The sequence below is a fragment of the Toxotes jaculatrix genome, chromosome 9 (genome assembly GCF_017976425.1).
Source record: "Toxotes jaculatrix isolate fToxJac2 chromosome 9, fToxJac2.pri, whole genome shotgun sequence".
NCBI classification, from domain to species: domain Eukaryota; kingdom Metazoa; phylum Chordata; class Actinopteri; family Toxotidae; genus Toxotes; species Toxotes jaculatrix.
The window spans coordinates 3,787,198-3,890,031 of record NC_054402.1 but is presented as its reverse complement, the minus strand read 5'-3'; the positions used below and the strand labels follow the sequence as shown (position 1 = coordinate 3,890,031).

At 40.9% G+C, this 102,834-nt stretch overlaps 7 protein-coding genes across 16 annotated transcripts; 4 read left to right on the top strand and 3 right to left on the bottom strand.

The window, feature by feature from the left end:
* Positions 1 to 3,632: 3,632 nt before the first annotated feature.
* Positions 3,633 to 4,938, top strand: lim2.3 (lens intrinsic membrane protein 2.3). Its single transcript, XM_041046786.1, has 4 exons — positions 3,633 to 3,807; positions 4,357 to 4,506; positions 4,584 to 4,718; positions 4,851 to 4,938. Exons 1-4 carry the CDS (start codon positions 3,633 to 3,635, stop codon positions 4,910 to 4,912), a joined length of 522 nt encoding a protein of 173 aa, XP_040902720.1. The 3' UTR covers positions 4,913 to 4,938.
* A 353-nt stretch (positions 4,939 to 5,291) lies between these two features.
* On the bottom strand, positions 5,292 to 10,703 carry hspa8b (heat shock protein family A (Hsp70) member 8b). Its single transcript, XM_041047269.1, has 9 exons — positions 10,526 to 10,703; positions 8,397 to 8,606; positions 8,110 to 8,315; positions 7,527 to 7,679; positions 6,762 to 7,317; positions 6,463 to 6,665; positions 6,155 to 6,353; positions 5,821 to 6,053; positions 5,292 to 5,726 (listed from the first exon to the last, which is right to left on the bottom strand). The coding sequence occupies exons 2-9, from the start codon at positions 8,599 to 8,601 to the stop codon at positions 5,529 to 5,531; spliced, it is 1,953 nt and encodes a 650-aa protein (XP_040903203.1). The 5' UTR covers positions 8,602 to 8,606; positions 10,526 to 10,703; the 3' UTR covers positions 5,292 to 5,528.
* Positions 10,704 to 16,183: 5,480 nt separating this feature from the next.
* LOC121187729 (zona pellucida-like domain-containing protein 1) lies at positions 16,184 to 19,107 on the top strand. Its single transcript, XM_041047124.1, has 10 exons — positions 16,184 to 16,283; positions 16,379 to 16,605; positions 16,906 to 17,090; positions 17,205 to 17,277; positions 17,357 to 17,454; positions 17,538 to 17,618; positions 17,738 to 17,909; positions 18,053 to 18,152; positions 18,592 to 18,621; positions 18,821 to 19,107. The coding sequence occupies exons 1-10, from the start codon at positions 16,184 to 16,186 to the stop codon at positions 18,955 to 18,957; spliced, it is 1,203 nt and encodes a 400-aa protein (XP_040903058.1). The 3' UTR covers positions 18,958 to 19,107.
* Positions 19,108 to 21,099: 1,992 nt separating this feature from the next.
* Positions 21,100 to 36,725, bottom strand: sytl2b (synaptotagmin-like 2b). 3 transcript variants are annotated; one of them, XM_041047121.1, is made up of 20 exons: positions 36,594 to 36,725; positions 35,239 to 35,418; positions 33,399 to 33,562; positions 32,784 to 32,895; positions 31,390 to 31,438; positions 31,161 to 31,263; positions 30,623 to 31,061; positions 30,334 to 30,545; positions 27,300 to 29,804; positions 26,433 to 26,546; positions 26,299 to 26,349; positions 26,108 to 26,202; positions 25,897 to 26,013; positions 24,891 to 25,060; positions 24,226 to 24,328; positions 23,927 to 24,088; positions 23,601 to 23,685; positions 22,992 to 23,094; positions 22,695 to 22,900; positions 21,100 to 22,398 (listed from the first exon to the last, which is right to left on the bottom strand). In XM_041047121.1, exons 1-20 carry the CDS (start codon positions 36,716 to 36,718, stop codon positions 22,256 to 22,258), a joined length of 5,238 nt encoding a protein of 1,745 aa, XP_040903055.1. In that variant the 5' UTR covers positions 36,719 to 36,725; the 3' UTR covers positions 21,100 to 22,255. The 3 variants fall into 3 exon arrangements, with proteins under 3 accessions (XP_040903055.1, XP_040903056.1, XP_040903057.1); XM_041047122.1 differs by lacking the exon at positions 25,897 to 26,013; XM_041047123.1 differs by lacking the exons at positions 32,784 to 32,895; positions 33,399 to 33,562; positions 35,239 to 35,418; positions 36,594 to 36,725 and adding an exon at positions 32,184 to 32,244.
* Positions 36,726 to 38,299: 1,574 nt separating this feature from the next.
* picalmb (phosphatidylinositol binding clathrin assembly protein b) lies at positions 38,300 to 54,663 on the bottom strand. Of its 8 annotated transcripts, XM_041045962.1 has the most exons (24): positions 53,873 to 54,663; positions 49,842 to 49,984; positions 49,631 to 49,706; positions 49,403 to 49,505; positions 48,908 to 49,001; positions 48,620 to 48,731; positions 48,394 to 48,500; positions 48,188 to 48,229; positions 47,643 to 47,654; positions 46,967 to 47,052; positions 46,671 to 46,794; positions 46,429 to 46,562; positions 45,341 to 45,441; positions 45,016 to 45,168; positions 44,519 to 44,602; positions 43,269 to 43,361; positions 42,937 to 43,047; positions 41,817 to 41,933; positions 41,685 to 41,715; positions 41,485 to 41,584; positions 41,245 to 41,304; positions 40,086 to 40,190; positions 39,583 to 39,688; positions 38,300 to 39,001 (listed from the first exon to the last, which is right to left on the bottom strand). In XM_041045962.1, exons 1-23 carry the CDS (start codon positions 54,000 to 54,002, stop codon positions 39,596 to 39,598), a joined length of 2,211 nt encoding a protein of 736 aa, XP_040901896.1. In that variant the 5' UTR covers positions 54,003 to 54,663; the 3' UTR covers positions 38,300 to 39,001; positions 39,583 to 39,595. The 8 variants fall into 8 exon arrangements, with proteins under 8 accessions (XP_040901896.1, XP_040901898.1, XP_040901899.1 ...); XM_041045964.1 differs by lacking the exon at positions 39,583 to 39,688 and having other exon boundaries at positions 53,873 to 54,660; XM_041045965.1 differs by lacking the exon at positions 44,519 to 44,602 and having other exon boundaries at positions 53,873 to 54,660.
* A 7,063-nt stretch (positions 54,664 to 61,726) lies between these two features.
* Positions 61,727 to 66,655, top strand: LOC121187528 (zona pellucida-like domain-containing protein 1). Its single transcript, XM_041046802.1, has 10 exons — positions 61,727 to 61,865; positions 63,075 to 63,295; positions 63,407 to 63,588; positions 63,888 to 63,960; positions 64,599 to 64,696; positions 65,054 to 65,134; positions 65,366 to 65,537; positions 65,628 to 65,733; positions 66,206 to 66,235; positions 66,483 to 66,655. The coding sequence occupies exons 1-10, from the start codon at positions 61,727 to 61,729 to the stop codon at positions 66,653 to 66,655; spliced, it is 1,275 nt and encodes a 424-aa protein (XP_040902736.1).
* Positions 66,656 to 69,733: 3,078 nt separating this feature from the next.
* si:ch211-229d2.5 (zona pellucida-like domain-containing protein 1) lies at positions 69,734 to 74,050 on the top strand. Its single transcript, XM_041046913.1, has 10 exons — positions 69,734 to 69,830; positions 70,211 to 70,431; positions 70,831 to 71,015; positions 71,246 to 71,318; positions 71,471 to 71,568; positions 72,096 to 72,176; positions 72,523 to 72,691; positions 72,784 to 72,886; positions 73,716 to 73,736; positions 73,914 to 74,050. The coding sequence occupies exons 1-10, from the start codon at positions 69,734 to 69,736 to the stop codon at positions 74,048 to 74,050; spliced, it is 1,185 nt and encodes a 394-aa protein (XP_040902847.1).
* The last annotated feature ends 28,784 nt before the right edge of the window (positions 74,051 to 102,834 follow it).

Sequence of the window (102,834 nt, the reverse complement as noted above, 5' to 3'; positions counted from 1 at the left end):
AGCTTTACCAGCCAAAGTCTATTACTGAGGCCACTTCACAGGTGTCCATAAATGTACTCTACTGGATAAACAGGATTTATTTTTTTATTTTTTATTTTTTTGTGTTGTGCAAAGTTATTTTAAAGGTCAATGGATTTTCAATATAATTTGTTACTAATTACAGGTAAAAGCTACCAATAGTTATTTCTGTAGGCCGTGCTAGTTACACAGCTTTGAGACACAGACTGTACATAACTCCTCGTCACCATGTGCTGTGATTGAGATCATAAAAATTAGTTAGAAACTGAGCAAAGAAGTCAAAATAGAAAAGTAAAAGTTAGACTTAAACATCAATTTCTGCCACTCCACAAGTGGTAGTAGTACAAATACAAACCTGACCAACACATGACCAAAATTCTTAATCAAAGAAACCAAAACTAAACACTGACAATTCTGGCTGCTGATTGTCCTTAAGCAAGATGTTGTATCTCTACCGACTCTATAGGACATATAGCAACAGAAGTCCAAACTAGCCCAAAATGTAATTTAATAAAATTCAGCAGCAAATAATAAAAGTTTAAGCCTCGATTTAAATACCGCATTCTGCATCAATAAATGATGGCCAAACCTGTTCTCAGGAGAAAATCCAAACACTCCTTCAGTCTTTGTTGCAAGATTAAACAAAAAGCACCACCTAGTGGTCATGACTGAGACAAACATGATAATCGTCCAGTGACTCCATATACTTTAGTTTTTGCTTTTTCAGTAAATGCTTTAGAGCTGAGAGGTACTGAACTCTGTGCGAAGTTAAATGTGAATTAGCAGGATGTAAGTCATCTGTGTCATCAGTTGCATTAGTCAGGCTGCTGATGCCAAAGGCTTAGCCTGTGTGTAAGCTGAGTGTGTTTCCAGCAGACACACTGACCTGTCAGGAAAAACACAGGTGCTACTAATAAGGTTAACGATTCTCTGCTCTGTCCCAGGGAGCCAGTGGTAAACAAATCCAGTCCTCCAACCAAAGTATGTGGCCTCTGAGGAAAGCTTTTCACATTTATGGTTTTAATCAAAAGGCCACAACTTTTTTTTTTTTTTTTTTTTTTTTTTTGTATTTGCATGTGGATAATCTATCAATTACATCTCCCCTCGAATGAACAATGCAGGAATAAAAATGGCCGGTGGCTGTATCTAATTGCTGCAGTTAGCCTTGACATTGTGACAGCGAGTCAGCATGAACAATACCAGGACCCTGAACCTGAAGCAGCTGCATAGAATTCATGGAATTAAACCCAGTGTGACCTGTCAAAATGGCTCCAGCGAAAAAAAGGGGATGTTGATCAACACACATCAACATGAAATGCTCTCAGCAGGGATCTTTTGTGAACACTGGTCTAAAAGCTTCAGAGGAACTCAAATTGTAATTGTAGTACCCTTACAAGTTTTATCAGACTGTATATACACAAACCATCAACATATATTAATCCACTTCTGTTAAAGAGACTTGCATTCTTGCACTACCTGTACCCCAACAATGTACAGTTCATGGTAAAAATATATGTAAAACAGAAAGTTTGTCCAGCTCTTGTCTGTATTTAATAGCTTGTTTGCATTTGTTTTGCTTGATATCTTCGTTTACTTTAATATATATACTGTCCTGTAACTTTGTCTGTGCTGTGAACTGTCAATATATTTGGCCAGTAAAGTTAATTCTGAATGATGCAACTGAGTAATCAGCAGACACACTTGGTATTTATGAGTTGATGATGGTTTTAAAGTAAAGTAATACAGAAAGCTTGAAGTGAAAAATTCCAGGCATTTTTGGAGTAACTCTGCTCTTAAATGGAAATTATTCTAAGCTCTTCTTTTGAGAGCAACACCTCTTTGTGTACAGTGAGTAAGTGAAATACTAATTTCTCACCCATAACTCTCTCTTTCAACTCCTACTCTCTCTACAAGATGCTACAACAAAGATAAATCACTTTTATTGCAGCTTCTTCACCCACAACGCTACAAACCCACAGCGCTACTAGCCACCCACCTACCAGCTCGTCATACTCGGCTCTGCCAAGTTAACCGTATGCATCGTGTCCTGTGAATTTATGCTTGCTGGCTGCGTTCAAGTTTACTGTTGCTGTGTTTTATTCTATAAATGTCTGAGCTGTTTTTCATCTGTTATTAAATGAATTCCTCTGGCTGTGCCAATTAAGTGACGGGGGGACTTGAAAATATGAGACTAAATGTGAAATTGACGGATGAAAGCACAATTTGTCTTTCCACACTTATTATGAGGGATGGAAAGACATCAAAAGCACATTGTAGTGAGTGCAGATTCATCATTTATACTACGTCTGAAAAAAAAAAAAGGAATGTTGGATTTATTTCTATGTAGATGAGCATATTGCACAATTTGAATTACAGTATACAAGCTGTCAGAGATTTGTGTTTAAAGGCAGAAATGACCTGATATTTGTTGAGAATAATGTTGCTTTACCGTCAGCATAATACACAGAAGGATTAACCCGAAATATATCAAGTGAAGCATAATTCAAAATGACAGAGTTTTAACATTTTTACGATTTAAAATAATCTCTGTTAAATGAATATTTCCACAATACTATGGGTAAGCCTATTTCAGGCTGTGAGTTTACTGTGCGTGGTTGTGCAGCATTTTGAATCAAAAGCCCTGTGTCATCAGTATTACTGAGATGTGCGCAGCGCTTAAACAGTTTTGTATTTTCAGCAGATTCCCTAAAACACAAAACTCATCCTCTGTGATTGGTTGTGGCTCAGCATGACCCATTGTTCCATCAGCCCGTTTGTTCGCTTGGTTTCCTACGCACAAACAAAACTTTCCTGCCACCCTGGGCAATATTGGGCTCCTCTGTGCTTTGACAACCCGAAATATTGGAATCTCTGACTTTTTCTGAAGGGAGAAAAGATAAAGGTATGTAATCAATATGAAAACATCATGTGTGAATTGTCATATGCATACCTGTGTGATATTATGTGTTTTACAGAGATAATAAGTGGTTGTTTTTTGAATTTCATAGTTAACCTCTTGAACCCTGATCTTCCCTTAAAACTGCTTTAAAATAAGGGTGGAAAACCCCACTTCGATAAAATATTCAGATACCATGTTTTTGCGCCACTGAGTCTATTTGGGAAAAATATTCCTGAAGTCTTGTGCATCCCTTTCTACACATTTCACCATGCTTCAGCGTGCCGTGTGTGGTATATTTAGAAACCTTGTGGTCTTGGCTAGAATTCAAATGAATGTCTGTGGGGTTGTAAAATGTTTGTCAGCACAACATGTGTTTTTAAAGATGGACCCACATCGCGGTCTCGTAATGCTACAGGTTAATGACTTGTCAGACTGAGCTGGCTGCTAATGAGTAATGTTTCTATAATCAGATCTGTCTAGCTCCTAGCACATTTGTGGCATCCTGCTGAATGTATTTAGGTATTGTTTTATTCATATCGAGCGCAGTGCTCTGTAACAGGAAGTACCCGCTGTAATTGGTTCAGCTGAGGCCAGATGTGGTGGGGCCCTGACCTGCACTGTTTTCTCTCTCTCTCTCTCTCTCTCTCTCTCTCTCTCTCTCTCTCTCTCTCTCTCTCTCTCTCTCTTTCTCTGTCAGTCAGTGTTTATTGTCAGGATGTACAGCTTCATGGGAGGTGGGTTGTTCTGTGCCGGAGTTGGGAACATACTCCTCATTGTCTCCACGGCAACCGACTACTGGATGCAGTACCGCCACTCCAGCAATTATATGCACCAGGGCCTGTGGCGGTACTGTGTTCCTGGGAAATGCATGACACACACCGACAGCATTGGTAAGACATGTACAAGCAGGCAGATCCTCATTTATATTTATTAATTCACCACCAATCAGTCCGTGACCTCGGCACTAAGCCTGATCAGCACTGAGTTTACTTCCCTTTGGGTTTTTTTTTTTTTCCAGATGTTTCAAATGCAGATTCATGTGCAAAGAAACTGGAAATTCATGTTATTGTCATGTAAATGTTGCCTAGAAGTCTTTCAAAAAACCAAGATGTTTCTTTTTTTGTAGAAATGCTGCATTAATGTAAGTGACTTTACATAGAAATTGACTCCAAAGGTGACTTAAAAGGAAGAGTCCATCCCTATGTTATTCTCATAGGCACAAGAAGTCATCTGTCTTTAGTTTAATTCAACAGAGGGGGTTCTAAGCCATTAACAAACACAAGGTGGCAAGCTAGAGCCATCTCCTAGATGAGGAAAAGCAGGAAAACATTTCATGAGTGGGGCGTATGATGTAGAGTCTGAATTCTTCATTTAGCACTATAGCTCTTTAACACTGACCTTTCAGGTCTCAGACTACCCTCCTCTCCTCTCACCCACAGCGTATTGGGATGCCACCCGGGCCTTCATGATTCTTTCCCTGCTGGCTTGTTTCATCGGCATTGTGATCGGGGTCATGGCCTTCATCCACTACTCCTCCTTTGATGGGTTTGACAAGACATTTGCAGCCGGCATCCTGTTCTTCATCTCCTGTAAGCTCCTCACCTAATAACCACATGCAAACCTATAGTAAAGACATTTATCGTTAAACCTAATTTTTTTTTTGTAGGCTTCTTTGTGTTGCTGGCCATGGCTGTCTACACCGGAGTGACGGTGAACTACTACGGTAAACGCTATGGCAGCTGGCGATTCTCCTGGTCCTACATAATGGGCTGGGTGGCAGTGGTGCTCACATTCTTCTCAGGTATGCATCCTACCACATCGAGAACTGCAAACGCAGGTGGAAATCTTCTTTTTCCTCATACTTATGTTCATTTGCTGTTGTTCACACTACACATTGTACTTCTTCTCTTAATAACTTATTACTTTCTACTAGGTATCTTCTACATGTGTGCCTACCGGATGCATGAATGCCCACGAAACTCGAACTCGCGCTGACCTAAGACTTCAACACAAACACACACACACACCAGCACTGGTCCATAATATAGGGCCAAGAGGAACCAATATCCCAATGAACTTTCCAACCCCTCTCTGTTAAAAGTTTTATTCACAATAAAGCAAAATAAATAAGAAAAACAATGCCTTTGTTTTATACTTTCACTCTCTGCATTAATAAAACTTTAAAATAAAAATGGAGAGGTGTACAATATTATCTGTGGCAGCAGTACTGGGCCTTGTGGCTGTACATTGTCACAAGTGAAATTATCAGTTTAAGACCAGTTATGGTTTAGTGTGGTATATCCTCCACTTTCAGAGAAGATGTCTCTGGAAGTACTTACTATTTGCATCAATATTAGAAAAGATAAGCAACAAGTCCAAATTGCAAAACATTTTATTTAGTCTCATTTTTCAAAGTATTGTGCAATATTGACCATTTCAGCCTCATAACCAGCTCAAAAAGAAAAAAAAACCCACTGCACTAATGCAAATGTTAACTGGTTTAACTAACATAAATGCCTGGAAAAACTGCCAAAAAAAGCCACAGTGGAAGTGCTTCCCTAAGCCTGAAAGGAAAGAGAACGAGCTCATGCAAGTCTGGTCAATTTCTAGTTTAGTCAACCTCCTCGATAGTGGGGCCGGAGGATCCTCCTCCTCCAGGAGCACCACCAGCTCCGGGGAAACCGCCTGGCATCCCTCCTGGCATTCCCCCCGGCATACCTCCTGCACTCTGGTACAGCTTGGTCATGATGGGGTTGCACACCTTCTCCAGCTCCTTCTGCTGGTGCTCAAACTCATCTTTTTCTGCAGACTGAGAAAAGAGAGAAAGAACGGGAAATTTAGTATCAATCTGGTGCCAGCCAAAGCTTCCAACCACAAAACTGGACAATACTTCTGATCCATACCTGGTTTCTATCAAGCCAGTTGATGATCTCATTACATTTGTCCAGAATCTTCTGTTTGTCCTCATCACTGATCTTGTCCTTCAGCTTCTCGTCCTCTACGGTGGACTTCATGTTGAAGGCATAAGACTCCAGACCATTCTTGGCAGCCACCTTCTCTCTCTGCACATCATCCTCAGCCTTGTACTTCTCTGCTTCCTGGACCATACGCTCAATGTCCTCCTTGCTCAGGCGACCTGAGCAGTGGCAGAGGAAAGAATGAATTTTATTTCAAATGAACACATGGCTGAATTTTGTACATCTAATTGAGCATTTAGAGTGATTCAGTTCATGTTACCTTTGTCGTTGGTGATTGTGATCTTGTTCTCCTTCCCAGTGCTCTTGTCAACCGCAGACACGTTCATGATGCCGTTGGCATCGATATCAAAGGTCACCTCAATCTGAGGAACTCCTCTGGGAGCAGGGGGGATTCCAGTCAGCTCAAATTTCCCCAGAAGGTTGTTGTCTTTGGTCATGGCCCTTTCGCCCTCAAACACCTGTGTATGTTATGTCAGGTCAATCCATTGATGAAGATTTACCTTCTTGAAAATAATGAAGTTTTCCCTTTTTTAGCTACATACAGGAAAAAAACAATGTTGGCCATACCTGAATGAGCACACCAGGCTGGTTGTCTGAATAGGTGGTAAATGTCTGGGTTTGCTTTGTGGGGATGGTGGTGTTCCTCTTGATGAGAACAGTCATGACTCCTCCAGCGGTCTCAATGCCCAGAGACAAGGGGGTGACATCGAGCAGCAGCAGGTCCTGCACATTCTCAGATTTGTCACCTGACAGGATGGCTGCCTGCACAGCTGCCAAACAAATGGGTGGATCTGGGGTTTAAACGTGCAACTTTTTACTAGTGCAAGTTAGTTACCGTTATATTTATGGCCAAACAGGGACCATACCTGCACCATAGGCCACTGCTTCATCAGGGTTAATGCTCTTATTAAGGTCCTTGCCATTGAAAAAGTCCTGCAGAAGCTTCTGGATCTTGGGAATGCGAGTGGAGCCTCCCACCAAGACAATGTCGTGGACTTGAGCCTTGTCCATCTTGGCATCACGGAGAGCCTTCTCCACAGGCTCCAGGGTTCCTCGGAACAGGTCTGCGTTCAGCTCCTCGAACCGGGCTCTGGTGATTGAGGTGTAGAAATCGATGCCCTCGTACAGAGAATCAATTTCAATGCTGGCCTGGGTGCTGGAAGACAGGGTGCGCTTGGCCCTCTCACAAGCTGTGCGCAGACGACGCACTGCCCTCTTGTTGTCGCTGATGTCTTTCTTGTACTTGCGTTTGAACTCGGAGATGAAGTGGTTGACCATGCGATTGTCAAAGTCTTCTCCACCCAGGTGTGTGTCGCCTGCTGTGGACTTCACCTCAAAGATGCCGTCTTCAATGGTCAAGATGGAGACATCAAATGTGCCGCCACCCAGGTCAAAGATGAGGACGTTTCTTTCAGATCCAACCTGTAATTTGAAATGATTTAACTGTAATTTATTTGACAAGACAACTGGATCCATCCACTTTTCAAACTTGAAAGTCTACATTACGTCAGTGGTTAGAAGTATTACAGGCTGTACACCTAAAACTTGAAGAAGTGCCATTATTAGTGCAATTTACTAGAATAATTAAAAACTGTATCTTGTTGAAATCTGTAACTTAAGAATTATTTTACCTTTTTGTCCAGGCCATAAGCAATAGCGGCAGCAGTCGGCTCATTGATGATACGAAGCACATTAAGCCCAGAAATGGTCCCAGCATCTTTGGTAGCCTGGCGCTGAGAGTCATTGAAGTAGGCAGGCACAGTCACTACAGCATTTGTTACAGTCTGCAAAAAAGGAAATGGTTGCATGTAACAAGATTTAATGGGACATTAATAACATTTTGAACATCCATCCATTTTCTATACCACTTAATCCGTCAGGGTCGCGTGGGAGCAGGAGCCTATCCCAGCTGACTATGGGAGAGAGGCAGGGTACACCCTGGACTGGTCGCCAGCCAATCGCAGGGCTGCATTTTGAACAGTCATTATATATTTTTTTCATCATACTAAGCTAAATTAGAGATGACAGATCTCTAGTCTATTAAAACAGCAGAACAGTAGCAAACAGGACACAAATAAAACAATGTCCTCTTTACATCTTGCAGCCAAAATAACTGTTAAGGTGTATATTCCTCATGCAGTCCTCCATTTCCTTAATTAAGAAACAAAAGACTATAAAAATGCATTTCGTAAAAACTAAAGCACACAGGTGTACCTTGCCCAGGTATGCCTCTGCAATCTCCTTCATTTTAAGCAGCACCATGGAGGAGATCTCCTCTGGGTAGAAGGTCTTGGTCTCACCCTTAAACTCCACTTTTACTTTGGGGCGTGAAGCATCGTTAATGACTGTAAAGGGCCAGTGTTTCATGTCTGACTGAACAACGCTGTCATCAAACCGACGTCCAATAAGACGCTTTGCATCTGAGAATCAAAAAGATGCGATTAATAACCAGAAATTTCTGATCCAGCTTGATTTGTCTAGAAAAAAAAAAAAAATCATACCAAATACTGTGTTGTTGGGGTTCAGTGCCACCTGATTCTTGGCTGCATCCCCAATCAGCCTCTCAGTGTCGGTGAAGGCTACATAACTGGGTGTGGTCCTGTTTCCTTGGTCATTGGCAATGATTTCCACTTTGCCATGCTGAAACACTCCTACACAGGAATAGGTAGTGCCCAGGTCAATGCCAACTGCTGGTCCCTTGGACATGGTTCCTGAGAATATGAATGTAATCAGTTGTTAGTCATACACTGGCACTGAACTGAAAATCTGGATATTTGACACGAGTACTTTGAACTCTCTGAGCACTGTGGGTGGCGACCATGATGCACATTTGTAGTATGGGGTAATGAGTCTATTATCAGGGTCTGAGCTGCTCAAACAGAAGTGGAGTCTCGGTGAAGTGAAGGTCCACAGCACCTGTTTTTGAGCCTCCCCGCTTTTGACAGCTTAGCAACGGCTGCCTTTATTATGGCAACAACAGAAAACAGGGAGGTAAGGGCCTTTTCTAGGAAGCAGGTTTACTGTAGCCTGATGACCTACTGATATGCTGATAAGCTGAAAACAACTCACCTAGTATTCCGATCATTTATTCACCATTTTTGTGAAAAAAATGCCAAACTTAAGTAAACTGAATATTTTGTTCTGGGACACTGCTGGTTGCTATTTTATTATATAGCATTTGAAATATTGTTCAGGGGAAGAACTAGAGCTGGTTTTACTAGTTGTCTGGATAATTTGCTGATTAAAGCCGATAATTTGTTCCTAGTTTGACTCAGCAACAAAGTTACTAAGATGACTCAGTAAGCAGCAACTTTTTGTAACAAGGTTTACTGTGTTTATTGTTGCTACAGTAGCAATCAATATATTGCAATGTTAGCGTAATGTTAAGCCACATGGGAGGTCATTACAGCTAACTTAGGAAACGGTTCTCATACTGGTGTAGTGGGCTTTCCTGGGAGGGCACAGAGGCAATGCAAGGGCGTGCACAAGCCAGGGCGTAAAAAAAAAAAAAAATGGCTTTCTGTGCTTTGATTCAGGTAGCATAACGCATATCAGAGGTGAAGCAATTAGCCATGTAATCACTTAGTTGATCAGAAAAGACTGGCAGGAAATGAATCAGCAACTTGTTCAAATACTTCAATCATTTTCCGGTCCCCCGCCCAATCTCTGGGGACTGGCCTGTTTGTTTAAAAAACAAACCAAAAAAAAAAAAAAAACACTGGAATGCATCAAATACAGTAAATACTAAGTACAAGTACATCAAATGTGTATTAAATGCACTTAGGATATTATAGATATATCTTTTGTGTGTACGTCTGTGCAAAATCTAACTTAAAAAAAAAAACTATATGATACAGACATCACTGAGAAATATGTTAATATATAAGTTCACAGTCAATGAATGCAGTTCAATTTGGTTACTGTTCTTCTACTATAACACTGTAGTTTCCCCAGTTTTGTTAATGTCTGTTTAAAATAATTTGGCTTTCGGGGCTGGGGAGTGCATCACTGGTGTGAGTTCCTCCAGTACAGGAGGGCGTGTCACCTTTGATTTCGGGAGTCTTGGAACTTTCTGGACTGTTCCTTCCACTTCCTCGTAACTTGCACACAATTTTTAAAAACGCCATATAACTTCGCCTGCAGATGTGCACGGCTTTGCCTGGCATATGAGCTCAACTTTGCGAGCCAAATCCTGAAGCGCAAGCCGCAGTATGACTTGGCAGAGTGGAGCCAGTCTGTTAGCAGCGTCATTTCATACCTGTTGTTAGCCATGTTCTCCGTTTAACTTTTCGTGTTAAACAAATGTCAAACAGGTAAACACGCACAGTAACAGTACAGTACAGTTAGTTTACAGCATCATTTGGAAAGTGAAGTTGGTGTAACTTACAGCTGCGTTTTAATAATAGCAAACAGATTAACCGACAGCAAAAAGAAAGGAACAAAACAGAACCGTTAAAAAAAACGCGTTAGCTAGCTTAAATTTAAATAATGTAAATGTAGCAGCGGTTAAGACCTGCGACGTTAGGAAATGGTCAGCGCTAATTAACAAACACACAGTGAACAGTTGATGTAACGCCCATGTAGCCGTCCAATAAAAGTTACAACGCACCGGTTCCCTACCTATACTCACCTTCTTTAAATTCAGAATATGTCGTTTTATCGGCTTATCGTTACGACGGTCGTTACTAACGCTGCGGGCTGGCGTCTCCCTGAGCGACCTCCTCACTCTCTGTCCGTGCGACGGGTCCCCGGTCCGCGCGCTGTCAGTCGGCGCGAGGCAGCGCCTCCTCGGTAACATTCCCACTCAGAACTCTCTGGAACACAGGAGGAGCGATGGCGACCAATCCTCTCCCATCAGTCTCACTGCCCTCTTCCAGTGGTCCAATAAAAAAATACAGTCTGCGGATTTCCACAGCAGTTGCTACGAGGAACACGCACAGACAGATGATGAGAAAAATGGGCCTCTAAGCGCACGTAAAAAAATACCCCCAGACTGAAAGTTAGTTTCCCTTTATGGTCATTTTTAGTCTCTTTTTGATTGTTTTGCATCTGTTTTGTGGTAATGTTCTCTCTCTCTCGTTTTACATCTCTTTTTTGGCAATTGTGTGTCTTTTCATGACTTTTTTTTTGTCTCTTTTTGACTGTTTGGTCTTTATGGGGTTTTTTGTGGTCATGTTGTCTCGCTTCCTGGTAGCTTTGCATCAGTTGTTGGACATCTTAAGCCTCTCTGTGGTCACTATGTGTCATTTTGTCTCTCTCTGTTGTTATTTTATGCATATTGCATCAAGGTTCATTTTTCATGCTTTCTAATTGTTTTAAGTCTTTTTATTGTCGTTTTTCATCTTGTTGTTTTGTGTTTGCCAAGTAAGCTCTGTGACTTTCAAAGAAAAGATACTAACAATCACTTCATGCAGACGCTCTGAGCCAAGGGCCCCTTGACCTCTGAGGCTCCTGGGCCTGTGCCCTATAGGCCCAAGAGGTCACATACCATTACCAAAATGCCACAATTTTAGTCTTACTTTTTTAGAAATCATCTGGTAGCAGAGAAATGCAAGGCTTATTCCAGCTGTTCCCGAAGGAGTCCCAAAGTCTCATTGCTGGAATAATCTGCTGTGGGGCCCAATGATTCCCACTTCCTGTGGCTCTCAGTACAATGTGTTATGTTTTTGTGTTGTTGAACACTACATTACACCCAGATTTACTGTGTGGTGCTTTGATTAAACACATTCATTTTGGAATATGCAATGTATAAGCAGAAAACTGATAAACATCAACATCTTGACACAAAAAATGCCTCAATGTTCATCCTGTCGGTTAATATTGAGCTTTAATGGAGATATTTTCCACAAATATTAGATTAACCAAACCAGTTGACCCAAAAACACGTCCTGCCCAATCTAAATCTGAAAGGTCACCAGATGGATAAGGGGATAGCACTGGCTTATTGTCTTGTATCAGTGGGTTTTTTTTGTTTGTTTGTTTGTTTTTTTTGTTTTTTTTTTGTTTTTTTTTGACCTTCATTTTCATTTACTGACCAAATCCAAAGCTGGGACAACATTTGAACAACAATACTGTTTAACTAGATATAATTGAGTTGAGTTTTTCTCAGTCTAGAGCTGAGACAATTTGTCAAGTCGATGAAATGATTAATCTGTAGACAGAAATCTGCAACTATTTCGATAGTTGATTAATCGTTTTCATTTGGTAGCCTGTATTTTACACTGTGGTACTGTTAATTTTACTTGAGTAAAGGATCTGAGGAAGGAGAATTCAAGTGTTGTATAACCGTTTGCAGTCAACGAAAGTACTAGCAGACTGTGGGAGAAAGCAAAAGCACATTAAACCACACCTTCAAGTGCCAGTGTGTCATTTTAGAAGCATCAAGGACACTGATATGTAGGTTAATACCTCTAAAATACACAATCTGTCAAGCAGCTCCAAATATTAATGTGGGAATTGATACTGAGATCAGGGTGTATTACTAAAAACAACAAGTGGGTCACAGATCATCAAGTTTTAGAACAAATAAAGGGATTGGTTTACCATTTACTGTGCAGTACAAACAAGAGAGTTGTGTCCTGATGCGACCTTTTAAAAAAAGGAGCTCCTCCTATGTTACTGCCGCAGCATGTTATGATAGACCTACAGCTCAGGTGTTGCATGTGTTTGAGAGTGTGACTCAGTGTACAGCATGGTCTATTTAGAGTCAATAGGTGTTGAAAATAAAATCTATTGTACGGTTACACTAAACAACTCAATACTTTCCGGTTTAGTTGAGGCTGTAAATGATCTAACAAGTGTTATACAATGTTTACAGATAAAATGTTTATACATGCTAGTATAAAACAGGAAAAGCATGTCTGCAAATAATTGATCAAATGCAAATAATTAGTGCTGTATAGTTACAGGGTTGAACATCATAATTGAATTTGCCATTCAAGTTACCAGCTGTGCTTGACTGTCCACTTTTGAATTCAGGTCTGCACAGGCTCAGGCTGAAATCAGATGCTGACAGCTCCATTGTTTTCATTTAGAGTGGAAATGAAAACATGATTAAAAATGTCAGGTTTTATGAAAACATCGGCTGTTCACCGTGACCGTGTTATGTAATTTAGGTGGGCAATGAATTGTATTTTTTGGTGGAGTGTTCTCAAGAGTCCCTTCAGTGGATGCAGCTGCTTTTAGTGTCACAGGCCTTTAGGGACAAGACACTTGTTTAGTCCCCTGAGACTTACATGACTACCATTGTTGTTTCAATGTAAACATCCATATAGACTTTTGTTCCCATTGGGAGTGTATGAAGTTTATTATTCCTCACATTCCTGAGAGTCACATTCATGGACACATGACAGTGTTATGTATATGTCTGACTTTGTTGCAAAGCCTAAACAATGCCTGTTGATAATGTAAAGCTCAGCCAAGACACAAACATGAGTCAGATGGATGAAGCCACTCTTTGCTGGGAATAAGTGGAAAATATTACATGGAGATTGGTTGCCAGGGGAAACAGTTAGCCTGAGTCTTTCCAACTGTTTCAAAATTCTCATAGCAGCCCCTCTAAAGCTCACTAATTAATGTTTGGTTATTAAATTAGTAAAAAAGTAAATTTGATTATTGCAGAATTATAACGAAGATACAAGCAAGACAGTTTACAGTTGAACAATAAACTTGTTAGTCATCTGAAGGATAAACTATGGAATGGTGACACTGTTTCCGAGTGACCTAAAAATACCTTCGGTATTTCTGTTCTACAATTTCTTGTCACTTATTGACTGACATACCTTTATACACTGATACTGATATATCTGTGATAAGCTGGGCCCTAGAATCTGTGCGTCACGGCAGAGCTCACAATGCACGCTGCTGGCTTACTTGCGAACACATTCTTTCCAAGGTAAAACTGTTATGAGACTAGAGTTATGAGAGTTATGAGACAGAGGCGGAGGCTATGAGTTTGAATAAGAGATTATTTATCAACAAACTTGTATCAGTGGTTGAGAGTAGAGCAGCAGGGTCTTTGTGGCCAGAGGAGAGCAGAGGTTGGCCGTGGAGGAACCAGGGGGAAGGTTGAGACTGGTGTGAGGCTGAGGCAAGATTGAGGAGAGAGCTGAGCAGGGCAAGGCAAGGCAAGGCAGGGGGAATAGGCAGAGGGAAGCAAGGCAATGTGGGTCCAGAGAACCAGGGAGAACTGAGCAGTCTCAAGGTAGATCAGTGGGACGGAGGCAGGTTGCTCTGCAGGCAGAGAATTAGCAGAAGGTTCAGAAGATTCAGAAGATTGGAGCTAATTAGCAGCTTGCCGCCTGACACCTGTGTACCTGATGCACAACACAGACAGACAGAAAGAGAGAAGCTCCTGGCTAGGAGGGAGAGGGGACAGAAGCAGTAACCTGCAGCACAAACTAACTATATCCCCTCTCTTTTAATTTTTCAGATTTGTTTTGATCTTGGGTCCTGACCTAGTTGTGTTAGCGATTCCCCAAGGTGCCCACGTTTACTGCTTGTGGGTCCAAGTTTTGAAGAAATGTGCCTTCAGTAACACCGATGGCATTGCTTGCAGACAAATGCTTATTTAGACAACAAAGGAGATTAAAACTGGCATTTGACATCTGATATGTCTAAAGTAATCCACCAGGCACCTTTTTCAGGCTGTACTTTCATGGTGTATTGTGGTGGTGTTCTTCAGGGACCCGAGTTACTCAGGAGTCCCTTTCGTGTCATGATGCTTCACAAAAGACTTTGGGTTTCTCTCAGATAGGTGTGTCTCTGATTTGCGGACTGTACAAAATGGCACTGAATTTTTCTATTTACAGTTTACAGCCTGAGGCCATAACAAAAACTGATCCATTACAAAACTCGGACTCTGTGGCACAATAATGAGACTTTTATCACATCAAACAATCTCAAAAGAAAGTATTTGTGAGCAGATCCCTGATCCTGTTCTTTCATAGTCTGATGAAACATTGTTATTTGAAACATTGCTTGTGTGTATACATTATGCTTTCCATACCTTGTCCATACCTAGTACAACAGTCAAGTGTTTTTCCCTCTGCTATTAAGCTTGCATTACTGTACATATAAAGTTGAATCTTATGCCAGCGCAAATGTGAGACCATTGCTAATACATTACTGCATTAGTTCAAAGCCAACGGCTGTAAACAGAGCATCAAGAGGAGACAAAGTCAGAACCAGTTTTCAACATTTAAATCCAAAGAATGCGGTCAGTGGTTTCAGAGTTTTTGTTTGAACTCATTTGAAAATATCTTCAATTTAACAGCAAGGAAAGAACCATTATACCCATAATTTTGGTGCGGATCTGGTTAAAGGGGCAGATCCAGGAATTTTTTCTTTCTTTCTTCAACATTACATTTTTTTTGCAATGGAGTTAACGGTCCAGGGTCTACCACACTTCTCGCCCAGTGTCAGCTAGGATTGGCTCCAAGACTCCTGAGGCAGAAAGCTGATGATGTTTGAAAAGAAACCTAAATAAAAGACAACATAAGGTGATTGCGAGCCACATGTTGAACTGCATGAGGTTTATTTTACATGAATTGTTATTAAAATTCAAAATGTACATGAAACATGAAGATGTTAAAGGCCCAGCTCACGTTACACTATTGTCTGAGACGTTCCCTTACACGCCCCTTTTGGGGGGCGACAGTATAAATGGAGAGATCTGGGAGCCAATAGCAGGACACAAAATGAAGACTTACAGGTGAGTCCCTGGAATTACTTTATCAAGTATTTTTCCCGGTAGCTTAATGCATTTATATTTACATCGAATTGATTGTGTGAAAAAGACTACACTTTTGTGACAATATTTAAATTGGTAAAATTATTTTTAATTTTTTCAATAATGGATATAAAATTCCACTTACAAATACTGTAATGTTTCTGGATTAATTGGGTCTTTATATCAAACTTGACATATGAGATATAATTTGAGAGTCTTTATCTGATCGATAATGCCAATTTATTTGTAATGTGCAAAATGAAGAATATGTTTGTGTCCTGTGTAAACTTGTGAAACTGAATTTCAGAATATCAGTTATTTCATGTCAAGAAACCTTTATTTGTTTGTTTTCTGTTTTCTTTCAAGTGACTGCTTACTGTCTGTTGCATAATGAGGTTTAAGTAACTTTATAACTTTGTAAGCTTTTCCCTCATGTACTCAAGGGAATATAAAAAAATGTGACCATGTTTTCTTTCAAAGCACTTTCCCTTGAAAGAAGACAGTGAATGCGTTTGGTTCCCATTGTTTTGCTGTTTTTTCATTTCCACACTCAGAACAATGAGGCTGGTCATCCTTGTGTGCCAGCTTGGCCTAATTCTGAGGACAGAGGCTCAGATACCTGAAAGCTGCATTCTTAGTGATACAAACAGACCTCCAGGTTTGTGGCACTTTCTTTGATATTTTCTTTACTTACTGTATTGTTCACACTTCTATCGCACTTTGATTTATATTCTCCCTTTTTATTTCTCCTAGAAAACTCTGACATAACTGTGGTTTGTGGCACTGAGAATATGGACCTGAGCATCTACATTTGCCCAGTGTACCAAGCTCTTTACAATGAGTCGCTGATGGTCCTCAATAATGAGTTCAACAAACCTGGGTGTTTTGGGACTGCTGACTGGAGCGTTGACCCACCAGTCTTAAGATTCAAAATCCCCATAAATGAAAGTGCCATCTCGGCTTGCAATAGTAACTTTAAGGTATTCCTAACAATAGCTCTACCAGTTATTTTCACAGTATACATCAGTTGTGCAACCATGTCTCCTAGAAATTACATTTCAGATTTACTGAAAGATCTCCTGCTATGACATTAAGCTGGTTCAGAATATTAGAACAATTCAAAATCTGTAGCGTTATGTTGTAAAAGTCTGTTTTTTGGTATTAAAGCCAAGAATACTACCATGAATTTTGGTATTCAAAAAAAAAAAAGAACAAAAACAAAAACAAAAATCAGGAAACTGATTTAAACTGTTTTTACAGATCTGTTTCTTATCCAACAGATAATCACTGAGGTTGGGAGTGGACAGTTTTCCGACTTCTCAAACGTCCAGTTTGTCAACATTTCTGGCACGGTTACTTCTGTAGACCCGTCTGCGGGTATGATCACCTATCGCCCACAGATCTTGTACAAGTTCTCCTGTCGTTACCCGATGCAGTATCTCCTGAACAATACTGAACTGGCCGTGTGAGTATGCTACATGACAAAATAACACCTGCACTGAAAGTGAAATAAGCAGGACTGAATTACATTCATCCAAGTATCTAATGCGTGACATGGGTAATGTTTCACTCAATACAGATCAGGTGTGAATCTTGCCATACGAGACAACAATGGCAGCTTCATCAGCACACTGAGTATGCAGCTCTACAAAGTAAGGCCTGCTGTAGCTTTTAAAAATGGACTGGGAGTGTTTCCGAAAACATTTCATGACTTGATTTTGTTTGGAACAGGACGAACAGTACGTAGACATCCTAAATATCCCACAGACAGGACTCAACCTGAAGACCAAGATTTATGTTGCAGTTCAAGCTACCAATCTAACAGACAGGTAGTTTGCCAGGCTTTGCCATATTAATATTAACTATATTTATAAGAAAAAACACTTTTAATTCCACCTGTCTGTCCTCAAAGGTTCAACGTGCTGCTGGACAGATGCTATGCAACAACAAGTCCATACCCTTTCCTTAACACATATTATGATCTTTTTGTAGGGTGAGTCTCATGTATTCAAGCACAGTATATGATACCTCGCACTCACTCTGACAGTCAGCTCTAAACTAACGCTTTGTACTTGCCCGGTAACACTACCTGTGTCTTTGTTTTTGCCCAAGGTGTACACGTGATGCACAAACTAAGGTGGAGCTCAATGGCCTGTCTCAGAGGGCCCACTTCTCCTTTGAGGCCTTCAGATTTGTGGAGCACAAAAATCTGACAGTTTCCACTTTCTACCTGCACTGCGTCACCAGACTCTGTGAGGTGTCCTCGTGTAACACATTATTGCCTGTGAGTACACTTGTTTTTGATAAATTCACCAGACTTCCATTAAGAGACCTAATGTAATTTTAAGATACCACAAATCAGTACATCATGTAGATAAATCAGGGTTTTGTTTTGTTTTGTTTTTTGTCTTTTTTGATTTTCGGCAGAACTGTGGTTCCCAAAGCAGGAGAAAGAGAGAGACCCAGGATGTGTCGGCCAACGCTACAGTCACATCACCTGCCATAGTTGTGGGCAAACAGAGCAGTGGTGCGTCCTTAGAGCAAAATACAGCAAACAAAGACATCCCTTTATCCTATAATAATAACTCTTTATATGGTGATTAAAGATAGACATGCTAAAGTAGATTTGCTTGATTGATTGATTAAATCTGACTGGAAATTCTTGTTTAAAGCCTATGAAAATATGTGGTAAATAACAGGGTTAGTCTTTTTTGATTAATTGTAGCCATTAAAAGCAAAAACACCATATGTGTTCCAGTAACTTTACACTTTTATATGAGTCAGTACATTAACAATCAACCTTTAGACAAAGCCAGACTAGCTGTTTCCTTCTGTTTCCAGTCTTTATGCTAAGCTAAGATAACCATCTGCTGGCTGTAGCTTCACATTAAACAAAACACACACACACACACACACAAAAGTACACTCTGCCAACTGCTGACCATAGTTTTGGTTTCATTTTTCAGGAGATTCTACAACTTACTTGGCTTCTCATGGTAAGAATCGGCTGCATATGTCACATTATATGATGTGTCTGTCTGTATGAACACGCTGTAATGAACTGGGTAAAACTGCCTTTGATGAACTACTTTCTTGGTTCATGCTCATTCAGTAATTAGCACCATTAATTACTATACTCATGAAGTATGTGATTGTCTGATATTGTAAAGCGTTTCTTCCTCCCTGCTCCTGCAGGTTTGGCATCAGAGACCAACTACAGCAGCCCTGTGGTGGCTGTAATAATATGCATCGTCATCCTCGCAATTCTCCTCATCGCCATGGCCATATACTTTGCGTTGTACATCAGGAGGAGAAAACCAATCATCCACTAACAGCCACTGGCTGAGTGAAGTCTCTTCGCTTATTTCCCAAACTGCCAGTTTAGTACTTCATCATCTGCTAGTAAAACAAGCCATGTGAAACAATAGTCAGAAACATAATCCTCTCATACCACTATGTACAGTAGCTTTTCCATTTCACAAACAGAGCATCATAACACGGTGGTCAGCAATTATCTTGGCATGCAACTTTATAATCATGATGAATCACATAGTTTATTAATGTGGAGACGAGGGCACAGAATCTGTATAATAATTGTGTATTATAATTAAATGTTAGCTTTAATCATGTTGTCACAGTCATATCAGTTAAAAATGGTTTACTTTTAAAATGTGAGAATGATGAAGTATTCACGCTTTAGTCTTTGACAAAATGCACCATTAAAGTCTTAATATTAACCTTGTCTCTTAAGGGTGAACAGACAGAATCAACTAAAACTTAAAGGTTGGTGTAAATGATGAGTACTTGGCAAATATAAGTCAAGTTGGATACTTCTGCAGATCATACAGATCTGAGCAACAGTTTTTTGCTCCCTCCCTTGCTGGTTTATCATTACATAAACATCATTCTTGTGTTTGTGTCCACCTGATGAGTGTGAGTCCAATTTCTCAGCTCTGTTTTTAGTCTCTTTAGTCCAACTCCCAAGGGAGATATTTGGCTGTTTTGAGACTAAATGCTCCACTGTGTTCACCAGCTAGTCACTAACTGTCTGCTTTTTGGTGCTAAGCATGTAATGAACAGTGGGTCTGCTGTCTCCAAAAAAGGGACGCTATGAGAGCTGTAAAACAGTACAGTGACGAGCCGCACAGCTAAACTATGAGCTGAAAAGTACTAGCTGCTTCAAATAAACATAAAATCTTTCAACCTGGAGGTGGCACTCAATACAAAGTCAGGGGATCACAAAAGTCATCTGGGATCCATTGAATTTTACCAGTTTTTACCAGTACCAATTCATCAAGTAGATGTCAAGATATTTCATTGTGCGACTGAAAATGTTTACCTGCTGGAGGTGGAAGATGGGAAATCAGCGGATCAACAAAGTAAACAAAAACCAAAAATGTCAACTTGCTGGTGATACTAAAGGAAAAATCAGGGGATCACCAAATTCAGTAGGTTTAATTTCCTGGTGTTCTGGATTTCAAACAAGATATTCACTTTTGGCAAAACAGCAGCATGCACACACACCTGGTCACACAGGTCTGGTGTGGTGAATACTGTTCTTACCAGTGTGTGTATTTATCATCATAAGGGGAATAAAGACAGCAGAAACAAGTCAGCCTCAAGCCTTACTCAGTGCACTAAAATGTCTTAACCCCAGCAGTCTGTATTTAGAATGTATTCCACCCACCATCTCACAGCTGCGTCCCTTTCAGTGAAATGGCACAAAATCCGTAAACAGTAAAAACTATGAGAGTCGTCAACAACAACATCAAAGAAACCTAAATAAACTGTGAAACTGGCACACACAAGGTTAGGGCTGTCATAACTGCTATATATATAAAAAACCTATTTGTACTAGGGTTTCCTGCTATTGTGAAAGTCAGACGCTGTAGTATCCCATGTCCTTAGCTAGGGTTAGAGCTGGTTCCCAGCTCTGATTCTAGTAAGAATCTTATTACAACACTTTCCTCTTTATATCACCTCCACTTTTTCAATATACCCTTGTGTTTCAATGAGTTAGCATTATAGTTTACACCTCAAAAATGTCAAGCTACTGGAAATGTTCCAGCCAATATTCAAAAAGATGAATTATGTTCACACATAAAAAATGTCAGTGGGCATGTACATTTTTTTGTTGAGTAACTTGTGCATATTGGATGATGACACCCAGCTAATGTTACTCTATTGTGTGAGAAGTTCTTACCTTTTTGTTATTTGGTGGCTTTTATAAAAGGAGAGCTCAGGAAAAAAATAACAGACACAAGATGAAGACTTACAGGTGAGTCCCCCGAATAACTTATGTAAATATATATGTAAAGAAAATGATGTAAAGAAGTGATTTAGCAGAAAGGCTCATTCTAATATCTGTTTATTCAGTGTATTTACATCTCTTCACTTAAAACAAAAGGCTAAGCTAAGCTAACTGGCTTTGGGCTGAATTTTAATAATTTAGAATTATAAAAAAAATTCGCGAAAGTTGTCCTGTGTTTAATTTCTTTAATCCCACTTGTGGTTAATACATTTAAGTGCAATAGTTCGTCATATGTCAGATATGCTTCCTTATTAAAATTACATCTATAACAATACTGTCAGAATATGTGTTAGTCTAAGAAATTATGTTTTCAGAAGGTACAGATGCTTAAGTGAATAAAAGGCTGTGAGAACAGTTTGAGGTGACATAAGGCAGATACAGTATATACTGTTAGGGTTGGTTTCTTAAAGGTCCGGTGCATGAAAAAGTACATTACCCAGTGTTTTAGCATTGCTTTATAAAAGACATGTCAAAGTAAAGATACTTAAGAGGGATATACAGCTCACTAGACCAAAGCTATACAGTGCTGGGATTTAAAAAAAAAAAAAAAAAAATCACTAATCTGATAGACTGATTTTGTGCAGAAATTAACTTTTTCTCTTAAAAAAAGTTCCCCTGAACATTTTTACAGTTGTTATTGTGGACATTTTAGTTCAATCCCTTGAGAAACTTAAATAAATAAACATGAATAATTTTTAAGGCTAATAAGTTAATATTGGCCTTACAACAAGATAACTGCGATTAGCTGTCTATATATTTGGGTAGTGACGAGGTGTGCTGCACACTGGGAGCAACTAAGACACTGCTTTAGAAAACAAAAGAGTGGATCCTTACACCTCTGGAAAGCCAAGAGTGTGAATGAAGCCTTTATTCAAGAGGCCAATGCGCACTTTAAACACCATAAGGGTTTGGCTTTCGCCTCCTTCAAGGCATTCAACATGAATACCACCAGAGAAAGAGAAGTAATGGAGAATATAGGACAATGTAGTCAAGAAAATGCTTAGTGTGGTTATTAATTACAGCTATACAGATGCTCTGACTGAATTACCTGTTTCTTTTTGTATTTTGTTACGTTATTTATATGTAATTCAGTTTTTAAATTTTTTTGTGTGTGTTTATTGGAGTGTGATTGATGAATGACTTCTGTTTATGCAGTTTTTTTTTTTGTCTGGTGACATTCTTAAAAAGCCTGGCATCACATTGCTGTAAAATTACTGCCAAATGATTGATTAGCAATTTTTTAAAATCCTTATAAAGCTTTTCCTGACTGAATTTGAATCAGGACACATGATCTTTAAAACAATTACTTTACTGTGTTTTTACTTTTTAGTAAGAGAGTTCACCATTCTTAACGGGAGTACGTCCTCCACCCATTCATTAGGGGAAGCCATCATCCGCTCCCACAGGGCCACCTCGTAGGGCGTTGAGTCCATCCAATCCACCACTGCTCCATAACTTTTGCCTACAGAGACACACACAGACAAATCAAAGTATTAAGAACACATCTATTCACTCATACCCTGTGTTTTCATAGCTTTTATTCTGTTACTACTAAACAGGTTACTACCCTTTGTATGTGATCAATCTATACACAACATATCAGCATGCTCAGCCACCATTGTTGCAACTTAATGTAAAAATCTAAGATCTAAGATTTCTGTTTTTTGAGATATATCTACATAAGAAGTATCACCTAGATTATTTTACAGTTGCTGGAAATGCTGGAGAATTACATAGACCTCTCCCAACCACCAATACCTGTCCCAACTCCGAGCCTCAGGCCCCCCAGCAGGTTGCTTGCTAGCCTGTCTCGGTCCCAGACAGTGAGCTCCACGCAGGCCTCCATTAGATCAGGCTCTCTGATGCCATCGTACACCATCGTGTGGTTAAACACCGGATCTGCTGTCCTCCGCAGCACACGTGTTTTCTGCCGACTCTTCCTGCTCGTGTCTGGCAGCACGAAGCTTGAGATGATGGGGAAAAGGAAACATGTTGATTGTTCCAGCAGAAAACTTCGGTTGACAGCCGCACCTGTGAAGAATGTTTTATGCATACCACTTAACATATGGGTCAATGGTGGCCCTGATCAGAGGCAGGTTCTTGCATTCTTTCACCCAGATGTGAACCTCTCCGGTGTTGGGACCGTCTTTAGTTACACCTTTAAAGAAGAAAGGTGTATGTGTGATTAGGCCATGAAGCCGAAACTCAATAACAAAATTTTTGCTTAATCAAGAGTTAAGAATCTGACTTTTTTTTTTACCATATATACAGTTAGAAAACCAGACTGAATCAAAAAGTAGTAACAGTCCTTTGGCTGCTAAACATTCTGTTTTTCTTTAGTAAAAACACTCTGGCTTACTGCACTAGTACAATGCACTAAATGAATATTTCCATAGCTGTTACCTGTAATTGAAAACTTGATGAAATTATATATTGGTTCAGTTCAGTGTGTAATTCCACATAACTCAATAAGGCATTAAGCTAGCTAAACCAAGTCACACTGGAGAAAACACCTCAGCCTAACTCCTGCTGAATTTAACGACACTTTCTCATTTGTTTACTTTTTGGATTGATTAAGTATTAATCAATCCAAAAAATCTATTTTGGATTAATATTTGGATATAATATACTTTTTAAAATAGTACAGCAAGACTGCATGTTGACCTTCACTGTGGGTGATCTGTGGCAGGTAGCGTATGGCTAGTCTCATCTCTCCTCGGCCGTTTGATGGCGCTAGAGTGGGTGTAGTCTGAAATGTTTTACACAAGACACGTTACATAAATAGTGCATCCAAAAATCCATCATGAAGCTCCAGAATTCCTTTGTACACAGGTTACACAATGTCCGCGGTGCATGTGATATACCCAGCTCAAATAGACTCTGGGGAAATGAGCAGGCCGACCACATTCTTAGATAAACTGTTGTTTTCTGATGAGAAAACTAGTACAATGGCTAAAGCAGCCTGTTTGTGTGTGTGTATTTCTTCTTACCCTTGCTTTCAGGGCTAAGTAGTTCATCTGGGTGTGATCAAAGTCCCACTTGGAGAGGTCCACGTCTACCTCGCCGAGGAAACTGTTCCTGCCAAAGGTGTCGTGATGCCAAACCGAGAGAATGAGCGTCTGAGTTCTGAGGTACTCCATGCGAACACGATACTGTAAGGACAGAGACGAGGGAGCTGCTTTTGTTTGTTGATTTTCAGACACGGCGAGTATTAAGCGTGACAGTGTGAGAAAGTATCTGTGTGCGTTTAGCACAATACTGGCATTTCACAGCATCTGTGGATTCTTACTCTGAGGATCTCATTGAAAGTTGGATTCAGTGTCTTCTTCTTTACAGATGTTTTCCTCTTTCCCAGATTAGCTTTGTCAGGTACCAAGTAGCTTTTGACATAGCTTAAAAAGTAGGAAAAAAAACAGTCACAGTTAGAGACCAACATTTACTTTTTGACTCACATGTCAACAACTGATAAACTAAAATAACCATTACATTCATTAGACTGTACTTATTTAATAAAATGTAAGTCTACATAACTCTTGTTTTATAGTAGTAGAGTTTAAATACAAAAGAAAGTTCATAGATCATTGCAGGTCCTTCATTGATTTATCCCCCACAAATGAATTTTTCCAGAGACTGTTATTCAGTGGTTGTTAAATTTCAGAAACCTGAGCAGTCACAGTTATTTAGGCTGCTTAGAGAATAAAAGGAAGGAATAAAAGCTGCGCACTCATAACTCAACATCTTGGCACTCTGCCTTCCTCAGAATAAAGCGTCTTCTTACACCAGTACAGTAACTTAAGGCCCTTGAAAACTTATTCATGAATAAATTGTTGTTGCTAAATAAGCAACCTCAGAGTTATCGTTGAAAAAGAGAGAGAGAATCAGAGAATGAACACTACATACAATATGAAAACATCTGAGAACTTGCTCACTAAGGACTTCAGGTACACTACTCACGGATCTGAGCGACCCCTCTTTGGGTCGACTGCAGCCAAGTCCCGGCACTCAGCCACAAAGATGTGAAACTCTCTGAGCCTCTGAACGTAGTTGATGGAAAACTGGATATTTCCCTGAACCTCCACATTCCCAAAGTCCCCGCTGTACATGGTCATTACACTTCCACTCAGCTGGGAGCACACACAAACAAGCAACCCAACATTTTACATTATCAATGATGACTGTAGTCATTACAGAAATATTTTTATTGGGCAATTTGTGGCTTGTGTGTTTTCTGAAATTCAAGGACAGAGCTGACCATCTGGCCCTGTTTTTCCCATAGAAAAACTCCAGTAAGAGACCGTGTACTGTTTGAGCTGTGGCAGTTAAAAATATTTACATTTGCAAAAACAAGTCATTCGTTGTCCTCAAAGCCTTTTCTCTTACATAACCTGCTTAAAAACACTTTTGATAAAGCATAAATCTTACTTTTGTGTCACTGGGCCCAGTAAGTATCCTAGCACAGCCTCTTCTTCACCTCATTGTGATGCTGATGAACTCATTACTGCCCCATACGAAGCATGAGGAGAAAAAAACACTTATAGATGACAGCCAACAGCCACAAGGGGCAACAGTGAGTCTATTCCACACTTCCAACACCAGGGCGACAACAACAAAGGCAAGATTTATGCTTTTCAAACTGAATTTTTCAGTTTTGCAAGAGAAAAGCTAAGGATGAGGACAAACTGGTTGGTTTTACAACTGTTCATCTTGCTAACCTCCCAGTACACAGCTGCTTACTGGAGCTTTTCTATCACCATCGTCTCACTACCACGAGTCTGATGGCGATGGAAGTATAGCCCGCGTCTTGTTGACAGAAGCGGTGATACCACTTTTACAAAAAACAAACTGATGCAAATCAGAACTTGAGCTTAAAAGCGAACAAGCAGTGCAGTTTCAGAGAGGAGTGTCTGAGTGTGAAGCATGCTCATGTGTTAGTGGTGCATGCTGCTGCGAGTGAACATACAGAGGACACAGACGCCATGCCAGAGGAGCTGGTGAGGTTAGTCATCGAGCTGCCCGTCATTAGTCTTCCTCGGTGGTAACTATCCTCGAAGGTGGAGTCAGTGTCCCTGCCAACGTCCTGCAACACAGACAGCAGGCACAGAGAGCTCTGTGCACAGGGATGCAGAGCAGGCTTTGACCTACTGGACTAAAACATGTAGCGGTGGTTTTACCTCCTTCTGTAAGAACGAAGGAACTGATTTGCTCATCTTTTTCAGGTGGTCCGGATCCGAAAATAAGGATGAGGAGGGCGACGGGATGGACGAAACTGAAGAGAAGTTGAACGGAAGGCAGAAGATATAACATCTTGACTAAACCACCACCAGAAAAATGCCCATCATGAAAAGGATCAGGCAATTTTTACCATCGCTAATGCGTCTGAGGTCAGCAGCTGGGTCTTGTCTTCTTTCTTGCCCTGTGAGAAACAATCACAGGAATCTCTGTCACCCAAAATTGTCAGTGGCAACATTCAGATTCAAAAGTTGGTGACATGCTTACATGGTGATAAGGATGCTGTGATGTCCTCTATACTTTTAGCCAGATTTTTAGGCCGTGCTTCTGCTCGCCTCAGAGCTTTCCTCACAGGGTTTTGGGCCTCATCATCATTTTCACCTACAGTACGTATTGGGGGAAGAAAAAGCTCGGATTAACTGGCAAACATTTGTTTGCTGGCGTAAGTTTTTCATGCTAGAAATCAGCTGTAACTACTGACATGACAGAAAACAAGGACACTGAACAGACAGTATGTTTAACAGAGAATGAAGACGAAACAACTGTGGAACAACGCTGTCATTAAACTGCTGAAGTGGTGGTTTTGGCAAAACATTTCTTTTTCTGTGTGGTGGCAGTAAAGCTTTGTATCACCCAGCCCACAAACTAAACATGGGCAGCTGATCACAGGTACACACACTGTTTACAGAGGTTTGCTTCTGCCAACACATTTAATCCAACACGGACTTGACATCAAGGATATTGCTGGAAACAACCCGTAGTGATAATAAACTGTCCACAACTATGCAAACAGCTAGAGTTGGTCCACTTCAAAACATGCATTAAAAACTGCTTTATTTTCAGTACACTGAGAGAATAATGTAAAGATAAAAGTCTTCTGTTCAATGTTGACTGAATAAATTTGAATTTCATATTAATTTCAATGCCAACTCTTAGTTTCCTGTTTCCAAAGTCAAGAATGAACGTTTTGAGGTGTGACAGTACATCTCATATTCAAATATTAGCCTGTTACGGATGCAGTGACAGCATGTTGACATGTAAACTGCATCTTTAGAGGGAATTCTGTTCTTTGAGTTACATCAGACTGTTGACTGTTCTATTAGACTCTAACAAAAAAAAAAAGTTGGTGCTCACGGTTTGAACTGATCCTCGAGTTGGACCAGGTTTCTGATGTACTGCTCACAGACGACTCCTGGCCCGTGTCTGAACTGCTGTAGGTTGCCCACTGGGGGCGCTGATTAGTTTTGTTACCCTTCCTGCTGTAACGCTCCTCTGAGCCCACTGGGGTGCTGGTTCTCACTGGCCCGTTCAGGTCAAATTCATACCCGGTCTTGCCCTCTGACCCCTCGTCGTTTACAGCTGGGGCGAGTGAGGTGTGGACGCTGGTCTTATCGGTCATGCCCAGGTAATGACGGTAGTCTCTGGGAACAAATGCTCGTGCTCGGGGAGTCAGAGTCTCAGTTTCTTCTGATGATCTTCTCAGCGTGGGGCCTTTTTCAGTGGCCTGCCTCTGCTTCCTGCTCTGGGAGTGGACAGGGCTGATATCTATTTTAAGCTGGCCTTGATCGTTTTCATCAGGAAAACTCAGAGCGAACATGCTAGTGGCGCGACGCAAAGAATTTCCACGACTGCTTGAATTGCTAAAGCTGTCTTTTCTGCTTTTTGGAGAGCGAGTCTCTTTTCCTGAGCTGCTCTGTGGTTTTGTGGATTTCTCCTCTCTACCGGAGTCTTTTGAGCTCCTTCTGGACTCAGCTGTCGTATAATTAGACAGGCTGTTTTTGCTGTCGTTCACTGCTCTTGGCCCAGACCCCATCTGTCTATCATGTGGCGACTTTGATCTGCTCTGCGGAGATGAAGATGATTTCAGGACAGCTGGTCTTGTTTTTTCGACAGTGGAGGACAAACGGTAAATCTCTGGGTCAGCGCTCTTTAACTCCTGAGATGGAAGCTGGCCACTCATTGCCTCTTTCCTTTTAGGGCATTTGGGTTTGTCAGAGGAAAATGATCCCTTGGTATCGGACGTGGCCTCGTCCCAGAACTCGCGCAGGGTGTTGAACTGTGTTCGGCTCGTGCTGAGGCTCGGGGACGACTTTTCTATTCTCTGATTCAAAGGAAGAACAGTAAAATTATGATGATTTCTATTGGAGTCTTCCTCATCGCTGCCTGAATTGTTTCCAATTGACCTCAGATCGTACTCTGACTTTGTAAATCTTTTATTCAGCTTTGCCTGATTTGCACCACGGGCGACTCTACCTTCCCCAAGAGTTTTAGCTTTGCCGGTGTAAAACATGGGCTTGTTCCTCTCCTGCTCCCAGAAAGATTTAAGCTGCTTGATCCTCTCTGTTGTACTTTCTTGATGTGTCAAACGAGGGCTATTAGTTCTGTCTTTATTAGACACATCCTCTTTTCTTTTAGGAGACATGCTTGATTGCATGCTTTTATCGTCACTGTCCCTCCTCCTCACGTCTTCACATGAACCTCTGCGAAGTTGTGCTTTAGAGGTGATTTGCACATCATTCCCACCTTGCCTGAAGTCCATGTCTCTGGATAAAGAGAGCTTCTCAGAGTCCGGAGTGTCCCTTGTTTGGACATCAGTATCCACCTGAGAAACAGGCACAGTTTTTGACAGCTCTTCCTGCATTGGAGTTTCTCTTGATTGGGAAATACTGTCAAGTTGTGGATTTGGTTTGACTGAAGAGACACTCTCAGACTCTGGACTGAGTGTAGACTGGATGGCTGTCCTCGGCTGCGAACTGAGCGCGGTTACACATAAAACCTCAGTGTCTGAGCCTCTTCTGTCCGCCACTTGGGGGCTGGATGGCAACTTTAAATAGTCTGAGGTGTATGTTGGGTCGTTATTTATAACCAGACGATCTACCTTCTGGTTGTCATTTAAGTTTTCATTGTCTCTGACATCTTTCTGTGGACTGATTACCAGCTGTTTTTCTCTTTCATCCTCATGATTTGTGGCGTACTCATCATAAGTCCCCTTCCCACTGTATATTCCAGGAGCAGAGGACATATCAGACACTGTGAGGGGTTTGCTCACGGTCCCCTCGTCTTTCTCTGCTGAGAGGTTAACATGTTTTTGTCCTTTGTTGATAAGTATTTTAGGGCCCATGTTGTTTTTCTCCCAGAATGACTTCAGATGAGAGATCTTGGGTGGCTGGCTTTCATTGTCACTATCTTTGACTTCCTGGGACCGGATTCTTTCTCTGGCATCCTTCTGCACCTCTTCTTGTGTTTCAGTCACTTCCTCATTGTCTGTCCTGTCTGTTGCTCTCAGCTCTTCAGCTTCATTCGTCTGTCTTTGTAAATGACTTCTCTTCATTTCAGCAGTCTCCTTCTTTCTATCACTTGTAAAATTCCCAGCATCCTTTCTCACTGAATCTTTGCTTCTTAATTTGCTGGTGTCTACATGTTTGTCCTCTGGACCGTCATCCGTATTTAGCCAATCGCTGCTGTCTGTGCTGCGGCTGAACCAGTCCAGCACCTTCGCAATGGAGTCCTCCTCCTCTCCGGTGGGACTGGTCGCCTGAGTGGATAACTTGAACACGTGTTTCTGATTTGATTTCTTCTGTGACTGCTGATCAGACTTATCTATGAAGTTGAGATCATAAGATACAGGAGGTTCTGGACCTGAAAAGAAAGGCACAAAAAGAGAATAAGATACCTGCCAGGATAAAGTCAGAGAGCTATTACCTGTAGTCAGTCCTACAGTAGGTTTGGTCACTTCTTTTAAATAAAAAAAAAACAGAAGCAACAGCTCATAGACAAATTGTTGCACTAACTTAAAATATCATCTAAAACACAGCTTGTATTCTTTTACATTTTCAGGCACACATAAGCAGCATTGCTGTAGGGATAACAGGGTCTGTCTCTCATTTGGTCCACACAAATTCATGGTCCCCAGAGGATGAATCCTACAGACTTCTTGTATTTCCATCTCTTGCCATCACCAGGTCAAACTTTTTGTTTTGTTGACACTGACATGGTAGCATGGCCACACTGTGATTTAATATCAGCATGTCGATGTTTAGGTAAAAGCACTGCTGTGCTAAAGCCACAGAGCCGCTTGCATAGCTGTCGATGCACTACACTAAATTACGCCTAACTTTTTTTCTCACTCTCTCACGAGTTAGCGGAGTCTGACTGCGACTGAACTTACCCACAGTGCTTTGGGTCAAACTCAGCTCCTCCTTCCTTGTTGCTGTTCCCACACTGCTGCTGTTTTCTCTGTCTGAGTCCTGAACGCTGCTGCTGTGCAGGAAGGCAGCATTCACCCCTGCGTGTTCTCTTCGGGTCTGATCATCTCTTTCGTTGCTCTTCTGTGGGGTTTCTCTCTCGGTTGGGACATCACGTCTGACGTATGTAGCCGGTCTGAAATTGCACAGGTAATGTTAATGAGTCTTACTTGGAGATATGGGTAATAGTTGTACAGGGAATTTTCCACTGACCTGTCTTGTGGTACGGAAGGTGGGTTTCTCTCTCTCTCCTGACTGGAATTAGAGGAAACCTGAGATACATCACACAGTAGCTGCTGGGAGGTTTCATCTGCAGAGCCGGAAGGCCGAGCAGGCAGAGACACCTCATTAGACACTGCAGCTGAACTTTTCTGAGACATTTCGTCTTGGCCTTTCAGGCACGACTGGTTAGAGCTCCCACTGGACCCACGCGGGAGGCTTCGTCTTGGGGCAGGAACGATCCCAGAAGACCCTACCTGAGCATCTAAACCCAGGCCATTGCTTTCTGACTGGCTGCAGGTACGTCTTGAGAGAAACGTCCTTTTCTTTGGCACTGGTCTGAAACCTACAGAAGAGCCCTCTGATGTGAGGGAGCCCCCTGAAGTCTGACTGGCCTCTCCTGCTGGGTGACTCTTCAGTGGAGATATGGGCTCTGAGGGAAACACAGAAGAAAGACAACAGGGTCGTTGTGTCACTTGTTTGTAGTCATTCCCTAAAAATGTGTTTATCTGTTTTCAATTTTGATTCTCACCTGTCTCAGATGACTCCTGAGCCCGGCTGGCCGACATGCCATTATTATTTTCGGGTGGCTCAACAATAATGAGAGATGCATGGTTGAAAGGGTTGTGTCTTGGCTAGAAGGAAAATGAATATATTTAATGTTTTACATCACAATCGCTACAATATGACTAGAACAAGTTTGCACCAAAGAAAGGAAAAATGGAGTGAAAAAGGCCGATCTGTTACACACATACACCTACTGTTCTTGGAGAGCGGACTGCTGAACTTAGATTCTCTTTTTCAGCATCACTGGACAAAAAAAATAAAATGTTTAGTGTTGTGTTTAGTGGAGAAAAGTCAATTTAAAAGAAATACAAACTCTACAGACTGTCAGATGAGGTTACACAGATGAAGTGCATTTTAACAAGATGTGTCTGCTGCTCAAAGGTATACTCATATGCATGACTGGGGCTTTTTGGCTCGTAAATAATCCTGATATCATGGAGAAAAATATCTGCCCAAGCAATCTAGCCAAAATGTCAAAGCAGCTCCAAAAGTATGAGAGAAGACTCTAAAAGATAAACTCACAATAACTGGCATTTTGTGAAGGAAGAAGAGGATTCATTTTACAGGAAAAGACTATTGTTAATTAATTTAGTGACTGCATTTAAAATACATTTGATGCCGGAATAAAACATAGGAATTACATTGCATAACCTATCATTATCAGACTGCAAATAGGGTTTAGGCAATTACATTCTTGGGTCTTGTGTGTTTAGGGAATTTGTATCCCTCTGCACAAAGTACAGAGCCTTGGCAAAGCCAAATATTGACAATACCATTACAGAGGAATATTATGTGTCCCTGCTGAGGCACGAAGTTACGTAATTACACATACATTCTGTGTTGTTTGCCAAGTTTCAGTCAAAATAGCGAAAGCATCCTCCGTTGCAGTAAGTTGCATGCTGTAAATTTACAGTTTGGTTGTAATCCAGTTACTCTCAAAAACCAAAGAATAAAAATATCATCACAGGCAGAAATCAACTGGTATTACCGAAATCGCAGCCACAGGATAGTAACACTAACAGTCACTTCTCGTTTGGAGTTATTATGCCCAGAGCTTTCTTACGTTAAACACTTTGCTAAACTGTCAATCTGTTTTCCCTTCACATGTCACAGACCACATCCTGTAGTGCTGTGAGCAGTACACCACAGTGGCTGCTGCTGGGCCTATAAAACAGGCACATTCCCAGTCAGCACCACCTATGTTTACACAGGCTGAGTCACAAGACACTACACACACTGCGCGCGCACCGATAGAGTGAGAAAGAGGCAGAGGGGAGCTGCTCCAGTATTTCAAACTGACTGAGTTAATGTAATTTGAAAAGGTACTTTCAGCAGAATCTTTAAGGGAGACAAGCAGATAATTCATAATGTCTGCGTGAGAATGTATGATTCTAATAACTCGACCAGGCTGTATCTTGTGACCTAAGTCTTCACACAGCAGAAACACACATACAAGAGTTAATTAAGCGTGGTGCGATATGTGCTGGTCCAATCATTGAAATGTTTACATGTACATGTGAGTCGCCACATCTTGAAACCTCGTTAATAGGCTGGCCATGAAACCTATGAATAAGAAAGGAATGTGTACTTTATCTCCCGTGGCTGTAGTGCCTCCAAACATCTGGCAGGTTTTGGCGGAGCAGCAATGTCTGAGCCTCGACTGTTTGTTGTTCTGGATCTTTCGGTTCTGAGAGACCGATCTGCAAGAGAAAGAGGAAGGCTGAGCTGAGTATACGGGAGATTAAGGAAATGTTTGTTCATTTATTTATTTATTCACCTGTTATCCAGCAGTGGGTTGTATCCTCCAAGGTGTTTTTATGATCCCACAGTTGACTACGGTCTCCCACCAAAGGATAAAACGTTTGCTCAGGGTGAAACCAACATTTAAATCCAACATTCTCAACTACAGTGCAGCTTTACTCAGGTCTTCTTCTCCGCTGTAGCATTTGTTAAATCCACTGTGCAGGCATCAGCACTGGCTGACACAGTCTCAGAGAAGGTTGGATTTAAGTCCTGGTTTTGCTCCGGGCAACATGTTACCCTTCTGGGCAGAAAGCAGACATCTGCGGAGTCATGAAAATACCTCTGAAGACATAACCTGCTGCTGGATAACAGGTAAATAAATAAATAAATAACATCTTTTGACTGAGCCGTGAGAGCTGAAGTCACCAATGGAACCATCAACAGTGGAGAATCAACACACCCAGACCAGGAGTTTTCTTCTGTTTCATGGAGGCCAGGATGATTTCCGAGCCATGTATCTTGTCCATGTGTCTGCGAGACTTGGCCTCGTAAAACCACTCTCCGGTCAGGTACTTCAGATTGCTGTCTGACTGTGAGCTGCTGTTCAGTATTTGCTCCAGTTTCCTGTTGGAAAACCACAAAGGAAACATGTACTAATGCTTAAGCGAAGCGGCTGTTTATAGTTCTTTTATGTATTGTGTTAGTCCAAGCTGAGTGCCATTTCACTCTGAAAGAAAGTTATAAAAAAAAAAAAAAAAGGGTACACAGGACATTGTGCTTCTCTAGCACAGCGGCTACAGAGACACAAGAAGGCACTCTATTGTCAGTGAATAAATACAAGACAACACTTGCTTTAAGCTGCTCTGAATGGAGAATCTGACACCAGTTTGATTCAGTTTGTGCAGCGCTAATCTCCAAATACGAGGTGAAATTTAAAGCCAAGGACAGACAAAGAAGAGACAAACCACCACAGGGTGTTTTGAAGTTGTTCACGCCACATGCATGAATGAGTTTCTGCTCAACTGGAGATGGTTGGAAACAAGCCTACCTTATTTGGTTTCACCCTATTTCATGATTTTATTAGGACTGTCTCAATTCTCTCACTGATTTATTTTACCTTAAACTTTAATCTCTCCTCCCAAAGCACTTTATGCACTCATTTTAAGAAACTAACAGCTTCTATTGCTGTATTTGACATTTACGGTGTATTCTTTTCTACTATTCACTGCTTCATTATCAGCATTATATAACATTTCCACATGATCCATCTAAATAAAGGAATTTGGAAAACATTTCCATCAAGGTAAAATTGAATTACAGAGTCAAAAGAAAAATTCCTGCGCCTTAAAATGACCACACCAACTCATCTTTCCTCTTGAACCACAACGGTCATGTGAAAAAAGGGTAGCACATTATTACAGGCTGCTGGCTTAATCCTTTTACACTAGACTGGTCGGGACACAGCGAGCATTCAGCCTCGCCGTGATGAAAAAGTCAGCGGCCAATTCCATTAAACTCACAATGAAAAGCACATTGTTTCCTGACATTCTTGACTCTTGAAACTGAACGCAGTACATCTGAGGGTAAATTTGGGGTTTTTCTGTTAGTTTAAATGTATTATGACTGATGATGAAGAACGCTGTTTGAGCCCACAGGAGAACTGTTGTTTGTCTTAACGTGACTTTGAACATACACTGCGAGGAATGTCTGACCCCTCCCAGTGATTCAATAAAAAGCTTGGGAACAGCTGATTTTGAGTTTAAGCTGCAATGTTTAACATTTCCCTTTAACTCCCAGCTGACAGGAGGCCTTGTCAGGATGCACTATTGCTAATTTCAACTGTGCGGTCATCAGGCTCTTCACAGGTGAGGTACCTCTCACCATCATGCCTTTAAGGGTTTCTATTCCTGTCTGTCAGAGCAGCATGATCGTGTCCTGTGTGTGGACGCCAACTCGACTGTAATCAAATTGCTCATCTCACACTGAGGCTTCTCAGAGATGGAGGCAACTTCTGTATCCGGCCAAGCTGTTATTGTGTTACTCTATTATGGCCAGACAAGTATCATGACTGGCATGTTTACTGTCCCACAAAGACGTCGTCTCACATAACAGGCAATGGAGGCACTTGGTTGTATTAAATACATAAAATGAAATTAGCTGAATAACATGACATTAGCTCAAATGTTTGTGCACAACATTTCAGCTCATGTACAACAAGTTGAGCAGATAAGAAACAGTTGCTCAGAGTATGATTCTTTAGTTCTTTGACGAAAGCTTGGCTGAAAGTCACGTATTTCTACCTGATTCGTTCCTCCTCGGCCTTCTTCAGTTCAGCATCCCTCTTCAGCACTGTCATTATCATCCCCTGCTCCTCCTCCGTCAGGTAGCTCAGGTCGATCATGGTTCCTTCTCCTGCTTCTCTCAGCGCGCAGATGTGGAAACACTCGGCAGCAGGAAACGACAACCAGCTGGATCTGTCACTGTCAGATAAAACATGCGACAAGAAATTCATATTGTTTCATCCTTTAAAAAAAATAAATAAATAAATACAAATGTGTTTGCTCCCTAGTTCCATAATCTACCCTTGCTGAAAGAACAAAAAGAAGTGAAATGGCCTTTTTAGAAGAACTTTATCCATTTTACACACTGTAGTTACTAGTTAGGATGCAGATATACCATACTATAGGTAAAAAAAAAATCATGATAAGCTTATCAAATACATAGTAATAAGATTACAGTTAAAAAAGTTTTTTCTTCATTCCAGCACCTTTCATCGTCTCACAACCCCTCGCATTTATCTTATGACAGTTGGGAGGGGCCCGACCCCTTGGTTAGAAACCACTGGCGTTTACTTGTAATAGAGCACTTTTACTAAGTGAATACTTCTTTCACAACTGGTTCTTCACCATGTAAAATTGAAATGTTTATTCAGGAAAATAGTTGTTGACACAACAGGTAATAAGTCTGGCTAAAAGACAAACTCAGTCACCGTTGTGGCATTTATTGTTTTTGAAAGATACAGCACTGACTTTGTTAATGATAAAATAATAAAAGTCATGCATGTCACTGTGCAGCTGCAGATTCTGAGACAAAAGTGAAAAAAACTGAGGACACGTGGCAGAAAATATTCTTTTGTTGTTGTTAAATTGTTAAATTTGATTTATTTGATAATGACGTTTCCTAATGTTAAATCTGGCTTCAGGGGAAACACATTGCAGGTTTTTTTTTTTTGTTTTTTAACCAGTGTCCAGAACTGTCAATTTCAAATCATCTCTGCCTTAAACTATAAAAATAGTAAGATTCTGCAGACAACATATTGTCAAACGTCAGGGCTATAGATGATTAAATCATGTGACAGATGGCATTTTCTGGGATATTTTTGAACTAACAAAAAGTGTTTTTATGGCCTTATTTATTAATATATTAAAATGTATGCAAACCTTCATAAAAGTAACATAAGTTTACCAGTTCCTTCTTTAAATTCTTGCTCTCAGTAGCTTCGGAGACTTCTTGCCTTGTATCGTTTACTTTCTGACTACAGGTACCTGACGTGGGTCCTACCTTACAAAACACCTGCAGGCTCCTCTTAAATCGCTCCTGTAATTCCCATCTTCATGTAGTGGTTAAAAAATATAAAAGGTTAAAGAGTTATTACCTCCTCCACAGGTCTCCTGCTGCTGCTCCTGCTGCTGGATGCGCTGGAGTCTCCGGACAGGACAGGCGGTGAGGACAGGAGGGCGGACTCCGTGTGGACAGATGGGGAGGAACCGACATCTGCATCACCCGGCGAGAGGCGACGGCACTAGGCAGCACTTTACTGTGTATCCGCCGTTTGATATGTGGCTGGTGAAGATGCTTGTGAGGAGACATTAAAGGCGAACATTATATCAAACGGAGCTTCTTGTGTGAAATCGGAGGATTGGACGTGTTGATCCATCTGTGCTGTAATAGCAGGCGGCGTCCAGCAGGTGTCCCCAGTTTCCACACGTTGATAACAACCTGTTTGACAAAAGGGTGTGAACATCCCCCTGAGGCAGACAAGGCCAGGAGAACCTGAGGTAGTTCCCACAGCCATGGGCGGATTATGAGAAAATGGGCCCATAGGGCACAGACAAGTAAAAGGCACCCCCACCACCCCACAGGCAGGACCCCCTGCCCGAACGTTTCCAAACAAGAAATATCAAAAGTCACTTCATACAGACAGTGGTGTGTTTCCATGAGTTCCAGGGCTCCTCCATGGATTTAACACCTGATTATCTCACCTGGTTTGTTGCCAGACAGAAGGCACAGGAAACAGCTGGAAACCAGACTGTGACAGTGGCTGGAAAAAAACATTTCTGGGATGTGTTACTCTCCTAAATTCTTTTCCAGGCGTTTGTTTACCTTAAGGATGAGTAAACCATGAATTATGTTGCTGGCTGATTGAGCAGGTGATTAAAAAACAGGTAAAGACTCCCTGACTTCATGATGTTCAATACAGGACCAAAGTGTATCTTTAGATTCACATAATACTTTTAAATCTGCCTCGTTGCCTCCGGTTCAGTTATACAAGTTATTACATGCACCGTGACACAAAATATACAACGGGCTGTGGAAGCTGCTCTTTATTTGTAAAAGAAAGAAAAGACTTCAGTCATTGTCTGCTACACGTTCTAATTACATAAAGAAAATATCTGCGGAGACAAACGCAGAGAATATCCTGAATCAAACTTAGGTAGAGTCAAATTTGATTGAATTGCTTTCATATTTCATACATCTTTCACTTTTGCACTCAAAGAACAGTCGGTTTTTATATACACAGAGCACCGATCAACAGCGCTCCTCCGCTCCACCCCGGTCCTCTGGATCTTTTATACAATTAATTTACATCAAATCTGTGACCCTCATCCCATTAGCGTAGCGACTAGCTAACCAGCAAGCAGACACACTCCGTCCTCTCATAGTGCCCCGCCCCACCCCGACACCCCCCCACCCAAACTCCCACTGAGGAACTGTAGTGTGGAAAGATGTGTGCAACATGAAGACAACTCTTTCACATTCAGAGTAAAGGCAGCCTTGAATACGGTCAGTGAGTCAATGGCATGCCAAGCTTAAAGCAAATGGAGCCCACCACCCAGTGCGACGCTTCAGATTCGTGGATGAAGTGTTTTTCAACTAGACAGGAAACTGATCCATTGCAAAAAACCCTAGGCACAGAATCGACTATATACTGTTAACTGACTCATACTCTAACCCCTGCACTTTAAGTACAATGGAGATTGTGAAATCTTTCATCTAGTAAAAAATTTCTTAACACAAAACTCAGAGAATATTTAGTGCTCTATCATTCCGCTTAATAGGTGTAATTTTATATAATAGCTATTTTTTTTTTTTTTTTTTTTTTACTCTACCTCTCAGTGATAGTCAGAGATCCTTGTTTAATGCTGAAGCACTCCCACAGGTGTTCAATGTACTGTAGATTTTACATTATTATTTTTCCCCAATCTTAAACCAATAATCATAAATAAATACAAACAACACACAAGGAATGTCTACTGTAAACACGGTAAAAAAGACAAAAACTAAACAGGTGTAAACGTCATTAGCATCACTACTTAGTGACAGTTAAATAACTGTAGGGAATGGATGACTGATGATCGGATCAAGAAAGGGAAGGACCGCTCTCCTTTTTCTTCCACCACCTCCCCGCTGAACATCAAGCCTTTACATCCAACCACAGTATTTCCAAATACATAACATCGAAGTTTCTCAGCACCCATAACTATCTTTACAGATTACACTGTAAAACGGATAAGGAATCCTCTTAAGGGGGGGGTTAGACAGCAGCATCACTCGACGTCTCGGACAAGTTACAGAATAATGGGTGTGAGCTATCGCCAAACGTCATTTGGACATGGTTACCATGGTTTCTGACAGTCGTTGCACCATTGTGTTCTTGACATGTCTGTATTTGGGGGTGTGTGAATGTTTCTCTGAAGAGTTAGACTGCAACGAGGACAAAGCTTTGCTGCTAAGTGCTTCATCTTCCGAGAGACACTTTTCTTCAAATTACATGAACTGCATCTGCAAGAAGGGCAACAGACAATGTTAGCAAGAGGCTAAAATGTAAATAGAAATAACTGTTAAGTCAACTGACCGTTCACTAAACCCCTCCTCAGTACAGCACTGTCCAGTCAGAGCTTAGCAAACATCAACTAGGTGTGATAAACATCTGGATACCTGATTTTCCATTTCTAGGGAGATACACATCACGGTACACGGCTACGCCATACCAACACTGTTCATTCAGCGCAGAAGTGCAAATTGGCCTTTAGGTAGGCAGAGCTAAGTGAACAGTTAATTAGTTAACTTCAGCAATGGCCCACAAGGCTCAGAGAAAACAGGTTTGAGCAATATGTGATGACAGCGGAAGAACAAAGGGTCAGGATGAGTCTGGCTGTGTTACAGATGCAGTAAAATCCATCAAAACAGGCAAGAAATCCAAGCAACAAAGGCCAATTTAAAATGGAACAAATGAGAAAAATACAAGTGGAATCTAATCAGATGGATATCAAGTATGAAAATATAACAAAAGAAACAAAATGGTATTAGCACTGGGCATGCGATGCATGCAGGTGCATCCGCAAGCAAAGAGCATGCTGTACCTAAAGAGATGCTCTACAAGAAATCCTTGAGAGAGAGGTGTGCAAACGGGTCCTGTCCAGGGGCTCGGAGAGGACTCTGGCTGGAAGGACTAGAGGCTGCGGAGGGCTATTTCAGGAAGAAATACAGGAAGTAGGAGGACCAGAGGAGAAGTCAGAGAGTCAGTACAGAGACTGCAGGAGGGATGAGATTAGTCTGGAGAAGCTGTGATGTATGAAAGACGGGTTAATAAAAAGTAGTTGTAGGGGGAAAACAGGGAGTCAGAACGAGGGAGATGATTAACAGTTTTGTCCCTTTCAGCTCGAGAGAGTGAAGGGACCATTGTTAAAACTGTCATCATCTTCATCAGTGTTCACACTGACAACAAGGCTTACACAGTGACTAACTATGGTACACGTCACAGCACAATGGATACACCTATTTACTCAACCTGATAACTGTGCAAACAGATACTGACTTCACTGTGGATCAGCTCGGCGCAGCAGTCCGTCTGCCATGAACCCACCTGAGCACTGGACACAGAGCCAAAGGGGTTGGGCGGCCTCATCGCGGGCTGGGTGTACATCATGGTGGGAGGATTCATCATCCCCATAGAGCCCATTTGTGGAGGCTGCAGCGTGTTACACAGAGATCAAGGTTTTTTTTTTCCCAGTAATACAGTAGTTCAGTCGTTGGCTTTACAGTTTTAAAGACAATATTGACAAAGGAATCTCAACTTCAGGTTCATTTTGTACCTGCTCTGGAGCTTTCGATCATATCACATGATCTCCATCAGTTTACCTAGTTGCTTTTTTTTTTTTTTAATTCTGCTTTGAGGGCTTCTCATCCACGTCAGCATTTCATGACAACACAGTACAAACTGTCTTCTGATGAAGCTCACGTGGTCACATGGACCCTGAGGTGAGATTATACTTCAACTGCTCAATCTCACCATGGGTGGATCAGCAAGACAGCATCTTAATAATCTGTTTACTTTCTGTGATTTAAAAAAAACAAAAAACAAAACTGCAAAGAAAAAAACTGTTTCTTATTTTAATTCCCAAGGGGAAAAAAAGGAGAATAAAGACAATTAAATATTTATAAACTGAGTGTGCTTAACATAAAAACTACTGAGAATCCTCATTTTATTTACAAAACTTAAGAGAATATTCACAATGGCTCACTTGACCCAGTTTAACTACATTTAATTAATTATCTTAATGAAAAGGAGCAGGTAAAAAAAAACAACAAAAAAAAAAAAACCCAAAGGCATTTACTTAAATGCCTTAAGATTAATTAATCATCAGGTGCCCCGGGGCAAAAAAAATTGCTGCTGGGCCCCTAAAGACCCCACAGCTCTGAATAATTTAGGAACATGCACCACATGAGTACAATATAAACTAATTTAAATCAGCATGAAAGATTATTCTTGACCTTGAAAATATAGTTTGACAAAACAATCCCCACTCTAGGTCCATTTACTAGATTCTCCCATACATGGTCCAGGGCCTCTGAACAGTTCCCAGTTTGGAGTGTGTGGAAATCCAGCCTGGTATCAACTATTTAAACAATATTAAATGTAACATCTGAGTCATTATGTGACTTCAAAACAGAAGAGAATTAAACAGAAGCTAATATTCTGCTAAATCTAAACATACTGTATATTATATATTTGTAATACTGACCATGCCATATCCCATCATGCCTGTGGGTGTGGTGGCAGGGAAGGCCATGACTGATGGTGGCTGGAGAGAGACACAAACAGACCAGTAAGAATTTATAACACCAATTACCTCAAAATCAATTACAAATATGTGCAAAACAGCATAACATTACAACAATCACATATCTGGCGGTAACATAAGACGGGGATAAAGCAGAAACCGTTATCGTGAGCACTACAGAGAAAAGTCTATGTGTATCACCATGGAAACAGGGTTCCAGGTCGTGGTCGGCGCTGCCTTGGGCTGCCAGTTGGTGCCGCCGGTCATCCTCTTCTCCCCCGGCTGGCTCCAGTGGATGTCACTGCAGATTAAGACAGTTGATGTTAGCCCCAGCTTGTAAGTGCCCTGAAAGCACAGAGCTGCCGCTGCGTCTGTACACTGAGCGATGATCCACCACTTACTTTTTCATTGTGCCGTTTCCAATGCCGAGGTCTGAAAAGAAAATTCAAACAGTCGGTGTTGGATGTCATCTTTGTGCCTTTATGAACATGGCGTTTAATTAGTGCGGCTGCAAAGCAAAGCAGCCTACTCACTGCCGACAAGGTTGGCCAGGGAGGAGTCAAGGTCATCGGACACCAGCTTCTCTGGCTGCTGACTGGACGGCTGGCTGGAGCCGGCAAGGGTAGGTTTCAGGATGCCCCCGGTAATATCTGACAAGACAAGCAGAGCTACAATGAAAATGAATCGGGAGGTATTTCCATGACTGATTCATCGTTTCCATCATTTTTCAAAAACATAAAAGAGAAAAAATGTGTTGGTTCTAGGATTTGCTGCTGATATTCTGTAAATAATATTTTTGAATAAAAGGATGATTATGATGTGTTGTGTATACAGAATCAGAGGTGATAAATGGATCACATGACAGAGCATTGTGCTGAGTATCAGAGAAACTGGATGCGGATCAGTCTTCAGTCTTTTGTTTTATAAAAAATGAAAAAGAATGGCAGTTTCCCTTGTTTTAAGATTTTAATTTTTGTGAAATGAGCTTGAGTATTAACAAACAATACCTTCCATTTAATTGGCAGACGCTTCAGGGATTTAATAATACCCTGCACATGGTGAAAAGATTTTTCTGTAATGTAACAACAGATTGAGGCTCATTTTCTGTCAACACAAGAGCAGAGTGACATTCTGTACTTCTGGGCTGGTCGCAGATACTAACAGTGTTTGGTAAAAATAGTGCAGAGAAGACAACCACACGTTCTTGTACTGTTGACTTGTATGATAGGGTCAAGCTGTTGCAGGTGTCTCAGAGGTATCTTGTGTCAGGAGCAGACGCAGCCCACTGAAACAAATGACATACTTGGTGTGCCACTGCTATCATCTCTTCCCCGGTATTTGTTCAGTCTGCCATAGCCAGGAGGTGATCCGTCAAAAGCTGGTGCAAAAAAATCAGTGGACCGTCCTAAAAAGGCCTTTGAGATAATGCCGCCTCTTTTTCTTTAAACTTTCATGTTTGTCTTGTTTTCTGCACGACTCGGTTTTTCAGCTGAGTGACTTTTGTTTGGAGTCTGTTTTGTGCCAAACACAGAGGACAGCTTCAAGAACGGCCTTCAAATCCTCCTCCGAAAAACTACAATTAAACTCGTCGATCTTACTAAAAACACAGACACCTACTGCATGTTTACTTATTCGCAAAGGTGAAATCCTCACCATCAGAGCTGACGCTGTTGCTTCCTGTGGCTTTGGCTCCAAACACCGACTCAAAGTCCACTTGGAGTCCCCCTGCTGACTGCTGTGGAGGGGCCTGTGGCGTTGAGTATCCTTCATACGAGATGAGAAACAGGACAGATGCCGTTACAGAGTTACATGATGTGAAATTACTGAGAACTGACCACTGCTTGGACTTTTGGTTTCTGCACTGGCCTGTGTACAGTGTCCATATATCAAACACTGGATACTCCTGCCGAGCACCACAAGCTTCTCTACAGAATAGAAAACTACTGGCATTGGCATCTACTGCCGAATGTGCTTCAGTACTCTACCTCTGAATAGACCTGCTACAGTAGAGGGCTCAGAGGGGAAGGGAGCCTGGTGTGGGAGGTGCTGGGCAATGGACACTGGACCACAGAAGGAGTCTGACACGCCACAGGAAGCAGGAAGAGGAAGACAAAGAAGAGAAAGAGAGGAAGAAAGAGAGCAAAAGGAGAAGGTATTTCAAGGCCAGAGAGAGAGACAGGTGGGAAATGACAGCAATACAGGCAGGAAGAAGACAACAAACACATATAAGACTTTTTGTAGCTGTTACTAAGTGTTTAAAACAATTTAAGAGTTGTAGAAGGTTAAAATAGTGCAGAGCGTTATAGAAACTCTGAGGCAGGGAGTGAAGGAATAGATTAACATTTTGGGATATACACTTTTTTGCTTACTTGCCAAAAAAGAAGATTGATACCACTCTCCTCTCTGTGCAATAAACAATAAGCTAACGCGGGCCAAAAACAACCCCGAGTCAAAACAAGGCGTGAGCTCCACTGGTGGAGGGATGTTGCTTCTGGTACCAGTGAAACATGAAATAAAATCCAGGATGGTCGGTTTAAGCACAGGATTCATGAGTCTGAGGACTTATGTCTGGAATAAATGTCCAGGAACTTTCCCTGGGGGAGATTTGCGTTTCCACAGCGAGGCGCACAGTCTCAGAAAAATAAACCGATCGGTCTGCTGACGTATCAAAAGTGCGACAGCTGCCTTTCACATCCATCTGTTTTCAAAATCCCTTTGGCAGCTCCATCCTGATTATGGTCAGCCATAAACTACGAGCAAAATAATGTGTTTGTAGTTTGGGGATTTTAAAAATAGCTGGAATATAACATAACATAATATAATATAACATAATATAATATAACATTTTAACTCTTTGCTTTTTGTACAGAGTAAACAAACAAGACATAATTAACAAGCTTTAGAGTTGTTGGTAGGCAGATTTTTTTTTTTAACCTTTCAACAGAGTCAGGCTAGCTGTTTCCCCCTGTTTCCAGTCTTTATGCTAAGCTAAGCTAACCGGCTGCAGGCCGCACCTTTATATTTATGAACAGAACTGAGTCAATCTTCTCATCTAACTTTTGGCAAGAAAGCCAATAAGCACATTTTCCAAAATGCCAAACTCTTCCTTCAGTATCAGTTTATGTCCACATTTCTATCGTAAATCTCAAAGTAATGGCCCTGGGGGTATTTCATAGGATCCTATGTTTGCCAGGGCTCAGGAAACATAGGCTGAGATGGTGAGCCATCATAGTACCTGAGATGGAGTGTTCTATCCGCACTGTGCGTTTGTAATTGGTTGAAACGGATGAGTTTGTGTCAATAAAGGGATTGTAACGATCTGGAGAATCAAAAATAGTGTCGGTAAAAGAAGAACAGGTTTCAACTTAAAGCTCTACTGCATGTTTGTATTACAGTACAACACCAAACTGTTGAGTAAAAGAGAGGATGAAAGGTAACTGGAAAGCAACATGGGTGTATGGCCTCTACAGTGGGACATGGAGGGTGCATAAGAAGAGATAAGGGTTGTTGTCACTATAAAAACAACATCATTTCAGCTTAACATGAACTGCAATGAGGTGCATTTTACAGAAAGGCAAAAGAAAGATAATTTAGACATCTGCACAGACAGATAATCAACATTCAGACTACAGCAGCACAGAAACATGCAAACTAATCATGCGCTTACGTGACTACAGAGAAAATGAACAAGAGCGACGAGACTTTTGGAGGAGAAACAAAATGAGTTGTTACCACCAAACATTTCATGACCAGATGTCCTAGAGGAAAAGCTAACACCGTCTGAAGACACGACAGGTAAGTGAGTGGCATCGACAACGAGATTTGAGAGGAAAGGGTTGAGGTTTGGCATGGAATCATCCCCAGCTTCAGCAGAGGTGAAAGGATCTAGGCAGGCAGAGGAAAAAGAGACAGGGAGAACAGAAGAAGGCAGAAGAAGAGTGGAGAGGAAGAGGTGGGTATCAGAGTCAGACAACAACAACAAGAGAAGGAGAGCATGCAGAACAGGTCACCCAAGTCAAGAAAACACAGAAGTCGGGCTGGAGAAGCAGCTCCTCACCTGCCCACGCTGTTGCCACTGGAAGCCCTGTTGAGCCTGATTGCATGGAGGGCTGGAAGGTTGACTGCAGGTCAAAAAGGTCACTATCCATCTTCACTGCACTGCAGGCAGAGAAAACAACAACAACAACAACAACTCATTTTAAAAACTTGACAAGCACAAGGCTTTTTGTGCACAAATTTTTTTTTTTTTTTCTTAAAATGTTAAAAACATGTAGCGTCACGGGTTTGTATGTTCAAACAGTACATTTTTTCATTAGCTTACGACACACACTCACAAAAATCTAGCATGAAGTTTCTGAAAATACCAAAGACTCATTCATCTTCGACAGACAACCACTCACACACACACACCTGGAGGCAATTTAGAGCAGCCAATTAACCTAATGTGCATGTGGAGAACATGCAAACTCCACACAGAGAGGCCCAGGCCGGGGTTCGAACCTAGAACCCTCTTGCTGTGAGGCGAGAGTACTAACCACTGCACTACCGTGCCTTCCACCCACCCCCCACAGACACCATTTTACCATTTCACTAACTGTGATTATTTTCATTATAAATTACTCTGCTAAGGAAACCAGGAAACTGTGAGCAGAACGTGACATCTTTGAAATTCTTGTTCTGAATCAGTCCAAAACCCAAAGATGATTCATTTTGAATCGTACAAGACACATTTGAGAACATGTAACCAGTGAATTACTTTAACAATTAATCACATTTATCAAAATTACTATTGATAAAATCTACCGTCTCCCATGGGCTCACCACCTGTGGAGGTGCCATAGGACTTCGGTGCATTGTGAATTGGGCGGGAGTTGTCCCCGCGACCAGGGCCTGGACCCAGATAAGCGGCAGATGATGACATGACATGAAAATCTACCGTTTCAGCTTATATCCTCAACGACTGAACATGGAACTTACAAATTATGTGAAGAAATATGATTTTTAAACAGGGAACACTGGACATTTAAGGGACTAGAAAACAGTTAAACTAAAACAGGAGGAAAAGCCTCATGGGAACTTTCCTCAATGCTCTTTTCTTTCTTAATATTCACTAAGCAGGGGATATGCTGTAGACCCAGTCAGTACCCATTTGAGCAGCTGGGTGTAGAGAAGAGGTCGATGGCTGGTGCTGTGCTGATCGTGCCCCCAGTGGTGGAGATAGGCGATGTATCAGTGGTGGCGAAGGAGGGCCTCTTGGAGAGCTCTTTAAGCCTTTGTTCCTGAATAAATAAGGAAGTCCAGATGAAATATACAGGCGACCAAGACACTGCAATCACGTTCATTCACTGAATGTTATCTGTAAAGCTTTTTTCAAATAGCACGCTAACCTTCAGAGCCTTGAGTCGGGCCTGTTCCTCCTCGAGAGCCGCCTGCTTCTCCCGCTCGTCCACTTTAGTGAAAGACATCCCCGTGCTGGCCAGCGATGAGACAGCATTTGACAGAGTGCTGGCCCTTCAGAGAAAAACGCAAATTCACACGAGATGCAGCGCAGGTGAAGCTACTGTGTTACTGACCTAATAACGCTTCACATCTTCGAGCCATGTAGAGAGAAAGAAAGGCAGACTCTGACACTCAATGAAAAGATGAGAGGAATTCAGAAACAGTGATGGGAGGATTAACGTACCTGCTGGCTGCAGTGGAGTCTTTGACTTTCTTGCCCTCTAAAGAGGCCAAGTGCTGCTCCAGAGCTTCGAGAAGGCTACTGGGAGCCTGTCGTGACAGAAAACACACAGTGAGCAAGTTCCCGAGACACAGGAAATGTGGTCTGTATGGACATCAAGACCATAATGGACAGTGGTGGGCAACCAAGTTAGAGAGGAAAACAATACACACCTTTAAATACGCCACAACAGTTAATCCCAGGTGTTTACAGACCAGCCAATTTCTGTCTCTCATCAGGAGTTTTAATTTTGCTCCACAAGAGGTGAACTACCAGCTTTAGGCTATTAGTTACCCACCACTGATCGATGACTGCATTCCAGCCGAAAAGCTACTCTGGATGAGATCAACATCTGTGAGGGATGACGTATTGCACCACGGCACTTTCAACAACCCGGGGGCGTTGTTGAATTGGTCTTGTCTAAGCACAACGGGGCAACCATTTGACAGTAGATGAGCTACACCGGATTTACACCTCAATAATGTGAGCAAAGTGAAGAGAATTTTACCACAGCGAGTGTTTTTTCCTTCAACTGTTTTTCACCACGATGTAGGAGACAAGAGTCAGAGCAGAGGCATGCAAAAAGACAACACTGAGGCAAGTCACGGACATAGAAGAAGAGTGAAATGATAGTACTTACACAAACTGTGAACTAAAGTGGAAAGATAAGGGGAAAATACAGAATATAAAGGTGGTGACAGTCAGAGGGGAATGCATTTTAGCTGCAGCTCTCAGGGGGCTAAAAACACTGATGCAAATATTGGTCCCCACAGCACAGCACAATAGTATGTGCAACTTTTTTTTTTTTTTTTTTAATTAGGAAACATCTAACTGTCACTGTGCACATTTACTCAGTGGTTTGCAATTTTAAAGCACTTAGTGTGGACTTTACACCTTTATTTACTGTAGAAAGAAGGAGAAGAAGAAGGTAAGGGTAAGAAGAAAAGGAGGAGAGGCAGAAGAAGAAACAGGAAACAGGAGAAGAAGAGCACCTCCTCTGGCATACATGCGCTCGAGAAGGAAATCATGCAACGTGTCTCGTTTTACAAAACATTTGTGTTGGATGTACAATACTTTCAGTTGGACAAAGACGATGCTAATGAAAAAAGAGCAGTTAGAAAAGAAAACAAAGACAGACTTCCTGTTCAGAGCAGGAATCCTGTGTTTTCAGAAGGCTTTGCTCACCTGTGAAAGGTCTGGAATGTCACCTCGATCAATCCCCACCTGCTGTTAGGGAAAAAAAAAACTGACAATCATGTCTCTGCTCTGTTTAGGCGAGCAATTTACTTGACACACTGACTGAACAATCTCATTCACAACATCCGTGAGAGAAAAATAAATAATAAAAAAAAAAAAAAAAAAAAAAGAGACAAGTATTTAGTGGAAATTACCTCTGCTACTTTGAGGAACTCTGATATCCGGGTCATTCGGGTGAGAAACTTCTTGTAAATGTCCAAACCTTCTTTACACTGAGTCTTCTTCATGTCAAAGTATTTCTCTGTTTGGTGACAAAGAAATAGATTTAAATTCCAAATGGACAACCACAAAATACTGGGACAAAAATCAACTGAAGACAAAAAGAAGGCTGAAACTGAAAGTGACTCCTGAAGGTCTTACCAAGCAGGTTAATAATGCCTTCATTGTAAGCAGCAAAGAGCCTGATGGAGTCTTTGAAGAGGAGCATGAAGGCTGCATTGATGACTCCATTAGTCAGCTCATTGGCATTGACCTGAGGGAAGACAGTAAAGACATTTACCCTACACCGATTTGTTGAAATACAAAAAAAAAAAAGAAAAAGGCTGTATATGTGAACTCAGATATTGCATCTGACTTTGTTTGCAGCAGCCTCAGCGCAATCTGCACACTCGAGCTGCAGAGCAACGGGAGGCTTCACCTCAAACTCACATTGAAATCGAGAAGGGCGTCCATCTGGTTCTGAATAATGGGGATAGTCTTGAGCAGCTTCTCTGTATTCATGGTCCTCATCACGCCGTCCACTCTGTGTGGACACATGGAGAGTTGGAGCAGGAGGGGACACAGAGGAGAGAGGGGAAGACGGGGAAAGAAACACAAGTGAGAATACTTGCTCTTTCAGGTTTCTCATAATATATTTGCTGTGTCACTGTAAACTGAATATCTTCTGGATTTTGAACTATGGTTAAAAAAATAAGTTATTTGAAGAAATCACTTTGAGCTCTGGAAAATTGTGATGGGCATTTTCCATTAACTTATAAAATTAGACTAAATCATTCATTTATTGATCATATAAAACCATATAAATAAGGGAGAATTCATATAAGGAAGGGAAACAATGAACTGGACATAAGCCATGAGCATCTTTTTCACATAAATAAAAAATATGTTTTCAGCTTTGATCCAAAAATGGTTTCAAGTCCTTACCCACGTTTCACTTTAGTGAAGTCAAAGGCAACCTGTCTGTATGACACAGCTTTCTCGTTCAGGTATCGACTATACCTCCTGATAAATGTGGACATGTCATAACCTGGGGTAAAAAAAAAAAAACATAGAAGTAAGCACTTTTCTGATTTTAAATTAAAAGAAATAAAAAGAAATAAATTCAGAATGGCTTAGAACAGAAATCAACAGGAGCCACAATCAGCTTCTTACCTTGTAACCCACTTTTGTCCAAAAAATTACTGAGGTTGAAAAGTGTATTCCTTGAAGCCAAGTACTGGACAAAACGCTGCATGAAGGACAAAATGTTTAAATAACACCAAGGTTCATTCATTAACAACACATTTAACCTAAAAATAAAAAAACTGATGTGAGGTTATTTAACTTTAAATGATACGGTTTAACCACTGCACTTGCATCTGACCTCGTTGCCATAGACCATGAGGTGGTGTGTGGTGATGAGTGACTTAAACACAACCACCCAGCTGGTGTTGGTGGTCCTCTCAAACAGCGAGTCAGCCAGCTGGGGAATGTTCACGTTCATCTCGTTGGTGCAGTGGATCAAATCTGAAACAAAACAAACAAACAAAAAAAAAAATTAAAACTTTTAAAAAGCACTTTTCATCCATAAGGATAGAGTTAGTCATAGATAACCCCATGTGCTGTGATTTTATTGTCAAACAGGCCTCATGTTGAGCTGGTGAACAGACAAACACCTGCTGCTGCCTACTACTAGTTTTTGGAGGAAAAACAGACTCTGGTGTGACTCATGCTTATGTCCTTGGCAGCAGGTCACGTATGTGCATTTTGTTCAGTTTGTTAACCTGTAAGCAGAGACAACAAATACACAGGCCACCTCTCACTGCTGAGGTTTTTTCAAAGAGGCGCGCCGGTCGAGATAAAACTGAAAACGCTGAATGGAAACTGTTTCAGTGCAGACTCAAAGCGATCTAAAGAACATCCCATCCCTACCAAAATAACTGGGAACCCTCAGTGCGGCTGGTCTGATCCAACACACGGCATAATCAGTTTAATGGAATACTTAAAACTGCACTAAATTAGGGCTGAAACAATTTCACTGCGACTATTTTGATAATCTTTTAATTGCTTAAGTCATTTATCAAGCACAAATGCCAAAGCTTTGCTGCCTAAATGTGAGTGTTCGCTGCTTGTCTCTGATATTTTATAGCCTAGACAACTTATAATCAACCAATCAAACAAATAATCGTAAGATTAATTGATAATGAAAATGATTTTTAGTGGAATCCCTACTATACACTGAATACCTGAGATATAACCATACCACCATTCTATTCAAAATACTCTAAAGCACTGAGTAAAATGCAGCAAATACGGCTAAACACGGATGTTTTCAACACAAAAACAGAATAAACAGTAAAATCTTCATCATCTTGTGGTGCCAATGCGAGCAGGGATCTCAGCAGCAGAAGCAGAGGCTGACACTGTTCATTGTAATTAGTAATGTGCAACAGAACATCCTTGCAAGAGACTGAGACGAAGCGCAGAGCGTTAACATGTTAACCACACATGTTCTGTCCCACTTCCTCTGCTCATATGTTCATCTCACATCCATGTGCCGGTTGAATGATGCTCATCAAAGCAGCCGAGCCCGTCAGTGCTAACGGCCCTGCCATTCACAGCAGTGATCAGACTGACGGGGTAACTGGGCCTCCCTTTCTGTCCTATATTTGACTTTTCAAAAGGCGGGGGACTCTTTAAGTAGGACAGGACAACCTTCCAGAGAAGCAGCAGCAGCAGCAGTAGTTAGCATGGGTGGCTGAACTGCCCAGAGAAGAAGACGACGGAGAGGACACAAGAAGGGAGGAGGAGGAGGAGGAGGAATATGGGGGAGGAGGATGAACTGACAGCACTGTCATATTACAGTCAGCCTGCTAAATATTCACGTTGGCTGACATTAATGATTTCTTATTGAATCAGTTCATTAGACACAAATGTATTCGTGTAACAGCCATGACGAAGCGTGATGTTGCTAAACTGTGCGCTGAAAAATGAAATGCACTTTAGATTATGTTTTTTTTTGGATAATGTTTGACATGATCTGTGCCTTTGATATATATTTGAGAACTTTTAACCCTGAATTCTGAACCAAGATCCGTCAGATGTGAGAACCAAATTCTGATTAAAGTTCCACAGTCCAGGCTGAAGACAAAGGGCCATCATGCTTTTACTGTTTTGGCTCCAATGCTGTGGAACAAACTCCCCCTCAGTATTAGATCAGCTGAGTCAGAGCCACATTAATAAATGAATTTATAAAAAAAAAAAAAAAAAAAAAAGCCTTGTATAGATGGTAATTTTACTGTCTTTTATGATATTAAAGCTTTTATGTTTTTTTATATTTTATTTTTCTATCTTTGACTACTCTCTCTGTTTGTCCACTCCCTGAGATTCCTACTATATTGTGAAGCACCTTGTAACTCTGGTTTTGAAAAGGCACAACAGAAAACGAAGTTTACTAAGATATTAATGACCATTAGTATATGACAGTATCATTATAATATTTCTTTATCCCCCAGCAGCACTAATCCTGGGGCTGGATATCACACTGTTTTTGGTTCAGAGCCAAATGTGCACAGGACTGATGATCAAAAACTGAAGTAAAATCCATAAACTTGTTTACTCGGTCTTTCACAGTTATTCATTTAGGTTTTCTGAACAAATATTTGTTTATATATTTCTCAAAGAAATGTAACGAGGCGGGTACTGTTTGGTACCGACTCTCAGATCTCAAATGTAAGGATTTCATTCTTATTTTGTCATAGCTTATTTTAAACTGAATATCTTATACTTCCCACAGACTGAGGTGACGGTCTGTGGGAAATTTTTCCACTATTTTATGACATTTTATAAACTAAAAAAAAAAATAAAAAAATCAAGAAAATTATTGGAGGATTAATTAATTGATCAATAATAAAAAAAATCTGCCTGCCTTCACTTCCAGTGTTGTCCTCTCCTCTAATAAAATGCATACAATCCCTGCATAATATACTATGGAGAAATAATTGCTTCCATTGTGTCAGAATGGGACATGAAGATAAGGCTGAGAAAACATTAATCCAAAAAAAAAAAATCCATCTAAACTTATGAAACAAACTTGCTGCTGTGCTTGCTTCCTCCTGGCTGTCACTCCAACCGGAAACCCTCCCTTATGTTTCAACATAAAACAAGAAAACACTGTTTTGTTTTTTTTTCCTATGAGCTTGTAGGCTGTCCGTTCCGTGTGCACTGAGACACATCAGTCAGTCACGCTGGATCTCTGGCTACCACCTCTGCCAACTTCCACTCATCTCACCTCAGGTGGGGGGCAGGTCGCAGGAGCAGCACAACAGGTGCAGAGTCTGCAACTTTAACATCAGGCCAAACCTATTCACCACAAGTAACCAAAACTACCAGCTAAGCAATCCCATTTTTAACCACATTTCATCCCCACGGATCATTACAATGAGTCCGGGGCCTGAAGACGCAGTATACACCTTTTTCTTGGACTGACACTGAACTCTTCTGATGACGCAGGGCCTTCATAAAACCACTTTCATTACTGCCATCATGCATTTCCAAGTGTAGATCGATACGTAGAAAATCTAGCACTGCACCTCTAAGTACAGACAGACACAGACTCCTCTGACTATGAGTGCATCAGACAAGGATTTAAGCTCTTATGCTTACGTCAGGATATAGATGTGGCCGTCTGTTTCATGCCCTGAGCACTGCTCAGTCACAAACTGTGATTGGGTTTTTGTTTTTTGCCTTTTACAGCATCACCTCTCTGTGTCTGAAGCACCATGACCCCACCAGGAGAAACAGCCGCAGGTATCACATTACTCAATCACTTCACCACAGTGAAGGAACTGAGCTGAAACAGACACTTGTCCGGCTGCAGGTGCACCACTAAGATGGGAGATGAAATTGGATTGCAAGCATTCCTGTAAATGTTGACTCAGGGGCCTGTTAGTGATGGGCCCCCACTCGCTCAGGCTGATTTTTTAAGGTTTCCCTGTCAAACACACATTGATCCTGATGAGCTGCTCTGTAGGATAAAGCTATAACTCAGTGGTTAAATATGAGAAACAGAAAGACAAGAGAGCCGATTGAACAAAACCAGAGCCAGACAAGCTAGTTTGACAGCAACTGAGGGTCAATAAAATAAAAATAGAACAATTTTAAGCTTTTATAAAGGCTGCTCTATCTTTAAATACTTCTTAATTATGTATAGCACTATGTCAACAGGGCCTGTCCTCGATGTTAAAACAATATAATCTCCCCGACATGAGAAAGCAGTAGCATATAGCCTATCCTGAGGCTTTGAGGCCTTGTAGCTCCACCATCGCCATAGCTCAGCCTGTTCAGCGGCGCTTGGCCGACAGGAGCCGGCCGAGGTTTAACTGGAACGCTTGTGCGCTGTCTGGAGATACTCACAATCCAAATGTTTCTTTTTCGGGCCCATAATTTCGTGAGTGGTGGCCTTGCAGACAGTTTTCGACACGGCGGATCCTGTTACACTGTGCTGGGCTGCGGTTATCCTGTCCGTAATGCTCTGCCCCGACATCTTCGCTCATTCGGTGCAACAAAAGGCTTTAAAAAAAATGTAAGCTTCCCCTCGGTCTGCCTTCGGTTATGGGCTTCAGATAAATAAAATAAAAACCTCCACCTCCTCCGCAACCTTGCCGGAGCCCCCCGTTTTTTCCCACCTTGGTGGAAATTAAAAAAAAAAAAAAATCACAACTAGGCTATGACAGACGCGGACCAGGGGAGGGCGGAATAAAGAGGAGCGGAATCTAACAACAACAACAACAATCAAAAAATGTTAATTTGTATCTTTCTTGTTGCGCTTCCGCTTCTGATTCATTCAGATTTCAGGGATGCCGTGACTGCAGAGTCCGCTCGCTGACTCATCCGACCCGGGTCTCTGTCTCGCTCTCATCCCGATGTGGCACACCGGATCCCTGCGTCTCCTCTCCTCTCCTCTCCTCGCCTGCCACCACCACTGCCGCCGCCGCCGTCGCCGCCGCTGCTCCTGCTCCTCCTCCTCCACCGCCTCCTGCCGCTGCCGCTGCCGCCGCTGTTTCGGCTTTAAAGCGCTATGAAAGAAAAAGACCACTGAGGAGGGGAAATGGCGGGCCTCGCACTGCTCAGCTCTCGGGGAGAAAAAGGCTGAAAACACCGCCCCGCGGACCCTGAATCAGATGATACACCGCTGACTCCCTATAAGGTCCGCTGTGGCGCAGGTGTACGCCAACTGACCGCAGTCCAGCTGGGGGAGAGAAACGCACGAATGCTCAATCACGGGAGGCCTGGATGAGAGGATGAAGCCTGTGGTGATTGAGCAGTGGACACAGGCTGCAACAGGCCTGACAGAGTGAAGAGTGAACAAGACTTCTCTCTGTTTCCTCTTTGATTCTCAGATCCACATTAATGAGTTTTCATATTGTTTTTTTTTTTTTATAAATGTAAACAATCTAAAAGAGCATGTCCAGGCCCTGGCCTGGGGCCCGAGGTCCTAAGGGCTGCAAAAGCCTCAGGTTTACTGTGTGATATTTGTAGAGGGGACCACATATTAAAATTAACCTTCAAGACCGTAAATACTTTGTTCTGACAAAACAATCCAAGTGTCCATTCACAAGCTTTTTTTCCCCCCTGAGCTTTCAACTGTTATCACACCGTTCACTTCATCAGCAGATGGAGTCTGTTCATTTGTCATGGAGATGGATATGTTAGAAGGCAAATTCAGTATCTGTGTCGTTTCATATCATTTTATTTAGTGACTCACTCATTTAGAAACTAATGTGAAATGGAAATTAAGAGAAAAATAAGAGAACAAATGAGACAATTTCCGAAAATGAACAAGTTAGGGGCTTAAACAGTTGGACGTAGCTCTCTGAAACAACCAAACCAAAATCTCCTGTTGATTCTACACAGAGTTTTTAAAAGCTTTATTTATCACATACACAAACAACATGTAGTGAAATGTAATGTGGCATGTGCTTAAGGATGTGCTACATGAATAGTGTTAAAAACAAGTATTTGGGGGGAAAAAAGACAAAGGATAAAAAAAAATTCAAGATAAAATGTCTGGATATGAAAATAATTCATATAAAAATATAGACAGTAAACTTTAATTGTGTAAAAATCTATTCAATCCAAAGAAGATATAAAGATATGGGATATAAAGAAGTGATGGATTTTGCTTTTTTTTCAGCTCACTAAAGATAACTTGATTTTACTTCAGACTGCTGCACTCAGAAATGTCAACAGATGAGAGATTTTACATGGATATTTTATATCCACTTCACACGCCTGGATCTGACAAATGTTCAGGGGAAAATTCACCCGGAGATTTTCCAAAAGTGACTTTGTGGAGGCTGAAATGGTGCCTGACTTTCTGTCAACCAGAACTCTCCAGAATACGCGACGCAGAGACATTTTATTCTATGAAGGTGGAAAAATGTAACCCAAGAATTTGACAAGCGACTGTCTTGTTTCTTATAAGACACTTTATGCAGATGAGTCTGTGAGACTCATAGACACAGACATTTACTCTAATGGTGTCTTTCCAAAAATGTATTCAGTCTAAAAGGCAGATCAGAAAGTGATGGATTTTGCTGTCATTGCATTGCAAAACATCACGTCTGCAGAAACAGTTCACTGAAACCTCATTTTGCCTCTGACTGAGACGCGTTGTCTTTGTCTGTAAAACCACAGAATATTTTTGTGTTTATTGCCTTGTTTTCCTTATAGAAGCTGCTAATACATCCTGGTACTATGTGATGATACTGAAGACAAAATTCACCCTATCATAGAAAATGACAGACATTGTCTTAAACACTGCTTTATATTTGAAACAGCTGTACCAAAACTTCCCTGACTGGTTCTTGGGGCACACTGAGATGTTTTATGCATGTAGAGGGTAACCTTTACTGTAGTGTCCTTCTCAACTCTGTACAATCCAAAGCAAATATCAAAAGGTGATGAAGTTTAATTCTATTCCAGTTTAGTAGCTTCTTGCTTTTAGTTACGACTGGGATGTTCAGCAGGTTCGTTGATACTCTCAACTATTCAACTCATTTGCTTACGTAAAAACAACATTGCCAACGTTGCCACACTCCAAAAATATTCCATTACAAGGAAAAGTAGTGCATTCAAAATCTTTGTTGAGTAAAAGTAGCACTGACGCACTGACTCACTGTGTGAGTCATGTTTTAATGTTGTCACTGGCTGAGTTAGAAGTTTGTTCATAAAATCTTATGAACAAAACACTCATAGCTGTAAACTGAGTGCAGTGAAGTGAAAGGTATGATATTACCCTCTGAAATGTAGCGGGGTAGAAGTAGAAAGTAGGATGAAATGAAAATACAAGCACAGTGCCGATACCTCAGATGTGTGCTTGAAACTTAAGGATGTTCACAAGAGTTTTAGATAAAATAAAAATTAAACATTGTTAAGCTGCACAACATGAGTTTGTAATTGCTGACCCGTCGAGGTTTGAGGAGTTAAAACAGCTCACTGTTTGGTACAACAGCTGATGTAAGCATGAACGTTTCAAACATTATAAGTTTGAACACATACTGTATACACATAAAACATAAAACAGCAGTTATTTAAGTGGACCACAGGGGGGCAGCAGAATGCCACTGTTGTCTCCAAACACAGTCCTCACTGTGCAGTTGCAATCAGCCCAAATTATGATGTTCTGTGTTTTAATGAAGCTCACTCTCAGTTTTTGACCTATTACTGTAAACATCCTCCACAAATTAGTCAAATCTGGAGTAAAATCATTTAGTTCTCCCATCATTTCTTTTACTGTCTCATTACTGATATACACCAAACTCAGTTTTAAATCACAGCTGCCAGCGTGTTTACTGTAATCTTATTTGCCTAATCTTTCATTTTGAAATAACACATCAGATCTGGGGCTGATTCTCGAGTCTTATAAACGGTAAAAAATAATGTGTTGATTTGAGCTTTTATTAGTCTAAACAAACAAAAAAAAATATGCCTGATTCTGTATCTAATCAGTTAGATGCATGTGGCTATATAAATAAAAATAACTATAGTTTTCTCTGAGCGACATCCTTGACAAGGTTATGGTATTGAAAAGCGGTGCTCCTCACATGTTGTCTCAGTACAGGGTTGGGTTTCATACATAAACAATAAGTGAGCCTGTTGTTTTCCCCATTTCACCTGGGAATTTTCACAGGCAGAGGCTTCTCCAAAAACATATACGAGCTTTAAAAACACATCTAATTTATTTATTTTCAAATCCAGATAAGAACACCTTGAGAAACTCTTTTCTTTTGATAACCTGTATCGGTGGTGCATTATACATTAAATTCTCATATTTACTATTTTCCTTGTTTTTCAAGTTTACGTGCACCACTTTTAGTCTGTACTACAAACATCATCTTGTGGCAACAAATAAACATTCTTTTTATCCACATACATTATAAATTTTCCCTTCTTCTGTGGTAAAAAAAAAAAAAAAAAAAGGTTTCTGGCTTTTGGAAACATTATTCACTGAGGATCAAATCGCAGCTGGGCCTTTGATGAGGGCTTCACTTTCCTGCCTGAGTTAAAACTGGAGCGTCAGATTACAGCCGCACTCTCACGGGTTTTGTGATGCAGCCCAGATTGTGTGATTTAGATGTCTGTTTGTTGAGTCTGGATGTTTCAGGTTGATCAGATAGAGACGGCTGTATCAGGCAGATCTGAGTGCGGCGGTTGGTCCTGAGCCATTAAAGTCTCTGAGCACAACGACTTGCAGGAAACATTCAAAAGCTCGGGAGAGTTGCACGGAAGCTTGTGGTATTATAGTGTAGGATAAAGCAAGTTCTCCTGCAACACTACAGCTGGTAGATGAGGTCTAACATTAGGTGAAATGAGGCAACTTCTTGTGCCTTTTTCCTATTGTTTTAATACCAAATTGACAGGGCGTGGATAAGGAAATTTATTAGGATACACAACACAATGAACATTGTTTTGGTGCCATGTGTGTGCGTTCCAGTCTAACCTTACATCTTAAAGAAAGTCATGTGACTGAAACACAAGCACAGAAGTAAAGCACATGGCTTTACATTGACTAAATAGGTCACTGGCTGGGTGGGATTTGTAAAATAAGCAGGATGGTAATGGGTTCAACATATGTATTCATTTCATGTGTATATGGCCATTCGATCCTGTTTGCTCTGAATTGCACTTGTCTGCTTGTAAGAGCTTCATATTTGATTTCATCCCTACCTCATCTGAGGGGCAGGTGAGTCAGAGTGAATAGCAAACACCTGCAGCCAGCTGTGTTTCTCAGGGCTCTGCAGGTGCCTGTACGGCCTCGAGTCCGGATACGAGACTGACACGTGAGGCTAAAGGCCAGGATGAGTCTGAACGGAGTGACGCACAGATGCGGGCAACTGTGTCATGGGTGGGGAGGGAACAAGAATCCAGCGTATAATGTTCCTATGTGCTCATACAGAAATATGTACTCTGAGTGTATAAAATTGTTTTTCCTGAAAGACAGAAATCATGTGAATCCAGCTAAAATCATTTATATAAACTGGTTTTACTTATTAAACGTGGTATAATTAGATTTCATACCCCTGTGTTTTGTTGACAATGCTTCCCCATGGTTTGGGCTCCAGTGATCACCACAAAAATAATATTAATTGCAAAATCAACCAATCTGTTCCTTTAAATGACTATAAAAAGTTACTCCAAATAAGAACATGCCTCATGTTTTGAATGTTGAAGAAGAGTATATATTAATTTTATTGACCAAAAACTCATTGCAGACAATGAAATGAAAGATATGTAATCCTACAGAGACAAGGTTGTGGATTACTTAGACCCTATAGAAGTCAATACCCCAGAAAGGTCTCAGAGTTGTCTTTAAACATGTTTCACAGGTGGTGTGCGCAATATCTACACACATTCTTTGTGTGTGTCAAGTCATTAACACGCAGAAAACCTCAGGCAAAGTAGTATTACTCCATCAGAGGAGAACTGCGGGCAGCAACCAATAACTTGTCTGACATTTTCTTTAATAATCAATTATTTAGTCCATAAAATATCAGAAAATGATTGTTGATTTTACCATCATAGGAAACTGGGCACATGTATTTCCATCAGTTCAAAGTGTTTCAGTGAGATTCTCGTGAAATTAGGCAAAGTCATGAAGTGTGACGCTGACAAAGCAATGTTGAGTGTGTGAAAGAAACCCAGACAGGATATCAGGGTTAAACCTTGAGACAGCTGAGATGGGCCTGCACAGGTCCAGATTAACCTTCCAGGTGACCCCTGTGGCAAAAATGATATGTGGGCCCCTGTTGAGTCGCCTCCATACATACACAGCTTAACCTCAGTCCACACTGAAGGTTTGTCTAATGTCACATCTGGTTATTTAGTGTACAAACCCAAATCACAGAGAAATACATGAAGACAGTCGTGCATAGAAACATTTTTATCTCAACATCTAGAGTTTCATCACAATCAGGCAAACTCTATCTGTTGGGGAATGTCATGCGATACCACTAAAAGCTCCAGAACAGCTACTAAATGGACCTTTGCGGTGAGATTGTTGTGTCAACCGCATGAAGACAGATTGCATTATGCAAGAGTGCACCCAATGAAAACAGGTCGTGCAAAACTGTTTGTTCTTATATATTCTGTCTTTCTGTTGAAGGAGGGGACTCCAAGAGAAGAAAAAAATGATTACCAAAATTATATCATCAATCAAACAACTGCAAATTGGACTCTTATTGATTGAACTCACAAGTCAAGTGAGACAGAAATTTGATTAGTTTTCAGCTTTTTCTTCTTGGTGCTTTGCTCATAATCTTCTCATTATTTTCTAACAACAGGTTTTACTCCTAAAAACAGGAGACTGTAAAGGGAAAATCTGCCACTCATCTATATTTTTCTTATCATTTACAAATTACTAAAGTTTGAAAGAATTAGGAGATAGACTTTGTTTTTTTTTATGTGATATACTCTCAGTTATCAGTTTATTAGGTACACCTTTGCTAAAACTAATGCTGCCAAATACAACAACTACAATAGATCCTGCCTTTACAAAGATTATAATTTTCAGCTTGTGCTGAAACTGTTGAAGAGAAGTGTTGATTCAGCTTCATGGTCATTTTAGAGGATGAAAACAATGGTGCGTATTAACTGTATTACAAACTGATGGAAAGAACAGTATCTCTTAAGGCTCCACCACCACTCTCTACACCTCTTTAACATCATCAATCAGTTTAAAGGTCAAAGAACTTCAACTCTGTCGAAGATGAAAAAGTTGTCTCTTCTTATACAAGTTGAACATATTAAATTAATTCTTGTTTTGTTGGATGGAGTGCAGCAAATTTAAAGACAGCAAAAACTCAAGATTCCACCTTTACGCTCTGCCACGAACACACCACGCTGTGTACCCCACTGAATACCTTTACTCTAAGTGATGCCTTGTGCATCACAATTACCCACACACAGCCCTGCATCAGACTGTGAGTTGACTTTTATGTTCATGTGAATGTGGGCTGCAGCGGCAGCCGATGACAGCTTAATTCGCGGGCCGGGGCCCCCCTCCCGCTGAGGCCCACCGTTGTGCAAACTGACAGACGGAGATCAGGCCGAGGAGAGACGAGTGGGAACCCTCCGAGTACGCTCAGGTTTCTCAGCAATGTGAAAAGATTTGTCCGGGCCATTCAGATCTAACGGAGTTTCCCATGTTCTGCACAGCAGCGGGTTTTTGTTGAAGTGTTTGGATAAAGAGACCCTCTATCTTTTTCATCTGTGCACACATAACAGACACAGGTAAGGCTGACATTGTGTTTAGTTTAGGCCCTTGATGCCACCAAAACTACTCACCACAGTGTTGAACTTTTCTCTCGTCACAAACTGGGGGAAGAGGGGTTTCAGACAATTACTCTGGAAAAGGCAGGAAACAGGTAAACAGGTGAAGAAAAAACAGAAGTGAGGATAGAGAGAGAGGGGAGTGGGATGAAATGAGCTGGAAAGAGGGGTGACCTCAGTTTAAAAGAGGTTGGGTAATAGAGGTTTCGGGCCAACACGAGCAACTGAGGTAAAAGGGGGCACAGGGAGCAGGATAAGACGGATTAGGGGACCTGGGGAAAGAAGGTTGTACTATTTTGATAGAGGTCAGAGCGTGCCGCAGTCAAGGAAACAGGCAAAGCAGGGGAGCATTGTTTTTGAACATCTAATTTTGAGATAAGTGCTGTTTTTTTTTTTTTACCTGAGGAATGTGGTTAATGCAATGTTGACCTTCTGAAGATGACAGTGGGAAAAGCTCTCTCAGGTGCTGAAATGACACGAATGTGCTTTATCGTCCTGCTGATGAGTAACACTGCTTCAGTCTCCGCACAGTTTAATGGATACAACTGTGACGCCAACTACCACAGCAGGTTTCCTGGTGAGAACATGACTATTTTCAGACTCTTTCCATCTCACACCCTGGCTTCAGATATTAAACATAACATAATGTGTCTGTCAGCAGCAGAACATTTTTCTGATAATATTTTGGAGTAACTAATGAATTCGTGACTTTTGGTTTGAATGTGTTTCTGCACTGTGGCATTGAAACTTCCCCCACCACTGTTTTCCATCTACTCTACATGTGATGGACAAATAATGTAAACTTTTCATGGGCAAAGACAAACTCTGTGTTATATTGAGAGGGGTTTCCAAATTCAACACAAATACAAAACAACAGCTCCTCAAACTACAGCCTTTTTTAAAAAAAAAAACAAACATCATAACCTTCGTAAAGTCAGGATTTACTGTAGCGTTATGTTAAACTATATTATTTTTAGTTAGGTATACCTGAGAAACTGGCAATTGAGCATTATATAATAATATTAATGTGACAGCTGCTATAAAGACGGATTATATGGATTTTGCTTTGTTTTTGATGGATGCATCTGCTATTTGAACATGTCCAAATTCGTCCAAATTTTCTCAAGCTGCTAAAAGCCTAAAGGTTGTAGTTAAATATTGAAATACTTACCAGTTCACAGACTTACAGATAAATACTATTCATGAAACTTGTTACTATTCCTCAGAAAAGTCTTAGGTTTAAGAGTTGTTTGAGAGTTGATTCCAGATGTCTGCAGGGCAAATAAATAACGCTGGGATTAGCTTTGTTTCTGCATACATCTTCACTGCCTGCGCTTGTCAGTGTGTTACTAAATTGTTCTTATGATTTTTTTTTATGATGAAAACCAGCTGCAAAAACAATATGAACAACAAGGTAGATGCAGGGTGGATGTTGTCTCTGACGAGCTGTTTCTGCTCTGAGCATATGATTAATCATGTTATCATTTGAGAGTTGCTCTCATATGTTAGTTTCACACTCTGCTGTGAGGGTAAGCTGCTTGGTAAATGTATACAACTGTTCACACTCAGTGAAGAACTGAGTTTGCTCAATATGGGCCCTGGGATATGGGTCTTGGGTTTTCATTCCCTCCAGCTAATCAGGCACACTTTGCCTGTAATGGCAGGTAAATGCTGGTGTGTTGAATCAGAGCCCTGGGTCCAGAGTACCAGGACTGAAAACCAGCAACCTCCTTCCTCCTTTTCACGTTTTTAACTCTCGTCCCTTCCTGTCTGCCTGCTCCTGCAGGTGAGCGGGACATCAGTGTGTACTGCGGCGTTCAGACCATCACTTTAAAGATCAACTTCTGCCCGGTGCTTTTCTCTGGATACACAGACACAGATTTGGCCCTGAACGGTCACCACGGTGACGCCCAGTGCCGCGGCTTCGTCAACAACAACACCTTCCCCACGGCGGTCCTGTTCAGCATCAGCCTCAGCACTCTGGAGGCCTGTGGCAACAGCCTGGTGGTAAAGAATACACAAACACTGGAACATGTTGTTAATATGCTCAATAGGCGATTTGTCATTTATTGACTTGTAAGAAAGCAAAGTGACTGGCCGAGATGTTTCTCTCTGCAGGTCAGCACGGCCTATGGGGTCAATGCCTATGGGAACATGTCTCTGGTACAAATTGGGAATGTCTCAGGCTATATCGACACCCCTGACCCGCCGGCTATAATCAGCTACCTGCCTGGTTTGTTGTATAAATTCAGCTGCAGCTACCCGCTGGAGTACCTGGTCAATAACTCACAGCTGGCATCGTAAGTTGTTACCAAAAAAAAATAATAATAAAAAATCCCACAGTGTCCAAAAGGGAGCTTGACCTTTCTTACTCCAAGTTACTTTGTGAATTTTATGTCAGGGTTTAGTTTTTAAAAAAAATTTTTTATTTAAATCCTCTACACGGTTGTCTTTCAGGCACGTAAATATATAGATATGCCACATGTTTGTGATTATATTATGTTGTAACCTCTGCTTTTAAAATGTTATTTTTCAAGTAAAGCAAACTACACCGAAGACAAAAAATAGCATTGAAATAAATGTATTGAACTCTTCACAGCTCCTCTGCAGCCGTATCCGTCAAGGACAGCAACGGTACATTTGTGAGCACGTTAAGTATGATCCTGTATAATGTAAGTTCACAGCCACAGCCACCTTATTATATACAGTAATTTCCTTTGCAATTCATAAACTTTGAAGCTTTTCAATCAGCTGTGAGATTCAGATGGATATTTGATGAAAACTGAGTTTATGACCTTTGAATCATCATTCCACCAGATTTCTCCTTAAAAGTCTGGTGATAGTTCAGATTTTTCTTATTGTCAACAGCTCTTGTGAAAAAGTAATGAAAATTGAGTTCATGGTTTTTGAGTCACGTTCCTTCTGATGAATCCTTACACATCTGGTGATATTTCATATTTTTATCTTTGTCAGTGATTTTCCTGGAAAGACCAAAAGCAACAATGAGCTAAATGTCTCTTTATTAAAATAAACCTGTGCACAGTAGTTTGACTCAATCCCACATTCACTGTGCTCCTGCCATAAAAACTCACCACAGCACCAATTGCATGTTAATCCGCCACTGAAAATAATCCGCAACAAATGCACTATTTATTCTTATTTGAGTAAAGTTACTGGGCACAAAAACTACAGTGCCCAGCTGTAATAATTCTTAGGGCTTTAGAATAAATGAAAATATATATCAGTTTTTAATGTTTTTAATGGCCCCCAAATGGGTTTGTACTCTTTTTCTTTTTCTTTTTTTGTACAGGATTCAACATACAATCAACCTCTCTCTATTCCAATGGCTGGACTGGCTCTGAAAACCAGAGTATTTGCAGCTGTGAAAGCCACAAACTTAGACAAACGGTACCAGACCACATCCGATCATTCACAATTGAATTTTGATTTTCTCTTAACTTTCAGATGTCACAAGTCTTTCCAGAAATATTGCTCATGTAGGAGATATTTTGCCATTACAACAACAACAACAACAACCGCTTCAGTGAAGCAGAGATGATATTTCGGACAATGACAGCATTTTCCCCATCATCATTTTTACAGAATTAGTCCTTTTTTCTAGGCTTTGCCTACATTCTTTAGGCCATTATGTAATTATTCCACGTGAAGGCGCCAGCCTGTAGCAGAGAAAGCCCGATTTGAATTTTCCCATGTGCAGTTTGATCTCTTTCCCTTATCCCATCTCACAGTTTTGTGCCTCTGCAGATGGAACATCTTGATGGACTACTGTTACACAACCCCCTCAGGGAATCCTAATGATGAACTCCGCTATGACCTTTTCTTTGGGTAATCTTGCTTTTTTTCCCCTCAAGATGATGACTTGATAAACCACAAAAGGGAGTCATTACCTATTCAGGTCCTCCAAATGGCTTATCCTCATGAATGCTACTTTTTTCCTTCTCAGTGAGTGCTTAAGCATACATCTAGACATCTAGACATCAAATCTGTGATTCTCAGAGTGTGCATGAACAGTACACATGTTCATGTATGTGCGTATCTCTGTCTCTTCTGACACAGCTGCTATAAAGACCCACAGACGACAGTCTTCGAAAATGGGAAGAGTCAGATGGGGCGTTTTTCCTTCGAGGTTTTCCGTTTTGTCAAACACAGACACCAGAAGATGTCGACCGTGTTTTTGCACTGCGTCACCAAGCTTTGTCGGGCAGACGACTGCATCATGCTCATGCCAGTAAGTGTAGAAATCATGAATCTCAGTCTGTGACTCCCTGTGTGTCTCCTGACCTCAATGAGGACTGAAATCTGATGATGTGATTGGCAGATCTGTGGGCGACGGCGCAGGCGGGATGGAGACGAGAGTGCAGATTCCCCACCAGCAGCATCTGGGAACGCAGTCATCACTGCCGGACCAATCATCACTCGGAGCGGTGTGAAGAATAAATAGACTCATAAGAGAATAGTCTGACACGATTATTGATTATGATATGATTATTCACTTTCTTCCTCAGAGTTGGATGAAAAGATTTACACCACTCACATGTCTGTCTGTTCAACGTGACGCTACAGCTAGTAGCTGGTTTGTTTAATCTGAACAAGAAAAAAAAAAAAACAGAATAAATCCATTGTATTGTTGTTTTACCATTTGATGTACAGCCTTGGTCTGGACATAGCCACACAAGCAGTTCCTCCATATTTCACGTCTTTATGCTAAGCTAGCCACTGGTTGCTTGCTATGGCTTCGTATGTAACAGACAAATATGAGACTAACATCAATCTTCTCATCCAGCTGTCAGCAAGAAAGTAAGTGTTATTTCCCCAAATGTCAAACCATTTCTTTAAATTTAGATAGAAAGATCAGTGAATCCACAGACTAATTACACTTTTAAAATCATTTTACAGATGAAACTCCTGTCAACAACTCCCAACTTGGTAAGTGCCCTTATGCAACGTTACAAAACATAAAAAGGTTTTAAATATCATCTGTGACTAAAGATAGCAGATACCTATGGATACTGATGATATACGGCAACAACACAAAGGTTCCACTTCTCCTTCTGCAAAAAAAAACAAACAAGAAAAACAAAGACAAACTCAGGTCATGCTAAACCCACTTCAGAAAACATATCTGTTTTAAGTTTCTGCTTTTGTTCATCTTGCCACTCTTTCCACCCACCAGCATCTGGAGACTCCTCCCATCCAATGAACCCGGTGACCAGTGCTCTGATCTCAGGCGTGGTCATCCTGGGTGGGGTCAGCGTGGGCTTCTTCCTGCTGTCGCTTCACCTCCTGCAGAAGTCCCGCCTCCCAGCGACCACAGCTTCAGGTGTTTGGAACCCCAGCTTTAAATGAATCAACATCTGTATGTAATAATCTTGGCGTGATACTTTCTGATACAGCCCCTGGTGTACAGGGTAAACTTGTTGTACTTACAAAATATCTACCAGTTCCTGTTGGAACTTAATTGTAGTGACAGAGGAGGAAAACTTTCTCCAGTGTGCCTACATTTAAATATCAGTAGGAACTGGTCAGTGTTTTATTGGCACTTGATTTATACAGTGAAATTATACAGTAAATCATGGACTGTATTAGAAAGTGTAAGCCATCTTTGTACTGACAGTATGTTTGGTACACAGACTTAAGCACATACATGTGTTTTTCTTGTATGGCTGCTCCAGTGTGCATGTGTGCGCTCCTCTATACACATATAAATTTGTATTGTGTTGTTTTAGGTTGTGTATTTATTGCCTTCAGTACCTCATCAGCTTATCATTTATTGTTTTGTTGATAACAGTGTTTAGAACGGCTGACAAACAAACAGCAGTTGTGCTTAATGTGCTTTACATTTTAACAAGTTTTATCTTATTTTTAGTTTTTTTAAAATAAAGGGAATTAAAAAAATAGAGAAAAACAAAGATGTAATTTGTTTGTTTTTTAGTTTTTCTGTCAAAGTGTATAGCAGTTACTTTGTAAAACTTGAATACTTTATCAAAGAATATTTCAATATATTATTAAATACACTAAATCACTTTATTACTGAGTTTGATTGGAAGCTAACGTACGTGTCTGCACGTTAGCTAACCATCTCCATTGGAAACATAGAGAAAAAGCCTGGTTCTGTCCAAAGGCAATAAAATCCACCTACCAGCACGTCTAAAGATCACTAAAATACACGTTATAAATCGCTTGTTTAATTTGTACAAAAAATAAAGTGCACAGAACGACTTTGTTTCCCAAAACGTCTATCTTTTCCTTTAAACAGGTATTTTAGGGGAAACTAGATCAGCTGTAAAACTCAGTCTCAACTCAAAGTCCCCATTTTCAGGAGCTTCGAAGATTTGAAGACCATGTCATATGTTTGAAAGTTCTGGAGTGAGTCGACATGTAGTCCTTGAGCTGAGGTTGTTTTGTCAGCTGCAGCTTTTCCAAGGTCAAGATCTGCTGAAGTCACATGTTAAAACCAGAGCTGGATTCAAACTATGGACATACAGAAGTGGCTAAAACTTGTATAATCAACCTTTTATATATTTTTGTTCAGCTTAATGTCGCTGGTGAGTGAAAACCATGTGGTGATTCTTGAATTTTTGACATAAACTAAAGGATCAGTTGTGCTTCTTAGGCTAAATAAACCTGAGAGCATTAAGTGGATCATTTGAAAAAAACAAAAAAAAAAACAAAGCATATTCAAAGTTCAGCTCGTGAAACTGGTTTAAATGTACAACTGGGCTTTTCAGTATCAGTAAACACAATCTACCATCTCCTAATGGCTGGCTGCCTAATGACTCATATTTGTGGGTAATAAATAATTCTTTAAGTGGGTTTCGTGGCATTTCCTCCGTGATTAATCTGGCTATGATCAGTTCTTTAATTTTGTCACATATCTGTGAAAGTTGCTCAAATGTCATGGCCTCGTGGGTGTCCAGTCCCCGGGAAAATGAACAAAACGCCGGGCGCTGCCAGAGCTCATTTGACGGCTGCCAGAATTAATCTTTCAATTTTTTTCCGTATTGATTTTCTTTTCCGATGACCTATATAAATGTCTGTTGGCAGCGGCTGCGGATCACGTGTCTGACTCCGCGGCTGTTTCTGTGACCCGCGCGGCTCTGCTGCATTCACTGCTCTTTATCGCCCTAATCCCTCATTTCAACACCCATTTTGTGATGTATTCAGCGTCCACAATGCCCACAGATAACTGAAATGAGAGGAGTAAATGCTATCGTACCCCCCCCTCTCAGTTTACCATCAGCGATAATTGATTAAACTCTCCTCCCAAGATGGAAATAAGGCTGGGATTCGGCTTTGGATGTCGCAGCCAAGTTCAGGTGAGACCAAAGAAAACTTATTTTGTAAAGACCTTTATACATATATATGAAGGTGTGCGTGTGGGCGAGAGGTCAGAGGGACTCTTAGCATGTTCAAGAGCACACGTCATGACAATAATAATGTGTCCTGCATTTGACAGTGTGGTTTCGTGCATTTGACAAAAGATTGACGGAGACGCCCATCCTCCAACTTGACCCCAATCAGAGCTTTCTCTTCCCAGGTGGCTCACCTGACAGGATCAGGTTTCCAACTGTCCTTCAATCATCCAGTTTAACCTCAGCACTAACCAAATTTTAAAAGATTCTCCGAATATGTGGGAATTTCTACTTTAACTCCAAAGTACGAACACAAATATACTAATATATTATCTTGTTCTATTTACACCAGATTTAAACATGGTGTCAGTCAGGTTGTCAGTCTAATATGTTTGTTGATTATAAGAAGTCACTAAATTATGAGCTTCAAGAGATAAAAGATCTTTTGTGGCAAATTTGTCAAATTAAGGGTCATCCAGGTTACATTAAACCACCAAACACTGCAGCAGACAACAGGTCCTCTTTCCTCCATTGTGCATGAGGTCCCGGATGAATAGGAACCATACATACTTACTTTATTAAGTTTCATATTAGTAGGCAAAGGGGGCTGCATTTCACACACAGACTCACAAAGCCTTATGGGCATTGTTTAAGCGTGTAACTTTGAAGGGGACTGTGTTGGGTTTCATCATTTGCCTCCAGGAAAGGACCACAGCGCCTCAGCCACAAAAACCGAATTGTTCAGGCAAACTGAGGCAGCTCCACCAAAGTGACATTGACCCTGTTTCCATCCAATCCTACAACAGTGTCGTGACCGCACAACAGTCGTGTTAACCATATATAAAACAGCCCACTGCTCTCTTATCCTAAACCAGCAAGGAGACTGAGGAGGTAAGATCCTGGCTAAGATAATGGCAAACTTTCCTTGACTGACAGCACTGGATTAAGCACCACCTGGACTTGCAGCTGCATTGTGCTGCATTGTGCTGGATTTTTATTTTTTTTTAGTATTTGCTGTGTTTGACATCTGTTGTGTTTGCCTCAGCTTTTTCACAGAGGGCAGAGCAGGGATATGGCTTTATTCAGCTTCCTCATACTGACCTCCCTGTGTATTGCGGGCCGAGAGGCCCTCAGTTTATCTGACTGCGGAGCATACGCGAGACGACCAGGTAAGATGACCGTGACCTTCTCTCTCTCTCGCACATTTTGGTTTCAGACCGGAGGGGTTGTATTGATTTTGGTTCAGATACAGACCTTTAGGAAGGCCACATTAATTTTAGTTTTGGCTCTGATATTTAATTAGCACACTTGAGAGAGAACTATTTACACTGATGAATATGTGTTTACAGCAGAAACCTAGGTGTTTAAATAGGTATAAGAAATTATTGATTGTATTTTTGGCTTTTCTATGAAATGTGCCTGTGAATGCTTCATATTTTTCAGAAATGTTTTCACACACTTTCCCCCCCTGAACAGTAGATGTGACTAACAAAATTCTGTTCAAATAAACGAAAATTATTTCACTATCTTTCCATCTTATCATCATCAGAATACACTGATATCGCCGTGGTGTGTGGCACGTCTGCCATCAACCTGGCCATTCAGATCTGCCCAGCTATCTACACTGGATACAACGAGAGCTTACTGATATTAAACCGCATCCGGGACAACGTGGACTGTCAGGGGACGCTGGACACCTCGGTGGCACCTCCTGTGGTGAGATTCAGCTTCCCCATCAGAGAAGGAAACGCCTGCGGGAGCAATTTCTTGGTAAGTATTGCATCAATTAAATTTCCTGATTTCTGTTCTTGAGGGTTGGTGATTCTGGGGCTTGTTAACATTTAGCTGAGGAGAGTTAGAGCAGATTTAGGAAACTGAAAGGGGGGTCTGAGAGCTGGGTTTTGGGCCAGGCAAGAGGAGGTGGAAAAGAGAGAATTCTAGGTAGAAATAAGAGGACTTCAGCCAGACATACATGAGACGAAGCAGTCTGCTCTTGGCTTAATGTGACAGATAGACACAATCGCACCAGCCTCATTTCTGAGGAGAATGAGTTGTTACACTTTCTTGATGTGATTTCATCACTACAGCCTGGTGTGCTGAGAGATGTTGGCCACCATTTATATTTAACCATTTCTCAAATAATCATGCTTCTATTAAATAATTCTTCAGACCACGAGCGCACCAGGGACGGGAATATTCTCAGACTTCTCCAACATCCAGACCGTCAACGTCAGCGGGGTGGTACGATCCTTCGACCCCACCATCGGAACAATCACCTACAATGCAGAACTCAAATATTACTACTCATGTGCTTATCCACTGGAGTATCTCATCAACAACACCCAGGTGGATGTGTAAGTGTACAGTTATAGTATCTATCCAATGATCCTTATTCTTTTGAGGGTAACGGGTGGGGCGCTGGAGGCAGTCGCAGCTAACATTGGGTGAGAGGAGGAGTACGCCTTGGACAGGCTGCCAGCCGATCACAGGGCTACAGTTATAATACATGGGTCGAAACATACACTAACACTTCTAACATTACACTTGCATGACAAGCGTGATCTCATTCCTTTTTTCCTCGCAGGTCATCCTCCTCCATTGCTTTGAAGGACAACAATGGGAGCTTCATCAGTACGCTCAGCATGGCCTTGTATCAGGTGCCAACTTACACCTTTCTATACTATAATAATAAATAAATACCCTCATTTCCGCCAGTAACTTGCGTAAATTGTAACCCTAGAAGATTAATCTTGCGTAACAGCATGTACAACTTTTCATCTTAATTGTTATCCTTATCTTCCTCTGCCAGGATATAAATTACACCGTGCCCCTTGTTATACCACCTCTGGGTGTCGAACTGAGAACAAACATCTACGTCCAGGTGGTTGCGTCCAACCTGACATCACAGTAAGAACCATTAACATCATATCACACCTGCAGCTTTTTCTTTCTCTGCTTCAGACCTGGACCCGTAAAACTAATCTGAAGCACACAATGGAGAAAAGTGATTGCAGATAAAATCAGCGGCAGCTCTATTCTTGGAAAATATATCATATTCATTATGACCATCTTGACCATCTCTGTTCCTGTACTGCAGTAATCTGCTCCTAACCAACTTAAGAAACCTCTGCAGCCTCCACCTCGTTTAAAATGAAAAGTATTTTTAAGTCATGACAACTTCGATAAACAACTTTTATATTGAAGGATTTTTACTTTTATCTTTCACTATTTCACTTTTAGCAGTTTGATGAATACAGGTGTTGGATGTTGGTAATGCACGGAAACCTGATCGGCTCACTTAGATAAATAAAGACGTTTTCCATCTCCTAGTCTCCAACCACATGACTCTGTCTTGATGTATTGTAAATTTGAGGATTCCACCTGTGACCTGGAGTCTCTGACTCGGTGCTGGGGACCTCATTCTTTCTCCACAGGTACTTTGTTCTTCTGGACCGGTGCTACGCCTCAGTGTCTCCACAGCCTTCCAACTCCACCTCCTTTAATCTGTTTGTCTCGTAAGTCACAAAAACACCTAAAAACATTTTGTGGGGGGAAAAAAGTGTGAGCTGCAGGAGCTGCTACTTTTTTTTTTTTATAACTTTTGAGTTTCTTCCAGTCCTTTAAGGCCTGATAATGAGTTCTGTCTCCTGGTCCAGCAGTCCAGCTTTAAATTTAAACCCTTACACATATCTGCAGGTTTTCCTCTCTTCCATGTAATAAGTAAACCAGAGCTACCTCTAAATCCAAAGGGAGCCCTATTCTTGATTTTGTCTCCCTGCCTTTCTATCATTAATACACTGCCTGTATGTATCCATGTGATGTGCAAATGGGGCACTTGTGAGGTTCGCCTTTTATTGAAAGGTGCTCCATAGATCAGCTGACCACCATGCTGGAGAACGGAGATAGCCAAAAGGCCCGCTTCTACTTCCCAGCATTCCGCTTCATCGAGCAGCAGAATGAGACCATCTCCACCTACTATCTGCACTGCATTACCCGGCTCTGTGAGCGCAGCACCTGCAGCACCTTCAAGGTAGGAGGGCGATACGTGCCTTTCAAACAGAAATCTCCAGTGCCAGCCAGATCCTCCTCAACTCATGTCTCCCCATCTGGTCTGATTCACAGCAATGCAACAGGAAGAGGAGGAGTGTGGAGACCACTGTCGTCCAGGAGAGCATCACTGAGCCGTCTGTGCTCACAGTGGCTATAAGGGCCAAGACAGAGAACCGTATGTCCCCTATGTGTCCTTTTTTTGTGCAAATGAGGTGTTCAGACACTGTAATGACAGCTACCTGTAGATTGAATAATTCAGTGTTTCTATCTGACAGAAATCTTCCTCAGACACTTTCAAGCAAATTTCACAAAGCAGAGCAAGCCACACACAAACATCACTCAGGTGGCTGTGATCTGCAAAATTAAAGTTTGACATTTTGAGAAATGTGCTCATCCGCTTTCTTGCTGAGAGTCAGATGAGAAGATTGATACCACTCTCATCTCTGTCATCTAAATAGGAAGCTAAAGATAGATAGCAGGCAGTTAGTTTGGCTCAGCATAAAGACTGGAAACAACAGGGGGAGACAGCTAACCTGACTTTGTCCTATAACCCACCTCCAAGCTCATTAATGAACACATCATATATTGTTTGTTTAATCTATACAATAAGTGAAAATGACAAACTTTACTTCTAAGTCTATAGTTAATGTTTGTAATCAGTAAATGTTTGATAAATGGCTTATAACCTATGAAGCACACAGTGCAGTGAAGTGCAGGTTGATGTACATTTTAAACAGATAATGAATAATAATTTAGACATTAATAAACACTTTAAAGTGCAGATGTCTGCTATAAATGTTCCATAAGGCCAGGCAAGCTGTTTCCGCTTGTTTCCAGTCTTTATGCTAAGCTATGATAACTGTGCCCTGGCTATAGCTTCATATTTAACACACAGAAATGTTTTTCCAATATTTTGGCAAATATAACGTTTTGGAAATATCCAGAATATACATGAAATATCCCTCATAATGAAACACGGTCTCTTTTTGTCTTTTTTTTTGCAGCCATTCTCTCCAAAGAAGAGGGTAAGTATGCTATTTATTGACTTGACTGCTATGAGAGAAGCCATTCACAAAGTTTCTACTAATTAAATTTCCTTCAGAAATGAAAAACGTTTCTTATCTGCAGCAAGTCACAATGTCTTCTGTTTTGTCTGCTGGAATAAAGCATCCCGTAATGGTGTCACTCTCATTTGTGCGCAGCACTGTCTGGTGGCCAGTCTGATGGCAGGGGCACCTCTGTTGGCCTGGGAATTGCTGTGGCCGTCCTCATTGTGATAGGGGTGGCCGCCATTTTGATGGCGGCATCTTTTTATCGAAAACTGAAGCGACTAAGCTAGCAGCAGCCCATAATATTGATGAACGAAGGTCAGCGCAGGCTAAATGACATAATGAGTTTGACAGGGTGACATTCACATACTGGTGGAGGTGCATTATGTATGTATGTAGGACTCTGCTGTACTGAATCAAACTATTGATTGGAGCACTTAATGTTTCTTTCCAACCCTTCGCAGATTGTTACAAGTTATGGAAGGTGAAGTCTGAATAATGCACCCATTAGGATGATTTAAAAGTGAAAGAGAAAGAAAGGAGGGGAGGAAGAAAGAAAGAAAGAAAAGAAAAAAAGAAATTCAGTTCTCATCTCAAAGGAATAGTTTCATATTTTGGGAAATATGTTTATTTGCTTTCTCCAGGAAGTTAGAAGAAATAATCTGGCACATAACTCCCCAAAGAACAGCTACTTTGTTTTATGTACAAATTTTAAAAAGAAGACTGAGAGAATGGCATCAATCTTCTCATCTAACTCTTGTCAGGAAAGGGAATATGTATATTTTCCACAATGTAGAACTAGCCCCATAACTTACGCCACGGGTCAAAGCAAAATCATTATGGCAATAAATTTTAAGTTTTACATTTCTGTCTCACATTAAATTTGATTTAATGTCAGTATGTAAATCTGTGTATGACTCTTGAACCTGAACGACACAGACACTGGATTGCACACCTGGTAACAATTTCTACTTTTGATGGATTTACAAGCAGCATAGGTTGTTTTGTGCAAGTCAGAGCTGACATGTTGCATGTTGTAGAAATACGTGTGTAACTGATTATATTTTAGATGCAAAATGAGTGTGACATTAACCTGCATTCTGCTGGTCGTACAGACTAGGCTGAATTTTGTAAAAAAAAAAATTCAAAGGTATCATATTAAATGCAGTGATACCAAGAGAATGAACAGGTGAATGTAGTTATTTATTCACAGAATTTGCTTGTTTGAATGATGTATTCAAGCATGCATAATATCAGGGGAATTTCCTTAGTTGTAATACTTGTAATAATGTATAATCTACTGTGGCAACTGTTCTGAGAAAGACTGTATATTTCCACAGAGTGATTGCTGCTGTGTAGATTCGTGCCATTTTTTTTGTCACGCATGCATTATTACTATTAAAGCTTGCAGGATATGAAACAAGAAGTTGTGTCTTCCAACAACAGACACTCACCTGAACACTCTGCATGCTGCGAACAACAACCCTATTGTAGTATGGAGTGCATTTCACAGTCCACACGAAACAATTCCTGACGTACAAGAAGGCTTTGGTTATCTTCAGTTCACTCTGGGAATTTAAAGGAAATGAAAAGGATTAATTCATCAAACTGAGTATAACTGTAACACACACACTTCTGTGTTGTTTTATAACTGGAGGAATGTAGATCGTGCAAAGGACTACAGCTGTTCAATATGAATATCAGTATTTCAAATTCATTCTTTCAGGAGCTTCCTTCACTTTGAGGTTTGGTGGGCTTTGCTTTGGAAGCACAGAGGACAAAAAGTTTGTGTTGAGGTTTGTGGTGTGATGTTTTTGTAATGATCCTCCACTAGAGGGTGTCTAATCACCATTTTTTTAATGTCATATTTTCAGCACTTGCACTGCTGTGCACCTGCCCAGAGTGCCATTAATTAATTCATTTTGTGGATAGCTCAGCATCTAGAAAAGTCCGAAATAAAGCTTGAGCATCAAGACATCTATTTCTAAACATTTTGATTCATTCAGGATTAGATTGTTTTGCTCTTACATCCCCTCAAGCTTATTACTTTCTTTTAAAAGCTAAGTTATGTCAGCTTCTGAGCTGGCTTGGAAGCTGCATGTGTTTCCTGTTTATGTGGTCGTGACAAGGTAAGACTGACGATTTTCTGAGTGACCCAGTGAAAAGTGAGATGTCTTCTCCTGTACACCATAAAAAGAACAAGCAAAGCAATCAGCTGGCTTGACAAATGATCTAATTAGGAGTTCCTGTATTGTTAAGTAGGCCATGACAAACTCCATGACAAGACGACCCACTTAGAAACATAAGGGGGATAAATCAGCTGAGCTGGAAGCTAGTGCTCCATTAGGACTGCAGTAAGTGTGTGTTCAGGATAAATCACCCTTTATGAGTTCTCTGTAATTTAATTAAAAAAACAGGGATAAACGCATGCTCTGTCGCTCTCTAATGGTGTGGACATTAACCTTTGGAACCAGCTGCTTTGCCCTCTAAAATGTTAATAGCCGTGGGGGAAACAGAGTGAAGAGCAACTAGAAATTTGTATTGCAATTGCTGCTTGTGTTGCTCCTGACAGTGCATATTTTATTGTCGCTTATCATATTTAAAGTCAGCTTGTGTTGTGATACATTTTTGTAAGCAGCATTTGTATGGCTGACATTAAAACTGTGTTTAAGACTATTTTCTGAAAAAGACATGAAATCTCTGTCTATGAGGATGAAATTGGGTTCTTTTTTTTTTATCTGCCTTAACATTCGGTTGGTTTTGTCCTCAGCTGAAAGAATAATTGTCCTGTCATTTCCATTCTAATTAATATGCATATGAGTCTGTCTGTGGGCTATACATTAGGTTTAGCAGACAGCAAAATCATGAAAAATTGATGGACCAGCTGTACTTTAGGGCGGGCATATGAACAAGAAGACCCCATGAAGATGATGCATTTGAATAAACAGTGACAGTTGTACTAATGGGCTGATGTTATGTACTAATGTGCTAAAAAAATAAATAAATAAAAAAGGCTGGGATGGGTTCAAGGCAGGTAAATGTGAAAAACTTTACAAAGGTAGGACTGCTGAGCGGGCGACGTGACTCTGGAAGGTCCAGCTGTTCCATTAACCTTTCGTAATGAGTGAAGATGGGAACCTGTGGGCAAAGTGTAATGTCATGTTCACGTCATATCAGAGCAAAGCAGACAAATGAGAGACCCGGGCAGCATTTATTTGAAACATCCTGCACGTTTAACAGAACATTTCAACATTTTAAGAAACACAGTTGATTGGTTTCTTGCGTTACGTAGATGAGAACATCGACGCTACAGTGGAATCTGTCTGTTAGATGAACACCTTTAGCTTAGCTTAGCATAAAGACCGGAAATTATAGTTATATCTTGTTTTGCTATTTAGTCGGTAGTCCAGCACACAAGCCACTGTAAAATTCCAAAATAAATTAGATAGAGTGTTAGTGAATTATTAACTATTTAAATCGTTATTAAGAGGTCCCAGAACTAGAATTGTGTTGATAAAATCGATTCTCATTTTATTTTGTAAAGATCGATTCGTACGTGCTCGCGTACGAACTCGCGTCATCGAATTCACGCATGCGCGTGGTGTGAAGCTACCAAACAATGAACATGGCGCCAGACAGTACGCAGTGCTTACTGTCCAGCGTAATTTAGTAATGTCCACGTTTGCACTTTTTTATTTTTAACGTTAACTAAGCATTGCTTACTGTCCGACGATGTTAATTGTCGGACAAAATAAAATAATAGGAGAATCGATTTTATCAACACAGCTCTAGACAACCGTTTTAGTGTTATTTAGGCTCCATAGACAGGCACTGACAGTTTGCTCTTTGCTAAAGCATCAGCTGGGCCAGGCGGCTACATCCAGAGGCCTCCGGCTACTTCCAGCGGGGGCAGGGGCTGCAGTGTCCGTGTTTGTTTGCAGATGTTCGGATTGGTTTTTGTGACAATATGGCTTGTTGTAGTGTAGACTGTACTAACCGACCGTCGAAGGAGTCTGTGTTGCAGTTTTTTCGGTAAGTAAATTTCTCACTATTTTACCTGGATGTTTGCGCTAATTAGCATGTATTAGCATATTTTGCCGCTGGCTTATGACTTAATTGCCGATTTATGGTCGCTGCTGATACAGATACAGGCCCAGAACAGCTAATGTTAGGAACGCTGCTGCGATGTGTTCTGTGCTCTCGGAGTCCGTTTATTGAGGGAATACTGGGCTACAACTTTATTTCGTCTCACCGACGTTGCTTACAGAGCAGCTCTGTCAATAAGCGGCTGTTGTTGTTTGTGTTTCGAGCTAGTCGAACTCGGGGACTGTTGTGTGGTGGATGTAGCTGCGTGTAGCTGCCGCTTAGTTTGTTAGCCTAGCTGATTAGCCTTAGGCTAGCTCGGTTGTTCCGAGCTAAGTGGCCGGGTTCTCGACCGGCTGACCCGTAGAGTAACCAACTCTTCGCCAAATATGGAAAGCACACTCCCACTAAAATCCAAGATGGCGCAGCTCAAATGCCCATGGTTCGGTCACAAAACCGACTCCCCGAAACCAATGGGTGACGTCACGGGCGCTACGTCCATGTTTTATACAGTCTATGCTTCAGCTAATGGACAGATGTGACGGCTGTGTCTTTTCATCTAACTCTCAAAAAGAAAGTGAATAAGTGTATCCACTAAAACTGTAATTATGACAAGGAAAGCTCAGTTTGACCTCTACAGTGTGGAACTTCAGGCAAACATGGATGTCTTGCAAAAGTCTGTTGTTCAGTGTAATTAAACCAAGATGTAAAGTCAAATCTCCAGCTGAACTGTCGGTTTTCGAGTTGTATTGTGGGTAGTGCCGGCACGAGTTTTTGAAAAGGAAGATGAATTTTAACCAATCCTGTGAAAAATGTTGAATTAAAAAAGATATCTCTTGCCCTGCTCAATCAGTTTTGATACTTCACAAAAAACAACAACGATGACGAATGATCTGTTTGATAACATGAATGTTCACAAGGCAGAGGGGTTAGGGTTTTCAGTTTTTCAGTCTCTATATTAAGATAAGCTAACTTTCCCCACACTTTTTGAATAAAAATATCCTACTTGTGATTTTAACAAGGGCTTCACAAGAGTTTCTCAGTCAGCAGCTGGTGTTTACGTGATACAGTATGAATGCAGCATATGCCCAAGTGTAGGTACAGTATTAGTGCAGTGTGTGTGTGTGTGGAGGAGCTTTGTTAGTGTTTGTCCAATTAGTGTTGAGAGTGGGAGTGGACAAGGGGCGAATGTAGGACACCAGAACACATTGTTGAGCCTTCAGGGAGTGTTTCAGCAAACTATGTGTGCTGGTGTCCACTTGACCGTAAATGTCTTACAAGGGAAGATTATTTCCAATCATTGATCACTGCAAAGTATAAGACAAAAAAAGAAACCAAAAACAAATCAAAGGAAGGGAAGACAGCTTGAGTGTATCATAAAAACAATTTGATTGACATGTAGCTTGAAGCGTAATGTGTGAACATGAGCGCTTAAGCCCGTGATACGCATTGATTTTCTACAGTAAATCGGTTGCCGTGGAAATTCAGAGTCAGACTTTTAACTCTATTGGGAAAAAAACCTGACTGGTGTAATTTCAGGGATAGAGAGTAAACTTGGAGCCAATCAAATTCCAGTGGGTTCAGCTCAGTTAAATGGCAACAATGAAATTAGTTGTGATAACACATTCGAATGAAAGCAACAAAAGTGTGAGTCACTGTTATTAAAATTAGTACCAAAATACTTTTTCAAAATGTGTTTCAGTTTGTGGATTTGACGAGCTCCTTGGCTCTAAATGAGTGCAATCAGGAACTCTGATTGCCAACATGAGCAGGAAAACCTGGCAACAGAAAAAAAAAAAAGGTCATGACACAAAGTGCTGATGATTGTTGGTCTGAGCAATATATTTACAGTTAAATTCAATTCCAGATGTCTTTGACGACACTCAAAGACATTTTTTCATGTGAGACTAAAAGTCTGATATAGTTTATTCCTCTCTACTATGCTATACTAGGCTGAGACGCACTGTTACACTGGGTGATATTCATTGCCATGAACATGGGCACTGTATTTTGAGTCAGTCATTAACACTGTCCTGTTGCTGTAAATACTCACTATTGCCACAACTGACTGGCTGGCTAAGTCAGAAAGTAATGAGAAATGGACTAACCTGCTGGTGGTTTCGGTCATTTCCAGGGATTTGTTGAGACTTACAAATAAATTGAATATTACCATCTGAATGCTTCTGAATCTGAATTCATTATTTGTTGGTCACTCTGTGGTAGCACAAGTTCTAAACACAATATTGACATAATTATTATGATATTTGCCTGAAGGAAATTCTGCCAAAATGTTGAAAGGTGCTTATTTTTTCAACCAGCACTCCTGAGGGAAACATCTGGCTCTTTAGCTGCTAAATGGCCCATTTTTCTGTTGAAAACAGCTGCCTGCTGCAGATGAAAACTGGGCACTGGGCATGGCTAAAAGATGTTAAAATGCTGTGTTGAGCTGCATTTTAGCTTACTGTCATTTGTGCTTTCAGCACCTGATCACTCATCAGGTAAAATTACAAGTAGGTGCAGGTCTTAGGTATGCTGGCTGTGGACAAACAGATTAGAGAATTTGGTCTTCATCCAAACTTTTGTCAGAATTGCAACAGCTAAAATGTCAAATCCCTCCAAAAAGCCTGAATAATCCTATTCTGAGTGAGCGGCTCCAGTCCTTCTCCAAACCTGCTGTTAAAATCCTCTCAAAGGTTTATCCGGGACTTCTAGATAATCAGAGTATGCATCTCTTACACCTGGGTGAGTGCAAAAAAAACAGTGGAATTTCTCTAAGAAGAGCTGGTCACCCAGGAGAAAAGTATTAAGTGCTGTCTGTGCCCGACCACCCCAGACTCCCTGAAAGCATCTGAAAACTCACTCTGCAAGTTCAGTTTAGTGGCATTTATAACTCTCTGAGAGAGAACCCATTATCCATTACTTTCTTCCATTTTGAATTATGGCCATTTCTATTTGGGATCATTTCATTGCCTGAATTTGGATATTCCATTGTTGTGTCTCGAATAAATTGCCCTAAAAGTGAAAAAGGCGTGCATCACCTTGTCCCACTTCATCTTAACTTATTTGTCAAGCTGTCCATCATCCTTTCAGCAGGAGCCTACTTGTTAATGATTGATGCAGCACCTCTTAATGTGATGGATGAATCGCCTGCTGCATGATGGGATGGGGGTGAGTTACCCAACCCTCCCCCACCACTCACCACTACTCCCCATGTAAGGGAGACACACGCCTTGTGTCCATCGATGGAGGAACAAAGGCGCATTCAATTTAAGCCACATCAATAATGTACAGCTGAGGAGGCCTTTTGCTGAAGGAGCCCTGTAAAAGCCAGGGTATTGTTGAGGGGAAGAAATGGTTTTTGACTGGTTTATTATCTCCGGATCTGTACACTGAGTCATGTATGGTATCATCGTTTTATTTATTGTTGCATAGCAGCGTCACTGTGATGCCTGAGAGCCCTCTTGAGTTGCTTTGTTTCTCTGGAGGCTGCAGCCCAGACGCTGGAGGATATGTCAAGAGGAAGATAAGAAGAATGCCATAGTTTTTGATTTATCACCCATGTCATATATTTGCACACACTGTCTATAAAAAGGAAATATGTTTGCTTTAAGTAGAAGCTGGCCTGAAGCTGGACTGTGTATAAAATCTGACATTTTGAAAGTTTGAGATGTTTATATATTTATATAGAAACACTTAAAAGACACAGCATGATAAGAGAGAGGAAGAGATGATAAAGGAAGCAAAGAATAGAAATGGAAATAGAAAATGCAGCAATCACTAAACTATCTAAATAAGTAATAAAATAGAATCACAGAAACAGAAGGTTATCAAAATAAGCCTTAGAGTTTGCCATGACCAGAAATGCCCTATGTGAGGAACTCAGACAATTCACAATATCTAATGGGTAGTTTAAAGATCAGGGACATAGCTGGGGGATGAACCCAGATGTGCTTTAAAAATAATCGATAGTTATCTTAAAATGGAAAGAGAAACAGTGCCAGTGATCATAAATGGTCATAAATGCTATCATTTGCATGCTAACATGACCACAGTGATAATGCTAACATGCAGAGGTTTAGTAGGCATAATGCATTCCATGTTCATAGTTTAGCATATTAGCATTAGACACAAAGAACAGCTGAGGCTAATGGGAATTAAATTTTTCAGGTATTTGGTCATAAACCTCATGAGGTGAAATTATTACAGTTCATCCTCTCAGCACCGTGGACACCAGGTCCAAGCGGTCTGGCATTTTGTGGCAATCATATTATTGTTACCTACAACCTCACATTTGTCTTTATTAAACTGGGACATTCAACTTTGAAGGTCATGAAGACGGTGAAGGAGAGTTTCATCTTTGTTTCCGTTACATGGATCAAAACATACAGTCGCGTCTTCTGCATGAGAGTTGACGTGGAGGTTATGTCTTAGAGTAAGCCAAGTTGCTCAAGGGTAACATTTTACACGAAAACAGGAACGGACCTAAAGGGGCGCCCTGCGGAGCCGTTTTTAACTGAGCGGATCTACAATTTCCATTACCCGCAGAGAAAACCAAACTGCTTTAAAGCTTTCATGCAAGTGCAGTATTTGGGCCTGTCAGGGGGAATCACATGATCAGCGGTGTCAAAAGCCACAGTAAGGTTTAGAAGGATCAGAACAGATGTTTTTCTTCCACCAGCTCCTAAAGGAGAGACATTTAGTGCTTTCATAGTGAGTTTAATGAGTTTGAATTTGGTTAGACTCTCGAGTATTGAACTGGAATAAATGATATAAAAGGCATCCTGTTGGCCAAAAGCAGCTGAGCATCTTTGTTGCATGTCACCATGCCATTTCTCTCCCCATATTTTATGCGATGCTATCAAAAAGCCAGAAAATAATTTTTGAAAATCCTCAGATCTTTTTATTGATTCCAGTCACACCTGTTCACACGCTGGAATCTGTCACCCATTTAGTCCTTTTTTAACCTGACACCAGTGTGGTGCACAGAGGGCAAGAGAACACATACCACTTACACAAACAACTGCATCCTCTCATACAGTACAAATGCCCTTCGACACCACCGGCTGAGATGGGCAGCTTTGCCCCCAATCCATCTGTGGCCGCTGGGGAGCCTGTGGGGATCATGGTTCATAATTCATAGAAGGAGCCAGACATCCAGAGAGAGAGACAACCCCAGGCTGGTGGAAGGGTTTGCCAGGATGAACCAGCCATTTTCATTATGCATTGGATCTCTGACTCCAAGACTCTGAAAGCAAAAACGGGATGCTCTGTGATTTTATTTTTTTATTTTTTATTTTTTTTTATTTGAGAGCTGTGAATGTGGGTTATTAGCTTAGTCAGATGTGTGCACACAGTCACATGCTCTAGGCTGACAGGATATACAGAATATACAATAATTGCATAAATTCCTATGTGAAGTAGGCTCTACGGTATTTGCATAGGTCAGTGATTAAGCTGAATGAGCTAGAGAGCTCATGGGATGTAAAGCAGTGACAAACACAACCGCACTAAAGGTTTTGATAAATCCCCTTAGTGAAGACAGATTCCCACTTCTCAGTTAAATCCTGCAGAGCTGCATTCCCAAGAGTTAGGAGTGATGACAAATCCTAATAGGAGACTGGAGCCAGAATTAAATTACTCTATTTTCACTAAAGTCATGTCTTAGGTGAGGTTATTATTGTTTTACATGGCGTTATTGTCTCTAATGCCCCATGTCTTAATGTTGCAATGTTTCATGCTGCAGAGGTTTAGTAAAAGACACTTTTTCTCTACAGTGGACAATAGAGTTGTTTTATATTATTAGAGTTGTAATTTTCTTTCTTCTCCCAGTAGAATAGTGTAGCAAGAGAGATCTGGAGCCCTGCAGCTCAACCAGAAACCTGACGGGTCTCTACACAGAATTGAGTCTGTTTTTGGTTTGGGTCAGTTTTATTGCATAAAGCTTTGGGCACAGGCCATTTTCATGTTGAGGTCGTTTTACTAAGAAATTTCTTTTTCTCTTTCTATTTTCAGACTGCTTTTAGTTGCAGCATTCAGCAAGCTTTTAAAAACCCTCTGTACACAACCTACCTTTCCAGCACAAAAAGGTAAATAGACACCGGCTAGCTGGTGAACATGGTACAGCATTTAGAAGCTAAAGGGCCCGATATTTCCCTAAAAGGAGAGTAAAAATTGGACTTGAATTCACCGAGTGGCCAAAAATACAGCTCCAAGTGAATGCTAATGTTGCTCTGGAACAATCATTAACAAGTTCTCCACATCAGCTATAAAGAGAACAGTGTTGTGCGTCTAGTGCATTGCACTAACCTCGAATCTAGCTCCGTTGACCTCAGCCTCACAACATGAGGACCTCATTTTGGATCACGCCCTGCTGGAGTGTCCTTGAGCAAGAGACTGACTCTGCCAGCTCTAAGGGCGCCACTCTGGTGCTCACTTCCCGCTTTGACCTCCATGTGTGGAAAGTGGAGGCAAACGTTCTAATGGGAGGAATGAAATATCTCATCATTATCACACTGCTTTAAATAATTTAATGTAGTGTAAAACAAGCTTGTATCCGGTTGACATTTCCTCCAAGGTTTCAACTGACTAACTGATCATTTGAAACCTGGAGAAAGATTTTTTATAATATAAAAGCAAGGAGAGATATAATAAAGCTATTAATGTACAGTGTCTAACACTGAAGTCATCAACATCAGATATAATATCTCACATCACATTTCCACTGTGGAGGAACGTTTCTTTATCCAGCAATAACACACCTAAAACCTCTCTCCCGTATTAGAATATTTGATTCCACCTTTAGTCTTGCAGAATGATGAATTGCGTTTCATGCTCTTCATTTGTCACTTCTGTCTTCATCAGCATTTTTTTTTTCAGACATTCTCTCATTTTTCTCTCTGATAGAGTGTGAAAGAGTGATTTCTCACTTAAAGGTGCAAACATTCAATGACTTTCCTTTTTCTTATGCTTACTCTTCTTGCAGCGTCTGTCTCCTTTTGTCTCGGTCTTATTAACTTAACTTTTCTGTTTAGTGTTGTGTAGTTTCTGCATAGTTTGAAACATTTAACGAGGAACTAATTACACACCCTGATACTGATGCGTCCTCTGTTTGTTGTTTTTCTCCTTCTATTGAAAAAAAAAAAAACCGGTTTGCTGATTGTGCCGTGAATACAACAGCATGACTCCTAACCCCCTTCCTACTGTATGTGTGCAATGTAATTATGCACACATTCATATGCATGTTTTTATAATTAGGGAAACCCAACCGCCTTTGTTTGCTATTTATTTTTTCTTTTCATCTTTCTCATATGTACAGTACGTGTCTGCTCCTGTGGGTGCATGCGCACTTGATTTTGCTAAAGTAAACACTGGGAGTGAGTTGAACAGGACCTCTTTGAAGTCCCTGTTCCCTTCACTGCGGGAAATTGTGGCACGTCGTATTGTGTGTTTGCATGTGTGAATGTGCCGCAGAACATTTACCAAGATTTCCTGCTAGTAAGTTAAATTTTTTTTGAATGGCAGCATCAGTTACATCAGTAGGAACATATCTGAGAAATGTCTGCTCTCTATAGCTTTTCTCTATAGTTCATATCCTTTGCCACTCCGTAGCTATATGAAACCTGCATATTGTGACTAAGTGCCTCTGGTTTTCCAAAATACTTTCCCTTCGTCAGTGTATTATAACACTTTACATGAATGCAGTAATACAAATGGCACTGGCTGATGCACTGATTACAGAGGTACCGCGTGAGACCATGTCTACACTCTAATGCACCACATAGCTATCTTGCTGAAATTTCCATCTCTTGCTGCCATTAATCTGTTTCATTCATAAATAATCACTTCCTCTTTTCACTACAGCCGTAATGCATGGTTTGCAAGCAGCACTTATCATAAAATCTATAGACTGTCAAGACAGCTGTAATGTAAACTACTGAAGAAGAGAGACACTCCTGTGGTTAGCACTCCAGGAAGTAATCAATAAGCATCATTTCTTTGTGCAAAACTTGACTCAGTCAAAAAGAAAATCTACATTTTATGAATCCTACATAAATTTCCAGTGTCATTCCCATGCTTAGTCTGCTGTAAACTTAATAAACAATCTCAAATCCGCATGTTTATATGAGGACTGTTTTAGATATTTAACTGGAGGCAAAATGATTAAGTATGTGCTTCACTACCTCCTGTTCCTTACCCTTTTAAAATGCTGAAATAGTGCTGGGTCCCAGTGGGAGTTTCTGAGGAGGGAACCCAAAACACAGCAGCTTCAGTGCACAGAGAGCTGCTCCCATGACACATTTGTACTGGAGAAGGGGATTTATCCTGTTTTGGGGGGAAGCAAGATCTGAGATCTCAGCATCTGCTCTCCTGCTTGGCACTGTGAGTGCTGGAGGCAAGGCACATCACCACCGTTTGATTAAAGATTTATACCCTTTCAGACATGTTTTCTCTCATTTTTAGCAAACCTTATCTCCTGCGTTTCGCTGAGAGCTCTTTAAGGTGAGGGAGTGGCTCCTGTCTCAATTGTTTTGCTACTGTTTTTCAGCATCTAGGATCCCAAACAAGAGAGGGTGGGTCTTTAATGAATATGTTCAGTTTGACTGAATTAAATATGCAGTAATAAAGGATGTAACGGGGCAATATTAGAGGTATTTACATTTTCTCACACTGAAACAGGGCAAAAATCATTACATTTTTAAAGTTCTATTGATTTTCAGCTTTGGATTATCTCCAGTTAATGCATGACTGGACCAGAGTTGAACTTCATTCACTCTGTATTCAAAACAAATGTTTAAAAGCCTCCATTCAGCCGATTAGCATTTGAATTGGGGATGGCTCTGCGCTGTCTGTAAATCATGGTCCACTGTTGTGGCTGTTGTACTGTGGATATTTCCCTCTCAAATTCATTTAATGAACGTACACTTTTAATCCAGCCATATTTATGTGCAAAAACACCTCAAAGCCCAGTGTTATTCTCTGAGAGATGGCAGCGCATTTGAAAGGTGAATATGTGACCCTTAACGAGCAAAATCACAGACATGAAAGGTACATTTGAGAATGCACCTTGCATTCCTGATGGATGGCACATCTCGATAATTCAGAATAGTTGTGATTCAGTTTAATGAGACAACATGGTAAATGTCAAATGTTTTAGCGTGAGTCTTTCACAGTTTAAGAGAAATTGCTTCTCCCTCAATTAATGAGGATACACATCAACTATTGAAATTACAGGATGCTATTTACACTGTGAAGGAAATATTTACTGAGCATCAACCAGTACGTCAAAGGGAACAAGTACGGGCGACAGGAGGCAGCAACTTTTTACAGCGTAATTTCACTGTGTTTTTGCACTGTAACGTGCGACATGAGTCGGCTGATCACTTTGGTCCAGACTGAAAGGTCTCAACAACATGAACTGAGGTACACGTGTTCATGGTGCCCAGAGGATGCGTCCCACTGACTTTGGTAATTACACGAATTTGAAAAAAGTTGAAGAATAACAACAACAACAACAAATAACCGTATTAATCCTGTAGTCTTGTTTCTGCCTTCTTACCCAGTGACTGTTGCTGTGCTCAGGAATTACAGAACTGGTTCTGTTTTATGCGTACGACTGATTTATTACATCCCTCTTGAACACAGAATTGTTACCCTCTTATTCTCTAACCTACCCTCTTCTTCCCCTGTACTTACACATACAGGTATGTCCCCAGAAAAGCCTCGCATGTACAACATAATTATAGTGTAATTTGCTGGCTGTAATCTTGAGTTACAGCGTACACTGCAGCCACAACTGGAAAAACTTGCAGTTGATTTGACTATATCTACGCCTATTGTTGTCGATCTGAATTTGCATTTAAGGATCGCATGAAAAGAGTCTGGGAAAAAATTCTGTGGGAAATATTGAAAAACATTTACTGAGGTATAAGAAACAGAGGCAGGTTGAGTTAAGAGAAAACAGCGAGTATAAATTATAGCTCTGGATCACGAAACACCTACTAGAAAGCATTAAACGTCAAAGACTGATTATATATAAGAGGGGTAATTTTGCTTTAAAGGCTGTTGGTTCATATGCACCTGGGTGCGCTGTTTTCTACTGAGGGTGTCAGTCTGTCTGTGCCCTGCAGCCTTGGACAACACCAGTGACTTTTAATTGGTCTCTCTGTCAGAGAATCAAAATGCAAAGCCAGCTCTCAGCCCTTTAATTCTCTATTGGTTTGCAAGAGTAAAAGCAGGAAGAAGTTCCACTTTTTTTTAAAATATAAAGTCACAGGATGTAAATGAGCAAGTAAAGAATGATTATGTCACCCCAACATTTCCATTTTAGATGTAAAATTGGTTTTGCTGAGCAATGTCAAGAATCGGTTTGAATGAACAGGCTCTTTAATTAACTATAAATCAATATTTCTTCAAAGAGAAACACAGACAGCAATAAGCTCATCTCAACAAAGTGAAATATAAAGAAATATGCCATGAAATATTAAATGCACTATATTCAGCCGGCTTCAGGGTTAACCTCGGGCTCATGGTGTTCATTTTTTACAAGATGTGTTGTTTGCAGTTGACTCATCACAAGTGAGTGAGTGAGAGATGAGTGTGGAAGCGGTGGACGGTGATTCATTACTCAGGAAACTTGATGGACTTGCTCACAAGCACATCATTGTTGCTCTGAGGCCTCTGAAAATAGAGGTCTCCTCCCTGAATTGGAGAGGGTACCGGCTGTCAGGATTCAGGAAAGGCTGGGGAGTCGACCTCTGACCCCCTGTGAGAGGAATGTGGCCGTTGTCGGCAAGGATGACTTGTTTGGAGGGAGAAAAAGAGCCAGAAGGCCATGTGGGGGCCTCGGTAGTTAAAACGTTCCTGGTAGCAAAGATATCACCCTGGGGATCGTTTACTGGAGATAATACAACATGACATTCAAGGAAATTGTGTTTGGGTACAACCTGTCGTATTTTTGTAGTTTTGGCCACGATTTCTTCAGGGTTACAACATTTTACTCACTAACACTTAACGCAAAAATGGAATCCAGGAGAACCTGAAACATGTGCCTTGAGATTGTCTTACAGATTGCAAACAAACACCCAATTTCACACACACAGTTTTCTAAAGAAAGTAATTAAAAATCAAGGTGAACCCACATGGAGTGTCTAAACTGTCTATTACTCTAGAAAATTACATTTAATGGGTCAAAAGTAGCTCTGCAGAGTATAAAGGATGTTTACAAAAGATCCCCTGCAGACAATATTCTGCTTTGACGACCAATTTGTGTCTGATAGGGTTAATTAGCAAGTTAAAATGATGTAGGATTACATCTACTTTTTGTCCCTCACCGAAAAACAAATAGAATCTATGAGTATGTGCAAGTATTACTCATTTCAGAAATGACACTGCTGGACACAAGCTGTTGCCTACCTCAATGAAAAGTCGGATTTTCCACAAATGTGGATGTTTCACACTTTTGGCTCCCAGAAGCTGTGATGTCAAAAAATCTTTTTGTACTTATATGTCATAAACTGACATTTAAGGTGAGCACAGAGGAGCCTTCCTCCTTCAGCGGATGAATCTGAAAAACATCTTCCCATTGTCAAACTCTGCACATTCGTCTTTCTGCACATGAAGGTCAAACATCCGAGTGAAGTAACAATAAGCAGAACACGTTTTTTGAGTGGAGGGAGGCTTTAAAGTTCATCTTTGTTTTCACTTCCAAACACGTGTGTCTCCTAAAAATTACATTTGAATGCTTTTAGTTTTTCAAGTGGAGAAATGGTTGGGATGGATGGTGGATGTAGAAGGTGCAGGACTTTGCTGCTGAAGATCGGCGTTCATATCCTGAGCATCATTTTGGTGAAGTTTAGTTAACAATAGATCTTTGGTCACGAAAGATTGTTAATTCTGAAAACGTAAACACAAACTTCCCATTTCGTGATTCAGCCCGCTGTTGACTTCTTTATTTTTTAATCAATACGACTTTCTGTCCTTGTCCCTCAGGTGCTTTAAATTGGGTCAGGCTCCAGAAGCAGAGGATCCTACACTTTCTAAAATACAACTCGACTGCATCTTATATTAGACTCTCAGAAGATTTCCAATACATTTTCAATGTGTAGGGTTCACAGGTGCTCTTAGGGGATTGGTTTACAACTTGTAAACCAACGTGCTGCATACAGAGGAACTGTAGTACACATGTACACTACACACCATTTCCTATTTAGACCAAGGACTACCCTTGTTATTCTGGTTAATATCACACATCAGATATTACCCAGAGCAGAGGCACTTGCAGGTGTGAACAGGCCATTATGCTGTCCACGCATTAGACCAGATTAATGGCTTGTTGTCCTCATGGCAGTTGCCAAGGCTGCTGGAAGATGAATGAAATGTGACTTGTTTCTGCAGAAAAGGGACACCAAGATACACAAAGACGGAGACTTTAAAGAGGTTGTCTAATTAGAGATAGCGATAGGCAGTCCATCTCATTATCAATCCATACAGACGCCCGCCGTGAAAACAGGGTTGACACTGGTGAGTAATTGCATTACCCCTCACCTCCATCTCCCCTATGCACTGCAACAGTATGCAATAAAAGTGGCGATTTCCCCACAAGCAGAAAGTGAGACAGACCATTTCAACGGGACGAGCAAATGTATTAAGGGAAAAACTGATGTTTCTTACAGTAACGTATCGTTTAGATCACAGCTGACAATTTTCCGAAGCAGTTTTTAATGTTTGCATTTTATTTGTTTTAAGATCTTAATGCTTGGTTTCCATTTATTGCCAAATGAGAACAGTCTCAGTATGAAAGTTGACGTCTGATAGCCACCTGCACCTGTTCTGTTCATAGTTCCTGTTTTATTTTGAAGTCATGGCCCCTTGTGTATCTTGTCTTGTTCCACTTCCTGTCTTTGTCTTGTTTCCCGCCATCTGTGATTGTCTGCCCCGCCCTAATTGGTGTCACCTGTTCCCCATTACCGAGTGTATATATTGTCTGCGTCTCCCTTTGTTCTTTGTCAGTTCGTTTTGTCTCTTGTCCCTGGTCTTACATCTCGTCTCATGTCTTTCGTCCAGTTGTTGAAACATTGCAGTCTGGACCAAAGAGGTGGACTGACTGCCATCCCTGGAGCTATGCATCATGGCTAAAAAGCATCAAATCCTCACATTGGAAAAGCTGGAACCAGGAAAAGTTTGGCTTGAAAAATGAATTACATGATTAATCATTTATCAAAGTAGTTCTGTTCATCTACTGATCAATAAATGGATCTATTGTTTCAGCTGTAGTTCACCAACCGACTTGTCAGATAGAGTGTCCTTGAATGCACCACTGGACAGTCTTTGGTACCTGATGCAAATGTATGTTTAACAAAATCTGAGGCGGCAAGTTGTTCGCAGTGATGGATTACCTGTCCTGAATAAGTTTCAAATCTCTGCAAGTTTATTTTAACAGTGCTCTGAAATGAATGGAAAATAATGGCTGGCTAGACGAAAGGAAATCAATCTGGAAAATATCCAGTAATGCAAAGTATACACTATTTGTGGCCAGTGGAACGGAAGATGCAAAACTGCCATTATGATCCTTTAAAGGCCTCTATGATAATGTGTGCAGTAGAAAGTCATTCAGCATCGGTAACATTAGCCTTGATGTTAAACACTTTGCAGTGTGCGTCATGGAGGTGTGGCAGGTGCACAGGAGGTGTAAGCAGCCCATTAACCGTGAGAGCGGCCCAGCCGAGAGACAGCTAATCTTGTTTTATTTTGCAAATGCATTTGCTTGCACTTAATTTCAGCAGCAAGGAGTCTCTGAGTGGATCAAAATACAAATTTGAACGATTGTTTGGGCTGATTTTGACCCTTCATGAATGTCGGGGTTAATCTGGTTAAATTACAGGCAAATAAATTAAATTAGGAAAATCTGCTTATCACAGAAATAGCAGTGGTGTGAGTCAGGGACAAAGCAGAAGAGGGTTTTACATTTAACAGCTGTAATGGGCAGTGCTAAGGCATGCAGGCCTTTTGATGGATATCTCAAAATATTATCCTTCATTCAAAGGACTTTTAAAAATAGGACTATGGGGTTTTTTTTAGGGACCAGTGGTTTGCTTACAATGACTGATATTTGCATGGTTCACTCACATGCTGCAGAAACTTTGTCTGTGGTGCATGAGAAGCTGCACCTCCTGATTCAGCCTGACAGCAGCCCGACAAGCTAATAATGGTTCACAGAGACACTTAGGGTTCCCTAAATGTTTTCCATTTCAGTAATATTAGGCTTGTTTTTGAATGGCAAGTGCAGAATGCATCAGTTTGACTTTTAATTATATTTCTACACCGTGGATTTCAGAGCAAATATAAAGCAATCCTTTTAATTAGACCTAAAGCTGCACAAATTGATATTTTTACATTAATAATAGATTAGGAAATTGTGCTTAATGTAAATAGTGTCGCTCAAGTGACTTGTCCACACAGAATTATCACCCAATTCTGCAGTTCCACTCAGCATCTTAAACCCAGTAGCCAAAACCGGTTACTATTTTGGTTTTCCACCCCACAAGTTTTTGGTTTAGCCTTTTCGGCTGCATTTCCAGCTGCAGCAGGCAGCTGTTTCCAGGGAAGAGGCTCAAGAACAACATCATTCCAGCAGCAGGCAGACAAAGTTTGCTGAAAGCAGAATTAAAAGGAGATTGATCTTTGGACTTTCATTGGTCAGGTGGCCAACATGACTCCAGATAAATACCATATCTGCTGGATGTGTGAATAGGCAGCTGTTTGCTAACATGTTGCAATAATGGCAACAACAATCAGTCAATGCTGCTTAGACGTACAAGAAACACTTTGATTTAAAATCCTTTTTTTTTTTTTTAAATAGCTCTTCATAGAACAGAAACTCAAATGCCTCAAACTCAGTTTAGAAAAGGAATACTGGCCATTTCAATTAAAGAAGGGGTTAGGGGACAGTTTTAGTTGGCGACAGCATATTCATTAAAAAGTTCTCACTTTTTAAACTCGGTGTTACTTATGTAACTCAGTGTGAAAGGGTGTCCAATCAATGGCTGCTCGTCAAATGTAATATTTTGCAATTTAAAACTTAACTACTGGCTAAATTAACTGTTTAGAAATTACAGGCATGCATCGCAACTCTCAAAGTATTCCTAAAACCATAAACACCATCTGTGTCTAGAATTATCAGGTTTTTCTGCCACTTGCTTCACTTTTTAAAAGGTTATTTAGAGCCAATCAGCCTCAGTAATAAGAAGTCATGAAATTCAGAGCTGTCTCACCAGAGCAGGTTTGGGTTGAATGGCACAGCTAGCTAATCTCCATATGAAATGCATACAACAAAGGGGAAAATTAGCTGCAAAGAGTAATTGTTTAGAATGAAGCATGGAGGAAGTAAGCACGGGAGAATGAAGGCAGCAGAGCAGGGACACGTCAGCTTTAGTAATGAACTACCCTGTAAATGTCCCAAGAGTTCGCATACAGAAGCTGTTTTTGCCCAAAGTAATAAAAAAAAAAAAACCACAGGCAGTGCTTAGCAAGAACAATTCCATGTTGTTTTCTCAAATAGGGTCAGATTGAGACAATGAACATGCAGAATAAAACCCGGAGCCTGGAGAATTTCAGTCACAAAGCCGATTTAAGCCTTTATCATCTACAAAACTCTATCACTTATTGCCATAAGTAGCATTTTGTCATGAAAATCATTTGATCTTTAAACATCACCATGTTGTGTCATATCATTATAAGCCAATTATTAGCCCGAGGCGTGTCACGGGTCTTTAAATGTAAACATGAACAACAGAGCAAAACATGTATACACTAAAAACAGGGGCAATGTATAAGGGCAGATTTTAGATATGTGCTGGGTTTTTTTTTTTTTTTGTAATCAATGACAGGGCCTCAGGCAGGTTTCGGGGTCATTTGCATTCTTTCAAATGAAACAATGGCAAACACCATGCCCTCCTCTGCAGCGAGCTACGACAGCAGCCAGCTCTGCACCACTCAGCTGCCTCCCTCTGCAGCTGAAGTTGCATTGTCACGGACACGGCATGAGGTGAGGGGAAGACTGTTGAGAGGCAGAGCTGATTGTTATGGTAACATCTGTTTGTTTGGAGGTGGGGCGTAAATGTAGGTGTGGCTAATTGCACTGTGTACTCTTCGGTCACCACCAGTGAGCATAAACTCTCTGGCTTGTTATTCAGAGCCTGAGGGCGTTGAGGAGATAATGTCAGCCAGGCTTGGGCCAACAAACAGACCACTGCTCCTGCCCCAGACCGGTATTAAACCTCCAGGGCAAAGATGCTCCAATCCCTCCACATTCCACAGTCAGGGGGGCTTCAGTCATCCCTCCTCTGCAGTGCAACCGCCCGTGTTTAAACAGTCTTAATCAGATCTATGTGTCGGACTGTTGAGGGCAGGGTTGGATTCGCATTGTTGCCTTAAACAATGACCGGCTTTATGGCTGCGGTGTGAGGTGACACCTGTAAGGTGCTCCTTTCACACAATGCAAACAAAGTTTTAGGAAGTCAGTAAGTAAGTAAGCAAACTTTATTTATTGTTGGAGCTTTTCAAAAACAGGAGCAACAAAGAACACCCAAAGACAGAGGCCAAAGAAAGGACATGAAGATAGACAATATGCTGAAAAGTAGAAGCATTAAAATAACTAGGTATCATCTCAGTAAAAAGCTTAAGTGATGACAGTAGAATGATGTTTTCCATTTGAAATCATTTAGCTCACAATCATCTCTCATTAAGTTAAATTTGTTACCATCAGGAAATACAAAATACTGTAATTCTGTTCCTCTGTCTGCACAATGATTGGCTGGCAGGTTTCTGTGAGTGTCGTTTCAATCTGACTGATTTGATCACTGCAGGATGTGGAAGATGCTTCATCTATAATTGTTTTTCAAGGGACTCACCTAAGACATCCAGCATACATCCAGCAATCAGAGAAGTCTGAGGAGAAATCAACCTGCGTCTGATGGCGGAAATGTTTCGGCATCACAGAAATCTGGTAAAAAAAAAAAAAAGCTAAATGCAGCCTCAAGTTAAGGACAAAAACAATGAGCAGTATAAAACTGCTGAACCACTGAGCAACTTGATGCAATCAATGAATTCAGTAAATAAATGAAAGAGTATTGTCAATATATGCTGCATGTTTGTATTTGTGAGTGACTGTCACCAACTGGGACCTGCACAAGGATCGTGAGCAGTAGTGCATTCAGAAATCTGACACCCTCTCAGAATAAAAGACATGTCCTATTCTCTGTTGGAGACAAGGATAAATTCAGAGAGGGCTGGGGAGCCACAGATGTTTATTTCCTTTGCTGCAAACTAGCTTGAGTGAAGATAAATGCAGGCTATTTTGGATACCATGTTTATTTCATACTAAGCTGAAATAAATCAAGAGGGGGTTCAATCAACGGAGGCTGTGAAAAGATAAAAGCATGAACCCTCTGCTTTAAACCAATAAAGTGGACTGACAAGAAAAGGCTTTAAGAAATCTGCACTCAAGAAGTTGTAACAGCTCTGCCAATGAACAATATGTCTGGTCAGAGGTTAGACACATAAAAATTTCCATTTGCTATCTATCACTAGCTGTCCTCCTCCTGCATATTAAATTTTTAATATTGTTCATCACAAGTTTGGATTTTACACATTAAATATATTGGTCTCCTGTTATATTCCCACCGAAAACTTTAAGCAGAAGGGGGGAAATTTGAGCAGGACTGCAAAAACAAACCCACACACACATTTCATTGGTGACTGCTATTCTGTGCTGCACAGTTTTATGCATTAAAATATTTAAAGGTGCTATAATCATTATTTTTACACTAACAGTGGCTCAAAATGACCTTGTGTAGTATCAGATGTATAGGTACAACGAAGAATCTACAGATAATTATCTCCCAGTGCTGCAGTTCCCTTCAGCTCCATGGACTGTTTTAGCATCTTTCAGCTCATTGTTTTGATTTTTACTGCCAGCAGCTTTACTGTTTTGGTTCACTTTCATCAACTTGTTTTCAGCAGGCAACTGTTTTTTGGGGGGGGGGGGGGGGGGGGGAAGCTCCAGTAATCCCACAGGAAACTTCCTGCCCAGCACGAAACACAGCACAGAGACAAAGTTAGCAGTTAGCTGTTGGACACAGACGGGCATTTAGCAGGCCCTCAGGAGTTGGTGGAAAGCAATGCTGCTAATGCTAATGCTAATGCTGCTCCATATTTGCTGGACGCGTAACCAAGTGGCTATTTGCTAACTAGCCCACACCTTAAAAGGTCAGTGTTGTAGCTTCTTTCTGCAGCCCCTATGACCAAATATATGAGGTTTAGGTTACTGTGCAACTTTTGCATGAAGCTTATTAAGATTCTATGTAATTATATAATTTAAATTTTGCGAGCCGACAAGTTCTTACATCATCATTTCGGCTAATATTAAACTGATCTGTACGTGGCAACATAGCCAGGCTCCTCAGGCACTCAGTGACATGTCATGAAGCCTCTCTGGGTTTCCAGCACAGTCACTTGGGGGCATCCATGGGGAACTGTAAGGAGCCACTTTGTGAAACACTTGTCTTTGTTCATGGCATCAGTATATGGAACTCCATACCTCCTCCTGAATGTTGAACCAGTTTCTCAGGATCAGATGTAGTCACAGGTGATCAAGAGCTGTCAGGGTGGGTTTCTTTTTTTTTTTTTTTGTCATTTTTCTTGTGTCACTGTTTGCTCTCTGTGCTATTTTTTAACTGTTTTCCTGTTTTGTTGTATGTATTCATATAAAGTCCCAACTTGAACATAGCTAAAAATGCTGTGCTGCTGTATGTGGCTTTTGTCAAAATAAACGAATAAATCTATAGTGACAACAATCAATTAACATAGCTACTTTTATCACAATTGAACAAATAGCCTCCAAAACTCTCAAAACCTCATCTGGCGGCACACTTTCAAACAGCCAAATGAGAGCAGGATTATTGTAATGTATGTAAAGCTCAGAAACAGAACATACAGACCTCAGTATCTGAAAGCCGGAGTTCTTCTTCTTCTGCACAGTACAAACTACATTTTGATGAAACCCCAACAGTCTTTACTCCCAGACCATAAATGGCACCAGCTGATTCAGTTGTTGTGGGAGAAAAAAAAAAAATCGTTCATCTTTTATATTTGATTACTTTGTCGCCTGTTTGATATTCTTGACATGCCCTTTTCACTCCAATATATCAAGAGATTGTATCTGACTTCGGCTGGTATCTACTCCTTCTGCTTTAAAGATTAACAGGCGAACAGAATGTCAACCTGCTTTCACCACTGTAATGTAAAAAAAAAAAAAAAACAGAAAAAATCAGTAGCAAGTGATAGCACAGCACAGACAAATTATTCCAACAACTTTGCCTTTGAAATCCCCATACGGCGAGGAGTTAAAACTTTTTTAATTCTAATAACAGAATTGCCATAACATGACTTATCTTTTGTTTAAGAGTTAATTTCATGGAACATTTGGGTGTTGTGCAGCATTATGAGAAAGTGGCTGAAGACGAGTTCCCAAAATATTCACTGCCATATTAAAGAGGGATAACAAGAATCTGCCATGTGTGTTTACTCTGGGTTGTTGTTCAAAGCATCAGCCTGCAGCAGGCGGCATTTAAGTTCTGCCGATTCCACTGACAACGAGCCGCCATTAACTGGCAAACCAACAAATAGTTTGAGGCTTAGGTGAGAAATAAACAATACTGACAGCTGACAGATGCCTGAGTTGTAGCAGGCCGGTTTACATCTTCATGAATAATTTGTCTGCCTTTCATATCGCCAGTGAATTACATTTATGCATTCACAACCAGGTAATTTGGGAAAACAGACACAACCAGCAGCTAAGCCTGCCACACTGGGTCAAATATATCACACTCCAACAGCTGCATCCAATGCAGCGCGCAGGTAGAAACAGACTGTGAGCACTATCACCTGTAATACATCTGAACTCTTTTTCCCCTCAGCCCTTGGTGTAATTGATTCTCCCTCACAGATTTTTATCCACAATCAGCTGGTTTGGCTTCCTTCCTTTCTTTGAATTCCTCAAACAATCCTAGTTACCTGATTTAAAATTCTCAGTTAATACTTGTTCTCCCTGTTAGCTGTGAAAATGTTGAGACACAGGAATCTGTTCAACAGTATGACAAATATATGTTATATATATGTTTTTATCAAAGTCATCAGTGTTGATCAATACTTTGCTGTCTCTGAGTTCCTGATATAAATATTAAAACGGCTTGTGTGCCTTCATCTAAGTGTCAGGATAAAGCAAATGTCTCGCACTTTGAAAATGTCCTTGTTTAATCCAATGGATAAGTGAAATGTGTGTAATTTCCTCCTCTATCCTGTGTTATATGGTCATTAAACAAATTCATCCCTCTGTTCCTGGATTCACCCTTCTGCTAATACTTAGGAAAAATGCAGCAGCTTCTCTGCAGCATCTTTCCAACAGGTCACAGGCCTGTAGGAATCGCTTTCTTTCACAGAGCACAATGGTTTCGCAAGGAATTTGTCTCGGTAATTTTGCGCTGACATGCAAGACAGTTCCACAATACAGGATTAACTGACTAGAGGCAGGATGAAAACCTCACAAGACAAAGACAAGACGTACAGTATGACATTAGACTATAGAATGTGCGATGAGATGTTCACAAAGGAGGTAAAAATGTGCTTTTGACCGTTCACTGGAGAAGTATTGCAAACCAGGCAGCCAAAATACGATTGTTTCTCATGTGAGTTATTCAGAACATCTCTACATATGAATTTTGTTCTAAATTAACTGGTCAAATTGTGGCATTTAAAAACCTTAAATGTGTGTTTGCATGCTCATTTTCATCAGAAACACTTTTCCTATGAAAAACCAGTGTGACAAATTCCCTTATTTTTAAATGATAGTAGATTTATGCAGTGTCATAGCACTCTGTTACTGCCATGCACTCTTTCTTTCTCTATCCACACTGCCACTGTTCTGCTATTAATAGATTTGACAATAGAATGATAAAGAACCATGAAAGAGAGAACAAATACATTATATAAAAGCCAATGCCAGCCAGTGGCATTGAAGAGTCAGTCAATATTGTAGTGATATCACAGCAAAGCTCAATGGATCTACATGCTTTTAACTTCTTAGGACACCAGATTTTAACCTGTTAAGAGGCAAAAACTGTGCAGTGCGCAAAAAAACTAAGGCTGCTACAATCAATATTTGTATTTTAACAGCGGATTGAATGACTATGCTTACTGTGAGTGGGGTGTTACCCAGGTACTCCAGTGCAGGAGTATCCTGCTCAGCCTTCACATTAAAGTAGTAAAAAAATTTGCCTGCTGGATTCAAACATATAAAACTTTAGCTGAGGTGTTCTAGGAAGCTCTTATATTTAAAACAATGAGGCTAGGATGCTTTTACTTTAAATGCAGATAATGTACTTAATTTAATATACTGTCAGAAGCTAACAGTTTAAAAATACAACAAGCACAAAAGGAATTGTCATTAGCTGCTGTAGATGTTGCAGAAATTCTGCAAAGGTCGATAGCTGCTCCTGCAGTCCCGTTGCTGAGACCTGTCGGCCTGCAGTTGAGTCTCTTTGGCAGCTGAGTCTTTTCAGGTGCTGCTGAGTCAAAGCGATGCAGTGTCCTCAGGCAGCTGCGAATGCAAACTTGCTTCTCTAAAACCTAGGGTTTTTATACCCTCTTTGCCCCCCCCCCACCATTAGATCATCTCCAGTTACCATAGAGACCAGGTTAGACTACAGATGGCATGATTCAATTCAATTCAGAACCTATGTCTTGCCTACACGTCCAGTACATGACCTATATGGCAAAACAACTTGTTAATTTGGTAAGGTGCCGAGGGTACATCCTGCCCCAGGCCTGATGGTCATAAACCTGCAATTCTGCTGAGTTGTCAACTAACCCGGCTGTTGTGATTCAGGTACTTCCCATTTCTCCCTGCCATCTGTGTCCCCTTGAACTGTCCTCTATTTTCCACAGCGCTTTCACTTCCTGTGTGGGAAGTAATATAGTTTTGGTGGAATAGGCAACAAACAATTCTGGTTCTCCCTGATATTCTGGATCTCTGCCGGCTGAAATGTAGTGGCTCTTTTTCCTTGATTGTAATTTATTCTCTCAAGAAACAGAAAGAAAGGTCTCGTCCAGTCTCATTGGGCCTATAAGGCCTTCTGAATCTGGCATTGAGGTCCGGTTTTCTGGCCTCTTTGACAGGGGTCTCAGGGGAATCTTTTGGCTCACTGTTTAGGTTTTCCAGCCCACAACTTCTGGTTTTGGTTCACTCTCACTGCTTTCAGTCACTTTTGTCAGCAAAAAGCTCTAAAACAGACAAAGTTAGCTGCTAGCTGGTGAACATAGTGGAGCAGCTTAGCAGCTGAAGATCCAGAGTTGGTGGAGACTAAAACAGAGGTAAAAGGAGAGACAACAGTAGACCTGACATTTGTTGCGTTGACAAAAACATGACTCCAAATTAATAATAATGTTGCTCTGTAACAGCTGCAACAGTTCGCTAACAGGTTTGCCATATCAACTTAATAGGAGACAATATGTCAGTGCTGTAGTGCCCAAAAGATCAATTAATGCACATTTAAAGATGCAGTGTGATAGCGTGAACGGGAAACTACACGTTTTTTTACACCTGGCTTGTGATGAATAATCTGAATAACATCCGTTTGTAAAGAAACTCACACACAGCATCTGTCAGTGGCTATTGTACTGAACACAGCTGTCAGAAACATAACCTGGTAACATCAAACATGCAATGTAATCTCCTCATTTGTTTTACTGTTGCTATCACGGAGCTGTTTTTACTGATCGGCTTTAATATAAGTGAGGTATGGATGGCATGAGCAGCTCGAACAAAGAGATCTATTCTCCTTTTCTTCGTGTAAATGTGAGGATTAGTTGGGGGGAAAAGTTAGGCTCTGCAGAGAACAACGAAATCAATAAAACACAGACTCACAGAAAAGAGAGGTAACTCTGCATCGACTACAGGCTGCTCACACACTCAATCAGATTAACTAATGAAGCAATTATCGATCCAAAGTGGGGCTTCTGGCTGGCACAGAACTGGCCATTAAGTGGATCTTCCCCTCCCTTGGCCTTGCTGAAAATGTCAGGGTCACTGTGTTCGCTGCTTGACACAGTTTACTGAAGCCCAGTCTGTAGAAGACCGATCACTCGTCTGCCTCCTAGGAACGGTTCTGATGCGGCCGACGCCTCCACGGGATGGGGAGACATTTGATTTTCACAAAACATGGCGAGCAGCCAAATTAACCTGTGTCATATTTGTCACTTCAGCCGGGTGAAAATGAAGGAATGCAAAAGAGAACTGACGACTGCGGCGCTGCAAATGAGAAGTATCCTGCTCAGTCTGTAACCCGCGCTGCACCGCCAGTTCTGGTTACTGGTGTTGTTGCACTCATTCTGACAGAGCTGAATTTAATTATCTTCATACATGAAACACACCTAGGATAATTAGTGCAGACCTATAATGGGAGCGAGTTGGGGGGGAAGAAAAAAACTGATTTCCTATCTGCAGCATCCCTGAATGTCAAAAATGTGTACTTTCATTGCCTGAGTCCATAGCAACACAAGGTTGTTTGTTTCCATGCTCATAGCTGGAGCTGTGTCACAAGATGTCTCACAAGATGTCAAAATAGCAGTGCTCATTCTTTCATCAAATAAAAGACAGCAGGAGCTGGTACAGTTCCTCCACTGTGACATGATATATTGTAGTTTATTATTCTGTGTGTAATCTCTTTCTCCAGTCATGGGGACTGACTGAAAATTCTCTCCTGTGAATACAAAATCAACCTGAGCTTCAGCTGCATTTATTCCAGTGAAAAGCAAAAGCATGACATGAAGTTTTAGCACAACCAGCTCGCAGGTTTTACTGTAGATTTTTTTTTTTTTTTGTTATGTGAATTTAAAGATGTTCAGTTTTTGTTGTTTGCGTGTTTCTCGATATTTGTTCCTTGACCAGCCCCACCTGAAATCCCAATTATGAACAAGATGTTATTGTTTGGTAATTGAACACCACGCTCCAGGCTCGGTCATCAGTCAGTCTCATTCACTTTCACCCACACGGAAGAAAAAAGCAAATAGTTCTTTTTTTTTTTTCTCTCGGTGCACTGAGGCAGGAAAAATATTGCTTTGCGGTTAACTTCTAATCAAATTGCATTAGGTTTTCACAGCCTGTGCCCTCACTCCATTTGCACAAACCATCACAGACCTACATGAATTTCACACCCAGGGTGAGGAATACTTACTTCTTCACCCCAATAGATTTCTCCCCCAGCCCAACACACACTGTGCGCACATGCAGACACACACATTTTGTGATCAGACAAGCATGATCATGCAGTTACAGCACAGCGGTAAATCATTTTATTTGCAGCAAGTGTGGTTTTAATGACATTTTACATGCTCTGATGTTATTTTTACCAACTTCTGAAATGGACTCGCTGAAACTGTCACTGCTATGCCTGTTTTAGAGCGTGCTACTTCTACCGCAAACCACCCTCATCTATAGTCACAATCTCTGTGTCATCGCATGGGGAACATGACTTGAAACCACGACATGCTATGCAAGTGAATAAAGTCAACAACTGACATTACATAGGGCCAAAATTGAGCACAAGTCAAGATAAGTAAAAGCTCTCTCACATTAATTCTAATTATTAGCACAGTCATTATATGGATATTTATTATTGTGATATTGCTCTTGAATGTGCTCAGTGAAATAAGTGAAAAATAAGGAGATATGAGCGAGGATTTTAATAATTAAATAAGGCTAAATTATTTATGTGGATATTTCTCATTCTAATTAACCTTGGACCTACATCCTATAGGCTGTTATACCATGAACCTTCTATCCTCTGCCTGTGAGGCACAAAGCAGTGTGATACTCTGTGGTGTTTTCTGCATGAAGCAACTCTGAGGCAGGGGCTGATTGAAAGTACACCTCAGTACG

What these genes read in the sequence shown, in the direction of transcription:
- picalmb (XM_041045962.1), bottom strand. Translation starts at nt 54,002, where the DNA reads ATGTCGGGGCAGAGCATTACGGACAGGATAACCGCAGCCCAGCACAGT. An exon ending in GGACAAAAGTGGGTTACAAG is followed by an intron (nt 49,506 to 49,630) that starts GTAAGAAGCTGA and finishes TTTTTACCCCAG; the next exon opens with GTTATGACATGTCCACATTT. An exon ending in TTCACTAAAGTGAAACGTGG is followed by an intron (nt 49,002 to 49,402) that starts GTAAGGACTTGA and finishes GTGTCCACACAG; the next exon opens with AGTGGACGGCGTGATGAGGA.
- hspa8b (XM_041047269.1), bottom strand. Translation starts at nt 8,601, where the DNA reads ATGTCCAAGGGACCAGCAGTTGGCATTGACCTGGGCACTACCTATTCC. An exon ending in CAGAGGCATACCTGGGCAAG is followed by an intron (nt 7,680 to 8,109) that starts GTACACCTGTGT and finishes CCTTTTTTGCAG; the next exon opens with ACTGTAACAAATGCTGTAGT. An exon ending in CACAATCACCAACGACAAAG is followed by an intron (nt 6,054 to 6,154) that starts GTAACATGAACT and finishes GCCACTGCTCAG; the next exon opens with GTCGCCTGAGCAAGGAGGAC.
- LOC121187528 (XM_041046802.1), top strand. Translation starts at nt 61,727, where the DNA reads ATGACAGTGGGAAAAGCTCTCTCAGGTGCTGAAATGACACGAATGTGC. An exon ending in CCTGTGGCAACAGCCTGGTG is followed by an intron (nt 63,296 to 63,406) that starts GTAAAGAATACA and finishes TTCTCTCTGCAG; the next exon opens with GTCAGCACGGCCTATGGGGT. An exon ending in TGTCAACAACTCCCAACTTG is followed by an intron (nt 66,236 to 66,482) that starts GTAAGTGCCCTT and finishes TCCACCCACCAG; the next exon opens with CATCTGGAGACTCCTCCCAT.
- si:ch211-229d2.5 (XM_041046913.1), top strand. Translation starts at nt 69,734, where the DNA reads ATGGCTTTATTCAGCTTCCTCATACTGACCTCCCTGTGTATTGCGGGC. An exon ending in AACAACACCCAGGTGGATGT is followed by an intron (nt 71,016 to 71,245) that starts GTAAGTGTACAG and finishes TTTTCCTCGCAG; the next exon opens with GTCATCCTCCTCCATTGCTT. An exon ending in TCCTTTAATCTGTTTGTCTC is followed by an intron (nt 72,177 to 72,522) that starts GTAAGTCACAAA and finishes TTTTATTGAAAG; the next exon opens with GTGCTCCATAGATCAGCTGA.
- LOC121187729 (XM_041047124.1), top strand. Translation starts at nt 16,184, where the DNA reads ATGAGGCTGGTCATCCTTGTGTGCCAGCTTGGCCTAATTCTGAGGACA. An exon ending in CTTGCAATAGTAACTTTAAG is followed by an intron (nt 16,606 to 16,905) that starts GTATTCCTAACA and finishes CTTATCCAACAG; the next exon opens with ATAATCACTGAGGTTGGGAG. An exon ending in CGTGTAACACATTATTGCCT is followed by an intron (nt 17,910 to 18,052) that starts GTGAGTACACTT and finishes GATTTTCGGCAG; the next exon opens with AACTGTGGTTCCCAAAGCAG.
- lim2.3 (XM_041046786.1), top strand. Translation starts at nt 3,633, where the DNA reads ATGTACAGCTTCATGGGAGGTGGGTTGTTCTGTGCCGGAGTTGGGAAC. An exon ending in CATCCTGTTCTTCATCTCCT is followed by an intron (nt 4,507 to 4,583) that starts GTAAGCTCCTCA and finishes TTTTTTTTGTAG; the next exon opens with GCTTCTTTGTGTTGCTGGCC. An exon ending in GGTGCTCACATTCTTCTCAG is followed by an intron (nt 4,719 to 4,850) that starts GTATGCATCCTA and finishes ACTTTCTACTAG; the next exon opens with GTATCTTCTACATGTGTGCC.
- sytl2b (XM_041047121.1), bottom strand. Translation starts at nt 36,718, where the DNA reads ATGCAGATGTCGGTTCCTCCCCATCTGTCCACACGGAGTCCGCCCTCC. An exon ending in CTTCGTTCTTACAGAAGGAG is followed by an intron (nt 26,014 to 26,107) that starts GTAAAACCACCG and finishes TCTGTGTTGCAG; the next exon opens with GACGTTGGCAGGGACACTGA. An exon ending in ATTGACCCATATGTTAAGTG is followed by an intron (nt 22,901 to 22,991) that starts GTATGCATAAAA and finishes CATCATCTCAAG; the next exon opens with CTTCGTGCTGCCAGACACGA.